Source organism: Cricetulus griseus, chromosome 5 (genome assembly GCF_003668045.3).
Source record: "Cricetulus griseus strain 17A/GY chromosome 5, alternate assembly CriGri-PICRH-1.0, whole genome shotgun sequence".
In the NCBI taxonomy this organism is placed as follows: domain Eukaryota; kingdom Metazoa; phylum Chordata; class Mammalia; order Rodentia; family Cricetidae; genus Cricetulus; species Cricetulus griseus.
The window spans coordinates 167,644,876-167,776,774 of NC_048598.1; the positions used below are offsets into that span (position 1 = coordinate 167,644,876).

Genomic DNA, 131,899 nt, shown 5'->3' on the forward strand with positions numbered 1-131,899 from the left:
TTCCCATTCTGTGGGCTGGCATTTTGTCTTACTGACTGTGTCTTTAGCCTTACAGAAGCTTCTCAGTTTCAGGAGGTCCCATTTATTAATTGTAGCTCTTAATGTTTGTGCTACTGGTGTTATGTTCAGAAAGCAGTCTTCTCTAACAGTTTGTCTGAGGAGATTCTCTTCTAGGAGATTCAGTGTGGCTGAATTTATGTTGAGGTCTTTGATGCATTTGCACTTAAGTTTTATGCATAGTGACAGATATGGATCTATCTGCAATCTTCTACATGTATAAATCCAGTTATGCCAACACCATTTGTTGAAGTTGCTTTCTTTTTTTCCATTGTATAACTTTAGCTTCTTTGTCAAAAATCAGGTGTTCATAGGTCTGTGGGTTGATATAAGGGTTTTCAATTCAATTCCATTGGTCAAGCTGTCTATTTTTGTGCCAATACCAAGTTGTTTTCAGGACAATGGCTCTATAATAGAGCTTGAAGTCTGGTATGGTGATGCCTCTGGAAGTTCCTTTATTGTACAGGGTTGTTTTGGCTATCCTGGGTTTTCCATATGAAGTTGAGTATTATTCTTTCAAGGTCTGTGAAGAATTGTGTTGGGATTTTGATGGAAATTGTATTGAATCTGTAGATTGCTTTTGGCAAGATTACCATTTTTACTATGTTGATCTTACCTATGCAAGAACATGGGAGATCTTTCCATTTTCTGGTATCTTCTTTAGTTTCTTTCTTTAAAGACTCAAAGTTCTTACTATACAGTCCTTTCTCATTTTTGGTTAGTGTTACCTCAAGATATTTTATGTTGTTAGTTGCTATTGTAAAGGTTGATGTTTCTCTGACTTCTTTCTCAGTGCATTTATCATCTGTATATAGCAGGGCTACTGATTTTTTTTTTAGTTAATCTTGTATCCTGCCACTTTGCTGAAGGTGATTATCAGCTGTAGCAGTTCCCTGGTAGAGTTTTTCTGGGTCACTTATGTAAACTATCATATCTGCAAATAGTGAAAGTTTGACTTCTTCCTTTCCAATTTGTATCCCCTTGATCTCCTTTTGTTTTCTTATTGCTCTAGCTGGAACTTTAAATACAATATTGAAGATTTATGGAGAGAGTGGACAACCTTGTCTTGTTCCTGATTTTAGAGGAATCACATTGACTTAGGGGATCCACAATGTGACCCCAACTAAGAATCCAAGCATCGGTGGAGAAAATGCCATTGATGCCCTTCCCCTATAATGAGATTGATGCCTACCTTGGTTGCCATTCCTAGAGCTCTCATCCAGTATCTGTTGGAAGCAGAAACAGGCATCTAAATCTAAGCACTGAACTATGCTATTGGAATCCAATTGTGGAGAGGGAGGAAGGATGAGCAAAGGAGCAAAGATGGTGCTGCAGAAACCCGAAGAAACAGTTGACCTGACCTAGTGAGAGCACGGAGCCCCTAGTCATAAAGCTGGAGAAACAGCATTGGACTGAACCAAGCCCTCTGAATGTGGGTCCCAGCTAGGAGGCCAAGACAATCTATGGGACCTCTAACAGTGGAGCCAGTCTTTAACCCTAGAGTACAAATGGTCTTTGGAGCCCATTCCCTATGGATGGATACTATTGCAGCCCAGATACAGCAAGGAGGGCCTAGGCCCTCTCCCAAATGATATGACAGACTTTGAAGGTCCCTGGTCGAGGGCCTCACTATCCCTGGGGAGGAATTAGTGGATGGGTTGGAGGATTGGTGGGAACATTGGAGGATGGGAGGGTGAGAGATTGGGGGACATGAATACGTAAATATGAGTAGTAATTAAAGAATTTAAATAAAAAACAAAAAAATAAATTAAGATAATGATGCTATTTAGAAGATATCACCTATTTGTCTATCAGTGCTTTGAAACTGCGTCCACAGGCTTGGATAAACCAATGCTAGTTATTGATGCTGCCCTGATTGCCATTAGTTGAGTGATACATGTTGCATGCATCTTCTCACGTGAGCCAAGCAGCATTACTCCTGTCATGTTAGAAATAGAAACTTAAGCAAGTATCCTCTCTATGCACTGACATTCTCTATTTGTCCTTAAGTCCCTTTATTTATTTTGAGTTACTCATCTTTCTCTATGTTAACTGATATTTGTTTGTGGATAGGACTAATATTTTTCTTCTTGGGAGTCAGAAATCTAGTATCCCCATAGTTACTCTTAGAGATGAGCTCAGGAGATGCTGTTTCCATTTGAGCCATTAAAATTACTGCAATGGCATCATCATTGCTTAGCATGAACCAGATCTACTTTTGCTCAAGGTCACTTGGTCACTTATGTACAGAGGCATCAAGGCAAGGATAGACCCCATGTATTTGATTTGTTATTGGAAACAGCAATAAAAGCTAGCGATTGGAAAATTAAGTTGCAATTGGGGTTTGGCAAAAGTCATTGTCTAGTAGGGTTTTCTAGGGATTTTTCCCCCTCACTGGTTTTGTATTTGCATATTTTAATGGAAATTGAATTATATGCTTCTGTGCTTCTGGTTTGTTTGTACTTTACATAATATAACAGCAAAGAAGAGGAGGAAGGGGAAGAAGAAGAAGAAGAAGAAGAAGAAGAAGAAGAAGAAGAAGAAGAAGAAGAACAACAACAACAACAACAACAACAACAACAAAAAAGAAGAAGGGGAAGAAGAGGGGAAGAAGATGAAGAGGAGGAAGGAAGAAGAACAGGAAGAGGAGAGGAAGATCTCTCTCTCTCTCTCTCTCTCTCTCTCTCTCTCTCTCTCTCTCTCTCAGAAGGAGGGGGACCATTTTTGAGATGGAAGTCTTATATGAGAATATAACCAATACTCATATAAATGCCATTGGCAAGGAACAGTGGGAAATATGCTCCCTGGGGAACTGGATCCAACTCTAGTTCTGTTGTTGACTGCTTGCCTTCATACTTGACTTTTAGTGTAGAGTTTTCTTAGTTTTAAAATGAAAAACTAGGTTATACATCATCTGGATTTCTAAATCTGAAATTACAAAATTTAAAACTCATCAATAGAAGTGAAGGGCCTATGCATGTATCTCAGTGGTGGAATGCTTACCCAGCATATGAAAGTCCCTCAGTTAAACCTGCAACGCTGCAAACAAAACAAAGTTGCTCAAACACCAAGGGACTACTCTTTCAGGCATTTTACTATATAGCCTGCTTATAATTTTGAAGTGTCTTTTGATTACATGTTCATATCAAACCTGTGAAATAGAAAAATACTATTTAGTTATGTCTTTGAGTGAGATCACTGTGATTTAAGCATAATTTTTATCATCATGTGAGCACTTAACATATCAGATTTATGTGAAAAACTAAAGACTTCAGTAGATATCCCTACAGCAAATTACAAATAACTTGTTTAGATCATGGATGTATGGGTTAGTGTGTAGTAAAAATGCCAGTCAAAGTTTCTCACCATTCTTATTTTTGAGAAGACAAGTATTAATTTATTATTCAGAAATAAAACAGTGAAATGTTCCATTGTTTCAGACTTTGCTTAAAATCCAGTGCACATATTTTTCTTTCCAAAAGTACAAAAATGGAAACATGTTTACTTCCCAGGGCATCACCAACTAGAAGAGTAAAGGATTTTTACTGTATTTGAAATTCCTTCTTTAAAACATATGTAATATTTATAGGGCAGCTTGGAGTAAGCCAGCTGAAAGATTTAATGATAATAATCTCCATATTTCTTCTAAAATTGATTTCCGGTTCCAATGAACTTGGAAAGAGTCCTGGGACATCAAATAAGTAAAGATCTTAACATGAAATAATCTTTAGAATATGTCCATAGATTTGCATTTTAAACATGACCAGAAAAAAATATATCTTTACCCATTATTAAGGTGATATTTTAATGAATTTTTTTTCATTTACATGACATGAACCTTTTTGGCTACAGATGAAAGGATTTTATGCTATCGACAATGGTTTTGTGAGTTAAATGATCCCAACATCATCAGGAACGAATCACAAGTGCCTACCATATGAATTACAGCACCATGAGTCTTAAAAAGGTATTTTTGTGGCACGCATTCCTCCCATCTGCACAATCAGATTCTGCTTTGAAGTCCTGCTTGAGAGCCTCACAGTACATGAGACTGCCACATGCTACCCCAGCTTCTCTCTCAACTGCAGTTTGACTATATTTTCCTAAAAACAACATGGTAACTTAGTGACCCAGGGGCTTAGAGAGGAAAAAGGCCACAGTTTTTATAATTAGACTTCACTATACAAACATTCTTCAGTAACTTTTAAAGATAAAACTATTGAGACTATGACAGTTAATGTGCAGCACTAAATTTCAAATCAATTTGGGCAAAGACATTTGATCCTTTTGATTTTTTTTCTATATGTAATATGCAATGAAGTGTTTAACAAACATTCAGGCTCCAGTGAAACTAATTTGTTAATAAATGAGCATATTGATACTATGTAGTTGAGCAATAAAGTCACAAAAATCATAGAAATCATAAGAAGAGAGGTACAAATATTTCAAGAGACCCTGAATACTGCTGACTTTCACTCTAGTGCCTCTGATAAATGGCAGTGTGGGTGATGGGGGAAAGTTAGCTGTAGTATAACTTTTGGTTTGGGTTTTCTTCTTAATATAGTTGTAGAATAGACACAGAAAACAATGCCCAAGTCCTGTAGTGAATGGGAAATGGATGTCAGCAAGGTTGGAGCTTTACAAGTACAAGTGAGATGACATGTCTAAGAATTTACATTATGTCATTTTTTTCTGCATTAATCAAATAAGTCATGGTAAAGGTATGTTTCCTTGAAATTTGCCTGGTGATTCTCAACTCATATCTACTTTATGACAGAATATAAGATAGAAATGGAAACTAAATTGCGGCTTGGAAAGAATTACATCTTCAGCCTGTGGTAGATTTCCCTCAGGTTTGAGTTCCAGAGAGACTTCCAGCATCATTTGCAATTTCATATTAGAAACAAACTTTTAGGGATGCTCCCAGACATTGTTGAATTCTCATAAGAATATCAAAGTTGTTTACAACCTTCATCACCAAACATAGAAAATACTGACTGCATGTCTTTCTTACTTTGCTCTAAATGCTTCAACCTTCATAGCTGTTCTATAGCCTAGTTTAGAAAAAGAGATAATTAATCAGAACAGAATCTTTCCTTAACAGTGCACAACTGAGGAATCACCATAGAATGACTTTTTATTATACGTTATATAAATGTCCTTTTAATCTGATATAAAATAACAAATACATAAAACATAATTGGCTGGTATATTGATGCATTTAAAATGACATTGAGATTATGAGACATGTTTCACTATAATGATATTTTTTAAAATCAAAAAGTGTGTTTAATTAACTGACAACAGAGCAAGCTGGTAAAGAAAGGCAGGCAAATTTTATCCAGGAGGCGCTTCATAATCATCTGGCACCTGTTCAATGTTGTATCTATGGTTAGAAATGTACATGATAGGAACTCCAGGGATTGTCTGGATTCTTTGTTTAAGGTTGAGGTCAACTGTGGCTACAATGTAACACTTGTGCTGAGTGACTCCCTGTACCAAGCAGTCATCAGCATAGGTTCCTTTGTGTGTGCATGGCAGTTGGTCAAAACATGGATCCTTGACAATCCTTAGTGTTACTAGATACTTCTGTCCAAATTTCTCAATTTCAGCCATCACACAATCAGTTATACAAGGGATACATGTGGCATACAGACAGTCCATCATTGACTGCACTAAGTCAAGTTTGGCTCTAATGGAAAAGTTGATGAAGTTAGTATCCACAAGGATGTGGTAAGGTGGACCCAGGAGTGTATTGTACTGGATGAACAAGCAAGACGGATGTTGGGGGTACTTCTCTTTCCTTCAGCGCACTGGGACCTTTCTTTTCTTTCTTTTTAGGCTTTAATCTATCCTTTTCTTTAAGTCTCCCATCTCTAACACTAAGCATTCACTTCATTGTCGCATATTTCCTTGTTTTCTTTTGCTTCCCCATGTTCATGCTGCCCACGATAGTGATATTTTAATGTGTAAGTTCAAAACAATCTAACATAGTTGTCTTTTGTTTATGAAATAAAAAACAATGAAATACATAAAAGCAGAATTGCTTATCACGGGTTGGTGGCACTGTGGGTTTGTTATTATATAAAGTTGCTCTATTGACCTTCTTTAATTAACTTATTTTTTTAAATTCTCCAGAGTTTATTATTTTTTCCTTTTTTAATTTTTAATTTTTTTAGTTCAAATTAGGAACAAGCTTGCTTCACATGTCAATCCCTTCTCCCTCCATCCCTAACCCTCCCCCCAGTTCTCCACCTGTCCCCCAACCCATCCACCCTCCACTCCCCAGGCAGGGTAGAGCCCTCAATGGGGCTCCCCAAAGTCCACCACATGTTCCTGGGCTGGGCCTAGGCCCTCCCCCAAGTGTCCAGGCCAAGAGTGCATCCCTGCACGTGGGATGGACTCTCTTCTTACACCAGGGAAAAATACTAATCCAATAAATACCAGGGGAGCCTTAGAGTGTGGAGGCCTCCTCATTGACATCCATGTTCAGGGGAGGGATTCAGTCCTGTGCTGGCCTCCCAGACAGCAGTCTGGGGTCCATGTGCTCCCCCTTGTTCAGGCCAGCTGATTCTGTGAATTTCACCAGCTTGGTACTGACCACTTTGATCTTCATTCCTCCCTCTCTGCAACTAGGTTCCAGAGTTCAGTTCAGTGTATATCTCTGGATAATTAATTTATTTATTAAATGAGAAGCAAATATGTAGTATGTAATAGCATATGACATGCTTTTCATATATTATATTGCTATACAAGGACACTTATTATTTTTATCATTTTCCAAATGATCTACAACAAATATACTAATTTTAGTTTTCAAAATGTTTCTGTTAAAAAATTAAAATAAAGCTAGTTTTAACTGTTTCTTCTTGTTCCATCTAGTATTTGAGAATGATCTGCAAGTCTTAAGTAAAGGCTGTGAGCTGTGCCAACTGGAGTGATGGCTTCTTTGGTAGCCGGTTACTTATCAACTAATTCTGAATTTAGAGTTTAATCTTTGAGATCCCTAGGAGCAACTTTCCCTTTCAAGCAACTTTTCTGAACCCTTGAGAATGTTAATACAAAATGACTTCTTTGGCACAGCAAAGACTCATAGTGTGTCAGGAAATCTCCCTGAAATTGGTAATTCAAAGTTTTCCCCTATTTACAGCTCATTTGATACTTTTTTCTCTTTTCTTTTTTAATTTAAATTAGAAACAATCTTGTTTTACATGTGAATCCCAGTTCCCTCTCCCTCCCCTCCTCCCCTCCTCCCCTGCCCCCAAAGACCCTCCATCCTATTCCCTTTCTGCTCCCCACGGAGCGTGAGGCCTTCCATGGGGATCTTCAGAAGTTTTCACATCATTTGGAGCAGGGCCTAGGCCCTCCCCTGTGTGTCTAGGTTGAGAGAGTGTCCCTCTATGTGGAGTGGGCTCCCAAAGTCCATTCCTATAAATACTGATCCTCTGCCAGAGGCCTCATAGATTGTCCAGGCCCCATAGATTACCCAGGCATCCTAACTGATTTGATACTTTTTAAGGAGGAAAAAATGCATTTTCTTCTACTAAATCAACAGAACTGAACAGGATTTTAAATTAAAAATGCTTCTCCAAATTGGTGTAGCAGTCATGTCTGACAATCCACATACATACACAGCTGCCTCCTGTAAGCCAATCCAACCATACTGCCTATATGCTGTGATGGACTGTGATCCTGAGCAACTGAGTGATCAAACCACCAGCCCCTACATGCAGGGATATCTCTTCCTTGAGGATAAGTTTTCAACCCTCCAGGCTGTGAAAAGTGAGAAAAACTTTTGTGTCATTTGTGAATATAGAAGTTACATGATGACATGAAGTTGTGTTGCTACTTTTTAAAACTAGCTATCTAGCTGCTAATCAATCAGATACATAGACACATCTCCAGGCCTGGCTTCTACTAAAACTGTCCTGTCCTGAAAAGTGATGTCTTGGCATTGGTCACTGCTTAGCTGTCACTTCCATGCTTCACACATGTGCAGCAAAAATGAACACAGAAAACTTGGGATAAGAAGACCAGGAGCTCCTTCCTAAATTGCTGACTTCAATTGGAAAGGGGATTGCTAAAACTTTCATTCCTTTGCTGAACTTGGTGTTTTGTCCACACATAACCACCCAAGTTCAGCTGCTGCCATCTCTGACTCCAGGGATCACATGGGCGGCACGTGAGTGGAAACAAAGCCTGGAGACAAAAGGAGCAATTTGGAATAAGATCAAAGATTAAATTCATTCCATTGTTCCCTTTGACGTTTTACTATCCCATCTAAATTTGGCATTTTATGAGATGTTTCTTTTATTCTTAAAGGTAAAACTGAGCTTGAATCAATCTGGGACCCCTCTACCTATGCTGGATTTTATTTGCTCAATGGGAGTTTCATTGTTGCATCCACAATTTCTAGGAGCATTCATTATGAAACATGTAGTGCATGGTCTTGTTTTAGAATTCCATTATGAAAATGGTCACTATAGTCCTGCTTAAGTTACAGAAGATGCTATTTAGACTACTTAATAATATATTTAACTGTGACCTTGTCTAGGATATTTTGTTTCCTACAATAAAATAAACTACTACATAACATTGACAAGGACTGGGGTATAGAACATATCTGAGCACCTTGCATCACTTGTTTTTTGAACATCAATCTTCCTTTCCTACTTATCGGGTAACAGTGTGGAGCCCACTGTCCTCAGTCTTATTCATAAGTGTCATGTGAAATAATCAGCAGCTCCATAGGAAGTGAGAGGTACCGAAAATTTGGAAGGCCGTTTTCACTTGTTTTTCACGCAGTGTTATAAAAGCAAAAAAGGAAATTTATAACCATATAAGAATATGGGACAGTTAAGTGGTTGAAATTGACATTATAGTGCTTTAGGACAGTAGGGAGAAACCATCTCAAAGGGCCCATAGCCAACCACACTGGAAAACTTTACAGTTATTTACTGGGTGAGTACCTCAATTCATTCCAAAACTTAAGATGATATTGTTTATTATGGTTTCTTGTTGTTGTTCTCACATGGAAGCAACTATGCTTAAGTTTGTGTTCTTACTACTTAACCATTCCAATGGTTCTAGCTTTGGTCTATCATCTAGACTCTGGGGATTTCTTTTTGTATATGAGACTGCAATACTTCAGAGAAAAGCAAGTATTGGAGAAAAAGCAGGCCAAGCATGTCTTTAGAGCATGCAGTTCCATGTGCAAATTTATTCTTGCAGTGTTAATCTTTGATATGTGCAGATATGTACAAGTATTCCAAATATGTGCTATATTAGTAAGAGGACAAGGAATCATGTGTTCTTTGATTTAGAAAGAGGAATAAAGTAAACTGAAATTTTTGAGTTCATGAAAGCATCAAGTAGATGACAAAACTGAAAAGCAAGAGGACCATTGATTAGCAAGAGCTGAGTAGAAAGAAGGGCCAAAGAATTGAGCAAATGTGATCTTAGGCAGTTGTAACTATTTCTTGTGATACTATGTTGGAGGATACATGAAATTCTTCATTTGTCAAGCTCCACAGCTTTGTACAACACCAAGTATGAAGCATGACCATAGATTTGAGTTCATAATATTGCATCATTATTAACTTTGAAATTATAGCAAATTTAAAATACTAATATAAACAGTAATACTAATATAAATAGTAATAATAATGCGAACAGGATGGTTATATAGGTTACAATCTGTACTTTCTGATTAATTCTTTGTAAATTATAAACTACCTTGAAAATAGCATTTATTAATTATTCTAAATGTATTTGGTTTAAAATTAAGTGTTCCCTTTGTGAATTCAGAAAAATCTAAAAATGAAATGTCATGCTAAAACAATTCTTTTTTTGTTTATGCACCTACTATGTAATTGGACAGGTTTGTATGATATGAGTTAAAGAATATTGAACAAGAATGTTCCAGTTTGGCAATATGAAAGAGTAGGTGTTTTCAAATAATCTGACATTAAATTATCTTAAAACATTAAGATAAATATAAAAAGTACCTTGAGATGTATTGATGACATACTAAAAGATGAAGGACACTTAACAAATACCAGAGATGTTGGTTACTTTAGAGTATCCATTCCTAAATCTTCATTTTCTGAACATTGTTTCTTACATGCTAAACTAGTCAAAGTGTGATCCTATAATAGAGGGTGGATCTGATTGAAGATGGGAAGCAACGAAAGGCCATCTCTAAAGAGAAAAGCTCCTGAAAAATTGCTAGCCTATTTGATTCATCATTATCAACAGCAGCACAGGAAGCTGGAAGGAAATAGAGAGTGAGGTAAAAAAAAATCCATGACTTCCTCATGAATGTGATCAATCTTTCCAGTCCATATGTATGATAAATATGAAGAATCAAAATCTTAAATTCACCCTGCAGTCCAAGATGCTAAAATGGATCTAGATGACAGCATCTTAAGCATTTAGCAGAAGAAACCAAACTACACTCCACCTGGCTTGAAAGACAGATGCTTCATTCAACTAGGTGTCTTAGTTACCTTTGATACAAAAGGTATAATAGAACAATGGCTTAAAAGCAACTGGATTTTTTTCTCACCATTGTCAAACCTGTAGCAGAAGCCACCATGGTTAGTTCTAATGAATGTTCCTATACTTAGAACTTCTAGTAGGCTGGTGTGCCAAAAAAACAAACAAAGAAAAAAAACAAAAACAAATCATTAGAGTACTATTTGGAGTTCCTAATCTCATCCATGAGTTATCACCTAATTACCACAAGGCCCACCTGTGGATACCATGGCCTTGGCAATTAGGATTCCAACTTGAGGAAAGTGGGAGTGTGGTCACTCTGTCCATAGCATCAGGCTTCAAATATTTTTCTTATATAAACTGAATATGAGCTTGACAGGCAAAAAATAAAAACAAAAGACAACAAAACAGAAATAGGAAAATTAAAGGAACTGTGGAGATGAATCGATGCAAAGAACAAAGAGCCAACCAAACTGAAAGGATTTAAATATAAGATGTAGCAAGTAAAAGATGCTAAAAGAAATACAATAAATTCATAAAAGATACAATCAAGGAACAAGAATCTAAAAAATAACTTGGAAATTATGAAGTATAAACAAATAAGAATGCTGCAATTAAACTATACAATCACTTAAAGCTAATAATGGTTCTACACAACAGGTTGGAAATTTCCGAAAAGAAAAGCTTTGAAAGTTCTGAAGTTAAAAAGTCTATGTAAAAAGAGAAAATATAGCACAGAAATCAACGTGGAAAATATGAAAGAATTTAAGAGATATTAGTGAAAATAGTTTACACATATCCCATTGAAGTTGGAAATGATCAAGGGTAAAGATACTAAATTTTCAATAAATTTGAGCATATGCATAATAGAATGAATCCATGGAAAAATACGATTGAAGAAGACATAGCATGAATATTCCTATAATCCTCCAAAAATTGGATCAAGAGTCAAAAACCTTTGCCAAGTAAATTCAAACCTAAAAGGCTTAAAAGAAAATACCCATCCAACATTCTAGGTCAGATAATGAAGACAGGGATCTAGCTACATCAGAATTCATCACATGAACAGAAAATTAAAAATTAACCCCATTTGTGAACATAGATTTTAAAAAAATACTAAGAAAATATTGGTTAGATGAATTGGGCTCATACAAAAAAAAATAATGCATCAGAAGAAAGTTTATTTTATGTCAGAAGCACAAAGATGACTTAATATTAGAAATCTAAGTGAGTGCATTTTCACTCACAGTACTCCAAAATTGTAGGAAAAAACCCAGTCTACATAGAGGAAAAGTTAAACCAAATTCTACAACAATTTAAAGAGTAACTCCAACTCAAACTAGAAAGAGAAAGCTCCTTCCTTATACAGAATGAAACCATAATAACCAGGCATTGCTCATCCACCTGCTTAGTAAATTCCAGCAAATGCTGTGGAGGGTGTGGTATGGCAGAACTGGGATTGTCATTTGCACTGCTTCTAAATGTGAGGGCTGCTGATGGGCCTTTGGAAGCAATCTGGCATTACTCTATGAGTTTTAACCCGCAACTCCATCCATGCTTGCATGTGTGCACCACAAGACTTTCATAAAGACATTCTTGGCAACGTTGTTTGCAATAATAACAGGAAACCTAAAAGTTTTGTAACAACACCAAATATCTATAGCTAGAAACCTGGGCAAGAAAATTCTGTAGAGATGAGTTAGCCTACTATACAACCAAGAACTGTAGCTTCATGCATGAACAGAGTGGAGGGAACAATACTCATGAGGACAGCAAGCTACACACATATGAAGGTTTGAAGGCAAGTGAATTAAGCAAAGGAAAACAACAGAATTTAAAAAGCTAACTCCGACTCCTGATTCCCACATGGAGGAGAACTGATGCTATTGGAGAATGACACATACAGGATTTTGCCAAAGTGCTAGCATATTTTCCTTAAGAAACAAGTGAGATTCATTTGTAGCCTATTAATGTATATATGTAATTTATATATTTTGCATTTATCAAATATTTTATAATAAAATATGATAAAAATTGAACCATATCTAATAGTGAAGTAGTGGTTTACAAACTTTCCTTTTATAATCAGCATTAATGGTGGAGACAAGAAGCACGGGGCAAACAAATGGGCGAGTCTACCCCATTAACTTTAGTGCTGTGTGTGTGTGTGTGTGTGTGTGTGTGTGTGTGTGTGTGTGTGCTCGTGTGCGCACATATGCACATTTCTTGGGAAGGGAACGTAGGGCCACATATATCCTAATCAAGCACTCTACCACTGACTTACACTCACAGCTTCTTCAAGTTTGTCATCAGGTGGTTACAAATCCTGTTAGGTGAGGCTTTGCTGTCTATTGGTGAAGAGACAGATGAAAGAATTCAAGTCAAGAATAGCAAGTTGTGATATTTCTTTTTCTGTGGGATCTTTGGCTTCCATGCTCTTGTCTGAAACACTGAGATAATAATGTGGGTGTTACATGAAGTGGCACTAGAAATGCTGAGAAGGAACTCTAACAGAATAAATGTTCAATCACTGTTGCGTACTGGTATTTCTTTTTTGATTTAATACTTTGGAATGCTCTGTTTTTATTATGTTAGGTTTTGGTCATTTGACGAGGCAGTTGATGACATTGGCTGGTGGACGTGTGGCATTGGCCCTAGAAGGAGGACATGATCTGACAGCCATCTGTGATGCATCCGAAGCCTGCATCAATGCCCTCCTAGGAAATGAGGTAAAACGCAAAGAGTACACAGCATCAGGGGTAAAAGGAGGAGGATGCATTCGTGTGTGATTTCAGGGTTATCTATGAAGGTAGAAAGTTCTACGTAGCTTTCACCATGAAGGATATAGGCACTAGAAGTTTCTGTGCTTTGATATGACATGCTTTACTCTCTTCCCAGGTAGAATATCCACATAGCATTCCTGCCAATCAAATTATTTACACAACCGTAAACTGAGCAATGAAAACTCTTGGAAAGAAGAATGTTTTGTCTACTGACCCTATCAGATGAACATCGAATCATTTAATATGAAATTAAACTTTTAAAGGTTTTTGAGATTTCTTGTAGGATTGTTAAGTCAGAAAAACAAAGCCATTTAAAAAAAAAATCCTTGTTCGGTCCTATGCTAGTTACCCTGCTGTCAGAGGACTGAACCAGGCCCCCTGAAACGTGGGTGTCAGTTAGGAGTCCTGGGCAGTCTATGGGGCCTCTGGTAGTGGAACAGTATTCATCTCTAATGTACAAATGGACATTGTGAGCCTATTCCTCATAGAGGGATACTCTCTCAGTCTAGACACATGGGGGAGGACCTAGCCCTGTCTCAAATGATGTGACAGGCTTTGATGATTCCCCCATGGAAGGCTTCACTCTCCCTGGGGAGCAGAAGCTGGGTGGGATGGGGGCTTGGTGTGGGGCATGGGAAGATGGGAGGGAGAGGGAATTGGGATTGATATGTAAAATAAGATTGTTTATAATTCAAATAAAATAAAAATTTAAAATACATAGCTAATGGACTCAGACAAAACAAGCAAACAAAAAACATTCTAAAGTGATTTTTTTCCATCATTTGAGAATGTTTTGTGCTAATAAGAGATAGTGTCCTATCTTCCTGAGAGTGATAAGGAATCTCCTAAAGGTAGAAAACTTCACTATTGCTGTGCGGGTGCAACACAGTAAATCTAAGACCAGAACTGAATCTAAAAGATCTAAGGTTCACACTGCATATCTAACTTGCAGTACAGGTTGCTAATTGCTCCACAGACTTTGTAGCTAGTCACTTGGACATTTAGATCTATGTCAGAACAAGATTTTTTATATTGGTTAGAATCATGGAGTTACTTAGTTTTTATAGGAATGTATGACATTTTAATGAGTTAGTTTTGGGTTTCCTTTTTGATTTTGGGAGAGTGAACTTGAACTGGAAATATAGTTTTTCTTATTTATTAGTAGTTTTTGAAAACTACCTTTCATGTTTTTTAACAAAAACAGGATATTGTACATATATTTATGGAAAATTGTACTTTTTCTTCTGTACACTGAGTGCAAAACTTTTACTGGTATCATTATCATGTGAGTCTGAAGTGCTACAACATGACTATTTTGCTATATTTATTGAATAAGTACATAGACTTTTAATTTGAACGAATATTTTGGGCACTGACAAAGTATCTAACACTGTTAATTGTAGACAGTGCTCAGACAGACCACTGTGTAAAACCTCCTGGCGAGGAGCCAGGAGAGGGTAACAGCTTCAAGATTAGCATCAGCAATAGGCTGCTCTTCTACTTCACAGTATCCAAGACTTTTGAAAAAAAAATAGTCTTTTTGTGATTGTTGTAAACTAATAATGTCAAATGCTATGTGGGATTGTTTGGGGGGGGCAATGAAGAAGTGTCAAAATCGCTGTATCTATTTTGCCAGGGTTGATTTTAGCTTGTTCTGCTTGCCCCTTAGATAATGTTTTTCGGACCAGCTGTTTATGGCCTTTAAATCACTTTTGCAAGCTTAAAGTGTTTGAAAGTGTTTTAGTTAAGTAGGATGGTGGTTTCCACCAGAAAAACCAGGATGAGCATTGTGACTTCAGAGGTGATCATCCTGCCTAGAAAAAAATATTACCTAGCAACACAAGCAAGCTACATTTCCAACTCCATGGAAGGAAACTACAGATTTAGTGGCTCTCTTTCCATGCAGTCATTGAGATGAGTCTTTTTACCATTGAAATCTCTGTACTTGGCAAAGTTCTCACTTCCAAAAAGCATCTCTCCCTGGATATCATATCCTAAGGAAGACCAGGCTCTGACATAGAGGATAAAAGCATCATTCGACAGTCATACTCTGCGGGAGTGTAGAGATGGCTGATGAATAAAATCCAGGAAGTAGTAACTGAAATTTTTTAACTGACTCTAAGTCTCTGGATATCTTCTAGTAAGTTTTATCTTGGAGTTGTAATATCACAGTTAACATCCTGTCTCCTTTGATTGGCCATCTTCAATCACATAATCAAAATCTAAAATTTGTTCAGTTTAACTAAAGGAAAATTTAGTCTTGTTGCTTCAGTTTTTCCTCCAAAAGATTCTAGGTATATAGACTTCCTACAAGATACTTTAGGAATGACAGATGGAGTTGATATATTGAACATTGAAAGTTAAATTTTGTTGCAGTGGATCTTTCTTCACCCAGAAGAACAAAGCAAAGAGAAATAGGGGCTTTTAAAATGAAAAGTGGAAGAAAAATACAAGTGTGCTGTACAGTATAATTCATTTGGAAAGAGGAAATGAAAGTGTAATACTTGAAACAATTCAAGAAACAAAGAGTTCTCACTTTCATTGACAATATAATTTATAATCCAATGCCTGGCTTTGGGTATTTTTTCCAGGTCAAAGGTCATTGAAGTTTTAAATTTCATTCCTGCAGAAAAAATAATATATAAGGCATATTGCATGTACCTCACCATTTAACCAAAATACCTACATGCAATTTCTACAGCAGTTTTATGTGGTAATCTCTGGATAAGAAAATAAAAATGAGGTCTTTCAGATACCAATTACTGCAATTTAAAAATCCCAATTTCCCTACAAGCCCCCCCACACAAGTGATTAATAGAGCAATTATGACTTATTATCTGGGATTTCACTTTTACAAATAACAAAACGTAGTGAAGCTGGAGCCTAAAGCTGTGACAGAACCAACTAGCTTCCCAAACATGAGCATGCAATTGAGCTCAAATTAGAAAGGTCAAGGGGGACTTTGCATGGGACTCTGCACTTCGTCAGATGTATTTATTCATGTGTAGAGGATTAGGATTCATAAACATTTGCCAGTTTTTAAAATGCTATTTCTTTTTCTTGTTGTTCTTGGCCAGGGCTTGTCAATACAGAAAAATGCTGCTTCTTCATCTAACTTATTATCAGCAAAATAATATAAATGGTATAACCCCAAGGAATTGTAAGATCAGCAGGGACCATTGGCTGCATGTCCTTGTAGACAATAGATGGTCACCAGAACCCACTATTTTAAAAATGCTATATAAACATTGTAGCTTAAACAGGCACTTTTTTTTCTTTTTAAACACTGTCAGCTTGAAAATGATCTACCTGGCAAAATATTCAAATGTCCTTTTTAAAAATGTGTAAAAGATCAGTCAAAATAATATACTATTGGATTGAAACTGATCTGAGCACAGGGCAAGAAATTCCAGGAGGATACTGATTTTTAAAATCATACTAAAAGTCTTTATTTTTCAATTTATTTTTGGCCAAGTATAGAACTGTGGTTTATCAGTCCAATCAAATTGCAATGAATATTTTTGAACATTTTCACTGAAGAAACTAAATACCTACATGAGAAAAATCATTAGATGGATCGGAAAAGCATCAAGTACATTTCTGAATCTCTGCATCGTCAAACATAGGCCACACTCTACGACTGTTCTGCCAAGCTGATCAATCACGCCTCACATCGCTTCCTCTGAAGCAATTCTGCTTTAGAGGAGAGAAAAGCTCTAGGAGTTTCCTATCCCTATGGCTTCTGGTCTCAAAACAAACTTTCTAGTGGTCAAGGGAAAGAAGAGGGTACAGTAGTAGAAGCTTTGAGTCATGAGTTGAGAACAGGAGCTTGCAAAGGTCATAGGCTGAACAAGAATAGATAATGGGTTCAAGCTGGTTAGAAAGAAAGGAAGATTTCTGAATGGTAATCCCATATTTTCCCAGCTATGCAAGCTGTTGAGATGTCGTTGGAGCCTCTAGACTGCCCTAACTCATTAATGCTTGATTTCTGGTTTCTTTCCTTTTTCTTTTATCTTTTTGGTTCCTCCCTTCCTTTCACACTTCCTTCCATCCTTCCTTTTTCTTCATTCCTCTGTGTTTCCTTTCCTCCCCCTTTAAAAAATATACACAGTATCCTCTAAAATACACACAGCCGATTTTTCCTTTGACTGGGATATCACAAACAGTGGCTGAATGGGGAGATTGCCTTTGTTTTTAAAGATGCCTTTGTGCTCTAAAGACGCTGGGAAAAATCCCCTTAACTGATTCCTAGTGCATGCTGATAGCCACCCCTGAGGTAAACCCTTGAGATGTTGTCATCCAAGTTGCTCCTTTGGGGGTGGGTTTTTTTTTATTAGATTTCGAGTAGAGACATTGTTTTGCTGTCTTTTTCATCTTTTAGATTATGTATGACTGACTGAGGCTTAGTCCACTGGGGAATCTGGGAATGTTTCATGAGTAAAGGATGAGAGAAAGTATGATATGCCAGAATAACATTTCCTCTCATGGTCTTCTTTTAGACTTTGATACCTGTCTGTACTCTAAAAGCAGACAGGTATATGGATAATCTAAAGGGAGGAAAATTGTTTTGGAAAATGTTATTTGCATATTCTTTCCCATATAGATATGGCCTGTAAGACTAGTTTCTTCTATCCATGATGAGTATGAGAAGTCAAACCGTCTGCTTCAAGAAATATTTCATGATCCAGATAACTCAAAATTACTTACAAAAGATAGGAGTCATTTCTGTCTGGGTTGTTCTTATAAAATTAAAAGAAATATGGGTTGTGAGTTTGAAGACATCATGGGTTATAGTTACCAGTAAAAGGAAGAAATCATTTCTTTCTTATAAACAACTAAACATCATGGGATGCTTTTATCTGTTCCTGTGCATTCATTATGTTGCCTTTTATTGGGAATCTGTTGTGTGACAAAAGGTTCTAATTTGAGCAATAGTAATGAAGACGTTAAAGATCTTAGGGGTGCAATGTGGAGATAATTAGTTTATAGGAATGAAGGGCTACTTGACAAAAAAAGTAGCATTTAACCTTGATCATGTGTACAATGTAAGATTTTGACAAGGTAGTATCAAAGGAAAAAAGGTATGTTACATAATAGGAAACCATAAATGAGGACAGTGAGTCTCCTTGGAACTGCAGATAGCTCTAGCTGGATGTTCTTGCTTTGTTTCTTAAAGTACAGAGGCCAAGTTGAGAGGCATAAAGCAGGCAATACATATGGGCAAGTGAAATAGAGTATCATCACGAATTGGATTTCTATGAAGAATATGTAAGTTTTTAATGAATATGCCCATACTCTGGAGTGAAACAACAATCAATGCAATAACAACAACAAAGGAAAACAGAGATGTAGGACTTTGAGGTAGTAGAAGCGCAGTTGCTGAGGAAAGCCTCTCACTAGGAGCAACTTTGCTAAATGAACAAGTGCTTCCTCAGTGCTGCTGCAGCATCTCCTGGTGGGTCCTGAAAACCAGCAATAGGTAGCTCTACTCCACTCTGAGCTCAGTGCTGCTGCAACATCTCCTGGGGGATCCTGGAGACCTGCTGTGGGTTGCTCTATCCACTCTGAGCTCAGTGCTGCTGCAACATCTCCTGGTGGGTCCTGAAAACCAGCTGTGGGTAGCTCTGTCCACTCTGAGCTCAGTGGCATCACAGGGGCAGGGGCAGGTTGAAACAGGGTGTTACCCCTCTTGCCAAAGGAAGCACCTCAGTTGTGATGCAAGATGGAAAACAGATCTTTGTGCAGATCTCTTCATTGAAACTAAAAGGAAGCTATGTAAGCTTTGTAACAAAGAAACAGGGGGAAGAAAATTACAAGTTTGAGCTTAGCCTGGGCTACATAACTAAACTTTTAAAATTAAAATACATAAATTAAAAAAAAAAACATGAAAATCAGCTGCTACTAACCTTAGTCTAGGGGCTGGAGAGATGTCTCAGAGGTTAAGAGCACTGACTGCTCTCTTCTAGAGGTCCTGAGTTCAATTCCCAGCAACCACATGGTGGCTCAAAACCATCTGTAATGAGATATGGTGCCCTCTTCTGGCGTGCAGGAATATACGGAGGCATAACGTTGTATACATAATATATGAATAAATCTTTAAAAGTATTAGTCTAGTCCACTGTTGCTTCTTCCTGTCATGTGGAAGAGTACCCTTGGCATCAAGAACTGAATAGCCATGGCTGTTCCCATCCAATCTTTGACCTACAATCACTCCTACAAGACTAGTTCCCTGCTACTGTGCAGAGAGGTTTCTTTACTGCACTGTCCTCATCATCCTTCTTCCTCCACACAGAGGTGAGAGACAAGCAATAACCTCAGTGACTTGATTGTCAACACAATCCACTCTGATACTAGCCCCTCCAACACTTTTTGGTGGAGAATAGTAGTGACTTCAAAATAACAATGGTCATTTGAAGAATGAGTAACTCATGATTCATAGTATGGGTAAAATTATAACCAGACATGCTTATACAATCAAATTAAACATACACAACGAATTGCAGTCATTTTTGAGCAATTATTTAGAGTTTTCAGTATCAATGCCTCCTCCCAGAGGAATTGATAATCAATAGTTAGTTCATCAGTATGGAAGACCAAGTGAGTATCCCTGCATCCTGATCTTCTTGGACTTGCCATCATATTCTTCCAAAAACCCTTTGATCCTTACAACTAGACAATTTTGGATTGCAGTTGAGTGGTTAGAATGTTGTAGACAGACTTTTAGTTTTCTTTACCAGTGAACTTATGGTCTGTATCTAAAAGTATAATGTTGCAGCAAGACGTTCTCACTTTGTTTCTTATGAGCGTCATCACACAGTGGAACACACATGGTCTGAAGGCATATGTCAGAGATCTTTTCCATTATTAAGTATGTGAAGGAAATTTTAATATTTCCAAAGTTTTTAAGTATAAATAAAAGTATCCAATACTCTCAATCTTTATTTGAACAGTAAAATGTGGGGATTAAAGTGTATAGTGAGATAACAAGAAGACTATATAGAGTGAAGATGAGTGGGGAAGCACCTTCCTGTTACATATGATTGTGTGTGTGGTGGAGACGGGGGGGGGGGGGATCCATCACATTTTTTTCATTAAAGTGTGTTTAATACTTAAGTTTAACAAGATTAATGGTCATTTAAAATTCAACTTAAACCTGTGACAATTTAAAATTTATTTGAAAAGTTGGTAGAAACCAAATGTATCTCTGTATATAAAGAACTCTAAAAGGAATATTTGAAGTATATGCAGATTTCATGTAACTACATAAACATGAGGAAAACCTGGATGAGTCCTTTCCTATGAAAATTCTGAATGATCTTTAGAAGTCTCTGAAACGTAAAATTACCTCTAAGAGCTTTTTAAAATAAATGTACATCTGAGTATGTTGGCACATTCCTGTAATGCCAACAGTTGGGAGATAAATGTAGAAAAATCATGAACCCAGTGTCAGCCAGAGCTTTATTGAGACTGTGTCTTCAAAAACAACAATCCATTAATTGATAATAATAAACTCATAGATAATTTACTGACATACCACCAATATAACAAATACCTAAGGTAATTCAAGTCATGAACCTGAGCAGTAAAGATTGAAATATTTTTGGACACAATAACAAGTATCTCCCTATATCTATGTATTCAGGGCTACATATGGTAAATTTTCATTTGTCCCAAATTGGGCTAAAATTTAATTTCTATACTTAAAAAATCTTATTTGTATTCCTGCTATTTCTTTAAAAACATTTTTGAATTTTCTTTTTTATGAATGTTTTTAATTATAATCTAATTGCATCATTTCTCCCATCCTCTCCCCAACTTTCTCCAGCCCTCTCAAATTCATGGCTTCTAAGTCTCCCAATCTCAATAGTAAATTGCTTCTAGGGTGTTTTAAAATAGCTGTAGTCTCTGGAAATCATGTGACAGGTGAAACTGAACAAACACCTGAATTTTGTCCATGTAATACCTCAATTTTCTGTAAAATAAGTAAAGAATAGGTTTCTCTATCACTGAGCCTAAATCTATGTAAGGAATGCCTAAAAATATATTTTACACATAGAAAAAAATGATCATTCGCTAGCTTTGTGTGTTCATAGGTTGTATTCAAATTATATCATTTATCTATTTTATTTAATTAAAAATTGTTTCATTTTACATTCCAACCCCATTTTCCTCTCCCTTCTCTTCTCCTGCCTCCCCACATCCTCCCATGCCACCTTCCATCCACTCCTCAGAGAGGGTAAGATCTCCCTTGGGGAGTCAACAAAGTGTAGGATACCAAGTTGAGGCAGAACCAAACCCCTCCCCCCAGAATCAGGCTGGACAAGGTATCCCACCATAGGTAATGGGCTCTAAAAAGCCAGTTCATGTACCTGGGATAGGTTCTGGTCCCACTGCCACCCCTGCAAAAAAAACAAAGCAAACAAACAAACAAAAAAACAAAAAAAAACAGATCGAGCCATATAACCAGAACCCATATTCAGAGGGCCTAGTTGGGTCCTATGCAGGTTCTCCAGTGTGACTCCAGAATCCATGAGCTCCCACTAGCTTAGGTAGGCTGTCTCTGTGGTTTCCCTGTCATGATCTGACCCCACTTATAATTTATCTTAATAACTTCATGAGAATTATCTTTATTTAATGGAATTGCTAGCAGACAGCACGATTGGCACAAAATACTTCTAACATCTGGATCTGCCTTATCTTTGTGTAACTCTTTGCTCTCTACTTGCTTAGAAATCTTTTTTTTTTATCTCTTAGCAATTCTGATTAGTCACAATAGCCAATGTTTCTGCTGCTTCATTGGCCAAACTAAATACCTAAAATAGCTTTACCGTGTATTCTCAGGTTTGCTCCAAATTTATTAAAAGTGACTATTTACTTTGTATTATTTCATTACTTAGTTATTAGATTATTAGTAACGACCAATATTCATAAATATTTATCAAGTGTATGCTCCAGTCAGATGGTTTAGTGTCCATATTTCTGAGTGACTAAGTCAACAAATTCTCTTTCAAAAATCCTCAATTTTGGGTCCCTGCATACAGGTTTTTAATTTTAGGAAAACAGCCTGTAAATGCTGCTGAGACAACTGCCCATTGCCTTCTCCATGGTGCTATTTGATGGAAAATAAAGAGCCCACATTGAGAGCGTTCTGAATCCAGCCCTGGCTGTGTGTACACACTCAAAATTAAACAAATTGGGGCAATTTACTGAAGGTTAAACCCTTCAAATGACAGCCACCTAAAACATGCAGGGAAATGGTTTGAGAGGCTTAAATGATCAATTTAATTTCCTCAACTCTCTGTTGCTTTACAAAGAGGCTCAGCTTTATCCATCTCCCTGAAAACTCTAAATTGTGGGTTTTCATACTTAACACGCTGAACCACATATACTTTCTATATTACCCAGGACTTAAAAAACAGCCCGCAGACCTCAATAAACTTCAGTTGCAAAATTGGAGTATTTGCATTTGTGATCTGTCTCTAGTTTTCTCTTCAATATCCAATACCATTCAGTTTGTCAGCATTTTATTTTTTCATCTGAAGTCACAAGGAAGGTTTTTTGAAAGAAGTCACTGTGCCAATCTTGTGCATAAGTTCTAACATGAAGTGGTGTTTCAAAAAAATTTTATTGCTATTAAAAATTATTTCTGTGTAGGTCCTGAAAAAGCCATGAGTGGGAGGAAAGTTTGTGTGTGAGCAAAGTGGCTCACTCAGTCCTGTCTATGCCTTCAGAGAGCATTTCCCAAGAAACCTGCAGCTCATGGTTCACTCTTGCCTCCGAGATGAGAGGGCATTACCAGGATGACATATTCTTATAGATAAATTCTGAAGTACTGATTTTTAAAAAAATGATTTTAACTAAACTTAAGTGATTGAGCTTTCACAACCTTTCGCTGACACTGACTTAGATCCAGTGGTGTTTTTTTCTCTTCCTGAACTGTACTGCCTATAAACCTTTTGATGTCTTAGAGCTTTTTCTTTGGCAGCTAAGAAAAACACTCTACAGAGTTATATTTAGTGAATTTACTCATGTATAAATACCCCAGAGCAACTCTATTATCCTGTGGCATCTGGAAGAAAGGTGCTATTGTTTTGGATCCCATGACTGAAGTATGGAATAATCAACTCTGAGAGACCCTGGGGATGAGATTCGCTCACATATCCTGTGGAAATTTATAATCCCTTAGGTTTTTTTTTGTTTGTTTGTTTGTTTTGTTTTTCCTCCAGATGAAGAAACTTGGATGAGTTTGTGCTTCGGCTCATCTGCTGACGGCTGTTCCTGGTCATCCCACTAGTGGTGTTTAACCACCACTTCTTATTTGAGGTTATTAACTTGAAGTTTTCTAGGAAAACAGCTATTTTGAGGTTCATTGTCTCACAACTATTGTTTTCTTGCTTTCTGTGTTCCTAAAACTAGATGGTTATTTTCCTTGTGACTTCCATACTCTGCAGTACACTCCTCACTATGTGTCTAGGATCTGTGTCACCAGACTTGGTTCTGACAGAGATGCTCCATAAATTATCAGAAACTCTGCTGCATTTCTTGCAATTTTGTTGAATTCCTCCATGAAATACCAGTGTAATTCCAGAAGATCATTATGGATTTGTGTGGAAGGAATTTATCCCATGCTTGAGGCTGACATGAGTGTGGTTTTGAATAAAGCAGATGTTGAGTGGAACTGTGCTCTTCTTTTACCTCTAACTTCTTTAATACAGTTTTTGTTTGTGTGTTTTGCCGCTACTTTATTCAAAGAATAAGAACAAACATCTCATGACTTTCTACCAGGAAGTGTTTAATGTTTAAGATGATTAAATTTAAAATCATTGCTGAAACATAACTTCCCTGAGAGTTCGTTCCCTGCTGCAGCTGCAGAGACCTTCATGATGGAATCCTATTTGTGAGGAACCTACAAAAAATTACACAAATAACTCAGATTTTAAATGACTAACACAGAGATGTGCACCTGCTTCAGCGCCTTCATACATTAATCTTGTGACCAATGGAAAAGCTCCTTGGAATTTAATTATATGGACACAAAATGTAATTGACTACACTTGGGGACCTGATGTCATCAAAATGTTCATCCGTTCTTGGAGCAGGCCTCTGAGGATGAGATTGTTCCCTTTGCTTCTGTGCTACTCACTGTAAAGTCCTCACATTCTGCCCATATTCTCTCTCCTGTCTTGCAGCTGGGGCCTCTTGAGGAAGATGTCCTCCACCAGACCCTGAATGCGAATGCTGCCACTTCTTTGCAGAGGGTCACCGAAATCCAAAGTATGTCTTCGGTTTCTTTTTCATCTTTTGCTAGGTCAGGTTCATTGGAATTCTATTGGGAATTAAAGCACAAAGAAACAGAATTATTTTATTTTGCACATAGATCTCCATTGAAATGTCTTGCTTTCCTGTCTGTGATAATCTTATCTTACACCGCTGTCATAACTCAGAATCTAGAGTTGGAATCATTTTTGTCTCCTACTTTCTATGTACTTAAGATCATTTCAAACACCAAGAACTGACCTAGAGCAACTAAATTTAGAAACTCCAACAGCATAAACTGTGTAGTGATTTTTAACTAGGAGGAAGTCATCTCCTAAATGAGTTGAGATTTGCCACTCATGTTCTTCCTTTGAGTTTGTCAAGGAAGGAAAATAAATAGAGCGTCCCATTATGAGCAAGTTCAACTCTGGCAAACAAGGTAAGCTGGTCTTTTTATTAGGCAGTTACCTTCACAGCTATCAATCTCCCCCACTATAGAGTAACGTTAAGGTTAGAACAAAGACAAATGCCAAATGGCAAATGTAGGTTCTAAGGATAGTCAAGAAAACCCTTAGCTTTGCAGATTTTCCATAGAAGCCTGTTTTCCATATGACTGAAAAACTTTTACCGTATCTTAGAGTCCATCTTGTCTTAAACAATGGTGACCAGGAGATGAGGGTGTGAGGTGTGTTGTATTACCATTCTTTTGGGACCAATGATGTCATTCACAAACTCAAAGTAAACCTCCACTTGAATCTCACACATGCCTGGAATGTGGGCTATAAGCATTCACTGAACCTTATTGACTCTCTATTACTGGAATAAGTGATGAATTTCAGAGATTTTCAGAAAATGGAAAAATAAATATCAAATACTATAGAGAAAATTACTGGAATAAAGCTAAATCACAGGAGTTGACTGCCTCCAAAGACAAGCTTGGAGATGCTTGCTCAAATCTGACTCTTGTTTTGAGAGGAGATAAGGAGGGTCATGTGAATGCCACCCTGTGTCACTCAGAGGGACTTTTTGGGTGATCTCTGACAGGCTGCTCCTGTTCATCCAGATCTTATCCAAAGTCCCTGTATAGGATATTGACAATGTAAAGAGAGCTCAGTCTTTGGGTGTTTTGTTTTCTTTTCCAAGGATTCTTTTGCCACTACACACACAGAGCATTTGTAGAAAATGCTTCCTGTGTATCTTCAGAGTATAACAGTAACACTACAACAGGCATGTGTTGATCAGTTGTCAAGTCACAAAGATTGGGAAAAGGGAGTGTGGAGGGAGAGGAGGAGAAGGAAAATAAAGAAGATAAGAACAGAACTAGCAGAGTTTCTGGCTTCAGGGATTTTGCATTCTGCTTGGTGAAGGAGTATAAAATGTCTAAGTCCAGCTCAGTGTTCTCTGGAGGCACTGAGGCCATGGCAAAGAAGCAGCTTCTTTCTTCAGCAGAGAAGAGGCTTGCAGTGTGTGAACTGAGACAAGGGAGGAGGTAGATTTGAGGAGGGGACTCCTCAGTCTTCAGTGCCATGGTGAAGCTGTGTTGTATCAGCTCCTAGCGAAGAGCTCATGGTCTGTCCATTCAGGGTGATTTTCTTCATGAATTTTTCCACCAAATGACAAACAACTCCAGGATGATTAATGTATCCCTAGCTTCCATGGAGCTGTTCTTAGTCTAAGGCCAAGTCAGGGAACCTGTTTAATAGTTATTACTTAAAGAAAGGGTGTATGGTCCTTCTTTTCTCTCTTCAACAGGACTCCCAGAGCTTACCAGGGGAGTCTAGGTCATGACAGAGGAACCCACAGAGAAAGCTGACCTGAGTTCAAAAGAGCTTATAGACTCTGGACTGACAGCCAGAAAGCCTGCACTGGACCAACCTAGAGCCTTTGTATGTGTGTGACAGTTGTGTAGCTTGGTCTGTCTGTGGTGCTACTAGCAGTGTGATCAGGATCTGTCCCTGGGGCTTGAGCTGGCTTTTGGGAATCCAATCCCAAACCGTGATGCAGGGGAGGAACTTGGTCCTGCTCCAACTTGATATGCCATTCTTTGTTGATTCCCATGAGAGGTCTGCCCCTTTCTGAAAGGAGATGGAGGAAGAATCAGTGGCTGGGGTGGGTAGAAAGGATGTGGGGGTAGAGAATGGGAGGGAAGGAGGGAGGGAAGATTATGGTTAGTATGGAAAACAAATGAAAAAAAATAATAAAGAATAAGAAAGGGTGTATGTCACAATCCAGCCAGAGAGAATTGGGCTTCATGGCCCTTTGGTCTGTGGTCATGCAGACTCCATTCTTGGAATGCCCATGTTTGGGTCAATATTCTCCCTGTTGCTGCCTTGAAGTCTTAGCAAGTTTTTAACAGGAGAGCCACATGTTTTTACTGGGACCTTCAAGTAACATAACCATTTCCAATGACAAATTTCTGATGATAAAATAACTCATTAGAAAGAGTAATATGAGTATCACCCACACTGGAAATTAAATCATGGTTTAAAGAAATGAATGGTGTTGGGATTAGGTAGTAAAGGGACAGGCAAAACCAAGTCTGAAGGTGATTTTTTTTAGCACCGGGAGAAGTGGAAATCTGTCCAGACAGGGTCCTTCTGCATGGTGGCCCTGACACTGCTGCATTTCCATCGACTCTAAGTGTGTGTGTCCTTTAGGCTGCTCTTTCCAGCTAAATGGATGAGAAGAAAATGAGGCTTGCCTATGTAACAGCAAAGTAAAGTGGGTATTTTAAGGTCTGAAACTTCATATTGATTAGGGAAATGAAACCAGGGGGTTGGAGTTTAATACACAATACTCAGTTTCTTACAAAATATACAGGCTGTATTCTTTTCTTTACTTCTCCCTAGTCCAAATCACACTTCTTCACACTAAGTGCCCTGAAATACGCTGGACCCTTGATCAGGCTCTCCATTTCTGGTTCTGCGTGGAAAAGAGTCAAACCTGGCTACATAGCTTTGGAATTTTTTTTTAAGGGGAAACATATGACCCTTTCCTTGTTAGAACATTGCTAAGAATGTTGAGTCCACAGCCGAAAAGTGGTGGGAACAGGAGTCCTTCTGAGACCATAGACCTCACACCTAGGAAATGAACCTAAAAGTAGCCTTTCTAATATGGATCTTTGAGCCTCACAAGGGTCCTTCCTTCAGCACAAGGAGGTGTTTGAATTTTAGCCCCACTTTTAGCACAGGTTCTAAAGGATTCTTCTGTGCTGTAGTTTGGAGCTATGTAAATGTTAGGAAGTAGGCCCTACCATGTGGGAAACATCTAGGCAAGTTCCTAGAGAGTTCTATCCCAAGACACACAGAAAGGTGCTGACAGGCCTTCTGTGAATTTCTTTTTGAGAACTGAGCCCCCCAGCTGAGGGTATGCAGGTGCTGGACGCTGTGATTAGCATTGGCCCACTGCCTGGACACATGCCTTTTTGTATTTTCCAGCAGGATCATCCCTGTGGCCCTATTCTTGTTTAGGTTTTTCATTTAGCTCAAGGGCAGAAGGGCAGTCACTTGCCCTGACAGGTGGAGCAATCCCCCCATCCAGATATATTACAGGCTACTTACATTTCATGATAATGGATTGTATATAAGGGTCAACTGTCTTTGCAAAGAAGTGGGAGTGTATGGCTAACAGTATATCTTTTAAAGTTTTATTATTTCTTTAAAAGTTGAAAGCAAAATCACCATATATATTATTTGATAACATCACTACTGGATATTATCAAAAGTCATTTGTTAAAACATCTGAAAGCATTAGCATTTACATGTTCATCACAGCATTATTCAGAATAGTCAAGAGATAGGAGCGAAGCCTGAGTGTCTATTGGTGGAAGAATGGATAAAGAAATGTGATGTGTAGAGGCAAAGGAAGAGTATTCAGTTTTCAAGAGGAAGCCCCGTAGCATGTGCTCACTGAGTTTTCTGTTCTTTCACAGCACAAGTTATTTCACTGATATTTTTGCTTGTTTTTCCTTAATTGTTGAAATTTTGTGCAATGACTAGCATGACCAGGTGCTTTGCAAATACTTGAAAATAAATTAGTAGTTACTTGTCCCATTTCATTTTTATTTAGACTATATTGCTTTTTTAAGGTAGCTTAATATAATTATACCTGCCAAGCATCCTTGCTACAGAGGAATTAAGAAGAACCAACAAAACACATGGAGCACATTTCTTTTTGCTTTACATCCCACAAGGATGAGTCAGTCCTTCTAGGAGGATACAAACTACTTTTTTGTGGTGCCACTTCCCAGCTAATCTTGGAAGAGACCGATTTCATATTTGAGTCTGGGACTTGTTTGCACAGAAGTAATCACCAGTAAATGTGGCCAGGAAATGCCAGGCCAGAGTTCGTTCTTTCCTAAAAGCTGAACTTAATCTTAGAATACCTATTTGACACTGAAGTTCCCCACACTACGGTGTGGCATGGTAAGAAGCAGAATCTTCTAACCATTCTTCATATACCAGTGCTGGCCCATGGTAACAGCTTCACTAAGATTAGGATGGAAGAAGGATGAACTTTTTCCATAAAATAAATTAATTGTTTCAAGCGTAAAATTTTAAGTTCTAAAACATAACAAATAATACTGATTTTCATGTGTGAAAGCCCAAAATATGAGAAGTTTAAGTATAGAGATATGGTATCTCTTCACTAAATGTTTTAGTGAAAATACCCTTTACAAATGACAATCAACTTTGTAGACCTCTTATGTGATAACCACAGTATCTTTGATTTTAGTGTCAAGAAAGTATATGCATGACCAAGGATTTGAGGATTCTTTTTCATAATTGCTGCAACCATCTAGTGGTTTGGAGCTGACAAGCTGAAAAACACTAAGTGGAGAGCTTTTAAATGATATAGATCCCTCTGTAATCCTCTCTTCTATTCACCAGCCACATGACCATTGAGCAAACCACAACCTCAGTTTTCAGAATGCACATAGAAGCCAACATCACCACACTGCCTTCTAAATTGGTGCTACTGGCAGGCAGGGAGGGAGGAGTCAGAGGATAAGAAATAAAATCCACAAGAAACGTGGAAACTTGTCCCCAGGACCTCACTTTTATCTTTCCTCCACTATAAAGATTCTCTTTTGTTATATAATTTGTATTTTGTTAGAATTATTTATTTTGCCAACTACAACAAATGAAGACCTAATTCAAAATGAGGAAGGAACAGTCTGCAATTTCCTCATATGTTCTTATTGAATGCATCACATAGAAAGAAGAGAAATTTCTATTTCTCCTGCATGTAAACCTTGTTGCTTTTGTCTGAAATAGAATGGCCCCCATAGGCTCATGTATATGAATGTTTGGTCTCCAGTTAGTGGAAATGTTTAGGAAGGGTTAGGAAGTGTGGCCTTGTTGGAAGAAGTTTGTCACTAGGGGAATGTTATAAGCTTTCAAAGTCCATGTCATTCCCAGTTAGCTCTTTCTCTCTGCTTGTTTCATGTGGATGAAGGGTGAGCTCTCAGCTTCTGCTCCAATCCCATGCCTGCCTGTTGTCATGCTCCTGGCCATGATGTTCATTGACTCACCCTTTAAATCCACAAGTCCCTAATATACTCTTTCTTCTATAAGTTGCCTCAGTCATGGTGTTTTATCACAACAAGAGAAAAGTAACTAAGACATTACTATTGTTTTAGAAACACACTTATGGAGTATTATTATTCAAGGTCAACAAATGTGTTTATAGTTCTCTGAGTACACCCATCTTTTAAGTCAATTAGAAAAAGAGATTATTTTCTTTGATGCAGAAGAATGACACAATATACTTGAGCACAATGTGGAAAGCAAGCCTCAAGTGCACTCCTCCATAGTTTAGGAAACTAAGAATAAAAGCAGACTTTACTGTGAAGAGGCAAGTTTGTCTGACACCCACTTCTCCTTATAACTGTGACTGTTCTCTGCTTGACATATGTTGTATTGAGTGAATGTCTCCTACCTCTCTTGCTCTTATTTTGTTTTTGGTGGGAAGTTGTATTCCTTTTTTTCTGTTTTTCTTCTTATGCTAGGCCAATCTCTAGTTCTGAAAACTATCCCTAGAAGAAAACATGGTAAATAAGTAAACAAAGATGAAGAGAATGTATTTTAGTGATTTTATTCATATTCTATTTCCCATAGAAGCCAACTAGTTGGCAAAATAAAATAAACACTGATGATCTTGTATGAGAAGGGATGGTTAGAATACAAGGCCTCCAACTGGCTTAGTGCAAAACTGACCTGGAGACTAATAAATGAAAATAGCTTTTTAAGTTGGTAAGATCTGATGTAAAGGTAACAACCACTGACTTCATTCATCTGCAATGCTATCCCAGCTGCCCTCTCCCATTCCTGAGACACAGTACTTCCTCCACCCCCAGGGGAAAATAAAGGTTATTTCTCATCTAGTAGGAAGTTGCATATTTCTCTTGATGTGAGAGACATTGTCTAATATTTTACCTCAGGGGCTCATACACTCAATGAAGAGTACCATTTTCTCTACATTTATATGTGCACTTAGTAAATCATCTTGTAGTTGACTTGACTACACACCCACATGCCTACACAAACTCAAATTTTCCTCTGTGGTTTTGTACCTTACTTTTTCCTTTTGATTGTCTTTGTTTTTCTTATCTTTCTTTTATTCTCTCCTCCATTTCCATCCTGCTGAAATGCAGGGAAGAAGTATAAGAGGGCACAGTGTAGGAAAGGGAATTTCTATCTCCAAAAATGAATAGTTTGGTTTTAAGCAAGAATGAAGCATCATCAGGCCTACATTTAGAAGTTCACTGTGGGAGCTAGGTAGGTGGCTCAGGGGTAAGAGCACCAGATGATCTTCCAGAAGACCCATGTCAGGCAGCTAACAACCATCTGCAACTTCAGGCGCAGGGGATTCCATATGTCTGGACTACTTGCCCATCTGTACTCTCATGCACACACACACACACACACACACACACACACACACACACACACACACACACACACACCTATATATAATTTAAAACAATAAAAATGAATCTTAAAAGATTATTGGATTATTGTGCCTATGCCAGAGTCAGAAAATATGTAGGGCTTACTGATTGGTTCAGTTTCAAACTAGAATTATCATAAGTTTATTAGTTGGCATGGAGAAGATAAATAGTTTTCAGTCAATTCCTAGGCTTTTGATTTTGAAGATGGAGAATAGCAATATTTACCTCAGGAGTTTGAAGGCAGAGAGGAAAAGGGGGTTGGTAGGAAAGAAGAGAATTGGAATTCAGAACACATTTTGCTGAGTGTCTTGAGTGCTGGAGAAATCTATGTTCTACGGTGAAGTTACTGAGAGCCAATGAATAAAATTGTTTATACAAGACAAATGCTGTAACTATTAGCAACTATTCAAGCACCAGCTATTAAGTGCTTTTTGTCTGCCATGTTCTATCCTCAGATTTTTACTAATATCAACTAACTATTTTAACTTTTCCCAACAATTCAATAAAGTGAGTCTATTCTCACTGTCACTTTGAGGAAGTTGAGGTACATCAAGTTACTTAAATTCCATTGGGCCACACAGCTAATGAGCAGGGAAAACCAAGTTCATAATCGCATCCTATCACTTCCACAGTTTTCACACAGAGCCACTGTGTTCTGGCAGCTCACATGTAAACTCAATCCCACTGAACTTTCTGTGTGTCTTTTCCTCATTTCCCCATTGTTTCAAAGGGGACATACTTAAGGGGGAAAAATCAATTTGACTTAAAAACTGGAATTTTAGTTGTCCAGACTAATTGAGGTTAAGCCATTGTCAGGTCTGGAAGCACAGTGCCAAATTACAAGGAGCCACAGAGCTCAAGTCCACTCTAGAGCCGCTTGTAAACTTGTAAAATAACTCTAATCAGGAAAAAATGCAAGGGTTGGCAGGATTTCAAGTCCCTGCCCTGTTGTCAGGTGTGACCTGCGTTTTGTCATAGAGCCTTTGGCTTTAGACAGAGGCCTTGAAGATAGAGCCTTGGGCCAGGCAGACTTTTAGTGAAGCAAAGCAGCATTACACATTCTCCCACTATTACCCCGACACCCCTTGATTGCGTCACAGCCAAGTCAAATGGTACACATGACATTTTTAGAGTCTCCTCAGTTTCTAATTGGTCATTTTCTTGAAACACTAAAATCCTGACATGTGTGGAGAAGATCCCACTCTAACATGCATCCAAATAAAAGCAAAACACCTTCCATCTGCTTAGACATTTAATTCGGTTTGGTAATTTTTTTTCCAACTGTATCTGCAGTTACAAAAGTTTTCATTCATGTTTCTTCCAAGTCAAAACTAACAAAACCAAAAGAATAAAGTAATGCATGTGTCTGAGTCTGCAACCTCTTTTACAACAGGAGTCTCTGTGAAGGAAAGCATTCTAAGCTGTCAGTTTCTTACACACCTAGGACCCTCAGCTGAAGCAGAGCACACTGGAAGGCCAAGTTTGAGGGAAGAGCACTGTTGTGGATTTGCATATATTATGTCTGGTCCCCATATACCTCTGCAATGCAAAAGATCCATGGCCACTCGAGACCTTACAAGACCAGAAATGGCACTGAAGGTTTTTCAAAAGGAAAGAGGGGAAAAAAAGATTTTGCCTGTGGGGCTGTGATATCCCCTCCATTTTCTCTTTATCTCAATATTTCTGTTTCTGTCCGGAACAAGAAAGTTGAAATGTAGCAAGAAGCAGTGGGTAGTGACACCAACAAGAAAAGTAAGATACAGAAGCAGGTGACAGATCTTGGCATGTGCACAAGTGCTGAAGAACTGCCAGGGGTGAGTCTTAGAGAAGCTGTTTGTTATCTAACTCTTTGGTTCTGGAAGAGGCCAACAAACTTCCTTTCTGGAGGAAAGAATCCCTAACATAAATCTTCAGCCCATAGAGATATTGGGTTAAACAAAAGATGAAACTTCCAAATAAATAAGTAAATAACTTATTTGGAGAAATGAATAAATTCAAATCATAAGGACACATACCACTAGGGAGAGTAGGCAGAAGTATGAAATGAAATGATTATTTTTAGAACTAAATATAAAGGATACAATAAGAGCAAAGGATGAAGAATGGCCATTCACCTTCAGGTCTGCATAAAACTTTACTGAAATAATAACCTGGCTCTTCCTTTTTTATTACTTTGAAAACACAATACAGAAATAAAGAATGAGAAACAGATTAAGAGCAGCCTGGACAACAGATGAGTATCCGTTGTTGTCTTAGCAGGTGTGAGGGAAGGATGAAAACAATTGAATTATAAACCAGCATTGGCAACCCCATCTCTGACAAAGATGGATGCATGCCCTGCTTGACATACACACTAGCACTCTGGGTTATTTCCTAGTTTTATATCCTCATTTCTCCTCACTCACCGTCCTGTTCTCTTTTGCTAACTTATTCAATCTGTTAGTAATGAAATGATATTTAAAATGAGTTGACTTTCTACTTTTCGGTCTACATTGCCACAATCCTGCCCATCTCTCTTAACAATCTAAGAATATATAAACTCTGAATAATATCTACCAATAACAATTTGCAACACTGTATCCAAACAAACAGGTTTCTGAGAGATGGGCACATAGAACATTGGTTGGGCTTACTGTGCAATTCTGATCATGAAACTCAAATGGTCCCATTTCAATCCTGTTGTGTCTTCTCTGCCTTTCAAACAACCCTTTATAACTTCACTCTTCTTATTTCTGACCTCCCTTCCCATTCCTCTGATGTAAGCAACAAACCTTGCTTAGAGTAAACAGTGGCCACCAGTCTGTGTCCTTAAAGCCATACTTCCAAGATGGGTTCCAAGAAATCGAACCCATCTTTAAAAACAAACTCTGGAAAACTCATTCTTTTTAAAAGTCACAAATGCTCCACACCTAGTTATTTCTATTGTCTTAGTTCCACATCCCTAGACAGAGCCATTCCAGCATGTATGCCTCACATCTTAGTCAGCAGTAGCATTTATACTATCCTATTTCAAAACTACTTTATTAAACCCATATATATTTATTCTCTGGACTACAATCTAATATTATCCTCTGAACTAGAATCAGTTTAGCTCCATCTATTTAGAACAGCAGTCCTTCAGACTGGTTCTCATGACCTAGGTCCATCTGTTTTGGTTACCATCCTACTTTTCGGCACTGCAGAACACTCAAACTCACTTTGGAATATGTTAATTTTCCTGCCTATATTAATCTGAGCTCCTCAGAGAAAAAGAAGAAATGGGAGAATTATATAAAGCAAAGTCTGTTCCACAGAACTGATGTACTCAGTTGTGGAGACATAGGAGCCCCAAAACATACTTTTGACAAAATAAAAACCCAGGAGAATTGGCAAAAGTTCCAAACTGAGTCTCTGCAGGCCAGAGAACTGGAAGACTCATTGATGTAAGTTCCAGATAAACTCCATAGACACCTGCAGGAGAGTGATGTCCCCATTTAGAGACAGACAGAGTTTCCCTAGTTAGCCTTGTGTTCTAGGTAAGACACTTATATTGGGGCTTATTTACTCTACTGAGTTAAATGTTAATCTCATTCAGAATACTCTCAGAATAATATTGAAAAAATGTGAGGTCACGCTAATCAATTTCAAGTTGGCACAGAGTCACAATCACACTGCTTCTGTCCTGGATTTACATCATCTCCATGGAGCTCAGGACCTTTCTAAGTAAAATGTATTTGGAAACTCTGAGATGCTCTCTCTCCTTGCTACTGGGGCACAATTGCTTCCATCTTTCTCATTGACAGGGTTCATTCTAGACTTTTACCTTTCCTTATTTATTATATCTGGCTCTCATTATCTATCATATTTACTTACTTTTAACTCATATGCAATGAAGCATTTTCATGAAGCAATGCATGGCTAGAGAATAGTCTTTGTATGCTTAGCCTTGTGTCATCTAGTCAAAACTATTTTATTTAAAATTATTTACCGTTGGCTCCTTACTCTGCTCATTTCAGCTTGCTAATGTTAACCTTTATGATACAATTATTGCCATTATCATTTTTCTTCCATTTAAGGTTTCCCCACACCCTAGTTATTTTCAGGCATTTACAAATAATAAAATTTATTTTTATTGAAGAATAGTTGTATGACTGTAAATATGAACAATTATTACCTTTAAATGTATAGAATCATATCTCTACCAATATAGATTCTCTTTGTATCTGTGTGGAGTAAAAACCATATTTTATTTAGTTTTGTATCCAATGTTCCCAAACACTGATCTGGATAATTATAGGCAAACAAATAATTTGTCACAAGTAATGTGTAATGAAGAAGCAGAGATTATTCTACTGAATTCCAAAGTGTGATACTTTAAAAATGCTCAACTAGGAGTGTTATTGAGCACAGGATGTTAAAAGTTGCTAACTTCCAACTATAGTTTGAGTGACAAAGCAGGAGAGAGAGACAGAGAGAGACAGAGAGAGAGAGAGACAGAGAGAGAGAGAGAGAGAGAGAGAGAGAGAGAGGAAAGAGAGAGAGAATCTGTTATATTAGGATATCTCGGTGAAAATTTCTCCAATATTGCCTGTATACAGTCATCTCCTCCGTCACTATCAATTCATGGTAACCCATGAATTGGTTACCATTGGTTAGTCTGTAGACAGACTAACTTAGTCTCTAGGCTATGGTTTCATCCTTCCAGGCAAGGTAATGGAATAATAAAAATATGTGTCTGTTTGAGTCTGGTTTGTTTTACTTGGTAAAATACATTCAAAACCCATCTCCCCTTTGGACTGTATCACTAGTTCACATTTTATTGTTGAATAATGTCTGTTGTCTGGATAAACTATAGCTCATTTATCCATCTCCCTGGTGTGACACATCAGGATCATTTCTAGCCCAGACTGGTCCCCAGGCAATTCTATATAAAATTCTATGACTATTCAAATGCAGACTTAGTGTCAGCAAAAGTTTTAGTTTCTCTATCTGGGAGTGGAATTTATTAATATTGTGGGATTTTATTATAAACTCTTTAAAATGCATTGTACCATTCTCCACAATATCTGTTCAAATGCCCAGCCTATTTTCTTGAATCACCACAAATTTGCTTATGTTATTTGTTGATATTCTGATTGTCAATATGAAGAAATTGGTTATTGTGCTTTGATTTATATGACTTAAATATGTTTATTTCTTAAAATGAATTTTAGATGTCAAAATAGAATTTGGATAACACTACTTTATAGGTCTTAAAGGTAAAAAATAATTTGTTCATCAACAAATATTTAGTCATGAAATAGGATTTTTATTTTAGCCTTTTTAGCTTCAAAACATTGCCCCACTAATGGTGAACTTGTACCAATTTGTATGAAAACATTAACTAATCACTCAATTTATATGTCAAATTTTAAGAGTATCATTATTTTCATACTTGTGCAATATTTTGGATCTTCCAAATATTCTCCATTTAGCAATCATCAGTGGATTTTTAACAAGTATTTGGAAGTTATAGAGAACTGCAAATTTAAAAAAAGCTTCAAAGAATTATGGTCCTGGGCCTATCACAAACCCCAAGTGTTGATACGGTTGGCGTTAGTACCAGACTTCCACCTAGAAAACTCAGTGTGTAAAGGTGAAGGGGTATCATCAAATGGCAAGAAAGTGAAATCTACAAATCTCTGTCTGAGTAGCTCCAAAGTTTTCAACACAGTGATGAAGGGAGAGCTTTGGCAAGTCCAGAAGTTTCAAACTGGCATTGGGCTCTCAAAGGAGAAGCTTCAAGGTCTATAGATTATTTTCATCACAAGCCTCTGTAAGTCAAAAGCCTCCTGCTTATTCCAATTGGCCATTACCAAGAGTAATCTGGTTCTTCCTCCAGTCAGGCAATCCCTGCAAGACACCCTCCTGGCACACTCTGTGACCCAGGAAAACTGTCTACACTTCACACCTCCAGCTCTGGTCTGGCTACATTCCACTATCTACTTTATGCTTTTATTGTAGATTCATTCTTCACTTTCCCCTTGCCAGATAAAACAAAAATGCATTATGATGAAGGCTAAATAGTTCTTTTCTTTTAAAAAGTGCTGAAAAGTGGGAAGATTTACATAGTGGGAAAAAGGAATGGGGATAAAGGAGATGACTGACGAGGGAAGGTGTTCGTCCAGTGTCAATGGAAACCCTACTCCTCTGCCAGTTTTATTGCCATAGGAGAGCACCCCAGTAGTGGCAGGTTACTAATACTTTACTTTATGAATAGCAGACCCTGAGAACTCCAATAGAAAATCTTGGATCATTTCCCTTATGTGCTGATGATGTTATTACTCCCAAGCCATTAAATATGATTTTTTTGCACATCTGTTTCTGAAAAGAACACACACACACACACACACACACACACACACACACACACACACACACACACACACACACATAGTATGAAAACATAATATATAAATTACAGGGTTTTAGCTGGCTATATATTATACTTGTCTCCATCTAAATTTTTCTCTTTTGTGAAGATAGATAGTGGCCTATCATTGTATTACTAATGTTGACTATTCCTTTGTTTTGTTAGACTTTTCTTTGATTGAACTTAAAGTTTTGGGTTATTTCTGAGTCAGTAAGTCATATATTTGGATAAAAGCCAAACTTTAATCTTAACTTTGCAATATACTCTATACATGTTTAATTATATCTTACATAGCCTCACCAATTTAAGGCTTTCCTGCTACTCATACACATGTACTAAGATTTGGAGGGCCATCATTGTCAGCCATTCTCCTTACAGGTTGCTATCAATACTTCATGTCTTCCCTCATCATCTAGTAGATGTAAATATGCCTGTTTCCTTTGTGGTCAAGAACCCTCTTCTTGAGGAAGCATATACAGTGCTTGGCAAGGACAGCCAAGCCTTTGGATGCTGTAAATATGCCATATTGTCTACAAGTAAGTGTGTGGGGTAGCAGCTTCATAGACATCATGTACTAAAACAACACTTAATATATTTCCCAAGGCCCAATACACATCTGTCTACTTGTTGGTAGAGTATATAATTCCTCACTTGATTGAGGTAATAATGACATTGTTGTTTAGATAAGTTTAAGACTTAGAATGGAATTGTCAATCAGGGATAACTTTCAAAGTTGAATGATAGAAGGGATGCTGAAGAATAAGCCCAGACATGCCCCTTCCTAAGCCCCTGTCTGGGTCTCCTCAGTCCTATCCCAAAGCTTCATTGACTTTAGACAGATATCTTTTCCACCTCTACTTTGGCAAGATGTGAAACCAATCTTCCAGTTTCCGCTCATTCATCTGTCAACCTGCCTTTCATGGTGTCTCCAGATCAGTCATTTAAAAAGAAAACTGAATTATCTATCTCAGGTTCAAGACTGTATGTTAACTAGCTAGCCCCTGCCTACCAAAAGGTCTCACTCATTACACTTCAGATTTAGCTTGAGTTGTACTTGAACATAACAGTTTATGGTCCCCAATAAGCCACAGAGCTGTCATACCCAATGCACCAACCTGCTTCTTCTGCCAGGGGCACTCAGCATTATGCCTCTTTCCATTTTAGTTTAATTGGATTCTGATTGTTTTTCAAATATCATTTTTGCCCCTAGCACCTTTCCCCTTATGTTGCCATCACCATAAGTAGTTATTCTACTTCTCTCTTCTCTGAGATCTAGGAGGCTTTTACCTTACAGAACTGATATTCTCAACTAAAGGAGCTCCTCAACAGGCTCATCCTTTTTTGAAGTCAGGAAAATCTGATGCAACATTAATTACCAAAAAAATTCTGAGAGTCCATTAGTGGACTTGTTGTTTGGTACAATTTGAAAGCTTTGATATTCTTAGACTATGGTTCGAATTGTGATGACTGTAAGGGTAGCAGTAGATGTAGGTAGCTACATCTGGAGGTCATGTTGGTACAAAGAGTGGATGGAGAAACTGACTCTCCCTCCTTAAGTGAGAGGTGGAAAGGACAAAAGCCCATTAAGCCAGCCTTACATACCAGGTGAGATTGGGTCAAAGCAGAGCTGGGTCCAGTGCTATGATCTTACTTTGCAGTTCAGTGTGGAGGTGCCTTATGCTCTTAAGCAATACTTTCTTCTTTCAAAATAGGCAAACCCTTGGCATGCCAAGCTCCTTCCTCATTGGTGAGCACACAGAGAGAGTTTGAAACTGGAAGGTTTTGTGAGAGTCTGGAGTCTTTGAGACCATTCAACACTTAACAATTTAAAAATATAAATAAATAAAATGAATTTTAGAGGCTGTAAAACCTTTGCCTCTCCTCGAGGACATGTATCCAAGTGGCATTTCTACAAGAAATGACCCAATTCCCTCCCATTCTTCTTCTGTGCCATAAAGCAAAAAGGGAGAGAAAATGAAAAAGAAAATAAAAAGTAAGAAAGATCAATATGACATATGGATGAATTCCAACAACAGCTAGTGCATATATTAAAGTTTTAAATCAATTATTGCTTTAATGCACGCCCTAAGGTTGAGAATGAAAGAACATCCAGGACTAACAAACCTGATTGTTCTGGCAAAGGTGCTGTTCAACTCACGCTGGCATCTCTGCTTTTTTCCCTTTTGGTATTCTAACTTCATTTAAAAAAAGCAAGTTAATGGTTCAAGTAGCAACTTTTAACATTAATGTTTCATTCACTTTTCTTCAGGAGATTTCTACCTCCGTATCTCTTGAGGGTTTCCCAAAGGGCACGGTGCCTGGAGTTTGCTTATTTAGTTGTAGGGACATCTGTCCATCTGTGTGCAAGTCCATTAGACCATGGATTATTCCTTGATTTATTGCTTTCCAAACAAGGCAGAGATCTTGGCTTGGGAACCTGAGTACCTCACATCTTGGCATCCTTCGATTCTCCCCCAAAAGACTTAATCACAGCAGTTCAGAAACCAAATTACAACTGAATAGCAAAAGGACTTGAACCTGTAATCATGCTGTGATTGCTATTGATCTAACTAAAATTCCCACAAAACATGTGGATGTTTTTTCTAGGCAAGTACTGGAAGTCGATCAAGATGGTGGCTGTTTCGAGGGGCTGTGCTCTGCCTGGTTCTCAGCTGCAAGAGGAGTCAGAGACCGTTTCTGCACTAGCCTCTTTGACAGTAGATGTGGAACAGCCATTTGCTCAGGAAGATGGCAGGTATGGACTCAGCATGGGGGAATCATGTGGTCAGTAATGTTCAGACTCATTGCTGGCATTCTGGAACTTTCTTCCTGCTTCATCTTCACCTGTCTCTTCTACTTCCTCCACCTGTTTTCTCAAAAGCCACAGATGGCAGAGCATCTGTTATAGGCTGTGGAGAACTCAACTGTTTCATTCTTCCTGGGGAAAAATAAACCTGGAGCACATGGTCCACAGAGAAATAGGGAGGATGAGATAGATGGTGAGAAGTCACTCCTTATTGGGTAATTTAGTGCAGATCACTGTGGAAAGAGCTGCTTGGGGACTTAACTTCGTCCCCTCCTTATCTCTGTTTTCCCAGATGTTCCCTTTCTCCCCCTCATTATTGGAAATTTCTGATATAACAAAGGGAACACAGGAAGGTGAAGCTGCTTGGGATGCTGGTTAGGGGCCAGCGATTGTATACATACATGAGTCACCTTGAGTCTAAATGAATAAAGATGGAGACAGGAGTGTGCATGAAGAACTAGGAGAAATGAGCCTGATTTTCTTCCATATTACATGGGAAGAGAGTTCTCAGTTTGCCTTAATATGCACATAGGTTGGGGTGGGGCATGTAATGCTAGACTCAGCTTATACTTTAAGAAACCGTAGTCAATTTGTACATTTTCCTGCCCAATACTCTCACCCTTGTGAAAACACTACATTCAATGTTTCTTTACAGTCCACTGTGACTGGTGCTTTCCATAGCTGGCTGCAAGGTCACATCTCCTTTCTGGACATATGTCAGGCAAGACTCGGCTGAAACTCTGGGGCTTGCTTCTGAGAAGGTACCCAACTTCCTGCATCAGTAACATCAGTGTTAATTACATAGAGCCTGCCTCTTCCCAAACACACTAATATGAGCAGTTCTGGCTTTCTTACCATAGCAGGATACTCCCAATTTAATGGATTTAACATCTTGTTTGGGCACAATGTTGATAAACTGAATACGAGATTTCATCTTTCTGCCTGTGTTTTCTCTTGCTATTGACAGTTTAGAAGACTGTCAATGGGGAGAGCATTTGTGTGTTACTGAATTGGAATACATTTTCTTGCAGTATCTGGAGAAAAGGGGAAAACGTATTTTACATCTTTGATATTATGAACTAGCTCCCTGCTGTTCCCAGCTAAGAACTGAACCAAGTTCATAATCCAAAGGTGTTGCAATTATTCCCAAGGCCAAAACCAGTTAGTTGTCTGTCATCTGAGGGCCATAAAACAGAGGAAACTAACATCTGTTAGTGTTGGATATAAAAGAGCAAAAGCTATTCTTTAGAATCCATTTAATATAGAAGAATGAGGCGAATTCCACTCTGGGTGAAGTGAATTTGAAGTAATTCTGCCCATGAAATTGCAGAACTTGGAATAATTAACAATACGAGATGTCCTGAACCCTGAGCAATATAAAAATCTCAGCAGTTTGGCAGGAGTTGCCTCTACAAGCATACTTGCTTCTTCCATGGTAAATCATGTGCTTGCTCCTGACAATCTGTAAGAATTAACCCAGCTTCAGTTCACAGTGACTCTAATCTTCCACCAGCAGCATGCAGGGTATACGAATACGAATTCATCAGTGTCCTGATGAAGAGAAGGGTAGAGTGGAAGCCTGGTTTCATGTCTCTTTATACTCTTTAGACAGATTCAATCAATTGTGATTGTTTTATTCTTGAGGGAAAAATGGTTTGACTTGAACTGTTTTCTGTGTTTTTGATTTCCTTCAACAAAGGGACAGAAAAAAAAAAAAACAATCTTCTAGAACCAGATCATGTGTTTCAGTTAAACTGTGTATCATTTTCATGAAAGGGATGATGGAGATATGGAGGGGCAGGGAAGGGGGTGGAGAGAAAACGAGAGAGTGACCCAGGGATTGTTATCAGAATTGTTCCCCTGCTCAGCAGCCGAAGCTAAAGGCAAGACCCCAGGCCTTTGTTGTGAATGCAATATTGTAATCACACAGGAAATTGAAAATTTAGAAAAAAATCAGAGAGTTAAATGGATGGAAAGAGCACAGGCAAATTCTTTTTGTAGGAACTTCTTGCCAGTTATTTTGGAGGATATATTGGTGTTTGGAGTGAGATGACTCATTTCATACTCAGATTCTGGGTAAAGCAGCCCTTTTTTTGGCCAACTCATATCTGAGTCATTTACCACTAGTGAATAAGGGATAAAATGCTCCTGGCTAAGAACCATTTTAAGTATTTTCTGTTCATTTTCTTGAATGGGGGTGGGGTGACAGCCGTTTCATCTTTATGACTACTGATGGGCTTGAAGAACACAGTATTAGGAAAAGACTAGCCAGTGGGAACTCATGCTAGGGATCATTCCCAAATACACATAGGCGTCACTTGTAATTTTTCTGTGGCAAAGGACATAAATGAGAAGGGAGTGATGGGTGCATCAGCAGAAAGTGGAAAACAAAACCCAGAGCATGCCCACAAGTGGGAATCAAAGAAAAATAAGAGTATAGACTTGGTCATATACAACAAATTGTTTAGAGGCAGGCTGTGACATTTATTTCTCTCTTGTTTGCTAGGACAGCAAGTCTATAAGATCTGTGTTGTGCATTTGTAGCTGTTTGTGCCTCTGCATTTCAACTTTGGGAAAGTTGGAGGCAGGCTACAGTATCATCTTAGAGAAAAGGTCAGTCTGCCTCCAATGACTTCAGGACAACCAGCTACTAAGGATTAGGAGAATATTGACACTCCAGATTTCTTGGCTGAATCCTTTTCTTTATTCAGCTAGAAACCAAAGTGAAAGTTAAAGGTTCACATGTCAGTCTGAACTGTTTTCAGAAGAATGAGTCCTGTATGACTATCTGAATATATCTCTTATGTCTTTTTTTTTCTTTTGAGACCAGAACTCTTTATTTTGTGATGTCAATGGCATATGCTCACCTACATGTTTCATTCTTTTCCTCCATTTTTATTTAAATTAGAATCAAGATAGTTTTACATGTCAATCCTAGTTCCCTCTCCCTCCCCTCATCCCCTGTACCACCCCACTAACACCCTACTTTTCCCATACCCTTTCTGCTCCCCAGGGAGGGTGAGACCTTCCACAGGGGGTTTCCAGAGTATATCGTATCCTTTGGGATAGGGCCTAGGTCCTCCCCCGTGTGTCTAGAATTGGGGAGTATCCCTCTATGTCAAATGGGCCCCAAATCCATTACTATGCTAGGGATAATTACTGATCTACTACAAGAGGCCCCATAGATTTCCTGGGCCTCCTCAGTAACACCCATGTTCATGGGGTCTGGATCAATTCAATACTGTTTTCCCAGCTATCAGTCTGGGGACTAAGAGCTCCCCCTTGAAAAGTTCAGATGTTTCTGTAGGTTTCACCAAACTGGTCTGGACACCTTTGCTCATCAGTCCTCCTTCCTTGCAACAGGATTCCAGTTCAGTTCAGTGTTTAGCTGTAGGTGTCTGCTTCTACTTCCATCAGCTGCTGGATGAAGGCTCTAGGATGGCATGTAAGTTAGTCATCAATCTCATTATCAGGGGAGGGCATTTATGGTAGCCTCTCCTATGTTTCTTAGATTGTTACTTGCTGTCATCCTTGTAGATGTCCAGACTCATCTCTCTTTAAACCTATAATGCTTCCCTCTATTATGGTAACTCTTAACATGATCTCCTTTATTCTTCCCCCAATTCAAACTTCCTGCTTCTTCATGTCTTCCTCACCCCTCCTTTTCTCCCCTTCTCATTCTCCTAGCTCTCATTCCCCTCCCCTCATGCTCTCAATTGGCTCAGGAGATCTTGTCAATACCAAGCTGTTTTTAGGACTATAGCTCTAGAGTAGAGCTTGAAGTTGGGGATGGTGATGCCTCGGGAGGTTCCTTTATTGTACAGGGTTGTTTTGACTATCCTGGGTTTCTTGTTTTTCCATGTGAAGTTGAGTACTGTTCTTGCAAGGTCTGTGAAGAATTGTGTTGGGATTTGGATAGGTATTGCATTGAATCTGTAGATTGCTTTTGGCAAGCTTGCCATTTTTACTATGTTGATCCTACCTATCCAAGAGCATGGGAGATATTTCCATTTTCTGGTATCTTCTTTAATTTCTTTCTTTAAAGACTCAAAGTCCTTACTATACAAGACTTTCATGTTTTTGGTTAATATTACCCCAAGATATTTTATGTTGTTAGTTGCTATTGTAAAGGGTGATGTTTCTCTGACTTCTTTCTCAGCACATTTATCATCTGTATATACTAGGGCTACTGATTTTTTTTTTAGTTAATCTGGAATCCTGCTACTTTGCTGAAGGTGTTTATCAGCTGTGGGAGTTCCCTGATAGAGTTTTTCAGGTCACTTAAGTAAACTATCATATCATCTGCAAATAGTGAAAGTTTGACTTCTTCCTTTCCAATTTGTATCCCATTGGTCTCCTTTTGTTGTCTTATTGCTCTAGCTAGAACTTAAAGTACAATGTTGAAGAGATATGAAGACAGTGGGCAGCCTTGTGTTGTTCCTGTTTGTAGAAGAATCGCTTTGAGTTTCTCTCCATTTAGTTTGATATTGCCTGTTGGTTTGCTGTATATTGCTTTTATCATGTTTGGGAATATTCTTGTTATTCCTGATCTCTCCAAGACATTTATCATGAAGGGATGTTGGATTTTGTCAAAGGCTTTTTCAGCATTTAGCAAGATGATCATATGGTTTTTCTTTTTCAGTTTGTTTATATGGTGGGTGACATTGATGGGTTTTCATATGTTGAACCATCCCCGCATTCCTGGGATGAAGCCAACTTGATCATTTTGGTTGATTTCTCTGATGTGTTTATGCGAGTATTTTGTTGAATAATTTTGCATCGATGTTCATGATGGATATTGGTCTGTAATTCTCTTTTTTAGTTGTGTCTTTGTGTGGCTTTGGTACCAAGGTAATTGTAGCCTCATAGAAAGAGCTTGGCAATGTCCCTTCTGCTGCTATTGTGTGGAACAATTTGAGGAGTACTAGTATTAGCTCTTCTTTGAATTTCTGGTAGAATTCTGCACTGAAACCATCTGGCCCTGGGATTTTTTTGGTTGGTAGACTTTTGATGACTGCTTCTATTTCATTAGGGGTTATAGGTCTGTTTAAATTGCTCATCAGCCCTTGATTTAATTTTGGTTAGTGATGTCTATCCAGAAAATTGTCCATTTCCTTTAGATTTTTTAATTTTGTGGAGTGCAGGTTTTCAAAGTAAGACGTGATGATTCTCTCGATTTCCTCAGTGTTCTTTGCCATGTCCCCCTTTTCATTTCTTATTTGTTAGTTAGCATTCTCTCTCTCTCTCTCTCTCTCTCTCTCTCTCTCTCTCTCTCTCTCTCTCTCTCTCTTTGGTTAGTTTGGATAAAGGTTTGTCTATCTTGTTGACTTTCCCGAAGAACCAATTCTTTGTTTCATTGAGTCTATGTAGTGTTTTCCTAGTTTCTACTTTATTAATTTCAGCCCTCAGTTTGATTATTTCCTGGTGTCTACTCCTCCAGGGTGAGTTTGCTTCCTTTTGTTCTAGAGCTTTTAGTTGCACTGTTAATTCTCTAGTGTGACTATTCTCCAGTTTCTTCATGTGGGTGCTTAGTGCTATGAACTTTCCTCTTAGCACTGTTTTCAAAGTGTCCCATAAGTTTGAGTATGTTTTGTCTTCATTCTCATAAAATACTAGGAAGTCTTTAATTTCTTTTTTTATTTCTTCTTCACCCCAGGAATGGTGCAATTGTGCATTATTCAATTTCCATGAGTTTGTAGAGTTTCTTCAACTTTGTGTTGTTGTTTAATTCTAACTTTAAAAATGGTGGTCTCATAAGATACAGAGGATTATTTCATTTTTTATCTGTGTAGGTTTGCTACATTGCCAAGTATGTGGTGGATTTTAGAGAAGGTTCCATGTGGCTCTGAGAAGAAGGTATATTCTTTTGTGTTCAGATGGCATGTTCTGTAGATATCTGTTAAATCCAATTGGGTCATAATTTCTGTTAATTCTTTTGTTTCTTTGTTAAGTTTCTGTCTGGTGGTCCTATCTAGTTGTGAGAGCAGGATGTTGAAGTCTCCTCCTATAAGTGTGTGAGGTTATATTGTGATTCAAGCTTTAGTAATATTTCTTTTATGAATGTGGGTTCCTTTGTATCTGGGGCATATTTTTCAGGATTGACTTCATCTTGATGGACTTTTCCTGTGATGAGTATGAAATGCCCTTCTTCATCTCTTTTGATTGATTTTAGTTTGCAGTCTAATTTGTTAGTTATTAGGATTGCTACACCAGCTTTTTTCTTGGTTCCATTTGATTGGAAAATCTTTTCCCAACCCTTTACTCTGAATTAACATCTGTCTTTGACATCGAGATGTGTTTCTTGCATGCATCAGAAGGATGGATTCTGTGTTTGTATCCATTGTGTTAGCCTGAAGCTTTTTATAGGCAAGTTAAGACGATTGACATTGAGGGATATTAGTGACCATTGATTGTTGATTATTGTTTGTTTTGGATTTGTTGTTGGTGTTGTTATTATGAGTGGATTTCCCCCCTTTTTCTTTTGGTGTTTGGTAAATTGGGATTATCTATTGCCTATGGGCTTTTGAGCATAGTTATCTTCATTACATTGGAGTTTTCCTTCCATTATTTTCTGTAGGGCTTGATTTGTGGATGTGTATTGTTTAAGTCTGGTTTTGCCATGGAATATCTTGTTTTCTCCACCTATAGTGATTGAAAGCTTTGCTAGATACAATAGTCAGGGCTAGCATCCATGCTCCGTCCGTGTTATTAGAACATCTATCCAGGATCTTCTGGCTTTAAAAGTTTTTATTGAGAATTCGGGTGTAATTCGGTTAGGTCTGCCTTTATATATTACTTGGCCTTTATCTTTTGCTGTTCTTAATATTTTTTCCTTATTCTGTAAGTTTGGTGTTTGGGTTATTATGTGGCAAGGGACTTTTTTTCTGGTCCAATCTATTACAGAAGTTCTGTAAGCTTCTTGTACTTTCATAGGCATATCCTTCTTTAGGTTGGGAAAGTTTTCTTCTATGATTTTGTTGAACATGTTTTCTGTACCTTTGAGCTGAATTTTTACCTTCTTCTATACCTATTATTTTTAGGTTTGGTCTTTTCACAGTGTGCAATATTTCCTGGATATTTTAAGTTAGGGATTTGTTGGAGTTAGGATTTTCTTTGGTCAATGACTGTATATTCTCTAGGGAGTCTTCAACACCTGAGATTCTCTCTTTCATCTCTTGGATTCTATTGTTACTATTTTCAGAGTGTCTTCCAAATTACTCTTCTTTCTTTCTTTTGAAGTCATAGCAAACAGAGGGACCAGTATCATTCAAGTACACAGTCCCACACCTGATACATATGCAACTCCCAGTAAGGGTTGCATCTCACTGTGGCCTTCAGTTTTACTCTTCATATATATATATATATATATATATATATATATATATATATATGAAATATTTGTATGCTTTTTGAGGTGGCTTAGCTAACTACACCATATGTAATAAAGCCAACTTATACTAAGTGGTTATTTTAAGTGGCTATTTAGTGTTGATCTCCTGGTTTTTAACTAAGAATAGTAGAACTCACAGATGTCTAGCTTTTGTCTCTATATTTTTTTACATGTCACTGGATCATGAATAAATTATTAGGAGAAGAACAAGTAGAGTAAATAGAAGAAGAGTAAAAATGAAAGGCACAGTGAGATGCAACCCTTACTGGGAGATGCGTATGTATCAGGTGTGGGACTGTGTACTTGAATGATACTGGTCCCTCTGTTTGCTATGACTTCAAAAGAAATAACTATCTCACCTTCTTCAAATACATCATTTTCATTTTTTTCGTATAAATTGGTAATCCCCATCTTAACAGCATGCTGACTAGCACAGCTTTGTATTAGTCCTACATCATAAAGATGGTTTAGCTAAGAAATATAGTGGGGGTACCGTATGAAATATCTTTGTGAATGGAGAATTGTATTAGAGGAATTCAAGAGTCATATTTAATGGAACTGTATTTAAGGGCAAAGGGGAAAATGGAAGTGATGTGGGTAATAACAGAACCACGGTCTGATATGCAGGATGATCAGAAAGAACACCACATTCATTCTTTAGACACCTTTTCTACATGCCTAATAAAGTGCTCACAATCAAGGTCACCAACTTTGAAGTTTTCTATTGCTTCTACTTAAAAATAAGTTAAGGATTAACTACTTAAAACAAGATGGAGATTCTGTAAGTCCAATCCTGGTGCAGGTTTCCGGCTTAGCCAGTGTCTGCTGGCTTCCTTCCTTCCCTTTTGGATGTTCCTGAGAAGAATATGTTCCCTTTACCTGCTTCCGGGGGCTGCCTACATTCTTTGGCTCATGGCTTTTTCCCCTGTCTCCAAAGCCAGTAGAAGTTCATATCCCCTTAACATGTCTTAGTCATCACAGTCCTTATGACTGAAATAAAAAAAAAAAACATTTTTGTGGTAAAAAGGTTTCTGTGAGTGGCATTCAAGATAGAGGCAATATCTCAGCTGTTTTTTTTTCCTACATCTGTAATCTTTTCTTTTCTATTCAGTAACCAGGAAGCTGTTGAAAATAAAAAACAAAATTGTTGGCAGGCAGTGTTGGTGCAAGTCTTTAATCCCAGCACTCAGGAGACAGAGACAGGTGGATCTCTGAGTTCAAATCCATCCTGGTCTACAGAGTGAGTTCCAGGACAGTCAGGGCTACACAGAGAAAAGAAAATCTGTCTCAAAAAACAAAACAAAACAAAACAAAAACAAAAAACCAAAACCAAAACCAAACCAAACAAACAAAAAAACTAACTATAGAAACAAGCCCTGTCACACCTTGATGAAAGTCTTCAGTCTTTCTATATCTGCATGGGAAAGACCAAGTTCTGTGTGATTTCCTCCTCTCCTGGAGGCCATGCTTTACTCCACCCACTTTCTTCGCTTTAAACTCTGCTGTAGGTTCCAACAACAACCTGGATAATTGATTTTTAACTAAAATACACCTTTCTTGTGTAATTGCATGTGTGTTGCAATTCATGTGCACCACTCTCGTGTGCAACCCCCACAGCAAGGTTGACGGAGAATATGGATACCATCCCACAAAGCCCTGATCTGCTTCCCCAGCCAGTACCAGTCCCACCAGACACATAACCACCTTTTAACACCACACATTCATCTGCTTATTCTTACATTTCATTTAAATGGAGCAGTATGCTGCATATCGGTTGGTAATCTGGCTTCACTCACTCCATTAAGCATAATAATTTTGACATCTGTCCATGTCTTGCATAATCAGTATTCTGCCTATTTGTAATTGCTCATTAGACCAAACATATTAACATATTCTAATTGGTTTATCCACTTACCTGTAGATTGGTGCTTGGCTTGCTTCCAGTAGTGGGCTAATATGAATAAAACTGCTGCGATTTTGATTTTTTTTTAGTGCTGAAAGTAAAATTACTATGTTTTAAGGGTGCCATGCAGGAGTGTGAATGGCAGAAAGAAAGGCTTGCATCCATTTCTAGAACTTCATTTTGCAAAACACAAATTGTATCACCATGACTCAATGTCTCTCTTTCTCCTCGAATCTGGATCCAACCCCACTTTCTGCTTTCATTGTTTTTTTGTTTTTTTTTATCTTTTTATACTTTCAATAAGAATCTGTTTTACTTTGTCCCTTTTTTAACTTCTATATTTTTTAAATTTAAATTAGAAACAATTTTGTTTTACATGTCATTTCCAGTTCCCCTTTTCCCCGGCTCCCCACCTGCCCCCTATCTCATCCCCTTTCTGCCCCCAAGGCAGGTGAGGCCTTCCATGGGGGATATTCGAAGTCTGTCACATCATTTGGAACAAGGCCTAGGCCCTCCCCCATGTGTCTAGCCCTCCATGTGGGATGGGCTTCCAAAGTCCATTCATATACTAGGGATAAATACTGTTCCACTACCAAAGGCCCCATAGACTGCCCAGGACTCCTAACTGATATCCACATTCAGGGGGCCTGGTTTGGTCCTGTGTTGGTTTCCCAGATGTCAGTCTGGGGTCCATGAGCTCCCCCTTGTTCAGGTCAGCTGTTTCTGTGTGTTTCACCAGCCTGGTCTTAACCCCTTTGCTCATCAATCTTCCTTCTCTGCAACTGGATTCCACATGTTCAGCTCAGCATTTAGCTGTGGGTGTCTGATTCTGCTTCTATCATCTACTGGATGAAGACTCTAGGATGGCATATAAGGTATTGATATAAGGACTATCAATCTCATTATAGGGGAAGGGCATTTAAGTAGCCTCTCCACTCTTGATTAGTTAGTTAGTTGGGGTCATCCTTGTAGATTTCTGGACATTTCCCTAGTGCCAGATTTCTCTTTAAACCTACAATGGCTCCCTCTATTAAGGTATCTCCTCTATTCTTCCCTGACTCAATCTTCCTGCTCCCTCATGTCTTCCTCTCCCTTCCTCTTCTTCCCTTCTCTTTCTCCTAACTCCCACTCCCCTGCCTCCATGCTCCCAATTAGCTCAGGAATTCTTGTCCTTTTCCCCTTCTCCAAGTGACCGTGTGTGTCTCTCTTAGGGTCCTCCTTGTTTCCTCGATTCTCTGGAGGTGTGGATTATAGGATGGTAATAATTTGCTCTATGTCTAATATCCATATACAAGTGAGTTAATACCATGTTTGTCTTTTTGTGAGTGGGTTACCTCACTCAAGATGGTTTCTTCTAGTTTCATTCATTTGCCTGTGGATTTTAAAATTCCATTGTTTTTAAGAGTGGTAGAGTAATCTTGGTGATAATCCTAACTAGCTAAGAGAGTAGAGTTTTTCTGTACTGTAGAATTAACAATAAAAAGGGAATAAAAGGAAGTAGTGAATTAAGATAGGACTGGGTAATGGCATGACTAGTAGATATGTGAGAGGCCAGCAAGATGGACCACCAGTCCCTTGTGGCCAAGCCTGACAATATTAGCATACCCACAACACTGAGAAAACTGACTCAAGCAATTTATCCTGACCTTCACATGGATGGATGTACTTGATGGAGATGGGTACACACACACACACACACACACATTTTGAAATAGAAAACCTGTGGGAACTCCTGAGTTTTGTGTGGCAAGTAGATTGCATGTGTGTGCAACTTTGTGTGGTTTTTCTTTCTTGCTATCCTTCTGGATTACCTCTGCAGTATTGTTGGGGTGTAGTTTACTTTCATTTATTTGTTTTCCTCTCAAATATTATGTCCTGACCACAGTTTCCCCTCACTTCTCTTCTTTTTGCTCCCTACCTCTTCTTTTCCCCAGATACATCTCCCATTTCCTTTCAGAAAAGGTCAGATTTTGCAGGGATATTAAACCAACATGGGCTGACAATTTGGCATAAGACTAGGCACCTTCTCTCACATTGAGGCTGGGTAAAGGATGAAAAGTGTTCCAGAAGCAGGCAAAAGTGTCAGAGACAGCTCCCAACCCCAGTGTCTGGAGTCCCACAAGAACACCAAACTATAAAACCATAACATATAACATACACAGAAGGCCCCAGTGAGACCCATACAGGATTTTTGAACCCTTATGAGTCCAGGTTAATCAATTCTGTGGTTTTATTGTCATGTCCTTGACCACTCTGGCTCCTACAATTCTTCCTCCCCTTCTCCCACAGAATTCTCAGAGCTCCTCCCAATATTTGGTTGTGGATCTTGCATCTGTATTCATCAGTTGCTAGATGAAACATCTCTGATGATTATTATGCTAGGATTTGGTCTACAAGTGTAGCAAAGTATTGTAGGAATCTTTTCATAGACTATATTTTTTGGTCAGTCATGTTTGTTTCTGTCCTATGTCTCTGGGCTATCCAGCCTCTGATTCATGTCCCTCCAGGCAGATTTTGGCATGGACTTCCTCTGGTAGCATGGGCATCAAACTGAACCAATCATTGATTGGCCACTCCTACAATTTCTGTGGCACATATAACCCAACATATCTTATACACAGGGCAAATTGCAGCTCAAAGATTTTGCTTTGGTGTCCCAATCCCTCCACTGGAAGTCTTACCTGTATTGCAGGAGATGGCTGGTTCAGGCTCTATACCCCCTTACTAGGAGTCTTAACTAGTGTCACCCTCATAGATTCCTGGGTGTTTCCATTGCAATAGTTTTTCCTCCTTCAATCCCCAAAATACTCTCCAATTCCAATTGCCTCTTCCTTCACTCTCTTCCTCCATTCCCCCATCTGATCCCTCATGTTCCTGTCCCTACCCAGCCCCAGTCCACCCACAAGATCAGTTTTATTTTACCTTCCCAGAGAGATTCATGTGTCCATGCCCCCTTGGACGCTCCTTGTTACTTAGCCTCTATAGGTCTATGGATTGTAACACGATTATCCTTTACTTTACAGATAATAACCACTGTCTTAGGTAGGGTTTCTTTTGCTATGAAGAGACACCATGACCATGGCAACTCTTTAAAAGGAAAACATTTAATTGGGGTGGCTTACAGTTACACGGGTTGAGACTGTTATCATCATGGTGGGACATGGCAACCTACAGGCAGACAAGGAGCTGGAGAAGGAGCTGAAAGATGTACATCTTGATCCACAGCCAGCAGAAGGAGTCTGTGTCTGCACTAGGCATAGCTTGAGCATAGGAGACCTCAAAGCCCACCCCGACAGTGATACACTTCCTCCAACAAGGCCACTACTCCAACAAGACCATACCTCCTAATAGTGCCACTCCCTATGAGCTTATGGGTGGGCACTTACACCAATTACATTCAAACTACCACATCGACTTATAAGTGAGTATATACCATGTTTATATTTCTAGGTCTGGTTTACCTCGCTCAAGATGAATTTTTCTAGTTCCATCCATTTGATTTTAAATTTTCTTTTTAAATTAAATTTATTTATTTAATTTAGAAACAATCTTATTTTGCATATCAATCCCAGTTCCCTCTCCCTCCCAGGCTCCCATGCCTCACACTGACCCTCCCCATCCAAACTCCCACTCCCCCTCCAAGGAGGGTGAGGCCTTCATCAAAGTCTGTCACATTATTTGGGGGAGAGCCCTCCTCTTTGTATCTGGAATGAGAGCATATCCCTCCTTGGGGAACGATCTTCCAAACTCCACTTGTGAACTAGGGATAAATACTGGTTCTACTATCAGAGGACCCATAGACTGCCCAGGCCTTCCAACTGGCACCCAAATTCAGAGGCCAAAACTGGGTCCCCAACATTACAACTGGGGTCTGTGGGCTCTCACTTGGTGAGGTCATCTGTTTCTGTGGGTTTCTCCAGTATGATCTTGACCCCTTTGCTCATCCCCCCTCCCTCTCTACAAATGGATTCCAGGAGTATGGCTCAGTGCTTAGCTGTGGGTGTCTACTTCTGCTTCCATCAGCTACTGGATGAAGGTTCTAGGATGGCATTTAAGGTAGTCATCAGTCTCATTATAGGAGAAGGGCATTTAAGGTAGCATGTCCACTATTGCAAATTTTCATGAATTTTTTAACAGCTGAGTAATATTTCACTGTGTAAATGTACCACATTTTCTTTATCCATTCTTTGGGTGAAAAACATCTGAGTTGTTTCCAGTTTCTGACTATTATAAAGCTGCTATAAACATAGGTTCCATCCTTGTGGTAGGATGGAACACAATTTGGATGGATGCCCATGAGTGGTATATCTTGGTCTTGATGTAGATTAATTACAAGCTTCTGAGAAACCACCATATTTGTTTCCTAGGTGGCTATAGAGTTTGCACTCCCACCAGCAATGGAGGTGTGTTCCTCTTACTCCACATCCTTGCCAGCATGAGCTCTCACTTTTGTTTTTTCATCTTAGCCATATGACAGGTGTAAGATGGAATCCCTGAATTGTTTTCATTTTCATTTCTCTGAGGGCTAAGGATGTTGAATATTTCTTTAAGTGTTTCTTGCCATTTGAGTTTATCTGTTGAGAATTCTCAATTTAGATCTGTACCCCATTTTTTAAGTGGATTACTTGAATTGTTGATGACTAGTTACTTGAATTCTTTATACATTTTTGGGTACTAGCCTCTGTCAGACATGGAGTTAGTGAAAATGCTTTCCAATTGTGTAGGCTGCTGCTTTGTCCAATTCATGGTGTCTTTGCCTTACAGATACTTTTCAGATTCATGAGGTCCCACTTACCAATTGCCGATCTTTGTGTCAGTGCTATCAGGGTTGTTTATGAGGATGTCTCCTGGGCCAATACAGTCAAGGCTATTCCTCCATGTTCTCTTCTATCAGATTCAGTGTATCTAGGTTTATGTTGAGGCCTTTCATTCTCTTGGACAGGAATTTTGTGCAGGATGACAGATATGATCCATTTGCATTATTTTACATGCATATACACAGTTAGACCAACAGTGTTGAAGATGCTTTCTTTTTTTTTCATTGTGTATATATGGCTTTTTATTGAAAATCACTTGTCCATAAGCATATGGATTTATGGATTTATGTCTGTGTCTTCAATTTGATTCAACTGATTACTGTATCTATTTTTATGTCTATATTATACAGTTTTATTCTCTAGTAGAGCTTGAAATTAGTGATGGTGATGCCTCCACAAGTTCTTTTATTGTACAGGATTGTTTTGGCTATCCTGGATTTTTTGTTTTTCCATATAAAGTTGAGTATTGTTCTTTCAAGGTATATAAAAAATGTGTTGGGATTTTGATGGGAATTGTATGGAATCTGTAGATTGCTTTAAATAGGATGGTCATTTTTACTATGTTAATCCTACTGACCCATGAGCATGGAAGTTTTTTTCCATCTTCTGATATCTTCTTCAATTTCTTTCTGCAAAAATTTGAAGTTCTTGCCTTTCACTTGCTTGGTTAGAGTTACCTGAGAAAGTGATTCTATGGAGAGCACAGGGACAGGATTCTTTGATTCGACAGTTTTATATTTTACCTACATATCTGTATGTTTCAAGAGAGAAGTCAGTTTGTGCTCCTGGAGAATGCATATTCCTCCATCAAGATTCAGCAAGCATCCCTCACATCTGATGACTGGCTTGTTTCCAATTACACTCATTCCAGAATGTCTTTGTCCAGAAAGATCATCTCACTGTGGCTTTCAGTTAGAAATGAATGATTTGGTGTCCATTAGACTATTCTTCAAGTTTGATCCACATATTATCAGATTTAAATAAGTTTGCATATTTATATGTACTTTTTAAATGTAAATGTTTCCTTAAGTGTGACCAATTTGGCTAGAGACAAATCTTACCAATAACTAATCATCATTGTTTTTCTCATATAGATAAAGCCTAAATACAACATTCTTGGGCATTCCAAAAAAATCATTTTTTCTTTTCTTTCTTTCCTTTTCCCTTTTTTTAAAAAAAAATCATTACTCATGAAACCTTTTGAGATGCTGAGTAATGAGTGCTTGATATTTTTACTCTTCATTTTCTAAAAGATAAGCTAAAATCTTTCTATTGGTATTCCAAGGACGACATATTTTGTGTTTTTAATTTATTATTTAAATGCTATGTTGACTAAGAACCACTTTATTTGAAAATTCATTGAAATCTTGGCTCTTTTCTTTTTAACTCAAAAACAGCATGCCTAGCTAACCTGCTTGTCTCCATAATTGCTGCATATCATGCGTACTAAGGTTTCTCATATGAAAGTGATCCATTATAGAATGCCCACAGTAGAAAACATGAAGTGAAAACCATCTATCTACCACATTATTCTTTCCCCTACAGAGAGTTGCATCCTGTGTGTATTTGTTCCTACTGGCAGCATAAGCATAACACTGTATTTAAGAGTCATTTGACATAATTCTGCATGCATGACAGATGATGAAGGGATAAGTCCCAAGTATTCCAGTGTTTGTTCTTTGTACACCCTTCTTTATCATCATTACTATTTTCATCTGCAGTGATTCTGTCAGGAGCATCTTCCTCCTCATGGTTCATCCCTGAAGCAGTTTCACAGAGCCTGGTGCTACAATTAGAAGTCATCACATCTCTAGAGTTCAGCTCAACCTCAATCATTCCAGAATCTTGGATTACCCTAATCCAACTTCCCAAACACCCCAATTAACTAACACATTTGGATTCTTGCAATAGTTTGTTCTTTAGAGTGAATTAAAAATCATTGTAAAAGTTTGCCTTAAAACACTCTCAATGTGTTACTAAATTAAGGTTAACTCTCAAGTATAATTTTCAAGCAATTAGCCTTGGTTTTTAGCTGAGCAGAACACCCCACTTATAATGCTGAATGCAAACGATTTATATTCTACCATAGTGCATTTCTTATGAAAATGTTAGGTCTGTAGCAGTGATTTGCTAATCAAATTCAGAATTTGATTTGAAATGCCTCTGGCAGAAGGCCAATCCAGTCATGAAAAAAACAGAAGCAAAACCCAGAGCGTGGATGAGCCTGCTCCAGAAGCTAGCTGAATCATTCACTCTCCTTAACAAAAAATGGTTCCAGAAATCACTGCTATTGCTCATAAAGTAGGATATCATAGCTAATTTTTTCAATAAATTATTGGACTGTCCAAGACACAAAACATGTACATTTTGGAATCTAGAGTTATAAAATATTCTGACATGTTTTAATATAAACAGGAACATTTCCAATGATTGCTTGGATCTAAAATGTTTTTCCACTTGACATTTGTTTATACTGCCTAGGAAAGAAACTCTATTTATGGATAACTGAATGACACAAATAAACATGTGAGGGAGCTGAAAAATCAGCTTTGATTGTGCATGAAAGTCTACAATGCCATTGTGTACTCTTTGGCCGTATTCTGATTGCCTGTTTATTTTTACAGAACTGCTGGTGAGCCCATGGAAGAGGAACCAGCTCTGTGAAGTGCCAAGTCTCCCCCGATATTTCCTGTGTGTGACATCATTGTGTATCCCCCCCAACCCCAGCACCCTCAGACATGTCTGCTGCCTGGGTGGCATGGCTTGATGGAACATAAACACTGGGCACAAAATTCTGAACAGCAGCTTCACTTGTTCTTTGGATGGACTTGAAAGGATATTACAGATTCCTGAAACGTAACCACTGTGATTCTAAAGTTACAGTAACCAGGATTGGAAGAAACTACTTCCAGCATGCTTTTCTGCTGGTGACCCACTCCCAGACACAGTGTGGGCTACAGAACTTCAATATAGCACTAGATGTTGTCCACATCAGAAACTATGACAGCCAGTGACACTTTGAGGGAAAAGCAGAGACATACGCATCCCTGACATTATCATCAGTGTTTTACTGTGTAGTTTACTTTCAAATGTACTTAAATCGTTTACTGGGTTTCTTTTCAGGTATGAGTAAATGGGATTTACAGACAGATTGCTGTGAGTTGTAGGAATTTTTGTTTTTTGTCTTTTTTCTAACACACATCCTTCCTTCCTGGTAAAAGTTCAAGATGGAGCTGGGATGATGCTTTGTTCTAATAGCAAAAAATCACAATGTATCTGAAAGTCCAAAAGGAGCTTGCACCCTGCTCCTACAATGGGCAATGGGGCAGTATTTTGTTGAACTTTCAGGTTCACTCAGGAGAGGGACCTGCAGTTTTGTCAGGTAATAAGGTCTCTCCATCCCCATGCAACTCCATCCTGAGGATAGTGGCTCTGGAGGTGCATCTCTTAAATGTGGTGTCCCTGAAAAGCACATAACTCTTCAAGGATTATAATTTGCTCCAAATCTATTTAGCACACTTTCTCTTACCTTTGTTTTTCTGTACCACTGCTTCCTCCTTTTTTTAGAAAACTCACTCACAACTTCCCTGACATCCAGGGGATTTTAGTATTTGATTTATATTTTTTACTTTTCAGGTTAATCCCACTTTTGTTATTTGATTCTTTTGTGAAACTATTTTAGTCTTAAGCAATGCCACTGGATTCCCCAGATCTTAGAAAGGTGTCAGGGAAGATGACAATGACCTGAAGTCCCTTTGAGTGGGGCTAAGCTAGGAACTGTCTTCACATGAAAACTAACACAGGACTTACCCTTTGCAAAGGTAGCCTTTCTAACAAAGGTTCAAAATAAAGGACATTTATTTTTGAGGTTAAAAACAGCTTACTAAATAAAATATGAGTAAGTTAGCCACAGCCTCTGAAAATTGTGTTTCAGTGTATAACTCAAACACCTAAAGACAATGAGGTAGAATGCCTCACATATTTAATATCTGACATCGCTTTTAAACACTGATGTTTCTTTTTATATATTTTCCTAACTTAAAGGATATATTAAAGCCATAAGTGAAGATTGTCATGCTTTTATTCAGAAATCTGAAAGAAACCTTAATTAAAACAAGGTTTTAGGGAAGGCCAAGATATGAAAGACAAGGAACAATATGGTTTCAGTTAGAGAGGACTCCAACCTGTAAATCAAAGATGAAAGATCTCACTCACGTAGAATTATATAACTCCCCTTTGTTATACAGTCCGACCACATTTTTCATGCATTTGGTTTTTTTAGGATTACCATTTTAATTTTAAAGACTTTTATTACATATACAAAAAATGGCTGGAGACTTGTCTAACATCTTAGAAATTTAAGATACCCTTTGAAATAGGAAATCTGAAATGGAATGTAATTCAGTATTAGGTAAAAATTACTTTCATTGCATAAGGGTTAAGTCAATCTAGACTCATAATTGTAATAAACTTCTTTGTAAATTCCATTTTCTTGATGTTTTAGAGAAATTTATGCCAATTATATTTGCTAGCTCTTTCTTTCTTTTTTGTAGTTGAGGAAATTAACTAAAAGAAAACCAAAGGCTTAAAAGGCTTGCAAAAGACCTTCTCACTTTAAAATGTGAAGTTTTAAAATCAACTTGAGAATATATATTCGATGTTGGATAATAAGGCAAAACAAAGCAACAGAAGTAAACTAATTCACTGATGCTCCTGACACATGGCCTCAGAAGGTGACTTGTCAGTTTGATGAAGCCAGATCACTAGGTCATCTCTGTGGATAGTTTAGATTTTTAAAGTACTTAGGATGAAAGAGTTTGAAATATCTAAACAATCAGCATAATTTCTGAGTTCTCTCTACTTTGTTTCCTAAGCAGAAACTACCCTCCAAGTTTCTCTTCTGAAACCCCACTTGGCATATGTGTCTTCACTTATTTATTCTTTATGAAGAGATACATGACTTATCTACCTTCACCTAAAAGGATCCAAGCTTGGATTTATTCTTTACTTGGGGCTTGCCACTGTCTTTTGTTAATGTAGGATTTTATTTTTGTGTCAAATGTCTCCCACCATTTTTGCTACCATCCAATCAAGTAATAACAGATAGCACACAGGGAAGATTGCACAAACCCTCCATGCCCTTTAGAAGACACTTAAGTGAGATTAACCATCAAGTACACATGACTACCTGAAGGGAAAAATGGCAAAGGAGAAACTAGAAGACTATGGATTTTGGCTATAAGAATGTCTGACATATTAAATAAAAATTGAGTCCTTTTAATTTTCTCATTAGGTCTTTAAGCATATGAAGGGCACATTACAATGCCACATGTATGTGGACAGTTGTTTGCAGGGTTGCTGTGATCAGGCCCATTGCCCTTTCAAGGAGATGGCATTTTATAGCACTGATTGTTGCAGTAGTGTCTGAATTGAGCTCTTTATTAACTAACATTTAGTAGAAATGGAATAACAAAAATCACAAAAGAATTAAAAGTTATATAACCTGAAGAGAAATTTTACTTCCATATGTATGCAAAGGCTATTTTCAGAAGGGAAACAGTTCGTTCTCTCTTGTTCCATTGTAAGATTCTCAGACTCTTCTCTGATGACTCTGCCAGTGCAGACTTTCACAGAAGCAGGGTGAGATGAAATTGTCTTTCCAGAGTTGGCTAAACTTCACAAGTGTGCTGTCAAAAATGAGTGACCCTTTTGTTGGCAATCTGAGTCATTCAAAACAAATATCCTGATACTTTAAATCAATTAGGCAATTCAGGCATTTTTTTTTATTTTTTACCATTTTGGTTAAATGCTAGACCATGACTATTGGAGTGAGTGCAGAGAATGTGGACTTTCTGGTTCGTGTGATGTGGACTTGCCTTTTGTATCGTGGTCTTGTATCTACTACTGTAATAAGATCAGTTGGTTATCCTCTGTGACCAAATAGTTTTTCCCTTAATGTTTTTGGCCTTCATCAAAATCTGTCATCCGAACTGCTAAGAAAATAAACATTGCCAGACATAAAGTTGTTCTGGCAGTGGTATGTTCCCAGATGTGCAAGAAAATTGCCCAATAAAGGTTAAATAGATAACAACAGCACCATTGATGAACATGCTTTCAGAATGCTCACCTTCTTTCTGCTTCCTATTCTTTTGGATTTGGAAACAATGTGATGCTCCAAAATACTGTTGATGTTAATGTCACTGCTCCTTAAAAAGAATAATGATGTCCTTTATGTCTTGGGTTTTCTAATGATTAGCTTTTCCTCTAGTCCTCTGTGAATAAAAACTATTTGAAATAAATGTGTCCTGAACTTTCTACAACCTAGGTCACTGCTCTTAGACTCTATATCACAAATGCTTAACATATTTTCTGATAAGCAAATATTAATTGTCAGCTATGATGATATATGCTATTCTACTTTACAAAACTGTGGAGATTTGACACTAAAGAGATGGCTCAGCAGTTAAGAGCCCTGGCTACTCTTACAGCGGTCCAGGGTTCATTTCCCTGAACCATATGGAAACTCACAACGATCTGTAATTCGTGTTCCAGAAGAGTTGATACCTTCTTCCTCCCTTTACAGGTACCTGGCATACACATGGTGTATATCTATACTCACAGGTAAAATACTCACAAATATAAAGTGAATAAAATCCTTTTTAATTTAAAAACTGGAGTTATTTTCTCTTAGGATGAAATGAAAATTCACAACAGAAAAAAAATGTCAATCAAAACTGAATTACCAGCTGACTTGTTAGTACATGCCTGTAGTCCTAGAACTTTGGAGGCTGAGACAAGAGGACTACCACAAGTTCAAGGGCCACCTGACTACACAATGAGTCTACATAATGAGCTTCAACACAACCTGGGCTGTATTGAGAGACCCTATCTCAAACAACAACAAGTTATAGTTACAGTTTGATTCTAGTTTGCTTGTTGGGATGAAGAGCAATAAAACCTGTCAAATACATGTTACTCTACAGAGTGGTCTGTATTTTCAACTACTGCCTAATCTGGGGGTTTAATTAAATTGTGGTATTAAATGGATCTGGTCATCATGGCTAGGTTAGTACAGTAAGTTATGAAAAAGTTATTTCTTACCATATACAACATCTTACTTTAATTGAGACAAGAACTCTAAATTATCTTTGGAACACATACTCCAAAACTTTTGAAATCTAGTCCAAAACCAGCACTTATTTTTGTATTTTATAACCTCATGCAATGTTTAACATTCTAAAACATAACTGTTTCCAGTGGACAATGGTTTGGGTTCCTTCTGGGAAAAGATAGGAGTATTTTGTCTAACAAAATGTACACTTAAGATGGAGTGTGTGAGTACAGTTGATCTCAGTGGTAAACACCTTTGTCTTAATCAGATTTGTCAAATGGCAAATGTTACTTCATGGTTCTTTGTTTCTTTTAAGTTTCTGTGGTGAAAGGGGCCAAGTGAAAAAGTGAAGTACAAGTGGAAAATAAGATAGAATGTTCAGTTAATGAGTAGTTGTAGTTGAAAATTCAAGCTCAAAGCATGTCTTTCACTACTCAATACTTTTATATCTGTTTCATTTAGTGTTGTTGAACACAAAGTACTTCCAAACATTGTCATTCCCCCAAGAATTGTGAAACCAACGGGATAAATTCTTACTGAACTCCTGGTTGATCATAAATGGATTACTCTTTATTTTAGTGCATTTTGCTTTATTTTTCTTTCTTGCTACTCATGTTTTATCTTGACTATTCATTCAAAAATTAAATAAAATATAAAATACTAACAGACATTTAACATTTCCCTTGTCCTCTCATTTAAATCTCACAAAAAATGCTAAGGAATTAATATAAAACACCATCACATTAAAGCTTAAATGAGGAATCAAACTCATCTTTTTGAAATTCTTTTTAATTTAATTCAGTTTTAGATTTTTTTCTTTTTATTTATAGTTTACTATACAGTGTGTTGAATTTCACCTGGTGCCTTTGTACATATGTATCTTTATGCTTTTTCTAAATGGGTTCCTTCCCTACTACCTGAACCTTTCCTACCTGTTTCCCTCCTTCCCTCAGTTAGTTCTTTCTTCTTTTTCTTTTTAAAGTAATCCATTATCTCATTTCACATGTCCAATAGAATTTTTTCTGCCCTTTACATAATCCTCTTTCTGTCTTAATGACCTACAAATACATTTAAATGCACACAAATATAAACATTTGATGGAAAGTATATCATTCCTCGAAAGAGTTGGAGAGGTAGTCCAGTAATAAACCACTTTCCTAACATTCACAAAGCTGTAAGCTGAATATTTGCAATCATAGAAACAAAACAAAACAATGAGACAAAAGAAGATAATGTTGAACATGAGAAAGATGAGAAACCTTAGTAAGAGCTATCTAATTCTAGCAATGTGTTTTATCTTGTGTCTTTTAAAAACATAGGTGATTATAATTTTGGTTGGGTCAGTTTACACTAATTAAGTTCTACAATAACTAGATCAACTTTACTTCAATCAATACATTACAGTTTCCAGTATCATTTACTTTTTAAACTACTGATCTTTGTATGAAATAGGGTTTTATTTTTCCTTTTATCAGATCCTGAACAGGCATAACCTGCAACACTCCCAGCCAACAGGTTGCTTTCAGAGGTGGTCTTTGAGCCATGAAAATGATACCACAATTTTGGTAAGTTAAATTCCCTGAGAAATCTAACCTACATTTAACCAATTTTATTCTTACTCCTTTATCTTTTCCACTAGACTTAAGTTCAAACCATAGGTCACACACAAATATCATCGTTTTCAATTAGTACATATTTATTCAACTTCTAAGTGATTCCTGGACTAAGATAAATATGGAAAGAAAAGATGAAATATAATGAAGAGAGCAGGAAAATCAAAAACCACAAAATAGATTATAGGGCTGCAAAGTACAAAGAAAAGAGGACACACACAAACATAATCAAGTCATATTCTGTAGAACTACCAAGCTAGTACTAATGTGAAAACTCTGTCTCTATTGAGTAGTTCTATGGTACTACAATGTGAAACACACACTACTGGAGGAGAAAATGAGTCATTTTTATGTAGCTATGAGCCCTGTGAGCTAAAATAACATAGCTTAGAATAATATCCCCTCTAGTACTATGGTGGCATGAATATCACGGGAGTAATGAAGCATTTTCTGATTAGATTTAAACCTTTCTCTACAAGAAGAAACAGTTACCACTGTTGAGAGAAGACCTGTGTCTAGACTGGTCATAAGCCCTAGGAGAAAGCATACTAGTAACATTGTGCTAAATGAAATAGAAACAATAAAGAAAACACAGAATTAGGGGATGATGGAAATATAAATGCTGAATAAATGATAAGGAACTAAAGATGTGAATATAACCAAAGGCATACAGGGGTGGAAGAGAGAATCTCAGTTATTGAAGACTCCCTAGTGAATATACAGTCATCGACCAAAGAAAATCTCAAGCCCAACAAATCCCTAATACAAAATATCCAGGAAATATGGGACAAAGTGAAAAGGCTGAACCTAAGAATAATAGGTATAGAAGAAGGTGAAGAAACACAGCTCAAAGGTACAGAAAACATAGTCAACAAAATCATACATGAAAACTCCCCCAACCTACAGAAGGATATGCCTATGAAAGTACAAAAAGCTTACACAACATCAAACAGAGTGGACCACGAAAAGAAGTCCCCTCAACACATAATAATGAAAATACCAAACCTACAGAATAAAGGGGAAATATTAAGAGCAGCAAAGGAAAAAGGCCAAGTAATATACAAAGGCAGACCTATCAGAATCACACCCGACTTCTCAATGGAAACTTTGAAAGTCACAAGGTCCTAAATAGATATCTTACAAACACTAAGGGGGCATGGATGCCAACTCAGACTACTGTACCCAGCAAAACTTTCAATCACTATAAATGGAGAAAACAAGATATTCCATGACAAAACCAGACTTAAACATTACATATCCACAAATCCACCACTACAGAAATTTCTGGAAGAAAAACTCCAGCCCAACAAAGATAACTACACTCACAAAAAAAAGCAATAGATACTCCAATTTTCCCAAACATAAAAAGAAACAGGAGGGTGAAATCCACACACAATGAAACCACCAACAATAAATCCAAAACAAATAAGAACTAACAATCAATGGACATTAGTATCCTTCAATATCGATGTGATTAACTTGCCTATAAAATGATACAAGCTAACAGAATGGATACAAAGACAGAATCCATCTTTTTGGTGTATAAAGAAACACACTTCAAATTCAAAGACAGGCATTACCTCAGAGTAAAGTGTAGGGAAAAGATTTTCCAGTCAAATGGAACCAAGAAATAAGCTGGTGTAGCAATCCTAATATCTAGCAAATTAGACCTCAAACTAAAATCAATCAAAAGAGAAGAAGAAGGGCATTTCATATTCATCAAAGGAAAAGATCATCGAGATGACATCTCATTCCTGAACATCTATACCCCAAATACTAAGGCACCCACATTTGTAAAGGAAACATTACTAAAGCTCAAACCACACATTAAACCCCACACACTTATAGTAGGAGACTTGAACACCCCACTTTCATCACTAGACAGGACCATCAGACAGAAACTTAACAAAGAAACAAAGGATCTAACAGACCTTATGACGCAATTGGGTTTAACAGATATTTATAGAACATTCAATCCAAACAAAAAGGAATATACCTTCTTCTCAGTGCCACATGGAACCTTCTTTAAAACTGACCACATAGTTGGCAACAAAGCAAACCTACACAGACACAAAAAAAAATGAAATAAACCTCTGTATCTTATCAGAGGACCATGCTTTAAAATTAGAATTCAACAGCAATACAAATTGCAAAAATCCAACAAACTCGTAGAAATTGAATAACACCCAATTGCACCATTCCTGGTGTGAGGAAGAAATTAAAAAAAGAAATTAAAGACGTCCTAGAATGTAATGAGAATATAGACACAACATGCTGAAACTTACGGGACACTCTGAAAGCAGTGCTAAGAGGAAAGTTCATAGCACTAAGCGCCCACATGAAGAAAGTGCAGAATAGTCACACTAGAGAATTGACAGAACAACTGAAAGCTCTAGAACACAAAGAAGCAAACTCACCCTGGAGGAGTAGATGCCAGGAAATAATCAAACTGAGGGCTGAAATCAATAAAATAGAAACTAGGAAAACTTTACAAAGAATCAATGCAACAAAGAATCGGTTCTTTGAGAAGATTAACAAGATAGACAAACCTCCATCCAAACTAACCAAAAGGCAGAGAGAGAGCATGCTAATTAACAAAATCAGAAATGAAAAGGGGGATATAACAATGGACACTGAGGAAATCCAGAGAATCTTCAGGTCATACTTTGAAAACTTGTACTCCACAAAATTCAAAAATCTGAAGAAAATGGACAATTTTCTGGATAGACATCACTTGCTAAAATTAAACCAAGAACAGATAAGCAGTTTAAATCGACATATAACCTGGAATGAAATAGAAGCAGTCATCAAAAGGCTCACAACCAAAAAAAAAAAAAAAAAAAAAAAAACACCCAGGGCCATATGGCTTCACTGCAGAATTCTACAAGAAATACAAAAAAGAGCTAATACCAGTACTCCTCAATTGTCCCACACAATAGAAGCAGAAGGGACATTGCCAAACTCTTTTTACAAGGCTACAATTACTTTGATACTCAAGCCACACAAAGATACAACTAAAAAACAGAACTACAGACCAATATTTCTCATGAACATTGATGCAAAAATACTCAACAAATTATTGGCTAATCAAATCCGAAAAACACATCAGAAAAAACATCAACTATGATCAAGTAGGCTACATCCCAGTCATGCAAGGATGTTCAACATATGAAAATCCATCAATGTAATCCACCATATGAAAAATAAAAAAGAAAAACCAAATGATCATCTCACTAGATGCTAAAAAAAGGCTTTGACAAAATCCAACATCCCTTCATAATAAAGAACTTGGAGAGAACAGGAATAACAGGAACATATCTAAACATGATAAAAGCAATATACAGGAAGCCGACAGCCAACATCAAACCAAATGGAGAGAAACTCAAAGTGATTCCTCTAAAATCAGGAACAAGACAAGGCTGTCCACTCTCTCCATATCTCTTCAGTATTGTACTTCAAGTTTTAGCTAGAGCAATAAGACAATTAAAGAAGATCAAAGGGATACAAATTGGAAGGGAAGAAGTCAAGCTTTCACTATTTGCAGATGATATGTTAGTCTACATAAGGGACCCAAAAAACTACCAGGTAACTCCTACAGCTGATAAACAACTTCAGCAAAGTAGCAGGATAAAAATTTAACTCAAAAAACTCAGTAGTCGTACTATATACAGATGATAAATGCAATGAGAAAGAAATCAGAGAAACATCACCCTTCACAATATCCACAAACAACACAAAATGTCTTATTGTATTGCTAACCAAAAAAGTGAAAGACCTGTACAGTAAGAACCTTGATTCTTTAAAGAAAAAAATTAAAGAAGATACCAGAAAATGGAAATATCTCCCATGCTCTTGGATAGGTAGAATCAACATAGCAAAAACGGGAAACTTGACAAAAGCAATCAGCAGATTCACCACAACCCCCATCAAAATCCCAACACAGTTCTTCACAGAAAATACTCAACTTTATATGGAAAAACAAAAACACCAGGACAGCGAAAACAACTCTGTACAATAATGGATCTTCTGGAAGCAATACCATCCCTGACTTCTAGCACTATTATAGAGCCATAGTTCTGAAAACATCTTGGTATTGGCACAAAAATAGACAAATAGACCAATGGAATCCAATTGAAAACCTTGATATTAACCCACATGTATGAACACCTGTTTTTTGACAAAGAATTTAAATCTATACAATGGAAAAAAAGAAAGCATCTTCAACAAATGGTGCTGGCATAATTGGATTCAGAGATGCAGACAACTGCAGTTAGATCCATATCTGTCACCATGCACAAAATGAATCCAAATGGAGCAACAAAAATCCAGCCACACTGAATCTTCTAGAAGAGATACACTTGAAGGAATTGTTACAAGAAACCGACTGCTTCCTGAACATTACATGAGTAGCACAGACATTGAGATCTACAATTAATAAACGGGACCTCCTGAAACTGAGAAGCTTCTGTAAGGCAAAGGACACAGTCAGTAAGACAAAACAACAGCCCACAGAATGGGAAAGGATCTTCACCTACCACACATCTGACAGAGGGCTGATTTCCAAAATATACAAATAACTCAGGAAGCTAGCATCCAAAACACCAATCAAGGAAATTAAAAAGTGGGGTGAAGAACTAAATAGGGAATTCTCAACAGAGGAATCTGAAATATCTTAAAGACACTTGCTGTTTTCTGGGATGTTGTTTTGTTGTTGTTGTTGTTGTTGTTGTTATTGTTGTTGTTTTTACTTTATCAAGACATAATTCTCTTTTATTTGCAGTAACTGGTAGTAGCAAAGCCCAAAACTAGTCAGCACAAAGTGACTTTTTTTTTATCTCTAACAATACATTTTCCTTTTTATAGCTTATATATATATATGTATATATTTATATTTATATAAAAAGAGCAATAATGGCAATATGTTATGCATCAATAGCAGCAACAGCTTTTCCAGGTTCTGTAGTCCTTTGAGCAAAATTGTAGAGACATCCAGCACACTCCATTTTTAAAAAAACAAAAAACAAACAAAAACAAAAAAACAAACAAACAACAACAACAAAAAAGTAAAAAACAAAATCCCAGAAGACAGCACAGTTCTGTTACTCTTGTGGTACTTGGGACCATTTTTTTTTAATGAGTTTCTCAGTCATCATCTGGGAAGAAACCATTCTGAGCAACATCGTTAAAAACAGCTCTGATAAAGCACGGTCACTACTGTGTACCATAAAGCTGGTCCACATATGAGTGAGTACATATCATGTTTGTCTTTTTGTGATTGGGTTACCTCACTCAGAATGGTTTCTTCGAGTTCCATCCATTTTCCTGCAAATTTCAAGATTCCATTGTTTTTTTCACTGTTGCGAAGTACTCCGTTGTGTAAATGTACCATATTTTCTCTATCCATTCTTCAGTTGAGGGGCATCTAGGCTGCTTCCAGTTTCTGGCTATTACAAATAATGCTGCTATGAACATGTTTGAACATATGTCCTTGTTATATGAATGTGCATTTATTGGGTATATGCCTAGGAGTGGAATTGCTGGATGTTGTGTTAGACTGATTGCCATTTTCTTGAGGAGTCGCCATACTGATTTCCACAGTGGCTGTACAAGTTGGCACTCCCACTTCAGTGGAGGAGTGTTCCCCTTTCTCCACAGCCTCTCCAGCATAAATTGTCATTGGTGTTTTGGATTTTAGCCATTCTGACAGGAGTAAGATGGTATCTCAAAGTTGTTTTGATTTGCATTTCCCTGATTACTAAGGATGTTGAACACTTTCTCATGTGTTTTTCAGCCATTTTAGATTCCTCTATTGAGAACTGTCTGTTTAGTTCTGTACCCCAATTTTTAATTGGGTTGTTTGGTGTTTGGGGGACTAGCTTCTTGAGTTCTTGGTATATTTTGGAGATCAGCCCTCTGTCAGATGTGGGGTTGGTGAATATCTTTTCCCAGTCTGTGGGCTGCCGTTTTGTCTTGCCGACTGTCTCCTTTGCCTTACAGAAGCTTCTCAGTTTAAGGAGGTCCCATTTATCAATTGTTGACCTCAGTGTCTGTGCTACTGGTGTAATGTTCAGGAAGCAGTCTCCTGTACCGATTGATTCATGGGTATTTCCCACTTTGTCTTCTAATAGGCTCAGTGTAGCTGGATTTATGTTGAGCTTTTTGATCCATTGTGACTTAAGTTTTGTGCAAGGCGATAGGCTTGGATCTAACTGCAGTCTTCTACATGTCTGCAACCAGTTATGCCAGCACCATTTGTTGAAGATGTTCTCTTTGTCCCATCAAATAAATTTGGATTGTTTGTCAAAAATCAGGTGTTCATAGGTGTGTGAGGTAATATTAGGATTTTCAATTCTATTCCATTGGTCTACCAGTCTAATTTTGTGCCAATACCAAGCTGTTTTCAGGACTATAGCTCTGTAATAGAGCTTGAAGTCAGGGATGGTGATGCCTCCAGAAGTTCCTTTATTGTATAGGGATGTTTTGGCTATCCTGGGTCTTTTGTATTTCCATATAAAGTTGAGAATTGTTCTTTCAAGGTCTGTGAAGAATTGTGTTGGGATTTTGATGGGGATTGCATTGAAGGTTTTTTAATGGAGTGTGCTGGATGTATCTACAATTTTGTTCAAATGACTGCAGAACCTGGAAAAGCTGTTGCTGCTATTGATGCATAATATATTGCCATTATTGATGCATATATATATATATATATGCTAATTGAAACTCAAATATGTGGTGAATCCAAGGTGTTTCAGTGAGTGCTCTCCTGTGCATTCAAATTTGATTTCATCTTTAGTAAGTAGTAAAGTTATATGCTTGCCAAAATAAAAATAAATGACACACTGGAAGACAAATGTCACACAATTTCAATTTTATGTGTAACCTAGAAATGATGAACTTATGGGAACAGAGAGAAGAATTGTGGCTATTAAGCTTCAATGTGGTTCTTTTAACAATGGGGAAATGATTGGGTTTAGGATACAAAACTGCAGGTTGGACAAGAGGCATGGACTCTCTGAAGTCTTGAGGTCTACTGAGAGCATGATAAATATAGTTGATAACAATATGCTATATTTTAAAAGTTGTGAGATAGTATACTTTAAGTGTTCTCAAAACAAAAATGATGAGTATGTGTGATATAACATGTTAATTGGTTTAATTTAGCCATGCCATTGTGAACATACTGTGCTCTGCATCATAATTGTGCATGAGTTTATTTATCAGCTAAATAAATGAATGGAAAAAAAAGTGCTCAAAATCCTTGGCCATCAGAGAAATGCAACTCAAAACAATTCTGAGTTACCATCTTACACCGGCCAGAATGGCTAAAATCAAAAACACCAATGACAATCTATGCTGGAGAGGATGTGGAGAAAAAGGAACACTCCTCCATTGCTGGTGGGAGTGCCAACTTGTAAGACTACTTTGGAAATCAGTATGGCAGTTGTTCAGAAAAATGGGAATCAGTGTATCTCAAGATCCAGCAATTCCTCTCTTGGGCATATACCCAAATAATGCATGTTCATACAATGAGGATATATGTTCAACCATATTCGTAGCAGCATTATTTGTAATATCCAGAACCTGGAAGCAACCTAGATGCCCCTCAACTGAAGAATGGATAGAGAAAATGTGGTACATTTATACAATGGAGTTCTACTCAGAATTAAAAAGCAATGGAATCTTGAAATTCACATGCAAATGGAGGGAACTAGAAGAAACCATCCTGAATGAGGTAACCCAGACACAAAAAGATAAACATTGTATGTTCTCACTCATATATGGATTTTAGACATAGAGCAAATGATTACCAGCCTACAATCCTCTTCATCAAAGAAACTAGGAAACAAGAAGGACTCTAAGAGAAAAATTCATGGATCCTAGGAATGGGAAGTGGCAGGAACTCCTGAGATAACTGGGAGCATGTGGGTAGGGGAGAGGGAGCTGGCAGAATGAGAGGAGGAGAACAGCAGGGGAGAGGAGGAAATGGAGGAATGGAAATGTTGAATCAGGGAAAGAATAGAGGAGAGAGAACAGGATGAATGATTCCATAACAGAAGGAGCCATTATAGGTCTGAGGAGAGATCTGGCACTAGGGAGATTTCTAGAGATCTACTAGGATGACACAACCTGATGATCTAGTCTATGGTGGAGAGGCTACCCTAAATGCCCTTCCCCTATAATGAGACTGATGACTCCTTTATATGCCATCCTAGAGCCACCTTCCAGTGGCTGATGGAAGCAGATGCAGACACCCACAGCTATACCCTGAACCGAACTCTAGAACCCAGTTGCAGAGAGGGAGGAATGAAGATCAGTGGGGTAGGTACAGGCTGGTGAAACCCACAGAAACAGCTGGCCTGAAGAAGAGGGAGCACATGGACCCCAGACTGCTGTCTGGGAGGGCAGCACGGCACTGATCCAGACCCCTAAGCATGGATGTCAATGAGGAGGTCTGGACACTCTATGAGGTCCCTGGTAGTGGGTCAGTAGTTTTCTTGGTGTAAGAAGGGAATTTGAGAGCCCATCCCACGTGAAGGGATGCTCTCTTGACCTGGACACATGGGGGAGGGCCTAGGCAGAGCCCAGGATGATGTGGTGGACTTTGAGGAGCCCCCGTCAAGGGCCCTACCCTGCCTGGGGAGTGGAGGGGCTATAGGGTGGGAGGCAGGTGGCGGGCTGGGGGGAAGGTTGGGGAGAGAAGAGGGAGAGGGAGAAGGGATTGACATGTGAACCAAACTTATTCCTAATTTGAAATTAAAAAAAAAAATGTTCTAACTAGAAAAGGAAAGACTTAAAGACATATACCACATAATGGGGAATCATTTGCTAGCCACAAATATAACAGGAAATTTATAGAAATAGGGTTATAATTAAAAATGTTAAGCAGCAAGTGGGGGTCAAGATCATGATTGGGGAAACCACAGAGACAGCTGACCTGAGCTAGGGGGAGCTCATGGACTATGGACTTACAGCTGGAGAACCTACATGGGACTGAACTAGGCCCTCTGAATATAGATTTCAGTTATGTGGCTTGATCAGTTGCAGGGGTGGGTGTTGCTGGCAGTGGGGCCAGAAACTATCCCAGGTGCATGAACTGGATTTTTGGAGCCCATTCCGTATGATGGGATACCTTGATCAGCCTTGATAAAGGGGTGGGGAGCTTGGTCCTAACTCAACTTGGTATGCCAGACATTTTGATTCCCCAAGGGAGACCATACTCTCTCTGAGAAGTGGATGGGGGTGTCAAATAGGGAAGAGAAGGGTAGGAGGATAGGAGGGAAGGGGGAACTGGGGTTGGTATATAAAGTAAAAAATAATTTTAATTAAAAAATGTTAAGCAGCAAATAAAAATTATCTAATCTGTGAGTGGGCAAATTCATTAAACAGGCAATTCTCAAAAGAAAGAGTGCAAATTAACAAAAAAAATACATGGAAAAAGATTCAACATTATAAGCCATTGGGAAAATATAAATTCAAACTGCCTTCACATTAAGAATCCTTGTTACCCTAGTCAATATGGTTATCATCAGCAGAACAAGTGACACCAAGTCCTGACAAGAGTGTGAGGAGACATTTTATACACTGCTGGTAGGGATGTAAAGCAGCAAATATCATAGAAAAAAGTATGGATATTCCTCATCAAAGAGTTAAAAAGGAGAATGATGATATGATTCACACATTTTCTCTTGAGTATACACCCAGGTGTATACTCAGCAAACCGTAGAGGGGTATGCACACTCATGCTTAGTGTTGCACTGTTCACAGTAGGTGAAATACAGTACCAGACTAGATGTGCCAGTCAGCAGATATATAGATAACGAACATGTGGCTTATGCAAAAATGGGTGCGACTAAGGATTGTAATAGCAAAACAAACCTGAATCAGAAAGACAAATATTCCATGCTATGTTATGTGTAGAATCTGCATTTAACACCGGTGTGTGTGTGTGTGCGCGCGCGCCCATGGGCACATGTGTGTGTGTGTGTGTGTGTGTGTGTGTGTGTGTGTGTGTGTGTGTGTGTGCACAGAGTATATAAAAGGACAATTGAATTATTATTTGGAAAATACAAATTGTCACTGACAGAGGCAAGGATAAAGTTGGTAAGGATCAAATATACCAATTATGATATACATGTCATAGAATGCATTTTTTTTGTATTATTACTAACTTTTAAACAAAATAGCTGTCCCCTGTGCTGAGATCAATGTAAGTTAGCTATTTAAAACTTATGCAATATTTGTGTGTGTATGTGTGGGGTGTGTGTGTGTGTGTGTGTGTGTGTGTGTGTGTGTGTGTGTGGCATATATGTGGCCCACATGTGTTTGGAGGGCAGAGCTTGACTTCTTGTATAGTTGTGGTTGGTTTTAATGTCTATTTGACACAGACTGGGTTCACGTGAATAGGGAGCTTGGTCTGCAGAACTCTCCTGATTGCTTTGACAGATTCATGAGGACCACCTGGACTGTAGGTAGCCACCTTTGGTAGCATCCCAGAGGGCATGACAGAAGGAAGATTATTTGGCTTCCCATTGGCCAACAGGAAGTAGGTTTACATGGTTCTGGTCCCCTCCTCTGCTTACAAGAACCAGGATGTCCTGGCTTTCATATTGGACTAAGGTCAGGGGCTCTCCAGGAATCTGCTAGATGCTCAGTGATAGATTGGGGCTGTTAAGTCCCCAGCCTTGTGGACCAAGCAACAACAGCATTGTTGGCCTCAAACATGAAAGACAAACAACATGGGAGTTCTTGAACTGCTGAACACCCTGTTTGAAGGACTGAGCAACTTCTTTGTTTTTCAGCTGACCCTCACCCCAGGTGTGACTCAGCTATTGTGCTGTCTTAACATAAATTGACTTAATAAATTGATATATACACAGATATACATTATATATGTGTACATGTATGTGGATGTATACACAAACACACACACACACACACACACACACACACACACACACACACACACACACACACACAAATGTAGTCAGATTTTTCTTTGGGCCACCAGCTCACAAATAACAAAATGGATGCTACTTATTATGAAAGCATGGCCTTTAGCTTAGGCTTGTCAGTTTCTTCTCCTGCCCTCCAGTTCTCAAATACCAACTCTAAGGCTTGAGATTAATTATAATTGTCTGTCCAATGGCTCAGGCATATTACTGACCAGCTCTCACAGTTAAATTAACTCATTTCTATTAGTTTATATTTTACCATGAGGCTCTTCATTTGTTACCTCACATCTTGCTTCTCCAGTGGCATCTTCCTGACTCCACCTTAACTCTGTTTGGATTTCCCACCTGGCTCTATTATTCCTGGCCATTGACAAAAACAGCTTTATTCATCAACCAATAAAAGCAACACATATTTGCAGCATGAAGAAGGATATTCCACATCGTCTCCCATTTTCTTTCTAAGTAAAAAGGAGGATATTAAATTTAACATAGTAAAATCATATATAATAAAACAATTATCAAGCAAGAATTACAGATACAATATTCAGGCTGTTTGTATTTGGAAAAATTAAAAAAGTAACATTTATCCCATCTTTGTTGAGTCTAACATTTTGTATCTAATTATTCTTTTATCATAATTAAGGAAAACTATAACAGTATCTGTATTCAGCTCCATCAAAGACCCCACAAGGATGTATTACTTAAGTAAACAAGAAGTGTATTGTAAGCAACCCAAAATTCTATAAATGACAGAGATATCTGACTGCCTGGACAGTCACCCAAAGGTCTTCTGTAATGTTGTGGCATCTGTCTCCAGCCTATAGGCCTAGAACATCTGGCAGACTTCTCAATGAAGCAGGAAATTCGAAACTGTCCTGCCTATATTGGAAGTTTTGTTAGTCAGTTTTTTCTGTGTCCTGTAGAATGTGTGACAGACTCTTTCATGAGCAGGAATCCTGAGGATTATCCCATCTTGTTTTGGAAAGTTCATCAGTCACTTTCCTGTGGATCCTGCATGTCCAGTTTATACAGAATATAGTCAAGCAGTCCAGGTAAGAGCAGTTTCTTTGCCCACATGGGTAGCTTTTGCCATAAGGAAAACAAACTCCATATGGAGTTTCTACAATGCCCAACCTCTTCATTGAAGTAGATTGGTGTTGCCAAGGAGCAGACATGTCTCACTGTTGAGAAAAGATTCTTAAAACATTTTAAATATCATATTCTGTAGGTCTTTGAAGTTTTTGAAGATTGCCTATTCATCTGAAATTTATCTCTGTATACCTAGAAAACCTAACATGTCTATAAGATTGACTATTATAGATGACTATTTGTGTTTCTTAACCACACATTACATTTTAAATGAGCTGCATAGACAAAAGGAGAAATACATATCTACTACAACAAAATTATCCTTATATTTGTATCAATAAACCAAAATCTATACCAATGTAAAGTATCTTGAGATAAACAGGATTTTTTGGATTAATGTAGATTCAATAATCTGTATTTTGCATCATTTCTATATTATTTACCTGTTCTTTTCTTTAAAAAGAGATTGACTATAACCATTAACCATTTATAACCAACACTTCTTAAGTGAAAATACACCTTTATAAACAATATTTTGGGGATTTGAGCATAGATCTCTATACTCCTTCCTGATGATTATTGGGTGCAATGGCCTTATGGGACATTCATACAATTTAGAATTATGGTCCAGTCCTTACTGGGGTATCCTGTGTGGTCCATCTCAGACAGAAGTTCCGAAGCTGTCCTGGATGTTGGATCACCTGGGCCATTGTTTCAGTGGATCTTGTTTGATCAAATCATATTAGCTTAGAAGGAATCCACAGAATCTGATCTTCTGTAGAAATAAAAGGAGAACCCCTTTTCCAAAGTAATGTATCCTTAGACACAGATTTTGAAGTCAAGCTACCTTTAAAATATATATGTCATATGTCGGTTTAGCTTAGCAGCTCCCATAGTCAAATGTCTCTATGAAGTTAGCTCATTAACAGTTAAAATATTCAAAGAAAACACAATAGAATACATAATCCAGACATTCTGTGTATTTTCCATGTTTGCATGGCTGATTATGATTTCTTTACTCTATTTGTCCTTTAAGGACCTCAGATTGTTACACTTACGTTATTCTTTTTATCTATGACTCTGTCTATCCTCTATCTTCTCTCTCCAAGTCCATGCAAACGTATCAAACACACTGTGACCCATTTAGAGGCCTTTTTAGTCTGAATTTGTTTTTTTTCAATGAAAATAAGCTTTATTGCATCAAGTAATAAATACAAAGATGCAACAGCTTCTGACGTTTTCTTCCAGATGTTGTGATCGCCTCACAGTAAACACGGAACGGAGATGTACAGTCTCAGGATGGACATTTGCAAGGCGCTTGGTAGGTTGGGGAGATTGTTCTTTCTTCTGTATGTATAACTTGTGCTTTTCTAAAGACTGACTTCAAAGCACTCAATCATGCAAACAACTTAAGCAGAGAAGCTCTGTGAAGCAGGGTCTACACTGCACACAGGCAGGCCAGCTACTTAGCAAACGTGCTGTGGTTTGCACTCAAGTCCTCAGAGGCAGGTGAGCTCATGGAAAGGAAGTCAACTGGGGTGTTGCAAACGGCACATATATCCAAAGGGAGATTAAAGGGGACACTGGTATTTGGGAGCAAACAATAGCTTGCTGTGAAGTGGCTTCACAAACATCTTTCCCATCAATTCTTGGAAAGAAAAAGAGCTAGATTGTTCCTAACTACTTAAAATGCACATGATCAATAACTGCAAAACGTCTTCCCAATCTTTTGAATGTGGGTTCAGAGCTTAATGACCATGGCAGGAATACTACTGCCATTTTGAACTAAGCATCTCATCTCCACAGGGTAGTGAGATGGGCCTTCAGACTGCCCAGGGGCTAGGACCTGGCATTACCTTCCATTTCAGCCAAGTACTCCCGAACCAGGCTTCGGGCATGAATGATGCCTTGTTTTAGTCTTTCCATGGTGGTCTTGCTCCCCGCATAAGTGGGTCTGATCTCTTCCCCCAACTCTTCAATGATGGCCAGCAGTTCTGTGTATTTACTGTGAGGCGCCTGGCTATTTCCAGTTCCTTGGGTGTAGACTAGTGACGGTGGCCCATAGTCACTCAGTAGCTGGCGACATTGGGAGATGTCGCCATGCGTGTAGAAGGTGAGTGGACACTTCCAGAGTTGAGGGCGGCGGCCGCATGTGCACGGTCAAGTTCAGCTTGTACCGCATCCCCAGGGGCGGCGGCTCAGGCCAGGCGCCCCCGCACTTTTGGTTGTCACCAGGGCAGCAAACTTTGAGCCCAGCCAGTACTGGGTCCTGCCTGAACAGGGAGGGGCCTGGAGAGAGAGAGAGAGAGAGAGAGAGAGAGAGAGAGAGAGAGAGAGAGAGAGAGAGAGAGAGAGAGAGTGTGTGTGTGTGTGTGTGTGTGTGTGTGTGTGTGTATCTGTAATCCTTTTCTGACCAGGAGAGTTATTTAAAACAGTAAATGGGCTTTGCTAGTACTAAAATGGTTGGCTGCACCCCATTCCTTGGCTTCCTGAGAGTCTAGCTTCAAGGTGGAAGTACTGGCAGGAGCCACGTGTACTGCCTCCAACTTTGGAGAGGTTTTAGGTTCATGCTACTGGCTACTCATAACTCTATATAAGTGTTTGATAGTAGAGCCTCTTAGAAGAGGCTCGTGGTTTTTGCTGCTAGTGCTGAGTCAGGAAGCTGTCTCGTAAAGGAGCCAGGAACCTCTGCTTGCTGCTAGCAAACAGAGCCCAACCTAAAAAATACTGTTACCAAGAATCCATGCTTGACTCTGTTCTTTTGTGTTTAGAATCCCTTTTTTAGTTGGGCAGTGGTGGCGCATGCCTTTAATCCCAGCTTTCAGGAGGAAGGGCAGGTGGATCTCTGTTACTGCAAGGCCAGCCTGGTATACAGAGTGAATTCTAGGACAGCCAAGGTTACACAGAGAAACCCTGTCTCAAAGGAAGAAGGAGGAGGGGGAGGGGAGGGGGAGGAGGAGGGAAGGAAGGAAGGAAGAAGGAGGAAGGAAGGAGGAGGGGGAGAGGAGGAGGAGGAGGAAGAGGAAGAAGAACTTTTGTCAGGCTTTATGTGGAAATTCTTGCCAAACATTTGAACAACACATGTTGCTAGAGTTTTCTTATCCTGCCTGCCAGTTCCCAAATAACTACTCAGGCTTAATATTAATTATAATTGTCTGGCCAGTGGCTCAGGCGTATTACTGACTAGCTCTCAATATTAAATTAATTCATTGCTATTAGTTTACTTTTACCATGAGGCTGGTTGCTTGTTACCTCACATGTGCCTTTTCCAGTGGCTACATGGCATCTCCATGACTCCTCCATTCACTCTATAATTCTGTTTGGATTTCCCACCTGGATCTATTCTGCCTTGCCATTGGCCAAAACAGCTTTATTCACCAACCAATAAAAGAAACACGTATTCACAGGATACAGAAGGACATCTCACATCATTAACCCATTTACATTAAAACATTCTGTCACATGGTGTTACCTCTCTTCCATCTTGCACCTCCTGTTCCCTCTCCATGTCTCCTGTGCACCTCCTCTTCCTTTCTCTCCCTGGAAATCCCACTTATACCACGTGTCTAGCTACTAGCCATTCAATTTGTATTATACCAATCACAGAAATGTATCTTCACAGAGTATACGAATATCCCACATTTCCCTCATTTTGTCTAAATTAAGAGGAAGGTTTCGACTCTAATGTAGTGAAACTATATACAATGAGAACAACTATCAGGTAAGAATTTCATCACAATGTCTAGGCCACTTGTCTTTGGCAAATTCAGAGAAAGTACTGTAGTAAATACCCTATCCTTGAGAGTCCAAAGTTTTACCCCCAAACCATTTTCTATTATAATTAGAATTACCATGCTAAAAATATCTCTTTAGACTTTAAAACATTTTCTAAGATAAACAACTTAAGCTTTTGCAGGGCGTTGGTGGTGCATGCCTTTAATCCCAGCACGTGGGAGGCAGAGGCAGCGGATCTCTGTTGAGTTCGAGGCCAGCCTAGACTCAAGAGAGTGAGCCAGGATAGGCTTCAAAGCTACACAGAGAAACCCTGTCTCAAAAACCCAAAAACAAAACAAAACAAAAAAACAAAAACAAAAACAAAACATTAAAACAACTTAAGCTTTTATGTTTCTCAACCTGATAAACTTTACACCTACTTTGTGAATTTCCTTTTTGAATTTGGTAATAAGGGAAACTGTGATGATAACTACCTCATCTTCAACTTGAGAAGGATGTAATATTACTTGAGTAAACAGAGAGTGCCAAGCAAACAACTTCCAAAACTATAGAAATGACAGAAACAGCTGGCTTCCTGGACTGTCACCTATGGTTCCTCTGCAATGTTGGAATGTTGGTGTATTCGTCTTCATCCTACAGTCCTAGATTATCTGACACACATTTTGCAAAATGGGAATTTTGTAGTAATATCCTACTTTGTATTGGCAAAGATTAGCAGTTGCCTTTTTTGTATCCCACTTGTCTGGTTTGGACAGCATGCTGTCAGCAGTCAAGGCAAGGGCAGTTTCTTGCCCATATACCTAGCTTTGCCACATTAAAAGAAAACTCTCTGTGGAGGTGTTTTGATGCCCATCATCCTTTTTTGAAGTTTATTGGTGCTGTACAGAGCAGTGTGTCTCACTGTCATGAAAAGCCTTATGTTATTAAAAGCATTTAATTGCCTTATTTTGTAGGTCTGAAATATTTGAAGACCCTCTATTTAAAATATGTCTGTTTGAACTTAAAAACATATGTAACCTGACTATAAATTTGACTGTTATAGATGATCACAAACATCCATAACTCACTGAATGACCAACAACCATTCATCCCAACTCTTGGGAACTAGGTGAGTGAGTCTCTGCCCTTACTCACCCCGACCACATTGGACCTGCACCCGCCTGCTTGGGGTAGACACACACAGACAAGGAGGAGCTCCCTGAATCTGGAAACACCCCACTCTTCCATCTCTTTCCAACAACCGATCCACAAGGAGTGAGGAGACTATCAGGAGAGGCAAGACCATGAAAGCTGAAATAGACACAATAAAGAAAACACAGAATGAGGCCATGCTGGAAATGGAAAGGCTGGATAAACGATCAGGAACTAAAGATGTGAGTATAACCAATAGAATTCAAGAGATGGCAGAGAGAATCTCAACTGTTGAAGACTCTCTAGAGGATATACATTCATCAACCAAAGAAAACCTCAAGTCCAACAAATCCCTAACACAAAATATCCAGGAAATATGGGACACCTTAAAAAGACCAAACCTAAGAATAATAGGTGTAGAAGAAGGTGAAGAAACACTGCTCAAAGGTACAGAAAACATATTCAACAAAATCATAGAAGAAAACTTCCCCAAACTACAGAATGATATGCCTATGAAAGTACAAGAAGCTTACAGGACACTAAACAGACTGGACAACAAAAAGAAGTCCACCCTGACACATAATAGTGAAAGCACCAAATCTACAGAATAAAGAGAAAATACTAAGAGCAGCAAAGGAAAAAGGCAACATATAACATATAAAGGCAAACCAATCAGAATCACACCCAACTTCTCAATGGAAACTCTGAAAGCCAGAAGGTCTTGGATAGATACCCTTCAAGCACTAAGGGAGCATGGATGTCAACCCAGACTACTGTACCCTGCAAAACTTTCAATCACTATAGATGGAGAAAACAAGATATTCCATGACAAAAACAGATTTAAACAATACATGTCCACAAATCCAGCACTACAGAAGTTTCTGGAAGGAAAACTCCAACCCAACAAACATAACTACACTCACAAAAACACAGGAAATAGATAATCTAATTTTACCAAACACAATAAGAAACATGAGGGTGAAATCCACACGCAATGACACCACCAACAATAAATCCAAATCAAAGAAGAACCAATGAACAAGGGACAGTAATATCCATAAATGTCAATGGTCTTAACTTACCCATAAAAAGATATAGGCTAACAGAATGGATACGAAGACAGAATCCATCCTTCTGCTGTTTATAGGAAACACACCTCAATTTCAAAGACTGGCGATACCTCAGAGTAAAAGGATGGGAAAAATTTTTCCAATCAAATGGGCTCAAGAAACAAGCTGGTGTAGCAATCCTAATATCTAACAAATTAGACTTTAAACTAAAAGCAATCAAAAGAGATGAAGAAGGGCATTTCATACTCATCACATGAAAATTCCATCAAGATGAAGTCTCAATCCTGAACATCTATGTGCCAAATACGAAAGCACCTACATTTGTAAAAGAAACATTACTAAACCTCAAACCACACATAAAACCATACACACTTATACTAGGAGACTTCAACAACCCCCTTACACCACTAGACAGGACCACCATACAGAAACTTAACAAAGAAACAAAGGATCTGACAGAAGTTATGACCCAACTGGGTTTAACAGATATCTATAGAACATTGCATCCAAACAAAAAAGAATATACCTTCTTCTCAGCGCCATATGGAACCTTCTCAAAAATTGACCACATAGTTGGCAGCGAAGCAAACCTCCACAGTTACAAAAGAATTGAAATAACCCCCTGTATCTTACCAGACCACCATGCATTAAACCTAGAATTCAACAGCAATATGAATTATAGAAAATCTACATTTGCATGGAAAATGAATAACACCTAATTGCACCATTCCTGGGTTGAGGAAGAAATTAAAGACTTCCTAGAATTTAATGAGAATGTAGACACAACATACGAAAACTTATGGGACACTCTGAAAGCAGTGCTAAGAGGGAAGTTCATAGCACTAAGTGCCCACATGAAGAAACTTGAGGAAAGTCATATTAGAGAATTGACAGAACAACTCAAAGCTTTAGAGAAAAAGAAGCAAACTAAACAAGGAGGAGTAGACACCAGGAAATAATCAACCTGAGAGCCAAAATCAACAAAGTAGAAACTAGGAAAAAGTACAAAGAATCAATGAAACAAAAAGTTGATTATTTGAGAAGATCAATAAGATAGACAAACCTCTAGCCAAACTAACCAAAAGGCAGAGAGAGAACATGCTAATTAACAAAATCAGAAATGAAAAGGGGATATAACAACGGACACTGAGGAAATCCAGAGAATCTTCAGGTCATACTTTGAAAACCTGTAGTAAACAAAATTGGAAAATCTAAAGGAAATGGACAGCTTTCTGAATAAATTTCACCTACCAAAATTAAATCAAGATCAGATAAACAGTTTAAATCCACCTATAACCCTTAATGACATAGAAGCAGTGTTCAAAAGCCTCGCAACCAAAAAAAGCCCAGGGCCAGATGGCTTCACTGCAGAATTCTGCCAGAAATTCAAATAAGAGGTAATTCCAGCACTCCTCAAACTGTTCTGCACAATAGAAGCAGATGGGATATTGCCAAACTCTTTCTACGAGGCTACAATCACTTTGATGACCAAGCCACACAAAGATATGACTAAGAAAGAGAACTACAGACTGATATCCCTCATGAACACTGATGCTAAAATACTCAATAAAATATTGGTGAATCAAATCCAAGAACATATCAGAAAAATCATCCATCATGATCAAGTAGGCTTCATCCTAGGGATGCAAGGATGGTTCAACATATGAAAATCCATCAATGTAATCCACCATATAAACAAACTGACAAAGAAAAACCACATGATCATCTCACTAGACACTGAAAAAGCCTTTGACAAAATCCAACATCCCTTCATGACAAAGATCTTGGAGAGAACAGGAATAACAGGAACATATCTAAACATGATAAACGCAATGTACAACAAACCAATAGCCAACATCAAACTAAATGGAGAGAAACTCAAAGCATTTCCTCTAAAATCAGGAACAAGACAAGGCTGTCCACTCTCTCCATATCTCTTCAATATTGTACTTAAATTCTGGCTAGAGCAATAAGACAAGAAAAGGGGATCAAAGGGATACAAATTGGAAAGGAAGAAGTCAAACTTTCACTATTTGCAGATGACATGATAGTCTACAATAGTGACCAGAAAAACTCTACCAGGGAACTCCTACAGCTGATAAACACCTTCAGCAAGTTAGCAGGATACAAAATTAACTCAAAAAAATCAGTAGCCCTACTATATACAGATGATAAATCCAATGAGAAAGAAATCAGAGAAACATCACCCTTCACAATATCCACAAGTAACATAAAATATCTTGGGGTAACACTAACAAAAAAAAAAGTGAAAGACCTGTACAATAAGAAATTTGAGACTTTAAAGAAAGAAATTAAAGAAGATACCAGAAAGTGGAAAGATCTCCCATGCTCTTGGATAGGTAGAATTAACATAGTAAAAATGGCAATCCTGCCAAAAGCAATCTACAGATTCAATGCAATCCCCATCAAAATCCCAACACAGTTTTTCACAGACATTGAAAGAACAATACTCAACTTTATATGGAAAAATAAAAAACCCAGGATAGCCAAAACAACTCTTTACAATAAATGATCTTCTGGAGGCATCACCATCCCCGACTTCAAGCTCTACTATAGAGCCATAGTTCTGAAAACAGCTTGGTATTGGCACAAAAATAGACAGATAGACCAAGGGAATCGAATTGAAAACCCAGATATTGAACCACGCACCTACGAATACCTTGTTTTTGACAAAGGTGCTAAATCTATGCAATGGAAAATAGATAACATCTTTAACAAGTGGAGCTGGCAAAATTGGATTTGGGCATACAGAAGATTGAAGATAGATCCATACCTGTCACCACGCACAAAATTTAAGTGCAAATGGATCAAAGATTTCAGCATAAATCCAGCCACACTGAATCTTCTAGAAGAGAAAGTCGGAATTACCCTTGAACAAATTGGCACAGGAGACCGCTTCCTGAACATTACACCAGTAGCACAGACATGGAGGTCCGCAATTAATAAATGGGACCTCCTGAACCTGAGGAGCTTCTGCAAGGCAAAGGAAACAGTCAGTAGGACAAAACGACCACCCACAGAATGGGAAAAGATCTTCACCGATCCCACATCTGACAGAAGACTGATTTCCCAAAAATATAAGGAGCTCAAGAAGCTAGCCACCAAACACCAAACAATGAAATTAAAAATTGGGGTGCAGAACTAAATAGAGAATTCTCAACAGAGGAATCTGAAATGGCTGAAAGATACTGAAGAAAGTGCTCAAAATCCTTGGCTATCAGAGAAATGCAACTCAAAACAACTCTGAGATAACACCTCACACCTGTCAGAATGGCTAATCAAAAATATCAATGACAATCTATGCTTGAGAGGATGTGGAGAAAAAGGAACACTCTTCCATTGCTGGTGGGAGTGTGAACTTGTAAGACCACTCTGGAAATCAGTATGGTGGTTTTTCAGAAAAATGGGAATCAGTCTACCTCAAGATCCACCCATTCCTCTCTTGGGTATATACCCAAATAGTGTATATGCAAACAACAAGGACATATGTTCAACCATGTTCATAGCAGCATTGTTTGTAATAGCCAGAAACTGGAAGCAACCTAGATGCCCCTCAATTGAAGAATAGATTAAGAAAATTTGGTACTTGTATACAATGGAGTACTACTCAGCAGAAAAAAGCAATGGAATCTTGAAATTCGCAGGCAAAAGGATGGAACTAGAAGAAACCATCCTGAGTGAGGTAACCCAGTCACAAAAAGACAAACATGGTATGTACTCACTCATATATGAATTTTAGACATAGTGCAAAGGATTACCAGCCTATACTCCTGTTCACCAAAGACATGAACTCCTGAACTAATTGTGAGCATGAGGGTAGGGGGGGAAGGAGCTGCTACAATAAAAGCAAGAGAAGAGGAGTTGACGAGAGGAAATGGAGGGGCAGAAATATTGAGTTTCAGGAAGAATAGAGGAAAGAGAGCAGGATGAGAGATACCATATCAGAGGGAGCCACTATAGGTCTGAGAAGAGATCTGGAACTAGGGAGATCTCCAGAGACCTACAAGGATGAAATGATCTGACAATCCAGGCAATGGTGGAGAGGATAACCTAAAAGCCCTTCCCCTAAAATGAGATTGATGACTTCTCTTTATGCCATCCTAGAGCCCTCACCCTGTGGCTGATGGAAGCAGAGACAGACATCCATAAATATACACTGAGCTGAAATCGGGAATTTAGTTGAAGAGAGGGAGGAATGAAGAGCGAAGGGGTCTGTACCAGGTTGGAGAAACCCACAGGAACAGTTGGCCTGAATAAGGGAGAGCATATCAACCCCAGATGCTGTCGGGGAGGCCAGTACAAGACTGATTCAGACCCCTGAACATGGATGTCAATAAGGAGGCCTCTGCATTCCAGGGAGCTTCTGGTGGTGGATTAGTATTTTTCCTTGGTGTAACAAGGGACTTTGAGAGCCCATCCCACGTGAAGGGATACACTCTTGCCCTGGACACATGGGGAAGGGCCCAGGCCCAGCTCAGGAAGATTTGGTAGAAGTAGCAGAGCCCCAGTTGTGTGCCCTACCCTGCCTGGGGAGTGGTGGGTGGATGGGGTGGGTGGTAGCCTGGGGGTGGGGGAGGAGAGATGGGGATGAGGGGAGGGAGAGGTAGGAGGGATTTACCTGTGAAACAAGCTTGTTACCTAACTAGAACTAATAAATAAATAAATAAATAAATAAATAAATAAATAGACACATTTTTTAAAAAGTGAAAAAAAAGAACCTCCATGTGTACTAAGTCTTACATGTTCTGCTCTGTTTTAGCTTATGTTTCATTATTCCCTGGCAGTTTCACTGAAGAGACAGCTCAGTGCATAAGAGCACTTGCTACTCTTCCAGAGGACCTGATATGTGATTGTTAATATGTTTTACTTATTACAATAATTAAAAATGAATCAAGTCAGTGGATAATGGCACTTAATGGCAGTTAAACCTGACAAGCAAAAATCAAGTTCCAAACTCAAAGACACACATGGTAGAATTAAGGACTAGCTCATGAAAACTGTCCTCTAATCCTTCACAAGAACACCTTATGCTTTGGGATACATGCACTTAAGCATGTACAAACAGATAGAGAGAGGGGGGAGAAAGTAAGAGAGAGAGAATTGATTAAGTTAAATAAACTAAGAATTATTAAAGCAACAACATATTGGCCACTTTCTTTTTTTCCCTTCAGACTTTCACTTTTCTGATTTGAGACAGATTTATTTGTTAAATTTTACTCTTTAATGATGTGGTGGCTGGCTTTAAACATCTAGATTACTAGTTATATGTTCTCAGCCCTGTGATGGCATGTCTTTATTGAACCATTGCCTCTACTTGCACTACTAAAATGTCTAGAACTGTCTTATTATCATAAGTAGAGTCTGAAATTTTCCCTACAGCCTTGTTATGTATTTGGGGGCTGCACAGAACCTGAAGGCAGAGAGGCCTTCCTGGTGAAAGGAGGGCCTCTAGAGTCTTTACAATGTTCCTTTCTCTGCATATTCGTTCACTCTGAGAGAACAGTACATACACCCCCATCATGCACAGACCACCTTGGCTGTGAACTGAGCTACATGGCCGTGACTTTCCCACTAGAGTTGTTTAAATAAATACCCCCTAAGTTCTTCTCCATTGGATAATTCTGGTTACAGTGCCACAACAGTAGTTAATACACTTATTACTGTTCCTTTCCATATAATCTATTTCCCCTCCCCTCTCTGGTTCTTTACAGCTCTTGTCAGTGAGCAGATATGACCTTTTTCTGTGTAGACCCTGCATGGGATTTAAAATGTGTTCTAAACCAAAAAAAACAGTCCCATGTGGTGGGGTAGTACATGTCTATGATCACAGAAATTGAAAGATGGTGTGGGAGCATATGACCTCAATCTCATTCCATGGACTTAGAGGATCTTTATCTCTGAAAGTTGGTGAGTTTTTCATAAGCACAAGAAATACACCTTAGATTCTGAAACCATTCCTCTTCCCATCTTTGACTGGGTGATGAAGAGCCATTGCCAAAACAGTTCTTTATGAACCCGAAGTGATGAAAGAGGTTCAGAGACAAACCAAACATCAGAAACACAGAAGCTAAACAGTGGACATATTGGACTCCTAAATATTTGACATTTATGGCATCCTATAGAAATTTATCTCTGCCAAAAGGAGCAGGATAGTTCTTCCTTTGGGCGTAGGGGAAGTGCACTTGATCTTCCTGTTGGCAGCTAAGGAAAGGAAGGGTGGTAACAGTGCTGCTTGTCTGAAACTCAAAAATAAGGGTGCGATTACATGGACAACATTTTCTTCTTTCTCCAAATACGACAGGAAAACAGTTACCCATTCCTTGTTAGGGAGTAAAGGCTTTTGGCCAAAGCTTGGCAGGAACACACAGCTGAGGTTTCCTTTCTTTTCTCTGAGTTACATACTGTGGCCATGTTAAAGTTTGGGCTTCACATTCCGTTCTGCTGAAAAAGAGGTTTAATGAATACACTACATGTTTGATCTGCCGAATGCCTTGAATCTTCCGCTCTTTTAGCTATTCTTTTTTTAAAGCTATGTATAGATTTCGAATGGATATCTTTTTGACTAAATGAATTCATACTAGAGAAGAATCATTGCTGTGGGACAAAAATATTTCCCCTCAAAAAGAATGTACAAGCACACAAAAAAGATGTGGGATTTTTATGAATCATATCCTGTAATTTTTCACTTTTTTTCCAGCTACCTCCTTCTCAGAACAGAATCCAAGAAAACCAAAGAAAGCTATTTGTGCTGTGTGCAAAAATTTTGCCAAATTGAATTACATAATTCATCTAGCAGATTTGATGAGTTCCTGGATGTAATTTGCAACTTTGCATTTTGGGCACAAGGAAATAATGCACTTGTTACATATGAATAACATGTTTGTTAAAATATCGTATTTTATAATTAATTAAGGATGTTTCTATATGCTTGGTTAAGACAGAGACTTAGACATAAAACTTGGCATTACCACACATGCTTCAGGATACCAGAGTGAATATTGTTGTATGTAGAGTCAAATCAACGAGTTGGCAGAAATTAAACATTTCCATAAAGCTATATTACTGGGATTTGTCAATATTATTCATTAAGTGACTAAAGTTTTAGGTAAAGAATCAGATTTACATTGGCCTGTATAGAATTATTCTAGATCATCCACTTATTTCTAAAAAGTAAACATTTTATATTTGGGGGAAAGTCACATAAGCTTGACAGCAGAAGATGTCTTAGGAACTTGCTTGTCACACGTATATGAAATAAGCTACAGCAGGTAGATGAAGACAACTTGATAGAAATTCTAAAAACCATTCAAAAAACTATAGAAGGCAAGTGAATGCCAAACAAAGTCGTATCTACACTTATATGCTGGAAAGTATAATGGTGTTCTACTTAAAATAAAAATCACAAATTATTAATTCATTTAGAATTTTGACAATTTGTTCTGATAATGTTCATCCCCTCCCTAAAGTCACTCTAACCCACCCTTTCCACCCTCAACTTTCGACCTGCCCAACTTGATGTGTCTGTCTTTATTTTGTTTAAACACATCAAGCCAAATTTTGTTGTCTACTTCCTCCTGATAGTAGAGCCAGACTTGGGATGTGTTTGACCTACCAGGATCACATCATCAAAGAAAAAACTGGCTCTCCCTCTCCCAGCAGCTATCAAATGCCCAAGCTCCTCAGCTGGTGGCGGTTATTAAGGTCCTCCCCTGCATCATCTGCTGAGATTTTTGTCTTGCTTGAGCTTGCACAGGTCTTGTGTTTACTGTTACAGCCTTGCCTCTGCCTTGTCATGCCCAGAAACTACTGTTCCCTTGTAGTTATCTACCACCTGAGGTTTTTCCCTCCTTCTGGCCCTTTTTGGTGAAGATCTAAGAGGCTTGGGAAAGTTGTATCATATAAATATCCTGTTTAGATAAGCATTCTTCAGTCACTTATTACTTCCATGTTGCCCAGTTGAAGGTATGTCTGCGTGTTAATTGCCATACACTGCAAGCAGAAGAATCTCTGATGGGGGTTGAGGGATGCACTGATGGCCATATCCCTAAATCTTTAGGAGTTGTTTTAAATGTCCATTTAACAAAATAGCAGTATTAGGTCTTTCCCTGTGATCCACTGTCTGTTCTTCCCACAATGGTACCAATAATAGGTTCCATTTCATGGACTAAGCCTTAGATTTTATCAGAAAGTTGTTGGTTAAACCCATAATTTCACGTTAGTCTACCAAAGGCATATCTGTTCATGTTACTTATTGTTGTAGCTCCCAGGGTTCACAGCTGCTCAACACTGATTACCTTTCTCTTCCAGTTACATGCATACTAACTCCCCACCCAGCACTATGGAAGCTAACCAGGAGGGAGGAAGCTTCCAGGTCAGAACCAGCTTGATTTGTCCATATTTATGATATGAATAAGCAGCACTTAGTTGTGGTATTGTCCCCACCACCAACGTTGTTGGGTAACTCCATTTAAACTACTTTTTTAAAGCTATTTGTATATTTGTATTTATATGTTTACATTTTAGGAAGTCTCCACTGTGTTTGGTTTCCATGTGGCTTTTCCAAAAGGCCTTTATGGATAGTTATCACTCCCTCTCTTTCTATCCTGTCTTCCATTTAATCCTTCCTGCTCTACTATCTCCCCCTTTATACTCTTGTAATCTGTGTTTCCCCTCTTGAAAGAGCCACTTCTTCCCTGTGGCCCCTTACTTTAAATCTCTGTAGGTATTCCAAATGTAATGTGTACATCTAAAGGATCAAAGCTAACATCCACATTTGAGAGCAAATATGCAATTTTGTCTTTCTGGGTCTGCAGTACCTCACTTAGGATGACTGTTTCCTATTCTCTTCATTTTTCTGTGAACTTCATCATTTCACTTTTCTTAGTAATGAAATATTCCATTATATATTATATTCATCAATTGATGGGCATATAGACTTTTCCATTTTCTGGTTGTGTAAATAGAGCAGCAATGATCATGGAAGAGTATGTCTGTAGGGCAATATAAAGTCCTTTGAGCATAAGTCTAAGACTAGTACAACTGGACCATGTCCTAAATTTAGTTCCTGCTTTTTGATGAATCTCCAAGCTCATTTCCAGACCATTTGTAGCTGTTTGCACTCTCACCAGCAATTCATGTGGATTAAGATCAACAATTGAGAAATAAAATTGCAGAAACTACAAAAGACACTATTATTTGAGTAAAGAAGCAGCCTACAGAGTGGGGGAACAAACTTTACCAGCTATATGTCTGAAAATGGATTAGAACTTAGAATACACAAAGATCTAAAAAAATTAAATATTAAGAAAAAAACAACTTGATTAAAAAGTAGGGCATGGTACTAAACAGATTTTTCAAAAGATGAAAGATAAGTGACTAAGAAAGATTTTTTTTTTTATTTTTTCAATGTCCTTAGTCATCGGCAAATTGCAAATTAAAACCTACTTTGAGTTTTCATCTTACCCCTATCAGAATGACTAAGGTAAAAAAAAAACAAACAAATAGAATCAAACACTGGTGTGGATGAGGGGAAGGGGAACACTTATTCCCTGGTGTTTCTACACTGCCTCCTCCCCACTATTCCTTACACTCAAGTCAGAAGTAGCATCTTAAGTTTGTTCAACGGCTATAACAAAATGTCATCAATTGGCTGAATTAAATGTCAGACATGTATTTATCACAGCCATACTGCTAGTAAACTGTCATCTTAGCCAAGTTATAGTGGGCATCCTCCTGCTGAATTACAAATGGCAATGATCCTACTGTTTCTTTGTATGAAGGAGTAGCAGAAAGTTCTAGTATTTCCCCTCTTCTCATGAGGCCATAAATCCCATTGTAGTCTCTACTTGCCATTTGGATTCCCAGAAATTTCACTGAGGTAAAAACCTCTGAATTTCCTTTAGATTTATTTTTCTCTCTATCTCATTGCAATCCTTATAGATTAGTTAGCATTTGTGCAGTGATGTGTAGCACCAATGAGCATATCATTATTGTTGTAATAGATCAATATGATAGCTTACAGAAACAAACAATAGTCAAAAATACTACAATCTAAATTCTGAAGTAAAAGCTCGAGAGTTCAGGTACTGCTGAGGTGTGTATTGCTTGCCTCATCTGCTGAACGAAAACTTCAGGAGGTATTCCTTTATTGGCAAATATGGAGAGAGAACCATCTGCTACCTCAGTAAGTGTACACCAAATTAAGTGATAAGTTTGTATGCTCAACCAATGTGCCCACATTGTTTTTAGTGGGTGTAATTTGAGTCACCAGCTCACTGAGGTTAAAATAACCCACTATCTATCTCCAAATTCTGCTTGTGTTTTCACAATAAACAATGTGGATTGCATGGAGATGCGGTGGAAGTCGCTATCTCTACAACTTTCAGATCTTGTTGTTCTTCTAAGAATACAGCATAGTACTTCCAAGATGGCTACAGTTCCTGGGCTTTCATATTCCTCTCTCTCTCTCCATGTCTTGCACTCGGCAAATCAGGAAAAAATGTAGAGGTTTGGCCAGCTCTTGAGTTCATTCCATTACAAAGCACTGTGAGGAAGATATGAACTAAAACTCCATTAGTCACCAGACTACCTTAGCCCGGTACTCTGACTGGTAGAACACACTGTTTTGGGGACTCCTGAAATTAGTGGTAGTTGAAAGCTTGTGTCCTACCAATATCTTAAAATTAATTAATATCCCCAAATGTAAAGATTGCTACAAGTCCATAGAACAACCACAAAATTAATGTAGAATCTGTTTTAAAAATGGGCAAAGAACTAAAACATATGTAAAGAAAAATATGTAAAGAATTTAAACATATGTAAAGAAATTAATCATTTGATGGGTCACAGTAACACAAATCAACACCACAGGAAGAAATCACTTTGCATGTATCAGGGCAACTATTGCTAAAAACAAACACACAAAGAGAAAATACTAAGTGTTGACAAGAAGAGGGGAGGGACTGGAAGCCTTGCACCCTGATAGGAATGCAGCCTGGGGTAGCCAGTGGAAAACACTACAGCGATATCATCCAGTGATTCCACTTTTGGGTGTTTTAGACCTAAAACATTTGAAAACACCTTCTGGAGTAAAAGAAAACAAAGCCAAAAGGATGCAAATGTGAGAAAGGAACTTGTAGGGAGTGTCTGTGTATGTGAGGGACAGGAGGGAGGTGGTGGGATAGGAATCAGAATGCACTTCATGCATTATGAAACTGTCAAAAAAACAAGCTCAATAAAGCTATTTCAAAGGTGTCATATAACAATGTTCAGAGCAACTTATTCACAGTACCAAATATGTATACAACCAAAGTGTTCATAGAATAGTTAGTAAATAAAAAGTGGTATATATGTGCAGTGGGTTATTATTTGGCTCCTACAAGAAATTAAAGTGCCTTATAAGAAATAACATTTGACATGTACTAGATAGAGATGACTCCTAGAGATATGAAGTCTAATTACATAAGCCAGTCACAAAAGAGGCATAAGGTATGATTAAATGTGTGAGTGGTTTGCAGAGTAGCCAAACTCACAGAGACAAAAGTGGGAACATGGTTTCCAAGAGCTATAAGCAGGAGAAGTTAATGTAGGATGCATAGAGAAGTTCAGTTGGGAGAAATGAAAAAAGAAACTTAGGATGAATGATAATAGTGATTGCATAACAACCTAAATATATTTCATGTCGTCAAACAGTATATGCACACTATTAAATTTATAATATTAAATTTTATGGTGCGTATATGTTGAAACATTGAAATTATGTGTTTTATTGAAACTTTTCAAAAATGTTTGAAATCAGAAAACTCTTATGGCACATGGGGAATTGTAGATATGTGACCAGGAAAAACTCAACTGCATGTAACTTACCACCATACTATTCATTTAAGTTATAATTTGCCCTTCCTAAATATATTCAACATTTTAAGATGCCAAGCTGAGAAGGTGAAAATGAATGTATTTTATTTCTACTCCTCATGGAATATAATTGCTTGTTGTGCCATTATTCTACACAACATGTGTTTAAGTATTGTAAGGATCATTAAAAATGAAGTCAGAAACATAAATAAAGCAGCAGTCCTTAATGATGTGCCTGGCAAACCTGTAGGAAGTCAACAGGACTAATAAGATCTGGATTCTACATTCAGTGTCTCACCACACTCTCAACATTCATTTTACCTCATTATTTCTCTGGATGCAGTTTCCCCATTGGTTGTGATTGTGAGACTGTACTGGGCAAGGCTGATGAATTCATATAGTCCTCTATGCCAAAACGGTCCAAAACAGTCCCAAAACTGTAATCTCAGAGCCACCAGCCCTTTGCCCCAGTGCACGCATAGTAGTATACAATATATGCATTTCCACAAAGAAAATTATTGACACTATAACCACACTGCAAATATCTGTAGGAAAAGCCATGCATCCAAATGAAAACACACCTATCTTCTGTATTATATGAGCAAGCAAAATTTACAGTGTAAAAAAATGTGTATGAACAGTTGAAAAAAGTCACAGTCATTCATAAAACACTACGGAAGAGAGGAAGAAAATATGCTTATTCTTTTCACTTCCTGATGAAAATGTCCTTGTGACACAGGGTTGGTTCTCTTTCTCTCCTTCAGAAACTGGAATGATTTGGTGCTTAACGTCACCAGATCATCATAGAAAAACAACCCTCACTTCATCTTTTCACATAGGTTGAGAAGAATGTATGGATTAAGAAGACCACACTGGAAAACAGCCGTTCAGTTTGCCAAAGTTTTAAGAAACAGGGAGCAGACAAATATATGACCAAGAGAAGTCCACTGCCCTTAGCTGCCAGCTTAACTACAATTCTTCCCTTGGCAGTTGCCACAGGGAGCCTTTCTGCCTCTCGAAGGAAGTGCTGTTTGGAATGTTAACTTGATATCTGTAGTTGCTGTGCGCCAAGTTATGCTGAGGGGGAGTCTGGCTTGAGCGCTGCCTTAAAAGAACAATATAAAAGGCACTAAAATACAGTCCTAGCAGACTAAAGATTCCACGTGGGACTTTTTATATGGTGGGCCAAAGGTCACCTGGCCCTTCCTCCGAAACAGCTAGTGCCCCAGAGTGGAGATAAAGCACAGTCCTCATCTTCAGGAGCCTGACCTCCGGTGAATGTTGTCGCAGACATTTGTAAATTACACCACACAACTTCAGGTCTCAATCCGTGGACTAACAGCACAGCGACTGCCTGGATGTGAAAGCCAGGTATTTTACCAGAGCAGGTGATCCATATTTCTATTTAAAAGTAGGTCTTCAAAGAATTTATTTTTTAAGAAAAATCACAACAGAAATCTCAAGAGAAAAATCTGAAAAATAATTTTCCTTTGTGAGAAGATGTTGATAAGGAAATGGAAGCGATGGGGAGGATATTTAAACACACGCCTGACTCTCTTCAATGCATGACTAATGCTGAATTTGAAGTGCCATGTCCTACACACTTGTGAAGTACTCATACTTGTGAGGTACTCATACAGAGTGTTGACTAACCTTCAAGTTCCTGGAAGAAACACAATGTGATATTGAACTACAAATGTTAAATAAAACAACAACAACAAAAAAAAAAAAACCAAGTAAATCAAATCTTTAAATACATATGTTTTTAACTTATACTATTTTTAGTTTTATTTGTTTGTGTTCTGAGTCCAGAAGAGGGTGTCAGGTCTTAAGGAACTAATGTTACAGTTAAGTGGTTATAAGATACCTCATGGGTGCTGGGAACTGAACCTAGATCCTCTGGACAGTAGCCAGTTCTCTTAACCAGTGAGCCATCTTTCCAGACCATCAAACTTTAACTATTCTGTATCAGGTTGGGGTGACCATCAATATTCAGTACAGAAACCCTACCATGCCAATCAAGTCCCAGTACTAAGAATTGAATGAAAATCCCACATTTATTAAATATATACAGTATTAATGCAATATTAATAGTAACCAAGTATCTGAAAATAATTATGTACGACTAAGAATCTGATAAATCATTAAGTTCTCCTTGAATATTATATTTTATTTTGTTCAAAATCTGTAAGTAGGAGTACAACTTTGGGCCATCAGGCAGTTACCCAACTGACATTTCAAGATTGAATGCCTTGCCCAGCATCTAGAGCAAAACTAATTTACGCTTAATCTATGACAAGTCAATATAAACAAAAACAAAATATTTAAAATCTCATAGGAAAGATAAAGACCATCTATAGCCTATGAAATCAATAATAGTTGTTACCATGGACAGGGAAACTCAGCATTTAGCATGATGGTGAATGAGGAGATTGGGAACAGGATGTGGGCAGAATGTGTTGACAGAATCGATTGGTTTCAGGGCTTTGTGTATTGGAAGCAATAGCTGCTGGATGTGGAAGGGATATGAAGACCAACTTTTGTCTAAAGTTATCATAATGCTGTGATTCTTTACCCCACAAAGATTTGCAAAGATGGTTTAGATAGGGTGAAATTGAAGAGGGATGATGTCAATAGAGTAAAGTAGTAATAACTTCTCTTGATACAATAAACTTGTAAAATGGCTTAAAAAAAACTGTTTGTGAACTGGACACACTCATAGAGAAAAGGCAAAAATTTGAAAGATTTCCACTTGCTTATAGCAGGAATTGCATGTGTTGTTGATTGCAAGAATACAATTAATGTAAAGATACGTGGTTATCCTAGGTAACAATGCAGTAAAGTCATGCCATAATATGCTCAGACCCTCCCTTATATGTAAAATTAGTGTTGTGGGATAATCTTTTTGTACACTGTGAACATTTGTTGCTGTGACTAGCTTAATAAAGAAACTGACTGGCCAATAGCAGAACAGATAAAATTAGCTGGGAAAGCCAAACTGAGAATGATGGGGGGAAAGGCTGGCAGAGTCAATGGTGTCAACAGAAGACACAGAGAGAAGCAAGATAGGCATGCTATGCTGATAAAAGGTACAAAGCTATGTGGCAAAGCATTGATAAGAAATAGGAGATAATTTAACTATAAGAATTAGTAACAAGCCTAAGTTATCTGCCCCTAATTTGTAATTAATATTACATCTCTGTGTGGTGATTTGGGAGCAGCTGCTGGGACAGAAAATCTCCACCTACAAATTAGATTTTTCCAGTTTTAGTAAAATTCCAGCAAGTTGTCGTCTATCCTTGCAGTGCTCTGGACCTTCAAATATTTTCTCTCTGTGGTCCCTTGGAATTTTTTTAGAAAAAGTTCAGCAGACTTTACCATTTAGTATCAATGGTTTAAACTACTAATGGTTTAAAAATGAAATAAGTTTTACATAATACTTTATTATTATGGGTATTCACAATTTTTGTTACTTGATGTTCTCCTGGTTGTTTTAGGCTTTTGTCCTGATGGTGAGTGTGTTTGTGTGTGTGTGTGTGTGTGTGTGTGTGTGTGTGTGTGTGTGTGTGTGTGTGTGTGTGTGTGAAGGGTTATTTTATCATATTTTCCAAACTAATTTTTGCAATGCTGGGCACTAAAGGTGTGGATTCCATCATAAGAAAAAGATATTCAAGCTAGACAATGCTTAGATGATATGTTACATGTCATCAGCTCAAATCCTACATGGGTCTGTGAATGTAACTCAAAACTCCTTTAGCTCTTTAAACAATCCTTCTGCTTTTGCTTTTTTCTCTTATATCTGTTAACAGTTCTGTGATTTGCTTTAATGATGGGGTGGAGTTTAATGAGGTCTTGAATATGTTAAATTAGAAATGAGATGGTGGCTGACCTTAAAAAAATGGGCTAAAGTTAGGGTTCTGCTATAATATCTGCAAAAATCATCATTGTAAATGAATTCCATTAGGGCTGGGGAAAGCGTCTCTGTGAGTCACAGTGCTTGTCATGAAAGGAACAGGTCATAAGCACAAATCCCCAGTACCCAAAAAAAAGCTGGGTATGGCTACAGGGACTGAAAGGGTAAGTTTCAAATCCAGTAGGCGATCCTGTCTCAAAAACTATGGTGATGAACAATACAGGAAGACATTTCCACCCTTTTGCACATTGGTACACACATCTGAGTGCACATGTGTATATAACCAAATCTCCCAACACATACAGAAAGAGAAAGAGAGAGAGAGAGAAAAAGAGAGAGAGAGAGAGAGAGAGACAGAGACAGAGACAGAGACAGAGAGGTTGGCCTTGACTTTACAGACAATAGTTTATAATTGTACTGATACAGTACAATTGTAGGATTTTGCTTTCACATTTAATTTTTAAACACACTTGCTTTGACAAAGTGTCTGAGAAAAACGATTTCCCTCTAGTTTTCCAAAATTTCCTGGAATAGTCTTCATTCCTATAAAGTCTCAAATTTATTACAAATGTCTGTTGACTGGATCCCAAGATTCATGATAAATGAGCTATGAGATCTTTTTTTTTTTTAATTTAACTACTATTTTAACTAAAGACAAAATTTCTTAACAGGCATGCTAGGGCTTCTCCTCACTCCTCTCACTTTACATGCAACATATTTAATACATTGTGGTTGTTCTAGTCATCTATTCAGCCTGGCCATAGCTATGCTAATAAGAGTGAGAAACCCCAATTGCAAACATTTATAGGGCATTTAAAAATGCCAGGTTCTGTGCTTAGCTCCTAAAGCTCTTAATCTTTACAATCCTACCATGGCACACATCCTTAGTACATTCCAATACTCCTGATCTACACTGAGAACACTGAGCTCTAGTTAACATTCCTCAGAGTCCTATAGCTCAAAGATGCCAGAATTGAGAACCAAAGCCAAGGTCTTGATGTTATACTTATACTTTATTTACATCCAGTTATCAATGTTTGTATGTCATCTGTATCCCATCACACCTTAAAATTAAGTAGTTGATGAAGGTAGTGTTGTTCTTTTGCTTCAGTTGCATGTGATGAAACATGAACCATGAGACTCAACAAACCCATGTGGAGTTTATTGAGGGGATAGTTGTTGGCTTACTGGGGAACAGAGATGGAAAGAGGGAAGGGATGGTGGGATGAAGGGATAAATGGAGGAAGGAGGAAGAAGAAGAAGAAGAGGAAGGGGAAGAAGGAGAAGGGGAAAGAAGGGAGAAAGGGGAGAACATGTGGAAGGTGCTCGCTTAAAAGGGAAGCTTGCACATGCATACTGAGTCCTCATGTAGCCCTGTAAGGGTATGCAACACAGTGCCCTTCGAGCTTCGTAAGTATCTGCTTGAATGAAGGTATGTGTATCCTGCCCATTGTGAGGGGGTGAGGTCAGTATAATGCCATGGTTCCAACAGGTAGAGCTTAAAGTATGTTTTCATCCAACCACTGTGACACCTTATACATTGCCTTTTGTGCTATTAGCTATGTGCAATTAATGATTGAAGAGGAATCACTCATAACTGTGAAGAAAAAGCATACCTTCACTGCCTGCATGACATCCAACCCCCTTCTTTGTTATTTGGGATGGTTCAAATGTTGGCTTCAGTATCTTGACCTCAGAGACTTTGGAACTTACATCAAGAAAATTTGTCTAAATGCTTTACTGACTCTCTCATTTTCTCTGGTCAGGTCTCATTTAGTTGTCTGGAACTAGGCTTGTGGCAAAAGATAGAAGAAAGTAAGATAGATGGAAAATCATCAATGATGGATTTCAAGAAGGGATGTTTTTCTTCAATAAAAGGGAAAAACATCCAGCACAAGTCTCTGCATTTGTTTTCATTCTTCGTAGGTGGGCATAATCCTTGCTGATATATCAGCTATGTATAACCAAGAAAAGAGAAGCATGAAAATGAAAGACAACATGGGAATTGTGAAAATGTCTGAAGGATGCAGATGGGGCCCGTTTCCCTGACACAGTTGGTGAGCCTCAACTCCAAGAAACTTAGCACTAACATTTGTGTTACAAGATTGGCAGTGTCAGATAGGGTAGGTGTTTAAGCTACAGCAGCTTTGTTTTCACTTAATTTTAGCAGACTTTGCTTCTAAATGATCATTCTCAGAAAATGACCCATAGCAGAGGCATGGTGTTGGTATACTTATCACAATCCAGATCACAAACTGCTAAACAGCCTAGCTGACCCTGCTCATGGGCACCCACAATCTTTATGTCCTTTAGCCTAAGTCTTGGGCTAGACTCAGTGCCTGAGGATACAGAGCAAAGAAAAGACAGAGCAATAACAATGAGGGATACCTCATTGTTTAGTTCATGAAACATCCTGTAGATCTCAGGATAGCAGATGGATTTAAGATTTTGTGATACACTTTAGAGCAATAAATATCTAGAATATTTATTGTAATAGTCCACAGTATTGTATAGTCCATATTTTTTGTATAGTCCATAGTAATACTGGCAGGAAAGACAGTGAGTAATCAGCGGAAGAATTTCAGTTGTGGAATTCTATGAGAGACTCCTGGAATGAAGTTTCTATACAGAGCACAACCCGCTAATGTTAGGCATATAGAAGAATATGGGAGAAACATCCTTCTTTATCCCTAACTATTCCTATTTACTTATGAAGAATGACCTGGTAGGTGTGAATCCCTTTACACACTGGGATTGACTTTATATTTCTGGAGGATTTCCCAACAGTGACCATGATAGGAAAAGATCATAGCTATAGGGGAGTGTGCATCTCTGTATATAGAAAAGTTAAGAAAGCAAAACAATTCTGAGAGACATGATTAAGCTTCTTGAAAGACTTCTGATATTTCACTAGATTTCACAGGATCTAGAAGTTAGAATTAGGTACATTCTTATGTTTGTTTCCTTCAAAGGTTATCTTGCCATTTGACTTTTGTGTAAAACTCTTAGCTTACATAAACAAATTTGACAAGGAAAATATCAATTTGAATGTTTAAAAGTCCACAAATCTGACATTGTAGAAGACATGAGTGTGGATGCAGGTGAAGTGTGTTTAGTATGTTTGCTTTCTCATTTGTTGCTAGAGAAATGTTAGTAATTTAAGTGAGTGTAATGTGGTGTTTTAGGATAGCAAAGATTACAGCATGAAAGGCTTTAGTCTATACTTTCACAAAGGGCCAAAGAAAGACAAATAGAGAACATTTAAAAGCATACTACAAAGAGAAGCCACTTCTGCTAGCTTAGAAAACATCTTCATGACATACAGTCAAGAAATAATATAGACAGATTGTTCTTATTTCATTTGTACTTTTAAAATTATGTATATATTTCATCAGCCTTTTATATTTTCATTTTCTTAGTCATATTTGCATGCCAACAGTCATTTAAAAGCCAAATGATCATTCAAAGACACTGAGAGACAAAGGTCTGATAAATCCTATGTTAAGGTATGACCAAGACATATTGAAACCAAGGACCATTGGCAGTAACTAAATAATTGCAGAATGGGGATTGTTAAAATTTAGGCAATTTTCAGAAATGCACAACACACACACACACACACACACACACACACACACACACACACACACACACTCATTCATTCAGAAGCCCCTCCATGAAATTCTCTATAATAAACAGTACAACTGTTCCAGTCTTTGCTTCTGAAAACCCCAGCAATGAAATATTGTAACAATTGATTTTACTTTAACTCTAGTAATCTCTAAATGCCTGGAATAGTCAAAACCAGAACAGCTAAGTCTTACAGATATTAAAAGTCATTTGCCTTAAAGGAAATATAAACAACAAATAAAATGTGATTGTTAAAAGTTTTACTATACTGTATGCCATTATGAACTACATGCATAAGTCTATGTGTAGAATAGTCACTTAAATACAAATTATATTGTCTCTTAAGAATTTTGGCAAAATTCGGCTCAGAGCCACATGAGGCCCTGCTTAGGGCCACCAGAGGCAGGGAGACTGTGCACTGGGGAACCCATTCCAGCAATCCAGCCCACCCAGAGAATGCCAAGGCCCCAGTACTACTCTCTCCTGCATCTACAGGAAGAAGAGAGTCACTGGAGTATTGGACCTGCTTACACCCGCCAGAGGGCACCTTGGACCCAAAATCACCAGGAGAGGAAAAGACTCCTCCTGAACCCACTGGAATAAGGGATGGGAAGGAGACAATATAAAAACACATTCAACAACATAAAAACCAATATGACACCATGAGTCTAGGGATGCTACACCAGCAAGACCTGAACATCTGAATTCAAAAAAATCAGAACAGAATGACTTTAAAACAACTTCATGACACCTATAATCCCAGAACTCAGGAGGCAGAGGCAGGTGGATCTCTGTGAGTTCCAGGCCAGCTTAGTTTACAGAGCAAGTTCCAGAATAGGCTCCAAAACTACACAGAGAAACCCTGTCTCAAAAAACAAAAAAAGAAGGAGGCGGAGAAGGAGGGAGGAGGAGGAGGAGGAGGAGGAGGAGGAGGAGGAGGAGGAGGAAGAAGAAGAAGAAGAAGAAGAAGAAGAAGAAGAAGAAGAAGAAGAAGAAAGAAGAAAAAGATAAAAACAACGTCCTGAAATGATAGAGGTCCTTAAAGAGGTTATGAGAAAATTCCTTTAAAAAATGGAAGAAAAACAAAGCAAAAATTAAAAGAAATTAAGAAAGCTCCTAAAGAAAGCAAGGTAAAACAAGAAAAAATAATAAAACAGATTAGGAAAACAATTCAAATAGTTCAACACCTGAAAACTGAAATAGAGACAATAATAATAAAAAAACACAAACTGAGGGAATGCTGGAAATAGAAAAGCTGTATAAACAATCAGGATCTACAGGTGCATGCATAATCAACAGAATACAAGGGATGGAAGACAGAATCTCAGGCACTGAAGATGCACTAGGAGAAATAGTACTTTATCAACCAATATGACAAACATATACACAGAAGGACATCTCCCATTAGAGGTGCATTTGGGTTGCTTGTGTAAAAAAGTCACCAGCAGTCTTACTCTTACCTACTGTGAACCCTGTGAGTTGACAATAAGCAGCATGGGTACATTTGCCCATGGATACAGAGGTGGCATAACGTTAGGAAGGGTAACCAACTGCTTTTGATTGGATTAAGACACACTTCACCTGAAGAAATGTGTGTCTGATATTGTAAATGCAGTTAAGAACGGTGATTGCAAAACTCATACTCAAAGAGAAAACTTACTATTGTTTTGCTAAATGGACATAATATCAAACTGCCTTGAATACAAAAACAAATATCCCCATACCAATAGGTAAGCACAGATCTCAGATCTCATTAGAGATGTATGTCCATGCAGTGGACAATGGTTAATCTGACAACTCACAACTGTTCAAAATGCAGAAAATGAATGTGTCTAGGCTGTAAGAGTATCTCTCTATGGGGAACGGTCTCCCAATGTCCATTCATACACTACAGATGAATACTGTCCTACTACCAGAGGCCCTATATATTGCCCAGGCCTCCTAACTGACACCCACCTTAAGGGGGTCTGGTTCTGTCCTATGCTAGTTTTGTCAGTCTGGGGTCCATAAGCTCCCCTTGTTCAGATCAGCTGTTTCTGTGGATTTCCCCAGACTGGACTTGACCCCTTTGCTCATCACTCCTCTCTCTCTACAACTGGATTCCAGCAATTTGGCTAAGTCCTTAGCTGTGGGTCTCTGCTTTTGCTTCCATCAGCAACTGGATGAAGGCTCTAGGTATATAAGGTATGCATAAATCTCATTATAAGGGAAAGGAATTTAAGATACCCTCTCCACTATTGCTTAGATTCTTAGCTGGGGTCATACTTGTAGATCTCTGGACATTTCCCTAGTACCAGATTTGTTTTTATTTTTCTTTCTTTTTTTTATTTTTTCGAGACAGGGTTTCTCTGTGTAGCTTTGGAGCCTATCCTGGCACTCACTCTGGAGACCAGGCTGGCCTGGAACTCACAGAGATCTGCCTGTCTTGGCCTCATGAGTGCTGGGACTAACAGCATGAGCCACCAACACCCAGCACCAGATTTCTTATTAAACCTATAATAGCTCCCTTTATTACAGTCTTTCTATTCTTGCTCTCCTCTGATCTTTGCCCAACTCAGTCTTTCTGGAACCTCATTACTTCTCTCCCCTCTTCTTCTCACCTTCTCTTTCTCCCAATTCCCTTTCCCCTCCCACTGTGCTTGCAATTTTCTCAGGAGATCTTGTTCCTTTCCCCTTCACCAGGTGACAACATATGTCTCTCTTAGGGTCCTCCTTGTTTCCTAGCTTATCTGGCAATGGGGATTGCAGGCTGCTACTTCTTTGCTTTAGATCTAACAACCATATATGAGTTAGTACATACCATGTTTGTCTTTTTAAGACTAGACTACCTCACTCAGGATGGTTTCTTCTATCCATTTGCCTGAAAAATTCAAGATTCTATTGATTTTTTCTGCTGGGTAGTACTCTAGTGTGTAAATGTACCACAATTTCTCCAGTTGAGTTGTAAAGGGTGATGTTTCTCTGAATTCTTTCTTACCATATTTATCATCTGTATATAGTAGGGCTACTGATTTTTTTTAGTTAATTTTGTATCCTGCCACATTGCTGACAGTGTTTATCAGATGTAGAAATTCCCTGGTAGACTTTTTCAGGTCACTTATGTAAACTATCAAATCATCTGCAAACAGTGAAAGTTTGACTTCCTCCTTTCCAATTTGTATCCCTTTGATCTCCTTTTCTTGTCGTATTGCTCTAGCTAGAACTTCAAGTACAATATTGAAGAGATATGGAGAGAGTAGACAGCCTTGTCTTATTCCTGATTTTAGGGGAATCACATTGAGTTTCTCTCCATTTAGTTTGATGTTGACTGTTGGCTTTCTGTATATTGCTTTTATTATGTTGAGGTATGTTCCTGTTATCCCTGATCACTCCAAGACCTTTACCATGAAGGGGGATGGATTATGTCAAAGGCTTTTTGAGCATCTAGTGAGATGATTATGTGGATTTTCCTTCCCAGTCTGTTAACATGGTATATTTCATTGATGGATTTTCATATGTTGAACATCCTTGCATCCCTGGGATGTAGCCTACTTGATCATAGTTGATGTTTTTTCTGACGTGTTTTTGGATTTGATTAGCCAATAATTTGTTGAGTATTTTTGGATAAATGCTCATGCAGTATATTGGTCTGTAGTTCTCTTTCTTAGTTGTGTCATTGTGTGGCTTAGGTACCAAGGTTATTGAAGTCTGGTAAAAAGAGTTTGACAATGACCCTTCTGCTTCTATTGGGTAAAATACTTTGAGGAGAAATGGTATTAGCTGTTCTTAGAATTTCTGGCAGAATTCTGCATTGAAGCCATTTGGCCCTGGGCATTTTTTTTGGTTGGGAGACTTTTGATGACTGCTTCTATTTCACTAGAAATAGAATATCTATTTTATATAAGTTGCTTGTCTATTCTTGATTTAATTTTGGTAATTAATATCTATCCATAAAATTGTCCATTTCCTTTAAATTTTCAAATTTTGAGGAGTTTGGGTTTTCAAAGAATTACCTCAAGTTCCTCAGTGTCTGTTGTTATGTCCCCCATCTCATGCCTGATTTTGTTATTTGCATGTTCTCCCTTTACCTTTTTTTTTGCTTTGGGTGAAGGTTTGTCTATTTTGCTGATTTTCTCAAAAAACCAACTCTTTTTTACATTGATTCTTTGTCTTGTTTTCTTTGTTCCTACTTTATTAACTTCAGATCTCAATTTGATTATTTCCTGGCATCTACTCCTCCTGTGTGTGTTTTCTTCATTTTGTTCTAGAGCTTTCATTTGTTTTGTTAATTCTCTAGTATTCTCTAGTTCTCCAAATTCTTCATGTGGGCACTTAGTTCTGTTAACTTTCCTCTTAGCACTGTTTTCAGAGTGTCCCATGAGTTGGGTATGTGTTGTGCCTTTATTCTCATTGAGTCCTAGCAAGTCTTTAATTTCTTTTTTTTTTATTTCTTCCTTGACACAGGTGTGATGCATTTGAGCATTGTTCAATTTCCATGAATTTGCAGGCTTTATGCAATTTGTGTTGTTCTTGAATTCTAACTTTAAACCATGGTAATCTGATAAGATACAGGGCAGTATGCTATGATAAGTCTTTACTCCATCTGCCCAGGCCCTGCAGCCAGGTGGGAGCTTTCCACCAGGCTGCCCAAGTTCTGCCCGCCACCATGTTAAGATCCCAAGTAACACATAGAGACTTATATTAGGTACAAATGCTGCTTGGCCAATAACTGGGATTTCTTACTTGCTAGCTCAGTCTTAAGTATCAACCATAAAGTCTTACCTTATTGGACACCAGCTGCTGGCGTCTTCTCTTACCAGGATCACATGGCAGATCCAAAGCAAAGAGCAGGAAGAAGAGAAAAAAGGAAAGACTTCCTTCTTGCCCTTTCTTACATATCACAAAATTAACCTTAAATTTGCATCAATAAATGAAATTCCATACCAATGTAAAGTATTCATCTCCATATAGTATTCCCTTTTTTTTCCTTTAAAATGAGTTTGACTGTGATCATTACCATTTATAACCAACCCCATTTAAATGAAAACAAACATTTATACACAATATTTGGGAATTTGGGTGTTGTTCATACCAAACTGCTTCCGGCTGATTGGGGAGATGTTCATACCATGGGGATCATGATAAAACACAGAATTCTGGCTGTAGTCATCTATAGCTGCATCATCTCAGATGTTTTGGATGGAGGACCGCTTGGGCCACTGCTTCAGGGGGGTCTTGCTTAATCACACTGTATTAGTCTGGAAGGAATCCATGGCTTTCCATTTTCTGTGAAAACACAAGCAAGAACTCCTTTCCCAAGTAACCTGTCCTTATATTCAAACTTAGAAGTCAAAGCATTTTAAAAATGTATAACTTAGATTAATTTAACAGCATTGATAATCAAATGCATTGTAGCAGCTGTAGCCTTTTCCTCGGCAATCAAACAATTTAAAGTCAATATAGCATATAGTATCCAGACTCTCTGTGTTATTTCCATCTTTACATGGCCTTTTATTATTCTATTCTTTTACTTTTACTTTTCTTTTTTCCTTTATAGACAGAGTTTCTCTTGGTAAGTTTGGCTGCCCTTGAAATCACTCTGTAAACCATACTGGCCTAGAAGTCACAGAGATCTGTTTGCCTCTGCCTTCCAAATGCTGGGATTAAAGGCATGTGCCACCACACACTACATATTTCCTTTTGCTAGCATATTTTCTTGCTGGGATCACATGGCAGTTCCAGAGCAGAGAGCAGGAAGAAGAGAAAATAGGAACGACTTTCTTCTTGCCCTTGCTTATATATGAGTCTGCCTGCTATGTCACTTCCTGCCTGTATCATAAGACTTCTTTACTACATTTCCCAGAATCCTCCTTGACTCCTAATCCTACCTAACCTGCTTCTTCATTGGCCAACAGTACTTGATTCAACAACCAATAGATAAGCAAACACAGAAGGACATTCCCCATCAGTTGTATTCCAATTTTTTGTACCTGTTGAGGTTTGCTATGTTGCCAAGTATGTGGTCAGTTTTAGAGAAGGTACCATGTAGTGCTGAGAAGAAGGCATATTATATTGTGTTTAGATGGAATATTCTATAGTTGTCTGTTAAAACCAATTGGGTCATAATGTTTTTTTGTTAAGTTTTTGTTTGTTGGTCCTGTCTAGTAGTGGTAGTAGGGTTTTGAAGTCTCCCATTATAAGTGTGTGAGGTTTTATGTGTGATTTGAATTTTAGTAATTTTTATAAATGTGGGTACATTTGTATTTGGAGCATAGATGCTCAGAATTGAGACTTTATCTTGATGGATTTCTCCTGCGATGAATATGAAATGACCTTCTTCATTTCATCTCTTTTGACTGATTTTAGTTTAAAGTCAAAATTTTAGATATTAGGATTGCTACACCAGCTTGTTTCTTGTGTCCATCTGATTGGAAAATCTTTTCTCAACCCTTAACTCTGTGGTACCATCTGACTTTGATGTTCAGGTGTGTTTCTTATATGCAGCAGAAGAATGTATTCTGTCTTCATATCCATTCTGTTAGCCTGTGTCTTTCTATAGGCAAGTTAAGACCATTAATATTGAGGGAGACAAATGACCATTGATTGTTAATTCTTGTCTGTTTTGAATTTGTTTTTGGTGGTGGTATTGTGTGTGGATTTCACCTCTTTTTTTCTTTTGGCTTTTAGTAAAGTGGGATAATCTATTCTGTATATTTTTCTGGTTGGAGTTTTCCTTCCAGAACTTTCTATAGGGCTGGGTTAGTGGATATATATGGTTTAAATCTGGTTTTGTCATGGAATATCTTGCTTACTCCATCTATAGTGATGGAAACTTTGCCTGGTATAGTAGTCTGGGCTGGCATCCACAGTCTCTTACTGTTGGTATTATATCTTTCCAGGACCTTCTGACTTTCAGAGTTTCCATGGAGAAGTCAGGTGTAATTCTGATAGGTTTGCCTTTATATGTTACATGGACTTTTTGCTGCTCTTAATATTACTTATTTATTCTGAATGTTTGGTGTTTTGGTTATTATTTGTCGAGAGGACTTTTTTGTGGTCCACTCTATTTGGTGGTCTGTAAGCTTCTTGTACTTTCATTGGCATGTCTTTCTTTAGGATGGGAAAGCTTTCTTCTATGATTTTGTTGAATATGTTTTCTGCACCTTTGAGGTGGGTTTCTTCACCCTATTCTATACCTGTTAAACTTAGATTTGGCCTTTTCATGGTTTCCCATAATTCCTGGATATTTTGTGCTCAGGATTTGTTGGACTTAAGATTTTCTTTGGTCAATTAGTCTATTTCTCCTAGTGTATCTTCAACTCCTGAGATTCTCTCTTCCATCTCTTGTATTCTGTAGGTTATGCATGCATCTCTAGTTCCTGGACATTAATCCAGCTTTTCTATTTCCATCATCCCCTCCTACTGTTTTTTTTTTATTTTCTCTATTTCTGCTTTCAAGCCTTGAACTCATTGAATTGTTTCCTTCACTTGTTTGTTTTTTCTTGTCTTTCCTTGTTTTCTTTATGAGATTTGTTTATTTGTTGCATTTTTCAGTTTGTTGTTTCCTCCATTTATTTATTTTTTTTGGTTTGTTTTTACTTCCATTTCTTTAAGGGATTTTCTCATTTCCTCTTAGGGTTTCTATCATCTTCATAAAGTTATTTTAGGGTCATTCTCTTCTGATTCATCTGTGTTGTGATGTTCAGGTCTTGTTTAGGAGTTCCTAGATTCTGGTGGCATAATATTGATCTTTCTGTTGTTGAATGTGTTCTTATACTGTCATTTTCCCATTCTTTCTTTCAGTGGGTGCCAGTAGGGTCTTTCCCTCTCCAATTGGGTATGGGTCAAAGGTGCTCTTCTGGTTGGTGCAAGCAGGTACAATACTCAGATGGTTCTCCTCTTCCCATGGATGGAGGTGGGACTATCACCTAGATGTTGGCAAACTCTAGATGGCTTCATCTGCTGGGCTGAGTTTACCTGTGCACAGTCCCCAAGCCTCAGGAGACTCCACCAGGGTAAGTGGAGGGTGGGCTGGAAATGGGCCCAAGGTTACCTCCTCCTCTGGGTGGAGGCAAGTGGAGGGTGGGCCTGAATCCCAGTACATTCTTTTTAATAATGAAAAAACATTATTATGTGACTCTATAAAAATTTTTTTTAAAAAGTGTCCATATTATTTTCCATTCTGGCTGTATGATGATATATGAATGCTAAAAATATCATGATTTTCTTTTCTTAGAATTATGTCAACATTACTACAATAATGATCAGGGCAAATTTATTTCCATATTGTGTGCATTCCCTAAAGAAATTCAATCATTTCTAGGATTCAAAAAAATGTGAAGATGCGTCTTCTAAAGCCTTTCTCATCCATCATAGTCTTGGAAGAAGTTCAACTCATTTAGCCAAACAAATGGAAATAGCATAAATCAGAATGAGAAAGATGTGCTTGCTATATATGGCATTTTCCCAGACCATCACAAACACAAGGTAGCTTAACTAAGGACACCAATGCTGGACAAACACTGGCTCTGACAATGGTAGTGAATACTAGATGAACACTGGCTCTAACAGTGGATATGAATGCAAGACAAACACTAGCTCTTCTCTTAGACACATCCAAACTTTAGTTGTAGACACTTGTATAAATAACCTTGTATATACGCTCAGAGTTCCCATGCCTGCTGACTATAGTAGCAGAAGTCAAGGAGTGTTCAAAATCTTTCTGATGGCCAGGCAATATTATCCAGTAGCTGGATATTTTTGAATAGTTAAATGTTCCTTGCAATACAGGTAACATGGCTTTTAAAATCACCATTCTTTTTGGGTGTTCTTTGCTTCTCTGGAATTCATCATTCAATATTTTCTCTTTCTTTCACCCTGAAAACAAATATAAAACCATGAGTTTTTCTGTAAAATCCAATCAATGTAATGATGTTGATATGGTGAATTATTCTGGATTGTAATATCTTAGCTTTTCTAAATAGTGTTGCACAACTTTCTATACTTGATTTGCCTCATTGATGCACATCATCCTGGAACCCTAGGTAGACTATCTTCATTGATCCTCACCCACTCAGATGAATAACATACCAGTCATGTCAAGCTTTCCCTGTTCAACTGTGTAGCCTGTAAACTGACGGGAATAATTTAATATTAATGCTCAGGCTTTAGATTTTGGGTAATTTTTGCTTGTTTTGTAAATAACATTACTCAAGGGGGAGAATATGATTCTTATTTACCTAGAGGATACATTTAACTGAGAAAACTGCTGCACTGAGTAATCTTCCAGATTAAACACAGTGATAAATAATGGCAGAAACTGACACTTAACTGGTAGAGGAAGTCCAATGAAGAATATTGCTTTCCTACTAAGTAACAGTTTGTCAATGGACTCAGAAACTGTATTTTCAGTCTTCAAAAGTCTCAGTTTCTATAATATTGACACTTCCTAAGTATTTAGTCATATTTCTTGGCTGAAATTGCAAGTAAGAATAGGTAATCTGCAATGGAGTACTACTCAGCAGAAAAAAGCAATGGAATATTGAAATTCACAGGCAAATGGATAGAACTAGAAGAAATCATCCTGAGTGAGGTAACCCAGTCTCAAAAAGACAAACATGGTATGTACTCACTCATATATGAATTTTAGACATAGAGCAAAAGATTACCAGCCTATAATCCTCTTCACCAAAGAAACTAGGAAACATGAAGGACTCTAAGCGATAAATGGTCCTCAGGAATGGAAGTGGCATGAACTCCTGAACTAATTGAGAGCATGAGGGTAGGGGGAGGAGGAGCTGCTACAATAAAACAAGAGAAGAGGAGTAGAGGAGAGGAAATGGAGGGGCAGAAATATTGAGTTGGGGGAAGAATAGAGGAAAGAGAGCAGGATGAGGGATACCATATCAGACAGAGCCACAATAGGTCCGAGAAGAGATCTGGAACTAGGGAGATCTCCAGAGACCTACAAGGATGACACAATCTGACAATTGTGGAGAGGCAATGGTGGAGGGGATAACTTAAAAGCCCTTTCCCTAAAATGAGATTGATGACTTCTCTTTATGCCATCCAAGGGCCCTCATCCAGTGGCTGATGGAAGCAGAGACAGACATCCACAGATATACACTGAGCTGAAATCTGGAATTTAGTTAAAGAGCGGGAGGAATGAAGAACGAAGGGGTCTGTACCAGGTTGGAGAAACCCACAGAAACAGTTGCCCTGAACAAGGGAGAGCACATCGAACCCAGATGCTGTCTGGGAGGCCAGTACAAGACTGATCCAGACCCCTGAACATGGATGTCAATAAGGATGCCTCTGCACTCCAGGGAGCCTCTGGTAGGGGATTAGTATTTTTCCCTGGTGTAAGAAGGGACTTTGAGAGCCCATCCCATGTGAAGGGTTACACTCTGGCCCTGGACACATGGGGAATGGCCCAGGCCCAGCACAGGAAGATTTGGTGGACTTTGCAGAGCTCCCGTTGAGGGCCCTACCCTGCCTGGGGAGTGGTGGGTGGATGTGGTGGGGGATAGGTTGTGGGTGGGGGAGGAGAGATGGGGGTGAGTGGAGGAAGAGGGAGGAGGGACTTACATGTGAAACAAGCTTGTTCCCTATTTAGAATTAATAAATAAATTTAAAAAAAAACAAAAAGAAAGAATAGGTAGTCTGGTCTACACTCTGGCCTCTGTCCTCAGCCAGCAGGCACTCTAGCCTCAGGTGAGTCTGGGTGCTGCTCTGCCTACCCCCCCCCCCCGCCAAACTCCAGCATCATCTCCAGCTAACTTCTGGATGAGCCCAAGCAGAAAAGAGTGGACCTGCCAAGACCAGAAGGTCTGCCCTGAGTCTGGACACATGTCACCACTGTCTAAACACTGCCTTCTGTCCTCGGTGAGCTCCCTAGCCTTAGGTGAGTATAGGCATTGCTCTGTTCCCCAACATCCCCTACCAACCCCTGCTTGCTTCTGCCTGAGCCCACCTGAGCATGAGTGGACCTCCCCAGACTGGGAAGGCCCACCCTGAGTCCAGATACACTTCACCATTGTCCACACACCACCCTATGCCAACCCACTGCCACCAGAGGCTGAGCACTCTGCCAGCAACCTGAGAGAGAGGGACCCCACTGGCACTCACTGGAAGAAGGGATGGGACAAAGACAGAGTAAGAACACAACAACAGAATAACAAATATGACACCATCATAATCTAGGGACTCCACAACAGCAAGATCTGAAAAGGCCAACACAGAAAATGAAGAAGAGATGGACCTCAAAAATAATCTTAAGAAGATGATAGAGTCCTTTAAGAGGAAAGAAGAAATTCCTTTAAAGAAATAGAAGAAAAGACAAGCAAAAAATTACATGAGATGGAAGAAAAGACAAACCAAAAATTCAAAAAGTAAACAAATCTCTTAAAGAATCTAAAGAAAGCCAAAAAAAAAAAAAAAAAAAAACAAGTGAAGGAAACACTCAAAACAGTTCAAGTCACGAAAGCTAAAATAGAAACAATAAAGAAAACACAGAATGAGGCAATGCTGGAAATAGAAAGACCAGATAAACAACCAGGAACTAAAGATGTGAGTATAACCAATAGAATTCAAGAGAAGGAAGAGAGAATCTCAGTTGTTGAAGACTCCCTAGAGGATATACAGTAATTGACCAAAGAAAATCTCAAGTCGAACAATCTGTAACATAAAATATCCAGGAAATATGGAACACAGTGAAAAGGCTGAATCTAAGAATAAAATGTATGGAAGAAAGTGAAGAAATACAACTCAAAGGTAGAGAAAACATATTCAACAAAAACATAGAAGAAAACTTCCCCAAACTACAGAAGGATATGTCTATGCAAGTACAAGAAGCTTACAGAACAGCAAACAGACTGGACAACAAAAAGAAGTCCCCTAGATACATAATAATCAAAACATCAAATGTTCAGAATAAACAGAAAATATTAAGAGTAGCAAAGGAAAAAGGCCAAGTAACATACAAAGGCAGACCTATCAGAATCACGCCCGACTTCTCAATGGACACTTTAAAAGCCAGAATGCCCTGGATAGATATCCTACAAACACTAAGGAAACATGGATGCCAACCCAGACTACTGCACCCAGCAAAACTTTCAATGACTATAGATGGAGAAAACAAGATATTCCATGATAAAACCAGACTTAATACATATCCACAAAGCCAGCACTACAGATTGATCTAGAAGGAAAACTCCAACTCAAGGAAGATAACTACACTGATAAAAATATAAGCAATAGATAATCCATTTTTACCAAAAATGAAAAGAAACAGGAGGGCAAAATACACACAAAATGAAACCACCAAAAATAAATTTAAAAAAAGAACGAACAATCAATGGACATTAATATCCCTCAATGTCATAAGATACAGGCTAACAGAATGGATATGAAGACTGAATCCATCCTTCTGCTGTATAAAAGAAACACACCTCAACTTCAAAGACAGGCATTACCTCAGAGTAAAGGGTTGGGAAAAGATTTTCCAATCAAATGGGCCCAAGAAACAAGCTAGTGTAGCAATCCGAATATTTAACAAATTAGACCTCAAACTAAAACCAATCAAAAGAGATGAAGAAGGGCATTTCATACTCATCACAGGAAAAGTCCATCAAGATGAAGTCTCAATCCTGAACATCTATGCCCCTAATACGAAGACACCCAGATTTGTAAAAGAAACATTACTAAATCTCAAACCACAAACACACACTTACAGTAGGAGACTTCAACATACCCCTTACACCACTAGATAGGAGCAACAGACAGAAAAGTAACAAAGAAACAAAGGATCTAACAGAATTTATGACCCAACTGGGCTTAACAGATATCTATAGAACATTCCATCCAAACACAAAAGAATATACCTTATTCTCAGCACCACATGGCGCCTTCTCTAAAATTCATCATATAGTTGGAAACAAAGCAAACATCCAGATACAAAAGAAACGAAATAACCCCTGTATTTTATCAGATCACCAGGATCTAAAGCTAGAATTCAACAGCAATACAATTTGCAGAAAACCTACAATCTGGTGGAAATTGAATCAAAACCAAATGCACCATACCTGGGTTGAGGAAGACATAAAAAAAAAGAAATTAAAGACTTCCTAGAATGTAATGAGAATGTAGACACAACATACCTAAACTTATGGGACACTTAGAAAGCAGTGGTAAGAGGAAAGTTCGTAGCACTAAGTGCCCACATGAAGAAACTGGAGAATAGTCACATTAGAGAATTGGCAGAACAACTGAAAGCTTTAGAGCAAAAGGAAGCAAAGTCACCACGTAGGAGTAGACACCAGGAAATATTCAAATAGGGCTGAAAGCAATAAAGTTGAAACTAGGAAAACATACAAAAATCAATGAAACAGAGGATTGGTTCTTTGGGAAGATTAACAAGATAGACAAAGCTCTATACAAACTAACAAAAAGGCAGAAAGAGAACATGCTAATTAACAAAATCAGAAATGAAAAGGGGGATATAACAACGGACACTAAGGAAATCCAGAGAATCATCAGGTCATACTTTGAAAATCTGTACTCCACAAAATTCGAAAGTCTAAAGGAAATGGACAGATTCCTGGATAGATATCACTCACCAAATTTAAACCAAGAACAGATAAGCAGTTTAAATTGACCTATTACCCTATTGAAATAGAAGCACTTATCAAACTCCTTCCATCTAAAAAAAAAGCCCAGGGCCAGATGGCTTCACTGCAGAATTCTACCAGAAATTCAAACAAGAGAAAATACCAGTACTTCTCAAGTTGTTCCACAGAATAGAAGCAGAAGGGACTTTGCCAAACTCTTTTTATGAGGCTACAATCACTTTGATAGCCAAGCCACCAAAGATACAACTAAAAAGAGAACTACAGATGAATACCTCTCATGAATGTGGATGCAAAAAGTACTCAACAAAATATTGGTGAATCCAATCCAAGAACACATCAGAAAAATCATCCACCATGATCAAGTAGGCTTCATCCCAGGGATGCAAGTGTGGTTCAACATATGAAAATCCATCAATGTAATCCACCATATAAACAAACTGAAAAAGGAAAACCACATGATCATCTCACTAGATGCTGAAAAAAGGCTTTGACAAAATCCAACATTCCTTCATGATAAAGATCTTGGAGAGAACAGGAATAACAGGAACATATCTAAACATGATAAAAGCAATATACAACAAGCCAACAGCCAACATCAAACTAAATAGAGAGAAACTCAAAGCAATTCCTCTAAAATCAAGTACAAGACAAGGCTGTCCACTTTCTCCATATCTCTTCAATATTATAATTGAATTTCTAGCTAGAGCAATAAGACAAGAAAAGGAGATCAAAGGGATACAAATTGGAAAGGAAGAAGTCAAACTTTCACTGTTTGCAGATGAAATGATAGTCTAGATAAGTGACATGAAAAACTCTACAGGGAACTCCTACAGCTTATAAACACTTTCAGCAAAGTAGCAGGTACAAAATTAACTCAAAAAAAATCAGTAGCGCTACTATATACAGATGATAAAACCAATGAGAAAGAAATCAGAGAAACATCACCCTTCACAATATCCACAAGCAACATAAAATATCTTGGGGTAATGCTAACCAAAAAAAGTGAAAAACCTGTTCAGTAAGAACTTTGAGTCTTTAAAGAAAGAAATTGAAGAAGATACCAGAAAAATGGAAATATCTCCCATGCTCTTGGATAGGTAGAATCAACATGGTAAAAATGGCAATCATGCCAAAAGTAATCTACAGAGTAATCACAATCCCCATCAAAATCCCAACACAGTTCTTCACAGACCTTGAAAGAACAATTCTCAACATTATTTGGAAAAACAAAAAACCCAGGATAGCCAAAACAACTCTGTACAATAAAGGATCTTCTGGAGGCATCACCATCCCTGACATTAATCTCTATTATGGAGTCATAGTTCTGAAAACAGTTTGGTATTGGCACAAAAATAGACAGATAGACCAATAGAATCAAATCAAACCCTGTTATTAACCCACACACCTATGAACATCTTATTTTTGAAAAAGGTGCTAAATCTATATAATGGAAGAAAGCATCTTCAACAAATGGTGCTGGCACAACTCTATTTGGACATGCAGAAGATTGGAGATAGATCCATATCTGTCACCATGCACAAAACTTATGTGCAAATGGATCAAAGATCTCAGCATAAATCCAGCCACTCTGAATCTTCTAGAAGAGAAAGTGGGAGATACCCTTGAAAAATGGGCACAGGAAACCACAGTAGCAAAAACATTGACATATTTAATTAATGCATGCGACCTCCTGAAACTGAGAAGCTTCTGTAAGGCAAAGGACACAGTAAGACAAAACGACAGCCCACAGAATGGTAAAAGATCTTCACCAATCCCACATCTGACAGAGGGCTGATTTCCAAAATATACAATGAACTAAAGAAGCTAGACACCAAAACACCAAACAATGAAATTAAAAAGTGGGGTGCAGAATTTAATAGAGAATTCTCAACAGAGGAATCTGAAATGGCTGAAGGACACGTAAGAAAGTGCTCAAAATCATTGGCCATCAGAGAAATGCAACTCAAAGCAACTTTGAGATACCACCTCACACCTGTCAGAATGGCTAAAATCAAAAATAACAATGACAATATCTGCTGGAGAGGATGTGGAGGAAAAGGAACACTCCTCCATTGTTGATGGAAGTACGAACTTGTAAGACCACTTTGGAAATCAGTATGATGGTTGTTCAGAAAAACAGGAATCAGTCTACCTCAAGATCCAGCAATTCCTCTTGGGCATATATAATGCTCGTCCATACAACAAGGACGTATGTTCAACCATGTTCATAGAAGCATTGTTTGTAATAGCCAGAAACTGGAAGCAACCTAGATGTCCCTCAACTGAAGATTGAAGGAGAAAATATGGTACATTCATGCAATGGAATAATACTCAGCAGAAAAAAGCAATGGAATCTTGAAATTCCCAGGAAAATAGATGGAACTATCAGAAACCACCCTGAGTGAGGTAACCCAGTCACAAAAACACAAATATGGTATGTACTCACTCATATATGAATTTTAGACATAAAGCAAAGGATTACCAGCCAAAAATCCTCTTCACCAAAGAAACTAGGAAACAAGTAGAACTCTAATGCAAAAAATGCGTGGATCCCAGGAATGGGAAGTGCCAAGATCTCCTGAGCTATTTGGGATCATGACGGTAGGGTAGAGGGAGCTGCCAGAATGAGAGGAGAAGATGAGAGGAGAGGAGGAAATAGAGGGACAGAAATATTGAGTTGGGGGAAGAATAGAAGAGAGCAGGATGAGAGATAACAGAGGGAGCCATTATAGGTCCAAAGAGAGATCTGGCACTAGGGAGATTTCCAGAGACCTACAAGGATGACACTGACTGACAATCCAGGTAATGGTGGAGAGGATAACCTAAAGGCTCTTCCCCTAAAATGAGAATGATGACTACTTTTTATGCCATTCTAGAGCCCTCATCCAGTGGCTGACGGAAGCCGAGGCAGAAACCCACAGCTATAAACTGAACTGAACTCTGGAACTTAGTTGCAGAGAGGGAGGAATGAAGATCCAAAGTGTTGGTACCAGGGTTGTGGTTGTAAAACCCACACAAACAGCTGGCCTGAACAAGGGGGAGCACATCAACCCCAGACTGCTGTCTGGGAGGCCAGTACAGGACTGATCCACACCCCTGATGTGGATGTCAATGAGAAGGCCTCTGCACTCTAGGGGTCCCTGGTAGCTTATTACTATTTTTCTCTAGTGTAAGAAGGATTTTAGGAGCCCATCCCACGTGAAGGGTTGTACTCTTGGCCTGGACACATGGGGAAGGCCTAGGCCCAGCCCAGGATGATGTGATGGACTTTGGGGAGCCCCTGTGGAGGGCCCTACCCTGCCTGGGGAGTGAAGGATTGATGGGGTGGGTGGTAGTTGGGGGTTGGTGGAGGAGTGCAGGTGAGGGGAGGGAGTAGGAGAAGGGATTCATATGTGAAACAAGGTTGTTCCTAATTTAAATTAATAAAAAATTTTCACTAAAAAAAAGAATTTTCCAAATTAAAAGAGGACTTTCACATGATTTTGCCTCCTTTTATGCTTTCTGATTGCTAGAAGTATTATAATATTAAGTTCTGTTTCTTTATGCATTTCCAAATATTTCCTTATGAAACTGATGGGGAGGGGGGGAATGAAAGTAACTGTGATTGAATTCCTCTTTTATTCCATGGACTTTTGTGATTTTGCAATTTATATATGAGCTGTTGACCCAGTGCACAGCCTGAGCAAGCATGCAAGGCCATACTTCTATACATGAATCAAATGTCTATGGGGATGATAAATTTATGGAAAGAAGGGGGTTATAATCTATAGTGTATATTTAAATAGTGGATACCTCTATAAGATTTTGTGGTATAGAGTAAACTAATTGAGCGTAATTAGAGTACAACACGAATCCTAGCTCTGAGTCTCATGAAGGCCTCAGGTCCTAGGTTGGGAAATCGGACAGTCATGCAGTCTGTGATTGTGGGTGGCTACAAGATTGTTGTCAACTTGAAAGAGTTACTTTTCTTTTCCCATGGTGGATAGAACTTAAAAGATAAAATTGTCTTTAATCTCTCATTTTTTCCTTGGAATTATGATTATTTAAATTCAGTTATTGAGATAACAGGAATCATTGTTTGGGATCGTAAGTTATCAATGTTAAATATTATTCATCATTCTGCTTTGAACTCCTAAAACCAAAGATCTGATCTTCTCCGTGGACTTGAGAATTGATGAAGTTCCCCCTTTGCCTTCCATGAGTCCTAAATCCAGGGAACATTTTTTAAGAAAAGCTTTTAAGCAACTTTTGTATTTGTTTGGTTGTATTCTGTTATGATCTAATTGTATGGCCTCAGTTTGAGGCTATGACCATATGACCATGTCCTGACGTGCAGACTATCTTGGTCTGTGAAAACATGGCTGTAACATTCACTTCTGGAAGGAAGCAGGCAGTGTTAGAAGATGCTTGTCTGAGAGTTGTCATTTATCCTCCCTGTCTCACATACACAAAGAGTTCATACTAGATGGAAGGTTGACATGGGATGAAGACTCTAGCTTTTCATCAGTTGTCACTTATTAAAAGTGACAGTTTTCACCCACACTTTCTTTGTATTGACCTGGCTCCTGTAAGTAACCCTGCACTTATGATTCTGTAATCAACCCCCAAAATGGAATCGCTTCATTAGTCTCTGTCTTTGGTGAATAGATTTTTTTTCAAGTCTCCACAGGAAAAGTGTAGCTTCCTACTCTGCCTGCCTTGCCTGCCACTTGCTACCATCCCATGCTTCCTAGGCACAATGGACTTTTAAGCCCTGGAACCATTAGCCCAAATAAACTCTTCCTTCTATTAAAAAAAAAGAACAGTTAATCCTTCAAATCAGGATTCTTTCTACCTGAAATGTTATCTTTGAGTGTTACAAGGGAAAGCAATGAACACCAAATGCCTTGTGTTATGATGTATGATATGTGTGACGCTTCCTTTGTCTGTCACATGTACTGTTGTTTCTACCTTACAAATAAAAAATTAGAAGTTAAGAGTTCAAGAAACTAGGTTGTGACTGCAGAATATATAAAAGGCCAAGTGACAGAATGACTGGCATCAATTATTTATTCTATATTATACTGCTATTCCATTTTGAATTCTGTATTGTAAGGCAATACTTTGAAGTCACATACATGACACATAGCTAGTTTTTTCAATATATAATTAAAATAAATAAAAAAGGAACCAGTAAAAATGTTTCAATATGGAGCTCCTTGATGGATAGCCCTACTCTCTAGTTCTCTAGGCCTTAGCCCATGGGGGCACATCCCATTCCCCAACCTCTCTAACGCAGCCCCAATAACTGAGCAGCAGCATTTTCTCCACCACTCACCCAACCTTTCCCCCCTGCATCAGCAACCATGGGAGACACACACCCTACCTACACCTGGAGGAAGAAAAATCGCCAGAGACATGACCCCCACCTGCACCAATTAGAGGAAGAGTGACCCCTGTAGCCACAGGGCCCATCTGAACCTATTGAAGGAAGAGAGACACATGGAGGCACAGGTTCCAACTTCACCAATCAGAGGAAGAGATGGGTAGATGGCAGTGTAAGAACACATTCAACAACAAAAAGAGCAAGATGGCAGCACCAGAACCTAGTGTTTCTACAACAGCAAGGCATGAACATCCCAACACAGATGAAGCAGAAGAAACCAACCTTAAGAATAACTTTATGAAGATGATAGAGGCACTTAAAGAGAAAATGAAAAATTCCCTTAAAAATGGAGAAAAAGATAAATGAATAATTGGAAGAAATCAATAAGTCCCTTAGAGAATGCCAAGAAAGCAAAGAAAAATCAATAAAAAGCAATCAAACAAGTGAAGAAAACAGCCCAAAATGTGAAAACTGAAATAGAGGCAACAAAAGAAAACACAAACTGAGGGAATTACTGAAATAGAAAATCTGGGTAAACAAACAGGATCTACAGATGCTAGCATAACCAACAGAATGAAAAGATGGAAGACAGAGTCTTAAGCATTGAAGATGTAATAAAAGAAATAGAATCTTCATCAGTCAAAGAAAAGGTTAAATCTAACAGATTGGTAACACACAACATCCAGAAAATCAGGAACACCAGGAAAAGACCAAACCTACAAATAGTAGGGATAGAAGAAGGAGAAGAATTCCAGCTAAAAGGCACAGAAAATGTATTCAACAAAATGTTCAAGAAAATTTTCCCAACCTAAACAAGGTCATGCCTATGAAGGTACAAGATACTTACAGAAGACCAAATAGACTAGACCAAAAAAAGTCCTCTCACCACATAAGAATCAAAACACCAAACATTCAGAATAAGGACAGAGTATTAAGAGCAGCAAAAAGGCCAAGTAACATATAAAGGCAAACCTATCAGAATGACACCTGACTTCTCCATGGAAATTCTGAAAGCCAGAAGGTCCACGACAGATGTTCTGCAGACACTAAGAGACCACTAGTGCCATCCCAGACAATTGTACCCAGCATGCTTTCAATCACTATAGACTGAATAATCAAGACACTCTATGACACAATCAGATTTAAGCAACACCTGTCCACAAATCCAGTCCTACAGAAAGTACTAGAAGTAAATCTTCAACCCAAGGAAATTACCTGCACTCACAAAAACACAGGCAACAGATAACCTTACACCAGCAAACCCCAAAGAAGGGAAACACACAAACACTACCAATACCAACAACAAAACCAAATATAACAGGAATTAACAATCACTGGTCATTAACATTTGTTAATATCAATGGTTTCAATTAGCCTATAAAAGACATGTACTATCAGACAGGATACAAAAACAGGACCCATTTTTCTGCTGCATACAAGGAACACACCTCAGCTCAAAGACAGGCATTACCTCAGACTAAAAGATTGGGAAAAGATTTTCTAATCTAATGGACCTAAGAAACAAGCTGATTTAGGTATCCTAATAGCTAACAAAATACCTTCGGACCAAAGTTAATCAAAAGAGATGGAGAAAAACTTTCCATATTTATCACAGAGAAAATCCATCAAGATGAAGTCTCAATTCTAAACATCTATGCCCCAAATACAAGGACACCTGCATTTGTAAAAGCAACATTACTAAAGCCTCAATTGCACATCAAATCCCACACACTAGTAGTGTAAGACTTCAACACCCCATTCTCATCACTGGCCAAGTCTGCCAGACAGACACTCAACAGAGAAATAAGGAAACTGACAGATGTTATGACTCAAATGGACTTAACAAACATCCATAGAACATTCCACCCAAACACAAAAGAATGTATCTTCTTCTTAACACCTCATAGAAACTTCTCTAAAATTGGCTACATGCTAGGTAACAAAGCAAATCTCAACAGATACAAAAATATGAAATAAGGCCCTGGATCTTATCAGATCACTATGGCTTAAAGTCAGAATTCAATAAAAACACCAATTGCTGAAAACCCACAAAATCATGGAAACTGAATTATGTTCCAGTGAATCATCCCTAGGTTAAGGAAGAAATAAAGAAATTAAATCCTAGAATTCAGTAAAAATGAATACACAACATACACAAACATCTAGGACACTATGAAAGCAGTGTTGAAAGGAAAGTTCAGATACTAAGTGCCTACATGAAGAACATGGAGAAATCTCACATTAGTGACTTAACAGCACACCTGAAAGCTCTAGAATGAAAAAACCAAACTCACCTAGGACTAGTAGATGATAGCAAATAATCAAATTGAGGGCTGAAATCAATAAAATAGAAACAATGAGAACACTGCAAAGAATCAATGAAACAAATAGTTGGTTCATTGAGAAAATAAACAAGATAGACAAACTCTTACCAAACTAACCAAAAAGAAGAGAGAGAGAATATCCAAATTAACAAAATCAGAAATGAAAAGGGGTCTGCTTCTACTTCCACCAGCTGTTGGATGAAGGCTATGCAATGGCATATGAATTGTCATCAATCTCATTATCAGGAGAGGTCATTTAAGGTAGCCTCTCCTCTGTTGCTTAGATTGTTAGTTAGTGTTATCTTTGTAGCTCTCCAGATATTTTCCTAGTGCCTGATTTCTCTTTAAACCTATAATGTCTCCCTCTATTATATTATCTCTTATCTTGCGTTCTTCCACAGCTAAACCTTGAACAGAACTGGAATCCAGTTACAGAGAACTGATGAGCAAAGGGGTCAACACACCAGGCTGGTGAAACCCACAGGAAGAGCTGACCTGAACAAGGGAGAGCTCTTGGTCCCCAGACTGATAGCTGGGAAACCAGCATGGGACTGATGCCTGAATGTGGGTATCAGTGAGGAGACCTCACTAATCCATGGGGCCCCTTGTAGTGGATCAGTACTAATCACTAGCATAGGAATTGACTTTGGGAGCCCATCTCACATAGAAGTATACTCCCTGAGTGTAGACACAAGGGGTTGGCCTAGGCACTATCCCAAAGAATAATACAGACTTTGAGGACCCCTATGGAAGGCCTCGCCCTCCCTTGGGAGCAGAAAGAGTATGGGATAGTTAGGGTGTTAGTTGGGGGGGGGCAGGGGAAGAGGGAAGGGAAAGGGACCTGGGATTGACATGTAAAATAATTTTCTTTCTAATTAAAATAAAAAAGAAAGAAATCAAAAAAGAAAGAAATGAAAAGGGGGACATGACCATAGACCCTGAGGTATCCAGAGAATCTTTAGGTCATACTTTGAAAAGCTGTACTCCACAAAATTGGAAAATGTAAAAGAAATGGACAATTTTCTGGATAGGTACCACCAAAATTAAATTAAGACCAGACAAATAATTCAAAGAAATAGAAACATCATAATTCTCCCATGCCCTCCCCCCAAAACCCAGGGCCACGTGGTTTCAGTGCAGAATCCTCAAGTTGTTCCACACAATACAAACAGAAGGAACATTGCCAAAATATTTTTATGAGGCTACAGTTATCCTGATACTTAAACCACACAAAGACACTACTAAGAAAAAGATTTACACACCAATCTTCCTCAAGAATATTGATACAAAAATACCGAATAAAATACCGGCAGACTGGATCCAAGAACATATCAGAAAAACATATATCATGACCAAGTATACTTCATCCAAGAGATGCAGGGATGGTTCAACATATGAACATCTGACAATGTAATCCACTATATAAACAAATTGAAAGGAAAAAAATCACAGGATAAACTCATTAGGTGCTGAAAAAGTCTTTGACAAAACTCAATACCCCTTGATGATAAAGGTCTTGGAGAGATCAAGGATACGAGAGAACATACCTAAACATAATAAAGGTAATATACGGCAAGCGAACAGCCAACATCAAACTAAATGGAGAGAAAATCAAACTGATCCAGCTAAAATCAGGAAGAAGTCTATCAACTCTCACCATGTCTATTCAATATAGAACTTGAAGTTTTAGCTAGAACAATAAGACAATAAAAGGAGATCAAGGGGATACAAATTGGAAAAGAAGTCAAACTTTCACTATTTGCAGATGATATGATAATTTACATAAATGACCCCAAAAACTCTACCAGGGATCTCCTACAGTTGATAAACACCTTCAGTAAAGGTGCAGGATACAATATTAACAAAAAAATCAGTAGCCCTACTATTTACAGATGATAAATGGGCCTAGAAAGAAGTCAGAGAAACATCACCCTTTACAACAGCCACAAACAACATTAAATATCTTAGTGTAATGCTAACCAAACAAATGAAAATCCTGTATAACAAGAACTTGGAGTCTTTAAATAAAGAAATTAAAGAAGATATCAGAAAATGGAAAGATCTGTCATGCTCTTGGATAGGGAGGATCAACATAGTAAAACTGGCACTCTTACCAAAAGCAATCCACAGATTTAGTGTAATCCCCATCAAAATCCCAGCACAATTCTTTCCAGGCCTTGAAAAAACAATACTCAACTTCATATGGAAAAGCAAAAGACCCAGGATAACCAAAAAAACCTTGGCAATATAGGAACTTCCAGAAGCATCACCATCCCTGACTTTAAGCTATACTATAGAGCTATAATAATGAAAACAGCTTGGTATTGACATTAAAACAGACAGGTGGATGAATGGAATCAAATTGAAGACCCTGATACTAAATCACACACTATGAACACCTGATTTTTGACCAAGAAGCCAAAATTGTACAATGTAAAAAGAAAACTTCTTCAACAAATGTTGCAGGCATAACTGGATGTCTGCATGAATGCAAATAGATACATCTATTCCCCCATGCATAAAAGCCAAGTCCAAGTGGATCAAAGGCCTCGAAATCAATCCAGTCACACTTAGCTTGATAGAAGAGAAAGTGTGAAGTAGCCTTGAATGCATGGGCACAGGAGACTACTTCCTAAATATAACACCAGTAGCACAGGCACTGTGATTGACAATTAATAAATGGTACCTCCTGAAACTAAGAAGCTTCTTTAAGGCAAAAGACACTGTCAACAAAACAAAACAGCAGCTTACAGAATGGGAAAATATATTCACCTACCCCACATCTGACAGAGGGCTGATCTCCAAAATATATAAAGAACTTAAGAAGCTAGGAACCAGAACACCAAATTATCTAATTAAACAATGGGGTACACATCTAAACAGAGAATATTCAACAGAAGAAACTCAATGTCTGAAAGACATTTAAGAAATTGTTCAACATTCTTATTCATCAATGAAAAGCAAATCAAAACTACTCTGAGATATCATCTTACATCTATCAGAATGATGACAGCTTATACTGGAGAGGATGTGGAGTTAAGAACACTCTTCCATTGCTGGTGAACATGAAAATTTGTACAGTAATTTGAAATCAGTATGGTAGTTTCACAGAAAATTGGGAATCAGTCTACCTCAAAACCCAGCAATACCACTCTTGAGCAAATACAAAAGGGTTGCACAATCTTACCACAAGGACATCTGTTCAGCTATGATCATAGCAGCATTATTTGTAATAGCCAAAATTTGGAAACAACCTAGATGCTCCTCAACCAAAGAATTGATAAAGAAAAGGTGGTACATTTATACAATGGAGTGTTACTTAGAGGTTAAGAGCAAGGACATCTTGAAATTTGCAAGCAAATAGATGGAACTAGAAAAAACCATCCTGAGTGAGGTAACCCAGACCTAGAAGGACAAACATGCTATGTAGTCACTCATAAGTGGACATTAGATGTAAAGCAAAAGATATACAGGCTATAAATCCATAACCCTAGAGAAGCTAGGTAAAATGGGGGAACAAAAGAGGGACACACATGGAGGGCCCCAGAAATGGAAAATAGTTAAGATCTTCTGGGTATACTGGGAGGGGAGAAGAAGAGAGGGGATAAGGGATGGGAACTTGAAGGATCAAGGAAATGGAGTTGGGGGAGGGATGGAGCAGGAAAATTATGAAAAAGACATCTTGATAGAGAAAGCCATTGTAGATTTATGGAGAAAGCTGGTGCTAGAGAAATTCTCAGGAATCCACAAGGATGACCACAGCTAAGACCCCTAGCAATTGTGGAGTGTGTATATGAATGGGCCTTGCCCTTTAATCAGATTAGTGACTGCCCTGATTGTCATCATAGAACCTACATCCAGTAACTGATGGAAGCTGATGCAGTGACCCACAGCCAAGCACTGGGCTGAGCTCCTGGAGTTCAGTTGAAGAAAGGGAGGAGAGACCAACTGAACAAAGAGGGTCAAGATCATGATTGGGGAAACCACAGACAGCTGATTGAGCTAGTGGGAGCTCATGGACTATGGACTGATGGCTGGGGAACCTGCATAGGACTGAACTAGGCCCTCTGAATATGGGTGACAGTTATGTGGCTTGATCTGTTTGGGGACAGGAGACTGGCAGTGGCACCAGGACCTATGCCAGGTGCATGAATTATCCTTTTGGAGCCCATTCTCTATGATGGCATACCTTGTTCAGTCTTGATATAGGGAACAGGGGCTTGGTCCTGCCTCGACTTGATATGCCAGACTTTGTTGACTCCCCAGTGAAGGCTTTCACCTTCTGAGGAGAGGATGGGGGTGGGAAGGGAAGAGTCTGAGGGTCAGGAGAAGGGAAATAGGGAGAAATGGGGTTGGTATGTAAAATGCCAAATAAAATTGTCAAATTATTCCCTAGGAAGAATGTCCTGAACTACATAAAAGTAGAGAAATTGAGCTGGGTGAAAACAATTTTGGAGATAAAGATAGAAGAAATAGGGGTTGAATCTGGAGGTGTAATGAAAAGGAGTGGGAGTTAAATATAATCAAAATGTATTGTGTGTACTTGTATATGAAAATTTCAAAGTATTAATTAAAATGTTAAATTTAAAAAGACTGCTGGTTGACCCCACTCTTCCTTCCCATTCTGCCGACCTGATCCATAAAGAAGTAAGTGACCCTCTGCTCTTACCCAACTCCCATCCAAAGCCCCATTCATCCTGATCTCTCTGGGCCTGTGCCTGCTTGGGGTAGACACAACCTGGCAGGGAGGAGATCCCTGAGTCTGGAAACACCCCACTCTTCCTTCCTGTTCCACAGACATGACCCCTAAGGAGGCCTAATTCCTTAAGAGTGAGGAAAATACCAGGAGAGGCAACACCATCTAGAGCTGTGGACATTGAATCCCTGGACCACACACACCACTGAGTCACAAGAGGAGACAGAGAGACCCCACCTGTACTCAATGGAAGAAGATATGGGAAGAAGACAGAATAAGAACTCACTCAATAACAAAAAGACCAATATGACACCACCAGAATCTAGGGATTCCACACCAGCAAGATCTGAAAAGCCCAACACAGAGCATGAAGAAGAGATGGACCTCAAAAATTATCTCAGCAAGATGATAGAGACCATTAAAGAGGAAACAAGAAAATCCCTTAAAGAAATAGAAGAAAAAGCAAGCAAAAATTACATGAAATGGAGGAGAAGACAAACAAAAATTCAAGAAATAAACAAATCTCTTAAAAATCTAAAGAAACCCAAGGAAAAAAAAAGAACAAACAAGTGAAGGAAGCTCTTGAAACAGTTCAAAGCATGAAAGCTGAAATAGACACAATAAAGAAAACACAGAATGAGGCGATGCTGGAAATGGAAAGGCTGGATAAATGATCAGGAACTAAAGATGTGAGTATAGCTAATAGAATTCAAGAGATGGAAGAGAGAATCTCAGCTATTGAAGACTCGCTAGAGAATATACATTCATCAACCAAAGAAAACCTCAATCCAACAAATCCCTAACATAAAATATCCAGGAAATATGGGACAACGTGAAAAGACCAAGCCTAAGAATAATAGGTATAGAAGAAGGTGAAGAAATACTACTCAAAGTTACAGAAAACATTTTCAACAAAATAATGGAAGAAAACTTCCCCAACCTACAGAAGATATACCTATGAAAGTACAAGAAAATTACAGGACACCAAACAGACTGGAACACCAAAAGAAGTCCCCTTGACACATAATAACAAAAACACTAAATCTACAGAATAAAGAGAAAATATTAAGAGAAGCAAAGGAAAAAGGCCAAGTAACATATAAAAGCAAACCAATCAGAATGACACCGGACTTCTCAATGGAAACTCTGAAAGCCAGAAGGTTTTAGATAGATGCCCTATAAGCACTAAGGGAACATGGATGTCAACCCAGACTACTGTACCCAGCAAAATTTTAATCACTATAGATGGAGAAAACAAGATATTTCATGACAAAAACAGATTTAAACAATACATGTCCACAAATCCAGCACTACAGAAGGTTCTGGAAGGAAAACTCCAACCCAACAAACATAACTACACTCACAAAAACAGAGTCAATAGATAATCTAATTTTACCAAACACAAAAAGAAACAGGAAGGCAAAATCCACACACAATGAAACTACCAACAATAAATCCCAAACAAACAAGAACCAACAAACAAACCAAACCTCATTGTCAACCTCAACTTACCCATAAAAATATAGGCTAACAGAATGGATACAAACACAGAATCCATCCTTCTGCTGTTTCCAAGAAACACACCTCAACTTCAAAGACAGTCCTTACCTCAGAGTAAAAGGATGGGAAAAGATTTTCCAATCAAATGGGCCCAAGAAACAAGATGGCATAGCAATCCTAATATCTAACAAATTAGACTTCAAACCAAAATCAATCAAAAGAGATAAAGAAGGGCATTTCATACTCATCACAGGAAAAGGCCATCAAGAAGTCTCAAAACTGAACATCTATGCCCCAAATACAAAGGCACCCACATTTATAAAAAAAAAACATTACCAAATCTCAAACCACAAATAAAACCACACACACTTATAATAGGAGACTTCAACACCCAGTTTTCACCAGTAGACAGGACCACCAGACAGAAACTTAACAAAGAAACAAAGAATCTGACAGAAGTTATGACACAACTGGGTTTAACAGATAACTATAGAACATTCCATCCAAACACAAAAGAATATACCTTCTTCTCAGTGCCACATGGAACTTTCTCTATAACCTACCACATAGTTGGCAAAAGAGCAAACCTCCACAGTTACAAAAGAATTGAAATAACCCCTTGTATATTATGAGGTTACCATGCATTAAAGCTAGAATTCAACAGCACTATGAATTGCAGAAAACCTACATATTCGTGGAAAATGAATAACACCCAATTGCACCAATCCTGTGTTGAAGACATAAAAAAGAAATTAAAGACTTCTTAGAATTTAATGAGAATACAGACACAACATACCCAAACTTATGGGACACTCTGAAAGCAGTGCTAAGAGGAAAGTTCATAGCATTAAGTGCCCACATGAAGAAAATGGAGAAAAGTCACATTAGAGAATTGACAGAACAACTGAAAGCTTTAGAGCAAAAAGAAGCAAACTCATCAAGGAGGAGTAGACTCCAGGAAATAATCAAACTGAGGGCTGAAATCAATAAAGTAGAAACTAGGAAAACAGTACAAGGAATCAATGAAACAGAGAGTTGGTTCTTTGAGAAGATCAACAAGATAGACAAACCTCTAGTCAAACTAACCAAAAGGCAGAGAGAGAGCATGCTAATTAACAAAATCAGAAAGGATAAGGGAGATATAACAAGGACACTGAGGAAATCCAGAGAATCTTCAGGTCATACTTTGAAAACCTGTACTCCACAAAATTCGAAAAATCTAAAGAAAATGGACAGTTTTTTAGATAGATATCACATACAAAAATTAAACCAAGAAAAGATAAGCAGTATAAATTGACCTATAACCCCTAATAAAATAGAAGCGGTCATCAAAAGCCTCACAACCAAAAAAAGCCCAGGGCCAGATGGCTTCACTGCAGAATTCTACCAGAAATTCAAACAAGAGCTAATTCCAGTACTCCTCAAACGGTTCCAAACAATAGAAGCAGATGGGACATTGCCAAACTCTTTCTATGAGGCTACAATCACTTTGATACCCAAGCCACACAAAGATATGACTAAGAAAGAGAACTACAGACTGATATCCCTCATGAACATTGATGCTAAAACACTCAATAAAATATTGGCAAACCGAATCCAAGAACATATCAGAAAAATCATCCACCATGAGCAAGTAGGCTTTATCCCAGGGATGCAAAGATGGTTCAACATACAAAAATCCATCAGTGTAATCCACCATATAAACAAACTGAAAAAGAAAAACCACATGATCATCTCACTAGACGCTAAAAAAGCCTTTGACAAAATCCAACATCCCTTCATGAAATGATCTTGGAGAAAATAGGAATAACAGGAACATATCTAAACATGATAATCGCAATATACACCAAACCAATAGCCAACATCAAAGTAAATGAAGAAAAACTCAAACGTTTCCTCTAAAATCAGGAACAAGACAAGGCTGTCCACTCTCTCCATATCTCTTCAATATTGTACTTGAAGTATCAGCTAAAGCAATAAGACAAGAAAAGGGGATCAAAGGGATACAAATTGGAAAGGAAAAGTCAAACTTTCACTATCTGCAGATGACATGATAGTCTACATTAGTGACCCGAAAAACTCTACCTGGGAATTCCTACAGCTGATAAACACCTTCAGCAAGGTAGCAGGATACAAAATTAACTCAAAAAATCAGTAGCCCTTCTATATACAGATGATAAATCCAATGAGAAAGAAATCAGGGAAACATCACCCTTCACATTATCCACAAGCAACATAAAATATCTTGGGGTAACACTAACAAAAAAAAGTGAAAGACCTGTACAATAAGAAATTTGAGACTTTAAAGAAAGAAATTAAAGAAGATACCAGAAAATGGAAAGATCTCTCATGCTCTTGGATAGGTAGAATTAACATAGTAAAAATGGCAATCCTGCCAAAAGCAATCTACAGATTCAATGCAATCCTCATCAAAATCCCAACACAGTTTTTCACAGACATTGAAAGAACAATACTCAACTTTATATGGAAAAATAAAAAACCCAGGATAGCCAAAACAACTCTTTACAATAAAGGATCTTCTAGAGGCATCACCATCCCCGACTTCAAGCTCTACTATAGAGCCATAGTTCTGAAAACAGCTTGGTATTGGCACAAAAATAGACAGATAGACCAATGGAATCGAATTGAAAACCCAGATATTGAACCATGCACCTACGAATACTTTGTTTTTGACAAAGGTGCTAAATCTATACAATGGAAAATAGATAACATCTTTAACAAATGGTGCTGGCAAAATTGGATTTGGGCATACAGAAGATTGCAGATAGATCCATACCTGTCACCATGCACAAAATTTAAGTGCAAATGGATCAAAGATCTCAGCATAAATCCAGGCACACTGAATCTTCTAGAAGAGAAAGTGGGAATTACCCTAGAAAAAAATGGCACAGGAGACCGATACCTGAACATTATGCCAGTAGCACAGACCTGGAGGTCTGCAATTAATAAATGGGACCTCCTGAAACTGAGAAGCTTCTTTCTGTAAGGCAAAGGAAACAGTCAGTAGGACAAAACGACCACCCACAGAACGGTAAAAGACCTTCACCAATCCCACATCTGACAGAGGACTGATTTTGAAAAATATATAATGAGTTCAAGAAGCTAGCCACCAAAACACCAAACAATGAAATTACAAAGTGGGGTACAGAACTAAATAGAGAATTCTCAACAGAGGAATCTGAAATGGCTGAAAGACACTGAAGAAAGTGCTCAAAATCCTTGGCTATCAGAGAAATGCAACTCAAAACAACTCTGAGATAACACCTCACACCTGTCAAAATACCAAGGACAATCTATGATGGAGAGGATGTGGAGAAAAAGGAACACTCCTCCATTGCTGGTGGGAGTGCAAACTTGTAAGACCACTCTGGAAATCAATATGGCGGTTACTCAGAAAAATTGGAATCAGTCTACCT

General features: G+C 38.2%; 1 protein-coding gene and 2 pseudogenes across 1 annotated transcript; 1 reads left to right on the top strand and 2 right to left on the bottom strand.

Annotated features, from left to right (window-relative positions):
* Positions 1-5,394: 5,394 nt before the first annotated feature.
* Positions 5,395-5,992, bottom strand: LOC103163739 (annotated as a pseudogene).
* A 7,161-nt stretch (positions 5,993-13,153) lies between these two features.
* On the top strand, positions 13,154-57,651 carry LOC107980002 (histone deacetylase 5-like). The gene is made up of 4 exons (XM_027419773.2): positions 13,154-13,283; positions 24,527-24,611; positions 40,544-40,691; positions 57,477-57,651. The coding sequence occupies exons 1-4, from the start codon at positions 13,176-13,178 to the stop codon at positions 57,514-57,516; spliced, it is 381 nt and encodes a 126-aa protein (XP_027275574.1). The 5' UTR covers positions 13,154-13,175; the 3' UTR covers positions 57,517-57,651.
* Positions 57,652-75,895: 18,244 nt separating this feature from the next.
* Positions 75,896-77,799, bottom strand: LOC103163737 (annotated as a pseudogene).
* Positions 77,800-131,899: the final 54,100 nt, after the last annotated feature.

What these genes read in the sequence shown, in the direction of transcription:
- LOC107980002 (XM_027419773.2), top strand. Translation starts at nt 13,176, where the DNA reads ATGACATTGGCTGGTGGACGTGTGGCATTGGCCCTAGAAGGAGGACAT. An exon ending in ATGCCCTCCTAGGAAATGAG is followed by an intron (nt 13,284 to 24,526) that starts GTAAAACGCAAA and finishes CCTGTCTTGCAG; the next exon opens with CTGGGGCCTCTTGAGGAAGA. An exon ending in GAGGGTCACCGAAATCCAAA is followed by an intron (nt 24,612 to 40,543) that starts GTATGTCTTCGG and finishes TGTTTTTTCTAG; the next exon opens with GCAAGTACTGGAAGTCGATC.